Below are 117,820 nucleotides of genomic sequence, written 5' to 3' on the forward strand. Positions count from 1 at the left end.
ACAAAAAACCCTTCAAACAATTAATGAATCCAGGAGCTGGTTTTTTGAAAGGATCAACAAAATTGATAGACCGCTAGCAAGACTAATAAAGAAAAAAAGAGAGAAGAATCAAATAGATTCAATAAAAAATGATAAAGGGGATATCACCACTGATCCCACAGAAATACAAACTACCATCAGAGAATACTACAAACACCTCTACGCAAATAAACTAGAAAATCTAGAAGAAATGGATAAATTCCTCGACACATACACTCTCCCAAGACTAAACCAGGAAGAAGTTGAATCTCTGAATAGACCAATAACAGGAGCTGAAATTGTGGCAATAATCAATAGCTTACCCACCAAAAAGAGTCCAGGACCAGATGTATTCACAGCCGAATTCTACCAGAGGTACAAGGAGGAACTGGTACCATTCCTTCTGAAACTATTCCAATCAATAGAAAAAGAGGGAATCTCCCTAACTCATTTTATGAGGCCAGCATCATCCTGTTACCAAAGCCAGGCAGAGACACAACCAAAAAAGAGAATTTTAGACCAATACCCTTGATGAACATTGATGCAAAAATCCTCAATAAAATACTGGCAAACCGAATCCAGCAGCACATCAAAAAGCTTATCCACCATGATCAAGTGGGCTTCATCCCTGGGATGCAAGGCTGGTTCAACATATGCAAATCAATAAATGTAATCCAGCATATAAACAGAACCAAAGACAAAAACCACACGATTATCTCAATAGATGCAGAAAAGGCCTTTGACAAAATTCAACAACCCTTCATGCTAAAAACTCTCAATAAATTAGGTATTGATGGGACGTATCTCAAAATAATAAGAGCTATCTATGACAAACCCACAGCCAATATCATACTGAATGGGCAAAAACTGGAAGCATTCTCTTTGAAAACTGGCACAAGACAGGGATGCCCTCTCTCACCACTCCTATTCAACACAGTGTTGGAAGTTCTGGCCAGGGCAATTAGGCAGGAGAAGGAAATAAAGGGTATTCAATTAGGAAAAGAGGAAGTCAAATTGTCCCTGTTTGCAGATGACATGATTGTATATCTAGAAAACCCCATTGTCTCAGCCCAAAATCTCCTTAAGCTGATAAGCAACTTCAGCAAAATCGCAGGATACAAAATCAATGTACAAAAATCACAAGCATTCTTATACACCAATAACAGACAAACAGAGAGCCAAATCATGAGTGAACTCCCATTCACAATTGCTTCATAGAGAATAAAATACTTAGGAATCCAACTTACAAGGGACATGAAGGACCTCTTCAAGGAGAACTACAAACCATTGCTCAATGAAATAAAGAGGATACAAACAAATGGAAGAACATTCCATGCTCGTGGGTAGGAAGAATCAATATCGTGAAAATGGCCATACTGCCCAAGGTAATTTATAGATTCAATGCCATCCCCATCAAGCTACCAATGGCTTTCTTCACAGAATTGGAGCATTTCTTTAAACTATTGCCCTCAATTAAGAATTAAAGTTAAAATTTTTAAATGCGTTACTTTTTCATCAGCAAATTTATTGTTTCTTTCTTATTAGTCTTGTAAGAGAAACATCCCTTCCTGATCAAGGTGCAGTCTTGATAAAGTTGTAATCCTGATGTCAGTGTAAATAAAAAAGAAAATATGATGTGGCTTTATTGGAGGATTTCTTATTAACAGCTTTTGGACTTTGGGTGTAATTTGTAACATGCAAACAGTGCCTTATTTGTCTTTTCCAGCCAGTTTTATGAGTTGCTACCAAAAAGTAACAAGCCAAAACATGATAACTCTTAGATATACCTTATAATATTGTTAAACATGATTCATAAAGAAAAACTGGTAACTAATGACATGTAAACTGGTGAATAATCCTCGCATGGGATAATTTTTACTTTATTCTCCCTTTGGAGGTCAGGTTAAAACATGATTGTAATTTGCATGATCCAAAATTCACATCTTTAAGTATTCACAATTTGCAGTGCCCTGATTGCTTCTATTTGCTTTTTCATAAAACAAACAGAAATTGAAAAATAGGTAAATTGCTATACATTGACATAAATGTAATATCATAAAGATATTGAAATTTTTCACAGAGAGTAATTTCAACAAGATGGTGGATTATAAGACTCCCATATGACTCATGGAAACATCAGAAAATACCTAAAATTGACTGAAATAAACTTATTTATTTATGGAGTGGCTCAGTAGAGATTCAGGGTGACTGTACACATACAGATGTTATAGGCAAAAGGCTAGGGGAAGAGACATGCAATAGTCCATCTAAGCCATTGAGGAGAAACTGGGATGCGAAATTTTCTAATAGTAAGTTATTCAAAAGCCATTGGTTATTTGGGGAAAATTAAAAGGGCAAACACAGTCCACATAGGTGCATGTTCAAAAATAAACTAAGAAGGACTTGAGGTTTTATGTAGGGCTGATGCCTTGACTGAGAACCTGCCACACATATAAGTTAATGACTGTCATGACATAGAACAAATCTATATAAAGTAAAAAAGATGTTTATTTTTTCAAATGCCCGGTTAAATAAAATAACAAGACATACAGGCCAGGCACGGTGGTTCACACCTGTAATCTCAAAACTTTGGGAGGCTGAGGTGGGCAGATCACGAGGTTAGGAGATGGAAACCATCCTGGCCAACGTGGTGAAACCCCGTCTCTACTAAAATCCAAAAAAAAAAAAAAAAAAAATAGCCGGACGTGGTGGTGAGCACCTGTAGTCCCAGCTACTCGGTAGCCTAAAGCAGGGGAATCACTTGAACCCAGGAGGCAGAGGTTGCAGTGAGCCGAGATGGCACCACTGCACTCCATTCTGGTGACAGAGCAAGACTCCAGCTCAAAAAAATAAAATAAAATGACAAGGCATACAAAGAAACAAGAAATCACAGTCCATTATGAGGAAGAAGTAAATCAGTAGAAATCATTCCTGAAGAATCACAGGCATTAGAATTAGTAGAGAAGCATTTAAACAGTTGTCTTAAATATGCTAAAATTGCTAATGAAAAATATGGATTAAGATCTACAGAAAATCTGAAAAAATAAGAAAATCACAATATAGTAGTAATACAGAAATTATAAAAAGAAAAGGAAACAAATTGGAGCTAAAAAATATACCTGAATGAAAAACTCACCAGAGGGTGTTTCAATAGCAAATTTGAGTAGGATGAAAATATATTCAATACACGTAGGGATAGCATACTTGAAATTCCTGAATCTAAGGACACGAGAAAAGAATAAAGAAATGTGAACAGGTCCTAAGGGACTTATGGGACACCTTCAAGCCAACCAGTATGACAGTATTGGATTCCCAGAAGGAGAAGTGCAAACCCATGGTGGTAGAGAGATTATTAGGAGAATAAAGTCATCAAAATTTTTCAAATTGGTTAAAGACAAGAATCTACAAATTCAAGTAACTTAAAGAACTGCATATAGCATAAACTCAGAGAGACTCAGACCTATATGCGTTATCGTCCAACTCTAAAAGCCAGACAAAGATATAATATTTAAATAACAAGAGATTTTGGGAAGCCGAGGTGGGTGGCTCACCTGAGGTCAGGAGTTTGAGACCAGCCTGGCTAACATGGTGAAACCCTATTTCTATTAAAAATACAAAAAATTAGCCGGGCATAGGGGCGCACACCTGTAATTCCAGCTACTCGGGAGGCTAAGCCAGGAAAATAGCTTGAACTTGGGAAGCTGAGGTTGCAGTGAGTTGGGATTACACCATCACACTCCAGCTTGGGTAACAAAAGCAAAACTCTCCCTAAAACAACAACAACAAAAATAAAAAGTACGAAGAGAAACATGACTCATGGGGTACAAGGGATCCTGGACAAGGTGATCCACAGATTTCTTATGAGAGTCTTTGGAGGATATAGTAGGTGATATATTTAATGTGATCAATAAAAAAATAATTTCAACAAGTAATTCCATATTTGGCAAAAAAATTATTTCAGCCTTTTTTTTTCAGAGTTTTGTTCTGTCACCAGGCTGGAGTGCAGTGGTACATCTCAGCTCACTAGTGAGCAATCTCTTTCTCCCAGTTCAAGCAATTCTCCTGCCTCAGCCTCCTGAGTAGCTGGGACTATAGGCGTGCACAACCACGCCCAGCTAATTTTGGTATTTTTAGTAGAGACAGGGTTTCACCATGGTAGCCAGGATGGTCTCAATCTCTTGACCTTGTGATCCGCACACATCGGCCTCCCAGTGTGCTGGGATTACAGGCATTCACCTGGCCACATTATTTCTTAAAAATTGGAAAGTTATTAAGACTATGTGATGCAAAAGCTGCAGGAGTTCATTGCCATTAGAACTGCTCTACAAGAAATGCTGAAGAGAGTAATTCACTTTGAAATGAAAGAATTTTAGACAGCAACATGAAGTCATATAGAGGTATAAAGACCTCTCATAAAGGTAGGTGTAGGAAAAATGTGGAAACATGTATTTGTGAAATTTGCTTTTTACTCCCATTTTCTTCAAGATTTACATTACAAATGTGTACAAATAAGAATACATTTATGTTAACATGTACACCATGTATAAATTTGTTATTAGTGACGTCAATAATGTGAAGTGGAAACGTACCTGTGGAAAAGAAGAGCTTTTGTATGGAATCAAAGTTAAATTCACATTGATTTCAAAGTGGATAGTATAACTATAGGATGCAGTATGTCATTTCAATGGTAACTACAAAGAAAATAATTACAGATTATGCACAAGAGAAATTAAAAAGGGAATACAAATTTCAGCAAGAAAATCATAGAAAACCCAAAATATTGTTAGTTGAGGATATAAAGGACAAAAAGCTAAAGACATAAATTTCAGATCTTTCTTACACACAAAATCCAATCAGTTAATCTCAAGAGTCTCTAAAGCCTTATCAGGTTTAGAACCAACTTAATTGTCTAAAATGCAAAGATTTATCTGAAATCCAAGACACATTTCTGCCAGCTATGAGCCTGTAAAATCAAAAACAAGGTATTTCCTTCCAAATTACAATGGTTTTATAGGTAGTGGTTGAACAATCTCATTTCAAAAGGGGAATGTCAGCTTAAAGAGAAGAGGAAGAGGCTTCATGCAAGTCATAAAGCCGACAGGGCAGAAATTAAATCTTAAAGCTGCAAAATCATCTTCCTTGACTCTATATTCTTCATTCTGGGCAAACTGGTGACAGGGGTAGGCTTCTGGGGCTTTGGGCAGCACTGTACCTGTGGCTTTGCAGGGTGCAGCCTACATGGCTGCTCTCACAGCTTGGAGTTTAATGCCCATGGCTTTTCCAGGCTGAAGTTGCAAGCGGCAGGTAGATGTATAATTCTGGAATTTTGAGGGATGAGGCCTTTCTCCCACAGCTTTGCTACACAGTGCACCCATGGGGATCCTCTGCAGAGCTCCAACCACATATTATTGCTCAACATTGCCTAAATAAATGCTCGATGTTGGGGCTCCAGACCCGGAACAGGATTCTCTCTGGGCATCCAGGATTCCTGACACATTGTCTGAAATCTAGGTGGCAAGTGCCAAGCCTCAACCACTCTTGTGCCCCAGAGGACTCAGGTTCAAATCTGCCCTCCTCTGTTTGTCACTCTCTACTCATTTCCTCCAGCGACCAAGTGTGTGTCATGCACCTTGCCAAGGCTCAAGGGGTACCTTGTACACGGGGGCTTCTGCCTGACTAGTGTGGGTCATGGAGTCGACAAGAACTACAACTTTCCACAGCTTGTATACAATCTGGTGGAAAGAAACTGATCTCAGGGGACCACAGGAATTCTCAGTCCTACAGGTGAGGGAGAGGGAGAGGAACATGAGGAAAGGGAGATGGGAAGAGGGAAGAAAGCAGATGGAAGATGGAAGATCAGGGAGGACAGAAGTGGGATGTCCTTGAGTCATCCTTAAGGAACACTCATGTGCTTCAAGCAAATAACTGATCTCAATTTCTTGTCACTATTTTTTCTGAACAAGTGTTACAGTTTGCAAAGAACTCCGAATATTTTTCTCAGCAAATATATATTGATATGATACTTTAAACAAAATGATGTTTGCCAGCACTCTTTGTCCTGAGATTTCCTATTTGATTGACTCAATTATCTGGGGTGAAGAGGTTCTATGTGAACAAAAAGGGGTAGGATTGGGCCTCACAGATGTTTGTGGGTGAAGTCATGTCTGTGAGAGGCTGTGGAAGCTCAGTTAGCCTGCATTGCTGTGGAAAATGGTGGGACGCCAAAAGCCATGCAGGAGGAGAAAGGAAGAGCCAAGAGGCTGTGGAGGAGGCTGAGGTACTGCTGATGCGCTGGAGAAAATTTGGGGGAAAAGACAGAGATGTCTAAAGCAATATGTAGGAAGTTTTAATTATGACATTAGTTGAAATTTCATGACCCATGAAATTTAAAGTAAATTCCACCTTGCTCAGTTTTTTCATAGAGTGAACTCCGTTTGAAGAAACAACTGTGTCACCAATGTTGACTCTGGATAAGTGACAATTCCACCGAGCACTTTTTGAGACACCTGCCTTGTGTGCACTGTTTGTTATTTTACTATTGCTTAATACTATTTTTCACCCCTCAAGCTACAGGGGTTGATGCAGTCAGGGTGACTCGGCAGCTTGCACACCTTCAGACCACTCCTGGATAGGTCAACAAGCAGGGGAGGTTGTAAAGAGAAAATTATTAATTTAGAGTTGTTTTGGTTAGCATAAAACCAGGTGAGAAAAACCTATTTCTGAATGGTTTAAACTCCATGTGATATGGACAGGAGACAGGTAAATACTGGGTAGAAGAGGGTGGTTTCCCAGCAAAGGCCCCACCTTCAAGCCTGGATACCCGTGCCCCTAAATGAGAACAGGCATTTCAGTTTTCACACCCCCAAAATTTGCCTTTTGGCCCACCACACCTCCATTATGCCCTTATATAAACCCCCAAAGCCTAAGATCCAGGGCAGACCAGCAGGTGAGGAGACAAGGAGGCAACCAGATGGACGGCAGAACAGTGACACAGAGTAAGAGAAGAGGAGGGACACTGGACGCTCAAAGGAGTTTGGCCTGGGGGGATTGGAGAAGAGTCCAGCCACTGGGCAGCCTAACTCCATGGGAAGTTCACCTTCCTACTCCATTCCCCCATTCCAGCTCCCCATCTATCTTGCTGAGAGCTGCCTCCACCACTCAATAAAACCTTGCACTCTTCCTTTGAGCCCACATGTGATCTGACTCTTCTGGGATGCCTGGCAAGAGCTTGGGATATAGAAAGCTGTCACACTGGCCCTCTGCCTTTGAGATAAGTCAGAGGGTCCATGGAGCTGCAGACTCAAGCCGTCTGCAGATGGCAAAGCTGAAAGAGCTTTGTAACACTGTGGTTGCAGGCACCCACCACTAGACACTACCATGGAGCCAGGGCCCAAAGCACTCACCCTGGCCTGTGCACATGCTCATGGACTGCTCAGTGGAACCACCACTTGTTGTGAGTCAACATTCAGGACACAGTTGTCTCTTCAGACAGAGTTCACTCTATGAAAACACTATGAGCAAGGTGGGTTTTACTTAAAATTTCATCATAATTTTTACATTGTAAATCTACGTTGTAAATTTTATCCAGTGTTATAATTAAAATTTCCTACATATTCCCTTAGGCATCTCTGGCTTTTTCCCAAAATTTCCTCCCAGGGTATCAACAGTGCCTCCTCTTCCTCCACAGCATACCTGTTCTTCCTATTCCCTCCTGCACAGCTTCTGCTGCTCGACTGTTTCCACAACAATGCAAACTGACTGTTAGCCTCCATAGCTCCTCTGCTCAACAGCCAAGCCCTCACCCACAAACCTCTGTGAAGTTCAAGTATACCCCTTACTGTTCACATATAAACCCCTCAACCCAGAGAATTGAGTCAACAAAACAGGAAACCTCCTCAGGACAAGCACTGCTGCCAATATAAATTTGTATTTATTTATTTTAAAATTTATTTTATTTTCAATGTGAGTGTCAGCTCCCATCTCCCTGTCCTCATGTTCCTTTCTTAAGACTGAGAATTTCTGTGGTCTCCTGAGGTCAGACTTTTTCACCAGATTGTATAACAGCTGTGGAAAGTTTGAATTCTTATCAACTCCACAAACCTATGCTAGTCAGACAGAAGCTCCCATGTTCTAACTGCCTTGTCCTTTGAGCCTTGGGAAGTGACAGGAGACCCACCTGGTCACTGGAGGAAATCGTGAGTAGAGAGAGACAAACAGATGAGGAGAGTTTTGAGCCTGAGCCCTTTGTGATACATGAGTGGTTAAGGCTTGGCACTTTTCACCTAGAATTCAGAGGTTGTATCAGAAATCCTGAATTTCCAGACAGATACCTGCTGAAAGGCTGGAGCCCCCACAGAGAGCTTCTATTTAGGCAATGTTGAGTAGAAATATGTGGTTGGAGCTCTGCAGAGTGTCCCCGTGGGTGCACTGCATAGTGAAGTGGTGAGAGCAAGGCTTCACCCCTCAACATTCCAGAATTATAAATCTACTAGCAGCTTGCAACTTCAGCCAGGAAAAGCCACAGGCCTTAATCTCCAAACTATGAGAGCAGCCACCTCAAGAATTTTAAATGTTCTGTCACTACATATGTTGATTATATGTTCATATTGACAAAAATCTGCTGTTGAAACCTTCTAGTGAGTTTTTCAATTCGGTTATATTTTTCAGCTCCAAAATTTTTAAAAAAAATAATTTCTGTATCAGTGATCATATTGTCATTTTTATATATTTTTTCAATTTCTGACAGTTTTTCTCCACATTTTTCATTAGCAATTTTAGTATACTTATAATAGTTGTGTAAGTCTTCTACTAATTTCAATGTCTGTAGCTCTTCAGGAATGATTTCAGCCAATTGATTTTCTTTCTTATAATATACTATATTTTTCTATTTATTTGTATGCCTTGTTATTTTATTTAATTGGGTATTTGTTGGGAGAAAAGGTGAAGTGTTGGGAGAGAAGCTGAGGCAGGGCTTGCATTTCTGCTAGACTTGCTGGCTCCTTGCTTCTAGCATGCCCTTTATTTCAAGCAGCCATATGTTTCTCATTCACTTGATACACTGTTTCCTTTCAACCCCCACATCCTCACCACCTGTTTGTTTGAGCACAAATAAGTAGTGTGGGATCCCAGAGCTCGGGGCCTTTGCAGCCTCCACACTGGCGGTGGCTCCCTGGTCCTGCTGTCCCTTTCAAACTGGCTTTTTCTCATTCCTTTGACTCCGCCAGACTTCGTTGCCCCCCATGACCTGGTGTTGGGTCTGATCACCCCAACATTCCTGGCTGCCCAATGTGTGACAGTGAAGACCTGGGTGAAGGAATGCTAAAGTGTGTGAAAGCGTAGGACGCATCGTCAAAGGACACCCGAGGACATCTCAAAGAAGCTCGGCGGGAAAGCTGAGCAATTGGAAGAACCAAGGTAACAATGAGACAAAGTGAAAGCAGACATTCTGCTTATTTAAATTTCTTAAGGCATTTATTACAAAGAGGGGGAGTGAAAGTTAGTACTCAGAATTTGTTATCACTCTTTAGTACAGTAATGCAGTTTTGCCCATGGTTTCCTGAACAAGGGACTATGGAGTTAGATGAATGGGAGAGAATTGGAAGCGATTTTAAAAAGGCGTATAAAGAGGGAGCAGAAATTCCAGTTTCCATTTGGTCAATGTGGGTGCTAATAAAGACAGCTCTTGAGCCATTTCAAACAGATAATGAGGCAGATTCCAATGAGGAAGAGGAGGATGAGTGTAAAAAACTGACTTCAGATTCTGAGTGTGAGGAACAACTACCAGAGGAGCTAAAAGAAAGGAAAACTAAAAAAGTACATTTTACTAGCCCGTCGGCTCCACCTGCTGAATTAAGTGAATGGCCACCTCCTCTCTCTCCCCTTAATGGGGGAGAAAATAAATTAGCTTAAAAACTTACTGCTCCTGTAGTTGCAACATTAAAAGCTGGAGCAATTGGTGGTGCTATACAAAATTCTATTCAAAAAGCTAGAGCCGAGGGAGACCTTGAAGCATGGCAATTTCCCGTTACTATAATCCAGCAGGGAGGACAGACTATAGCTAATTGGGCCACTTTTCCTTCTAAGTTACTGAAGGAATTTAAGCAAGCCCTTAGTAAATACGGACCAAACTCTCCTTTTGTGCAAACTTTACTTTAAAAATGTGGCTCTTGATAATAGATTAATACCATATGATTAGGATATTTTGACAAAATCTGTTCTCACTCTGTCTCAGTATTTATAGTTTCAAACCTGGTGGGCTAATGAAGTTCAAACTCAGGCAAGGGAAAACACAAGCACAGCCACCTGTGCCTGTTTCCTTTGAACAGTTAATGGGAGTTGGCGCTAATTGTGATCGATTAGAGAAGCAGTAATGGAGGATGTTGCCATTGTTCAGCTGCACTTTGTGTTCTTGCAGGCATGGGAAAGGATAAATGTTACAGGGGAAAAATATCCTTGTTTCAGTTCTGTCTGACAAGGACCTGAAGAACCATATATTGATTTTATTGCTCAGCTCCAAGAGGCTGTGTATAAGGCCATAACTGATAAAATGGCTCAGGATGTTGTAATACAGCTTCTTGCATATGATAATGCTAATGCAGAGTGTCAACTGCTATTATAGACCCCTGAGAGGGAAGGCTCATTTAGCTGAATATATTAAGGCTTGTGACGGCATTGGAGATAACTTACATAAGGCTAATCTTTTAGCTCAGGCTATGGCTGGATTAAGAGTAGGAAAGAATATGCCCCATTTCTCAGGCTCTTGCTTTAATTGTGGGCAATTCAGACACACAAGAAAGGAATGTAGAAAAGGAAATCAAAAGGCAAAAACTACTACCATCAATCAACAGAAAAGTCCCAGCATACGTCCCCGGTGTAAGGCAATCACTGGGCAAGTCAGTGTCATTCTAAATTTAGCAAAGATGGACAATCTCTTTCAGGAAACAGGAAGAGGGGCCCCTCCTTGAGCCCCTCAACAAACTGAGGCATACCCAGCACAGCCAGTGCCCTTACAAATGTATAGCAATTATCCCCCACCTCAGCAGGCAGTGCTGCTGCAGACCTCTACAGCACAATTCCCATCTCCTTCCTGGGGAGCCACCAAAGAAGGTCCCCATGGGAGTTAGGGGACCCTTACCCTCAGAAACAGTCAGTCTATTACTTGGAAGGTCTAGTCTAAATTTAAAAGGCGTCACTGTGCATGTGGAAATAATTGTCTCTGATTATACCAGGGAAATTCAATTAGTTATTAGTTCCTCCATGGTCTGCCTCCCCAGGAGAAAGAATTGCTCAGTTGTTGCTGTTACCTTACATAGAACTAGGAAGCAGCACAGTGAAAAGAACAGGCGGCTTTGGTAATACTAATCCAGCAGGAAAGGCTGTATATTGGGTTAATCAAGTGTCTGAAAAAAGACCTATTTGCACAGTAACTATTCAGGGAAAATATTTTGAAGGACTAGTAGATATTGGAGCTTATGTCTCTATTAGTGTTATAAATCAATGGCCCAGGCACTGGCCTAAGCAAAATGCATCCATTGGTATTGCTGGAGTAGGAGCTGCCTCAGAAGTTTTTCAAAGTTCCTTGATTTTATCATGTCAAGGGCTGGAAGGTCAGGAGGGGACAATTCAGCCTATCATTACACCTATTCCTGTCAATTTATGGGGTAGAGACTTACTGCAACAATGGAATGCTGAAATATCTATTCCTACAGATCAATATAGTAATAATAGTAGACAAATGAAAAATACAGGATATCGCCTGGGAAAAGGACTAGGAAAAGATTAAAAAGGCCAATCAGAACCTTTATAATTACAAGGGCAAACAGATCGGATTGGATTGGGGTGTCATTTTTAGGAGCAGCCGTTGTTGAACCTCCAACTCCCATTCCTCTTGTTTGGCTAACTGCCAAACCGGTTTGGGTGGAGCAATGGCCACTGAAACAGGAAAACCTGGAGGCTTTAAAAGAACTGGTGCAGGAACAATTGCAAAAGGGACATACAGAGCCTACTTTCTTCCCTTGGAATTCTCCTGTATTTGTCATTAAGAAAAAAATCAGGGAAATGGAGAATGTTAACAGATTTAAGGGCTGTTAATGCTGTTATTCAACCCATGACTATACTTCTCACAATGTCCCTTCAGCACCTGACCCTATACCCGCTGGTTATTCCTTGGTTATATTAGTACTACAACAAAGAGTAACATTAAAAGCTAATGATTAATGTTTACACTAATGATTGATAATATCCATGATCATCTCTATATCTAATTTGTATTATAACTATTGTTACTCTAACTATTTTCTTATATTGAAACAGTTTGTGCCTCAGTCTCTTGCCTCAGCACCTGGGTAATCCTTCACCCACATCTCCCCCCTTTTTATTGATTAGGATTGTCATTGCCATCATTGCTTGTCGCTGGCTTCGAGTTTTTCACTGGACTCCGTGGAGACGCCTGCAGACTAAAAGCAAACAACATAAACACACCAATATTAGTAATGCTGATAACAAAAGTGAACCTCCAATGGGTTTGATCCACTTGAAAGGATTTGGATCAGATAGTCCTTTTGTAATTCTTTCAAATATGTCAGAACAAGGAATGGTAGTTAAGTGAGCCTGGGAAGCCTCAAAAATGTGCTCCTTCAGTGTTGAAATGTCTAGGGTTAAATTATCGTCCCAGGCTTTTAGATGCCTTTGGACTTTTTCCCAACTATGTTGATCTTCCTTGTAAGCAGAAGGTGTTATGCAATAATCAGAAGTATCCCAATCACACTGTAGTTGCATTCAGTGTTCTAAATTCGTCATCCTGTCTCCCAACCAGATGACACTTTGGCGGAGATCATTAATTTGATTGGCCAGTTTTTGATCAGTCTGAGCCTGAGAATTCCAAAGTCTGGTGGAATTTTTTTGGCATGTTTCCACATAATGAGTGGTGTGGACCAAGTTATGAATGGCTACTCCAGCAGTAGCCGCTGTTGTAGTAACAGCAATTAAACCTGCAATCACGGCAATGAGAGTAAAAATGAATCTCCTAGTTCTTTTAAGGATCCCTTTAAGGACTTCATTGACTACATGAACAGAAGGAGAAGATTCCCAGAGGTGGTGTAAAGAAACTGATATCCATACCCCTTCCCTGGCCGTGACCAGGAGAACACTTGTTTTTGGATCAAATGTAGCATCAGTGCACGTAAACAATTTGCAATTATTGCATTCAATAGTTTGACTATCAGGGGTGATAATTATGTTTCCAACCAATAACATATATGGTGGTTTAACATAGCTCCTAATGGGTACCACCCACTCAGACATTAAAGAGATCTTATACATGTTTGTTTTGGTATTTGTAAGAATTTTTTGATAAGCTACATTCCATAATCTGATTCCGGACATGGCTGCAGCTAACCTCCACAATTCAGGATGTTCCGGGGTAACTATAGGATGAATCATTTTTGGTCTAGGAGGAACGATGACCTTGTCCAACCATTTGAATGGGTAAGGAGACATCCATTCCCTCTTTTTGTAGGACTTCCAGCCTTTCTCTTCATAATCTATTAAATAGTTAAACTCAGAACATTGGGTATTTTGGCCAGAGCAATCTCGCCAATAATACCCTTTTGGGGCCCAGTCAATGACAACACTTGTGATTGGACTCTGTAGCACTACTACTTTTGGGGCATTGCAATCACTCCATAGAATTTTTTGAATTATTAAAGGTCCCTTTATAGGGTCTTTTAAACAGTCTGGCAATCCTTGTGTTTTATTATGCTTTACTGTGACAGGAATTCTCTGTTCTTCAAATGAATTTATGTTAACGGTCAGAACCTGAAAAAGAATTACTACAGAAAACATTATGCACCTGATAAGAATCATTACTGGAGGCCAGTACAGTCCACATCCAATTTTGATTAGAGAATGCCAAACAACCAGGTGCAAATCCTACACACAGTGGTGGAAATTTATATCCAATGGACACATTAAAAAGCATTCCTTCTTTGTCTGGTTAAGCCAGAAATCTGTCATCATTAGGGACTGGCATGAATGCACTGTCATTAGTATAAACTTCCGCTGAGGAATCCATCCATGAAACAGATCGAATAAGAAGGGAAACGGGACATATGCCCAGTAGGTGTAATTTTGAGTTGCTGCAGCCCCGGGGATACTTAACACTGCAGTAACTACCATAAAGGCATAAAGGCAGCCAAGATAATATTACCCATAGTTTTTGGAAACCCTTTGTCCTGTAGGTGTCTCTCAACCTCTTCGGACATTACTTTTATCTGACCCCACATCAGCAGGGTGGAATTTCAGCATTGGGAGTTACAGGGTGAGGCTGTGAGGCGAAGTTGAGATATAAATTGTATTAGTCAGGTGACGAGCCTTGCGTTTCGATTTCTGGTGGCTCTTCACCTTTTGTTTCTGATGGTTCTTCAGGGCTGGAGTCATGGTACAATTTCAGCTAATGGGAGAGAACCTAAACAGGTTGTTGGTCCTTTCCTGAGGAGACACAAGCAAAACCCCTACCCCATGTTATTACAGTGCCTAATTCCCATTTATTAGTTTTTGTGTCCTTCCACCATACTCGCTTGCCTTTTTGTGGGTCAAATTTATTACCAGTAAAGTGTTCTGCTGCCGTGAAAGGTTGGTTCTTAGCCAAATTTAAAAATTTTAATGTGAAGAGAGCTAAATTTATCTGAGCATGGGGAGCACTGACATCCCCTTTCTTTTTGTTATCTTGCTTGCGAAGCTGGTCCTTGAGAGATGTATTAGCTCATTCCACCAGAGCCTGTCCTTGAGAATTATAGGGAATTCCAGTAGTGTGAGTAATGCCCCATGCTTGAGTGAACTTTTTAAAGGCAATGCTGGTCTAGCTGGGACCATTATCAGTTTTAAGCTTAGCAGGGCAGCTCATAACTGAGAAACAAGAAAGCATATGTCGTTTAACATGAGCAGTACTTTCTCCTGTTTGGCATGTAGCCCAGATGAAATGAGAAAAGGTGTCAACTGTTACATGTACGAAAGGAAGTCTCCCAAAAGCTGGAAAGTGGGTCACGTCCATTTGCCAGAGTGTGTTGGGGGAAAAGCCTCTAGGATTAACTCCGGAAGGAAGTGGTTGTAGGAGTAACTCTGGAAGGAAGTGGCTGTAGGGTTAGCTCCGGAAGGAAGTGGCTGTAGGGTTAGCTCTGGAAGGAAGTGGCTGTAGGGTTAGCTCCGGAAGGAAGTGGCTGTGGGATTAGCTCCAGAAGGAAGTGGCTGTAGAATTAACACTTGGCCAGAGGGACAGTGCCATACTATGGTTTTTGCCTGTTTCCATGTGGGAGGGAACTTGCTTCTGAGTCCTGCAGCATTGGCATGAGTTAGGGCATGAAAATTTTGCATGTCCATAAAAACGGATGTGACTAAAGCGTCAGCTCTGGCATTTACAGCTGAAAGAGGTCCTGGAAGTGATGTATGGGCTCAAATATGAGTAATGTAAAAGGGGGCAGAGTGTGCTCTGAGAATTGTCTGAGACTTTTGAAAAAGTGGAAGTAAACTTTCATCAGGCAAAAATTTAACTAACACAATTTCTATGTTGCTGGGAACATGCACGAGGTATGCAGAATCAGAAACAATGTTGACAGACTCAGGAAAATCCTCAAGGACAGTCATAACAGTGATAAGTTCAGCTCGCTGTACAGAAATAGGTCCTGTGTATACAGCACGGCCATTAGAGGAAGCATCAGTAAAAACAGTAACAGCTCCAGTTAATGGAGTACTTCTAGTAATATTAGGTAAAATCCAGGAAGTGAGTTTCAGGAACTGGAACAATGTTACATTAGGGTAATGATTGTCAATTATACCAGGGAAACCGGCCAAATTTACTTGCCAAGTAACACAATTTGTAAACGCTTGTCAGACTTGTTGACGGTTTAAGGGAACAATAGTTTTTTGAGATTCCTGTCCCAAAAGTTGTAAAAGATGGGAATGGGCTTGCCTGATAAGGGTAGAAATTTAGTCAAGGTAAACAGTAAGTGTCCTTAGAGAGCTATGGGGAAGAAAACGCCATTCAATTGTATCATGTTCCTGAGTGATGATCCCTGTTGGAGAGTGTTCAGTGGGAAAAATTAAAATAGTAAAAGGAAATTTGGGATTGAATCTAGTGACCTGAGACCATTGAACTGTTTCTTCAATCAACCATAACTCAGACTCAGCCTCTCTGAGTCTGAGGTTTCTGTAAGAAACCTTTTGCTGTGTAAATCTGGATCCCCACATAATGTGGCAAAAAGGTTAGACATAGCATATGTAGGGATGCCCAAAGAAGGGCAAATCCAAATAATATCCCCAAGTAACTTTTGAAAGTCATTTAAAGTTTTTAAGGCATCTCTCCTAAGCTGAACTTTTTGTGGTTTAATCACCTTGTCTTCCAACTGCATGCCCAAATATTGAAAATGAGAGGAAGTTTGAATTTTTTCTGGTGTAATAGTCAAACCTGCCTCTGAAATGGCCTGTTGAATCACAGAAAAGCAGGAAATCAAAATGGTGTGTTGGGGGCTGTGCAGAGGATATCGTCCATGTAGTGAGTGATGTAACATTGGGGAAACTGATCCCTGACAGGTTGAAGCACATGCCCCACAAAATACTGACAAATAGTGGGACTATTAAGCATGCCTTGTGGTAGGACTTTCCAATAGTGGTGTGTAGCCTGAGTGATATTGTTGAGGGAAGGGACCATAAAAGCAAACTTTTCAAAGTCCTGAGAGGCCAGTGGAATGTTAAAAAAGCAATCTTTAAGATCTGTGATGATTAGAGGCCAATACTCAGGGAGCATAGAAGGGGAGGGCAAGCCAGGTTGTAATGTCCCCAGAGGTTGAAGTACAGCATTAACTGCCCTGAGATCAGTGAGAATTCTCTGTTTTCCAGATTTCTTTTGGATAACAAAGACAAGTGAATTCCATGGAGAGAAAGATTCCTCAATGTGTCCCAATTCTAACCGTTCCAGGACTAAATTATGGAGAGGCTCCAGCTTATTTTTTGGGAGCGGCCACTGATCCACCCAAACTGGCTACTGAGTTTTCCAGGTTAAAGGGATGGGATCTGAAGGCTTGACAGTGACTGCTTCTAAAAAGAATAACCAAGCCCTTTGGAGTCAAATTTATAGAAAGGTTGAATAGGCGCAGTAATACCTTGAGCCAATTTTCCCAGACCGGTCTGGAACATATCTCATTTTTGTCATAATGTTTTTACTTTGCTCACTGTTGGCAGCATGCAGAAATGAAATTTGTGCACCCCATTGTTGTAAAAGATCTCTTCCCCAGAGATTAACTGGAATAGGTGTAGAGGGTGAATAGTACCAGTCTGTCCCTCTGGGCCAGTACAATGTAAAATAGTGGAACTTTCATAAACCTCAGTGGCCTGACCAACTCCCACCAACCCGGTGGATGTGAGTTATTTGGGCCAGTGATGAGGCCATTGGTGTAAAGCAATAATGGAAACATCACCCATGTCAATCATGCCCATGAATTTCTTTCTGTGTATATGCACAGAACAAACAGGTCGGGTGTCAGAAATTTTATTAGCCCAGTAAGCCACTTTACCCTGATTATCTGTACTCTTAAAACTTCCAGTTCTTTTATAACTGGATCTGAGTGGAATGTATGGCAGAAGAAGTAGTTCAGCAATTCAATCTCCTGCTGAAGCTTGGCAAGGAACTGCAGAACTAACAATAATGTGTATTTCCCCAGAGTAATCAGAGTCAATTACACCAGTATGTACCTGAACACCTTTTAAATTTAAGCTTGAGTGACTGAGCAATAAACCAACAGAGCTAGGTGGCAAGGGCCCAAAAACACCTGTGGGAACAGCTATTGGTGGCTCTCCAGGCAAAAGGGAAATGTCTCTAATACAGCAGAGATCTACTGCTGCAGATCCTGTGGTGGCGGGGGACAAGCATTGAACTGAGATCCTTGTTGGGGTTGTGACATCTATGCTTGTGGCATGAATGGTTGAAGTGGAAACTGAGTGGTTGGATCAATTGATTGGGCTGGGGATGCCCTCATCTGGCTGCAAGGCCAAGGCTGGGAGTTGGGGAATGCCTCATTGTTTGGAGGGGCCTGGGGCTGGCCCCTCTTACCGTTTCCCTGGTTTTGAAGTGGCTGTAAATGGTTGCCATTAATGTCAAATTTCGAGTGGCAGTGAGCTGTCCAGTGATTGCCCTTATGGCATCTTGGGCATGGTGTGGATGGTGGGGCTCGCAGTTATACAGCCCTTTGGGATTGGTGTTGTACAGGGTGGTGGTCTGAACGCCAAGGACATTTTTTCCTGGTATGTCTGGATTGGCAGCAGTAAAAATAATTACCAGGAAATTGTCCAAGCATTCTAATGCTGGCCATAGCCTGAGCCATGACCATAGCAGTATGTAAAGTTCCTCCAACACTCTGACATGCTTTAATATAGGATGTGATTAAATCACCTCCTGGTGGGATTTTACCTTTTACAGAGCAAATAGCAGCCTGACAGTCTGGATTTGCTTGTTCATAAGCCATGAGTTCCACAACCAAATGTTGGCCATTTAGATCAGGAATAGATTTTTCTGCCACGTCCTGAAGATGGGCAATGAAGTCAGGGTATGGTTCATTTTGCATTTGTCTAATGGCTGTAAACTAGGGACATCTAGTGCCATCATCCTGAATCTTATCCCAAGCATCCAGGCAGCATTTTCAGAGTTGCTCAATGACTTCATCATTCAGTATAGTTTGGTTTCTAATTGCAGCCCACTGCCCCATTCCCAGTAACTGGTCAGCTGTAACATTAACAGGATTAGAGCCCTGATTAAGGTGGACTCGATCTTGGACAGCATCAACCCACCATGTCCTAAATTGTAAATATTGTGATTTAGATAACAGATTTTGCTAGAATTTCCTAGTCATAAGGCACCAAGCGTTTATCTTCTGCTAAGGATTTTCATGTGGAACGGATGAAAGGGGAATTGGTACCATATTGTTTAACCAACTCTTTGAAATCTTTAAGGAATTTGAAAGAAAAACTTTCCCAAGTAGCAGGTTGTAAGTGGACCTGATCAGGGTGTGAAGGATCAGGTTGCACCACAGCCTGAATGGAAGGTATGCCAGGAACTGGCTCTGCTGTGACATCAGGCCCTTGTTGCACTGGCTGAGGAGCCTGATCACTGAGCTGCGGGTCTGGAGAGGCAGTGGGATCAGCTGCCTGCTGAACTTGGTCAGCAGGCAGTGGCTGATCCAATGCAGCCACAGCAGGGGCAGCAGGTATAGGAGATTGTAGAATAACAGGAAACTGCCATGCCTCAGGATCCCCATATTCCCTTGCCTGAGAAATGGCCCTCATAAGAGGGGTGTCATTATTAGGAATGTATGTAACCTATTGCTTATGGGTAGCAACAGCAGTTACGACTGGACCAGAAGCAGAAAAGAAATTGGGGTTTTGAATAGAGGAGAAGTTGAGAGCCTTCAAGCAAGGCTGACGCACAGTTGCCTGCTTTGCAGGTCTTTCAGGGGCCTGAACTCCAGGCTGTTGCATTGACTGCAGGGCCTGAGCTCCAGGCTGGTGCATGGACTGCAAGACCTGAACTCCAGGCTGGTGCATGGACTGCAGGTTAGGCTTCTGTGGCACCTGATACATAAGAGGAAAGGCAGAATTGAGTGAAGAGATAGCGTTGAGGGCCTCATTACTGGGCCAAACAGGGATAGAGTTGACAGCCTCATAACCGGGCTGAACAGATGGATGGTTGAGAGCCCTACAGCAGGGCTGAGACAGTACAGGAGGTTCCTGCCACAACGGCTGCTGATAGTACATTTCAGAGGGATTTTTTGGATCTAGGGGAAGGAGATCCTTCAAAAGGTCCTCATAAAGCGATACTGGGGGTGCGGTAGGCTGTGGTGTATTCAGTGGTGCCAAAGGAATATCAGAATGGAGGTCTGTTTCTAAAATGATGGCTTCAAGTTGTGTGGTGCCCTCTGGAGAGAGAGCACTGAGGATTTCCTCAACCTCTTCGGAGGAGAGTAAAGGTAGAGTACCCTCCATTCCCTCCTCCTATGGCTGCAAGGATTCTAAGATGGAGCGAACCGAGGACCAAACTGTGCAAATGGCTGGTGGGATAACATGTCCCCCTCTATGAGCGATTTTAAACTGTTGGCCCACCTCATCTCAATCTTTAAGTTCTAGAGTTCCCTCATTGGAAACCAAGGGCAAATGAGATCAACGACCTCAAAGAGTTCAATTAGCTTGTCAGAGGAAACTGAAATTCCTCCTTCTTTAAGAAGGGTTTTTATGAAGTTTAAATAGGCCAAGTACTTTGTACTGGCTTGTCCTATGGTGTCCCTGAGATACTCTGAGTGCCCAAGCTTACCACCAAGCTTAATGACGACAATCCTCAGGAATCTGTCTTTGAAAGTCCTCTGCTGAGTCCCGCACTCAAAGCGCAACTTCACACAGCGAGGGAGAAACCCACGTTGGAGCGCCAGATGTAGGGTCCAGCCCTACGGGGCTTTGCAGGTGTTCTCCCCATGTGCGGAGATGAGAGATTGTAAGAAATAAAGACACAAGACAAAAGAGATAAAGAGAAAACAGCTGGGCCCAGGGTACCACTACCACCAAGATGCGGAGACTGGTAGTGGCCCCGAATGGCTGGGCGAGCTGATATTTATTGCATACAAGACAAAATGGCAGGGTAAGGAGGGTGAGTCCTCCAAGTGATTGATAAGGTCAGGCAAGTCATGTGATCATGGGAAAGGGGGCCCTTCTCTTTTAGGTAGCTGAAGCAGAGAGGGAAGGCAGAATACATCAGTGTTTTCTTCTATGCACTTTTAAGAAAGATCAAAGACTTTAAGACTTTCACTATTTCTTCTACCACTATCTTCTACAAACTTCAAAGAGGAACTAGGACTACAGGAGGAACATGAAAGTGGACAAGGAGCGTGACCATTGAAGCACAGCACCACAGCAAGAGGTTTATGCCTCTGGATGACTGCAGGCAGGGCTGGATACACAAGAAGCTGGTGGAGCAGAGTGTTCCCTGACTCCTCCAAGGAAAGGAGACTCTGTTTCATGGCCTGCTAAGTAACAGGTGCCTTCCCAGGCACTGGCATTACAGCTTGACCAACGAGCCCTCAAGCTGCCCTTATGCAGGTGTGACAGAAGGCTCACCTCTTGCCTTCTAGGTCACTTCCCACAATGTCCCTTCAGCACCTGACCCTATGCCCACCAGTTATTCCTTGGTTATATTAGTAATACAACAAAGAGTAATATTAAAAGCTAATGATTAATAATGTTTATAGTAATGATTGATAATGTCCATGATCATCTCTATATCTAATTTTTATTATAACTGTTCTTATTCTCGCTATTTTCTATATTATACTGAAACAATTTGTGCCTTCAATCTCTTGCCTTGGCACCTGGGTAATCCTTTGCCCACATATAGTCACCCTGAATCTCTCTACTGAGACACTGCGTAAATAAATACATATACTTTAGTCAATTTTAGACAGTTTCTTGAGGTTTCCATGTGTCAACTGTTAGCTTTTTAATCCACTATCTTGCTGAAACCATTTTGTGAAAATTTTCATGACTTTATAATATTACATTATGTCAATATATAATAAGTTACCTATTTCTCTTTTTTTTGTTTGTTTCATCAGAAAGCAAATGGAAGCAATCAGGGCATTGCAAAATAACTCAAAGATATTGGTCATGCATGATGCAAACAACAATCATGTTTTAATCTGCCCTCTAAAGGCAGAAACAAGTAATTTCTAGTTTTTCTTTATGAATAATGTTAGCAAGAGCACTTTACAATAGCCTCTATTAAAACTGGCTAGAAGAAAAAAAGGCACTGTTTGCATATTGCAAATGATGTCCAAAGTCCAAAGGCTGTTAATAATCAATACTCCAATAATCAGATTTTCTTTTTCATTTGCACCCTATTTAGGATTATATCTTTATCAGTACTGTACCTTCATCAGCAATGAATATTCTTACAGTGCAAAAAAGAAAGAAACAATAAATTTGCTGAGGAAAAAAGCAAAAACACCATTTTTGGGGGGTTTTAACTTTAATTTTTTATTGAGGGTAATCTTTTTAAAGAACTTGTAGTCATTTTTTAAGATTGTGTGTGTAAGAGAAAGAAAGATGAAAGTTGGTTAGTTATTTCAAATGATTCACAATAAATGACATCATCATGGCACAAACAAAACAAAAAACATTTGTAGCTGGAGGTTGTTATAGCCACACATACAGTCATAATTTGTTCTGAAATATCTTTGAGTAATTGAATAATTTTTGTAATATATAGAGATTCTGAAAAGCAAAACTACTTCAGAGATAAAAGAATGAGTTTATTTGTAAAATGCTTTACTTAAGAATTTTATGGGAGCCAAGATGGCCGAATAGGAACAGCTCCGGTCTACAGCTCCCAGCGCGAGAGACGCAGAAGACGGGTGATTTCTGCATTTCCATCTGAGGTACCGTGTTCATCTCACTAGGGAGTGCCAGACAGTGGGCGCAGGTCAGTGGGTGAGCGCACCGTGCGCCAGCCGAAGCAGGGGCGAGGCATTGCCTCACTCGGGAAGCGCAAGGGGTCAGGGAGTTCCCCTTCCAGGGGTGACAGACGGCACCTGGAAAATCGGGCCACTCCCACCTGAACACTGTGCTTTTCTGACAGGCTTAGGAAACGGTGCCCCAGGAGAGTATAGCCCGCACCTGGCTCAGAGGGTCCTACACCCACGGAGTCTCGCTGATTGCTAGCACAGCAGTCTGAGATCAAACAGCAAGTCGGCAGCGAGGCTGGGGGAGGGGCGCCCGCCATTGCCCAGGCTCGCTTAGGTAAACAAAGCAGCCTGGAAGCTTGAACTGGGTGGAGCCCACCACAGCTCAAGGAGGCCTGCCTGCCTCTGTAGGCTCCACCTCTGGGGGCAGGACACAGACAAACAAAAAGACAGCAGTAACCTCTGCAGACTTAAATGTCCCTGTCTGACAGCTGTGAGGAGAGCAGTGGTTCTCCCAGCAAGCAGCTGGAGATCTGAGAATGGGCTGACTGCCTCCTCAAGTGGGTCCCTGACCCCTGACCCCCGAGCAGCCTAACTTGGAGGCACCCCCCAGCAGGGGAAGACTGACACCTCACACGGCCGGCCAGGTACTCCAACAGACCTGCAGCTGAGGGTTCTGTCTGTTAGAAGGAAAACTAACAGAAAGGACATCCACACCAAAAACCCATCTGTACATCACCATCATCAAAGACCAAAAGTAGATAAAACCACAAAGATGGGGAAAAAACAGAGCAGAAAAACTGGAAACTCTAAAAACCAGAGTACCTCTCCTCCTCCAAAGGAACGCAGTTCCTCACCAGCAACGGAACAAAGCTGGACGGAGAATGACTTTGACGAGCTGAGAGAAGAAGGCTTCAGACGATCAAATTACTCCGAGCTACGGGAGGATATTCAAACCAAAGGCAAAGAAGTTGAAAACTTTGAAAAAAATTTAGAAGAATGTATAACTAGAATAACCAATACAGAGAAGTGCTTAAAGGAGCTGATGGAGCTGAAAACCAAGGCTCGAGAACTACGTGAAGAATGCAGAAGCCTCAGGAGCCGATGAGATCAAATGGAAGAAAGGGTATCAGCCCTGGAAGATGAAATGAATGAAATGAAGCAAGAAGGGAAGTTTAGAGAAAAAAGAATGAAAAGAAACGAGCAAAGCCTCCAAGAAATGTGGGACTATGTGAAAAGACCAAATCTACGTCTGATTGGTGTACCTGAAAGTGATGGGGAGAATGGAAACAAGTTGGAAAACACTCTGCAGGATATTATCCAGGAGAACTTCCCCAATCTAGCAAGGCAGGCCAACATTCAGATTCAGGAAATACAGAGAACGCCACAAAGATACTCCTTGAGAAGAGCAACTCCAAGACACGTAATTGTCAGATTCACCAAAGTTGAAATGAAGGAAAAAATGTTAAGGTCAGCCAGAGAGAAAGGTCGGGTTACCATCAAAGGGAAGCCCATCAGACTAACAGCGGATCTCTTGGCAGAAACCCTACAAGCCAGAAGAGAGTGGGGGCCAATATTCAACATTCTTAAAAGAATTTTCAACCCAGAATTTCATATCCTGCCAAACTAAGCTTCATAAGTGAAGGAGAAATAAAATACTTTACAGACAAGCAAATGCTGAGAGATTTTGTCACACCAGGCCTGCCCTAAAAGAGCTCCTGAAGGAAGTGCTAAACATGGAAAGGCACAACCGGTACCAGCCACTGCAAAATCATACCGAAATGTAAAGAACATCGAGACTAGGAAGAGACTGCATCAACTAACGAGCAAAATATCCAGCTAACATCATAATGACAGGATCAAATTCACACATAACAATATTAACTTTAAATGTAAATGGACTAAATGCTCCAATTAAAAGACACAGACTGGCAAACTGGATAAAGACTCAAGACCCATCAGTGTGCTGTATTCAGGAAACCCATCTCACGTGCAGAGACACACATAGGCTCAAAATAAAAGGATGGAGGAAGATCTACCAAGCAAATGGAAAACAAAAAAAGGCAGGGGTTGCAATCCTAGTCTCGGATAAAACAGACTTTAAACCAACAAAGATCAAGAGACAAAGAAGGCCATTACATAATGGTAAAGGGATTAATTCAACAAGAAGAGCTAACTATCCTAAATATATATGCACCCAATACAGGAGCACCCAGATTCATAAAGCAAGTCCTGAGTGACCTACAAAGAGACTTAGACTCCCACACATTAATAATGGGAGACTTTAACACCCCACTATCAACACTAGACAGATCAACGAGACAGAAAGTCAACAAGGATACCCAGGAATTGAACTCAGCTCTGCACCAAGCAGACCTAATAGACATCTACAGAACTCTCCACCCCAAATCAACAGAATATACATTTTTTTCAGCACCACACCACACCTATTCCAAAATTGACCATATACTTGGAAGTAAAGCTCTCAATAAATGTAAAAGAACACAAATTGTAACAAACTGTCTCTCAGATCACAGTGCAATCAAGCTAGAACTCAGGATTAAGAATCTCACTCAAAACCGCTCAACTACATGGAAACTGAACAACCTGCTCCTGAATGACTACTGGGTACATAACGAAATGAAGGCAGAAATAAAGATGTTCTTTGAAACCAACGAGAACCAAGACACAACATACCAGAATCTCTGGGATGCATTCAAAGCAGTGTGTAGAGGGAAATTTATAGCACTAAATGCCCACAAGAGAAAGCAGGAAAGATCCAAAATTGACACCCTATCATCACAATTAAAAGAACTAGAAAAGCAAGAGCAAACACATTCAAAAGCTAGCAGAAGGCAAGAAATAACTAAAATCAGAGCAGAACTGAAGGAAATAGAGACACAAAAAACCCTTCAAAAAATAAATGAATCCAGGAGCTGGTTTTTTGAAAGGATCAACAAAATTGATAGACTGCTAGCAAGATTAATAAAGAAAAAAAGAAGAATCAAATAGATGCAATAAAAAATGATAAAGGGGATATCACCACCGATCCCACAGAAATACAAACTACCATCAGAGAATATTACAAACACCTCTATGCAAATAAACTAGAAAATCTAGAAGAAATGGATAAATTCCTCAACACATACACCCTCCCAAGACTAAACCAGGAAGAAGTTGAATCTCTGAATAGACCAATAACAGGAGCTGAAATTGTGGCAATAATCAATAGCTTACCAACCAAAAAAAGTCCAGGTCCAGATGGATTCACAGCCGAATTCTACCAGAGGTACAAGGAGGAGCTGGTACCATTCCTTCTGAAACTATTCCAATCAATAGAAACAGAGGGAATCCTCCCTAACTCATTTTATGAGGCCAGCATCATCCTCATACCAAAGCCTGGCAGAGACACAACAAAAAAAGAGAATTTTAGACCAATATCCTTGATGAACATTGATGCAAAAATCCTCAATAAAATGCTGGCAAACAGAATCCAGCAGCACATCAAAAAGCTTATCCACCATGATCAAGTGGGCTTCATCCCTGGGATGCAAGGCTGGTTCAATATATGCAAATCAATAAATGTAATCCAGCATATAAACAGAACGAAAGACAAAAACCACATGATTATCTCAATAGATGCAGAAAAGGCCTTTGACAAAATTCAACAACCCTTCATGCTAAAAACTCTCAATAAATTAGGAATTGATGGGACGTATCTCAAAATAATAAGAGCTATTTATGACAAACCCACAGCTAATATCATACTGAATGGGCAAAAACTGGAAGCATTCCCTTTGAAAACTGGCACAAGACAGGGATGCCCTCTCTCACCACTTCTATTCAACAGAGTGTTGGAAGTTCTGGCCAGGGCAATTAGGCAGGAGAAGGAAATCAAGGGTATTCAATTAGGAAAAGAGGAAGTCAAATTGTCCCTGTTTGCAGATGACATGATAGTATATCTAGAAAACCCCATTGTCTCAGCCCAAAATCTCCTTAAGCTGATAAGCAACTTCAGCAAAGTCTCAGGATACAAAATCAATGTGCAAAAATCACAAGCATTCTTATACATCAATAACAGACAAACAGAGAGCCAAATCATGAGTGAACTCCCATTCACAATTGCTTCAAAGAGAATAAAATACCTAGGAATCCAACTTACAAGGGATGTGAAAGACCTCTTCAAGGAGAACTACAAACCACTGCTCAAGGAAATAAAAGAGGATACAAACAAATGGAAGAACATTCCATGCTCATGGGTAGGAAGAATCAAAATCATGAAAATGGCCATCCTTCCCAAGGTAATTTACAGATTCAATGCCATCCCCATCAAGCTACCAATGACTTTCTTCACAGAATTGGAAAAAACTACTTTAAAGGTCATATGGAACCAAAAAAGAGCCCGCATCGCCAAGTCGATCCTAAGCCAAAAGAACAAAGCTGGAGGCATCACACTACCTGACTTCAAACTATACTACAAGGCTACAGTAACCAAAACAGCATGGTACTGGTACCAAAGCAGAGATATAGATCAATGGAACAGAACAGAGCCATCAGAAATAATGCCACATATCTACAAGTATCTGATCTTTGACAAACCTGACAAAAACAAGAAATGGGGAAAGGATTCCCTATTTAATAAATGGTGCTGGGAAAACTGGCTAGCCATATGTAGAAAGCTGAAACTGGATCCCTTCCTTACACCTTATACAAAAATCAATTCAAGATGGATTAAAGACCTAAATGTTAGACCTAAAACCATAAAAACCCTAGAAGAAAACCTAGGCATTACCATTCAGGACATAGGCATGGGCAAGGACTTCATGTCTAAAACACCAAAAGCAATGGCAACAAAAGCCAAAATTGACAAATGGGATCTAATTAAACTCAAGAGCTTCTACACAGCAAAAGAAACTACCATCAGAGTGAACAGGCCACCTACAAAATGGGAGAAAATTTTCGCAACCCACTCATCTGACAAAGGGCTAATATCCAGAATCTACAATGAACTCCAACAAATTTACAAGAAAAAAACAAACAACCCCATCAAAAAGTGGGCGAAGGACATGAACAGACACTTCTCAAAAGAAGACATTTATGCAGCCAAAAAACACATGAAAAAATGCTCACTATCACTGGCCATCAGAGAAATGCAAATCAAAACCACAATGAGATACCATCTCACACCAGTTAGAATGGCAATCATTAAAAAGTCAGGAAACAACCGGTGCTGGAGAGGATGTGGAGAAATAGGAACACTTTTACACTGTTGGTGGGACTGTAAACTAGTTCAACCCTTGTGGAAGTCAGTGTGGCGATTCCTCAGGGATCTAGAACCAGAAATTCCATTCGACCCAGCCATCCCATTACTGGGTATATACCCAAAGGACTATATATCATGCTGCTATAAAGACACATGCACATGTATGTTTATTGCGGCATTATTCACAATAGCAAAGACTTGGAACCAACCGAAATGTCCAACAATGATAGACTGGATTAAGAAAATGTGGCACATATACACCATGGAATACTATGCAGCCATAAAAAATGATGAGTTCACGTCCTTTGTAGGGACATGGATGAAATTGGAAATCATCATTCTCAGTAAACTATCGCAAGAACAAAAAACCAAACACCGCATATTCTCACTCATAGGTGGGAATTGAACAATGAGAACACATGGACACAGGAAGGAGAACATCACACTCTGGGGACTGTTGTGGGGTGGGGGGAGGGGGGAGGGATAGCATTGGGAGATATACCTAATGCTAGATGACGACTTGGTGGGTGCAGCGCACCAGCATGGCACATGTATACATATGTAACTTACCTGCACATTGCGCACATGTACCATAAAACCTAAAGTATAATAATAACAATAATAATAATAATAATAAAAGAAAAAAAAAAACTTTAAAATTTATGTGAATTTAACTTCTTAGCACTGGACCATTGTGACTGATTAATATATTTTAATTAATATGTTTTAATTTTAATTAATGTATTTTAATTATCCTCACATAATAAAATTTGACCAAAAAAAAAAAAATTTTATTAGAGAAGAAACAATTGAACTGGATTCAGTTTTCTTCACAACCAGCATAAGATGGCATGCATACTTTCTTTTACATGCTATTGGTTAACCATTAGGCAGTGTGCTGAGGGCATTGCCTCCATTGATTTTATAACCTGTGAGGGAAGAAAGAAACATTTGCTAGCCAGCTGAGTGACAGTGATGGATTCAAAACATCAGTGTTTGAAGCTAAATGATAGTCACTTCATGCTTGTCCTGGGATTTGGCACCTATGCACCTCCAGAGGTAATAATAATGTTTTTAGTGCAGAGAGTTGGAAAGAGCAAAGCCAGAATAAGTGGGAGCTGACCTGGGTTGTCAGGTTTGTGTTCGTGTGTTACTCTGCATGACTCCAACCTAAGTTTCCCTAGGTTAAAGCCGTACTCTATGTACAAAGAGAAAAGGTCAACCTTTGTTGTGCATTGAAGTCTGGTTGCATGGTCATCTACTGTTTATTTGGGGCACAGTTTTTTTCTTCTTCTATTTATGTTTATTTCATAGCTTGTCAGAATCCATGAAACTCAGCAGTGAAAAACACTGCCTGCCTATTCCTCTCTTGGAAATTGATGGCAATAGAAGTGGTTTCTCTGTTTCCTTCTATATTGAAGAAATCTTTTCTTCTTCTAAGAAGACATAATACAGAAGAATTTTTATGGCAAAACTTAGTGGAGATGGGGTGCCTGAAATATGTTGGGAGAGTATCACTGTTCTGATATGCGGCCTTGAGCACCACATGGTAATACTGGACCTGGACTAAAGAGAATTTCCCATGTACTACTCTCACCTCTGAGAAAATTACCAGAGGATATAAAATATCCTCATTTTAAGAAAAAAAAAACAACTAGAACCTAACAAGGTAAGTTTAAATTATTGGTCTTTGTTCATATGCATCAGATTTGTAACAAAATGGTAAGAGGGGGTCCTCTGACACAAACATGGGCAAAATGGAGACTTTATTTTCTAGACTAAACTATTTCTACACTGGAAGAAAACTTGTATTCCAAGACTGTCCTGAGACTACTATGTTTGTGATTAGGGACTAGATACATGAAATTTGAGTCTCACTTTTCTCTCTATCAGTGTGTTCTGTGCAACATCACTGGGAGAGGACTCATAGGAGTTTGCACTGTATTCCTTCTATAATTCCTTCCATGTACCTTTGTCCCTGTGTTAATTTCACTTTATTAAAAGTATTTAGGACTATATCTGTAACTACAGGTTGAGGTCAGTGTGGGTTAACCTGTGCCTCTGCTCTCCTGACTCCATGGAACTTTCCAGAGGAGCCAACATCATTGCCAAATCTGCACCTTCCATGTAGGCCTGGTGTTCTTACTACTATCTAGTGGACATGCTGTGGATACTGCCCATGTGGCCGTATTGGATGTTTCCAAATCTGTGCTTATATCACATTCTCCCAAACCTGCTCAGCTCCTTATTAGATCAGAAACATTTCCATCAACCTTGTGGTCCAGGTGCCAATTCCCACCTTCTCCATATGGAATTGCTCACTAAATCCTGTCAATTCGGTGTCTTTACTCATTTCTTTTTTCTCTTTGGATGTTTGCACATGACCCAAACACTGTATTTGCTTCCAGAAAGGCTGCCTTAGCAGAGTGAATAGGAGCACTTGGATTTAATTTTCTGCAATATGGAGATCTCAATTCTGAGAATAATGAAATTTTAAAATTAAAGAAAGAGTGTGGATGCAAAAGCCCCTTTGTTGGAGATAATCTATAGCCAACAAAAGGCATTTACTATTTCTTCATGCTTTGAAGGTTTTAGTAGTCATAGACAGTAACTCATGTAATGAGGGAAAACAGAAGTTATGTAACTGCTGGCAGTGGAGATTTTAACAAGTAATAGAGATGATGAGATAATGTGTGAAAAACATAACCACAATGGCACATTGTAAGAACTCAAAAACTGGTAGATACCATTGTTGATATTTTATTAATATAGAGGAAAATAAAACATAAAAAGGAAATTATTAAATGAAAGGAAGAATAGCAAGCATTTGTAATTCTTACCACCAATGAAATATTTAAGGATAAGCAGGCATTTGTTTTTCCCTTTATTTTTTGTGCTATTTCTACATATACATTTTTAATGCATTGCATATTCCTGGATATTGGACCCTGTATCATATACAACAGTTTACATTTCTGAAACTTACCAAATATGTTTCATATGGTAGGCAGGCAGTAGGTAATAAATAAAGTGATAAAAGAAGCCTAATTGCTACCAGTAGCCATTCACACTCAAAATTATTTGTTAGTGATGAGCGTATAACTTGCCCCTTCTTCTTCAAAGTAGGGCAGAAAGAGTTCCTACTTTCATTGGGAATTTGAAATAGAAAAGGTCAGAATGATTCTTTGCTCTGTAGGCAGATGTACAGGAATATTTTTGAAGATTTGACTGTGTGTGTGTTTTGTTTGTTTGTTTGTTTGTTTTGAGACAGAGTTTCACTCTTGTTGCCCAGGCTGGGGTGCAATGGCATGGTCTCAGCTAACTGCAACCTCCTCCTCCTGCATTCAAATGATTCTCCTGCCTCGGCCTCCCAAATAGCTGCGATTACAGGTGCCCACCACCATACCCGGATAATTTTTGTATTTTTTAGTAGAGACGAGGTTTCACCATGTTGGTCAGGCTGGTCTCAAACTCCTGACTTCAGGTGATACAACCACCTACCTCAGCCTCCCAAAGTGCTGGGATTACAGGCGTGAGCCACTGGGCCCGGTGGAATTTGTGTTTTATGTATTAAGTTTCAGGCAGGGGAGTAGAATTGAGTAATTTATTATTTTGATAATACAGATACTATAAAGTCGTGTTCATCAAAGTAAAAAATGCAGACACTCCAGCAATCAGAAAATGAACTTCTTAACATCCACACTAATGGCAGCTTCCTAGAAATCACTGTGCTACCCCCGCCCAATAATGGAATCATTGCAGTTCTTATCATGCATTATCCTTTCTTCTTCAGTCTTGCTGGCCACCCTGATTATCCATTTTCAGACAAATATTAACATGGAGGACTTTGCGTAGAGTTCTACCAGAGGCCCTGTGTGTAGATGGTGACGCAGAGGACATCTTTATGCTAGTTATTGGACATACCGCCTTTGGCTAAATCTACCCTGCTTAGAGACTTCAGTTAGCCGAATATAAATTCATAGGCCATAAGGGAAAGATAATAAATTTGTTTTCCTTGAAAAAATTGAGTGCTGTCTTCTAAAGATTCTTTACCTACTTTGGTCTCCATTATTGTATGTTTTCTTTCTTTCTGACTCATTAGCTCAAAAAGGGTGATGTGCTTGTAAGTTAGGATCAGGGGGTGGTGTGTCTGGAATTGGTGGGTTCTTGGTGTCACTGACTTCAAGAATGAAGCTGCAGACCCTCGTGGTGAGTGTTACAGTTCTTAAAGGCAGCATGTCCGGAGTTTGTTCCTTCTGATGTTTGGATGTGTTCGGAGTTTCTTCCTTCTGGTGGGTGCATGGTCTCGTTGACTCAGGAGTGAAGCTGCAAACCTTCGCGGTGAGTGTTACAGCTCTTAAGATGGCACGTCTGGAGTTCGTTCCTCCCAGTGGGTTCTTGGTCTTGCTGGCTGCAGGAGTGAAGCTGCAGACCTTCATGGTGTTACAGCTCATAAAGGCAGTGTGGACCCAGAGAGTGAGCAGTAGCAAGAATTATTGCAAAGAGCGAAAGAACAAAGCTTCCACAGGGTGGAAGGGGACCCCAGTGAGTTGCCACTGCTGGCTTGCACAGCCCGCTTTTATTCTCTTATCTGGCCCCACCTACATCCTGCTGATTGGTCCATTTTACAGAGAGCCTAGTGGTCTGTTTTACAGAGAGCTGATTGGTCCGTTTTGATGGAGCTGATTGGTGCATTTACAATCCCTGAGCTAGACACAAAGGTTCTCCAAGTCCCCACTAGAGTGGCTAGATACAGAGTGTTGACTGGTGCATTCACAAACCCTGAGCTAGACACGGGGTGCTGATTGGTATGTTTACAAACCTTCAGCTAGATACAGAGTGCCATTTGGTGTATTTACAGTCCCTTAGCTAGACATAAAGGTTCTCCAAGTCCCCACCAGACTCAGGAGCCCAGCTGGCTTCACCCAGTGGATCCTACACCGGGGCTGCAGGTGGAGCTGCCTGCCAGTCCTGTGCTGCGCGTCAGCACTCCTTAGCCCTTGGATGGTCGATGGGACTGGGTGCCGTGGAGCAGGGGGCGGCGCTTGTCGGGGAGGCTCCGGCCGCACAGGAGCCCACGGACAGTGGGGAGGCTCATGCATGGTGGGCTGCAGGTCCCAAGCCCTGCCCTGTGGGGAGGCAGCTAAGGCCCAGTGAGAAATTGAACACAGCAGCTGCTGGGCCAGGTGCTAAGCCCCTCACTGCCCAGGGCTTGCGGGCTGGCTGGCCGCTCGGAGTGTGGGGCCCGCTGAGCCCATGCCCACCCGTAACTCACGCTGGCCCACAAGCGCAGTGTGCAGCCCGGGTTCCTGCCCGAGCCTCTCCTTCCACACCTCCCTGCAAGCTGAGGGAGCCGGCTCTGGCCTTGGCCAGCCCAGAAAGGGGATCCCACAGTGCAGCGGCAGGCTGGAGGGCTCCTCAAGTGTGGCCAGAGTGGGCACCAAGGCCGAGGAGGTGCCGAGAGTGAGCGAGGACTGCGAGGGCTGCCAGCACGTTATCACCTCTCAGTGGGAGATGATGACAACCATTTTATAGACATTTTTGAGGTGGGCATGGATGATTCCCAGCTTCTGAAGAAGGAACTGGTGACAGGTATATATCAGTGCATCTTTAGCTACTTGAGGAACAAGAACACACACAGCATGGAGTCTGGAGGGTGAAGGCTATTGACAGGATGACCAGGAATCCATGGGCTTCCTCCAGCAGTGCAGGGATCAGAGCTCCCAGAGCCTAGGAATGAGGCATCCCTATGGGAGGGGTGTTCAGTGAGGAGGGAGAGCACACACCCAGGAGAAATGATTAGAGGTCAGATATGGAAGAGGTTTAGAAAGAGGGAGTTGAGTACATGTATGCTTGGAAAAACACATTGGCACCATTTTGGGATAATTATATGCTGTGCATAAAAGGAAGCTCTCCACAATCCTTCAAGAAACCCCAGAGCTGAGAGTCAGGCCTGGACCTCTGTTGCCCAGTTACAGTATTGACCCTATTAAGCTGTGGTAGGACAGGACATTGAAGACACCATTGACTGATCAGATTCCCCTAACTACCAACCCATCTTTAGAAAATATTCTTAGATTCCAGAAATATACTATTTATTATACTTGATCTTTTTAAATGTTTCATACATAAAATAAGGCATGCTTATAAGTATGAAAGACAAAATGTCTTAAAGCCATTATATATTACTCTCAAATTAAGGTCAAAATGGTGAATAATACATCTAATAAAGCAAACTCTCCAAAATCCCAAAAATCTTTTGGAAACAGTGTCCGCAAAATTGCACAATGTTTTCAAACTTTAGTAAATGTTAGGAACAACTCTTACAAAGACATGTAATTCTTTTACATAGTTTTTAGGGGTACGAAGTAAATCAGCTAATCATGGGGACATAAATTTTCATTTCAGAAAACTCTTTTGAGAACTTGGGATACCCTGGTGAAAGTATTTTGAGGACAGTGGTTTTTGACCTGGGCACACTAACATTTTCACTCTCAACTGTTCTTACTCTGGCGGCCACCTTAACCCCATCAAAGAGGCTTTCTCAAGCCAGGTCTCCCAGCACGTTTTGCAGCCCACAGTCTTTCCTTAAACTATGTATTCCTTAAAATTGAGGGAGGCTATAAACTTTGGAGTGCCCTAGGCCAATTTCTTGGACTGTTTTCTGTCTACACTCATTCCCTTGATGATCTCTGGCTTTAAATACTACCTCTAGGTTGAGAAACACTCCAAAAATATTTGTAGCTGAGCTTTTCCTTCCAAACTCCAGGACAGAACATAACAATGTGTGCTCTACATCTCCGTGTTAGTGTCTAATGGACATTCACCCTTAGCATGTCTCAAGCAAACCATGTAAACCACTGCCATCCTGTTCCACCTGAAGTTTATTATTTTAACTAATAATTATTTCACATCTCATAAGGTTGATTGATGTAATTACCAAGAAAAGAGTGACATTTTCTCAAAACTTAAAGGTCAAGTGTGTAACTCCTAAGAAAAATTTTAAATGTCAAATTTCTTTAGTGTGCATAAAATGTCTTTCCAGATGTGAAATAATCATTAGGGCAGTCATTTGTAAATACTAAATCTGCTATAGGCTTATTCCAGCCAGTTCTTTACTTAGCCCTCTATTTCCACAAAACTCTTAGTAAAAAAGAAAAAAAGAAAAAAGAAAAAAAAACTTGTAATTTCTCAAAGCTCAACACTTGGTCTTCCGGAACACTTGGGAATGTTACAAAATTGTATAGGGACCTCCAATCCCTGATTCATTATTTTTTTCTCTACAAGAAATGCTGAAGTGAATAATTCAGGATGAAGGAAAGGAAATAGATAGTAACTAACAGCCATTTAGACCTATAAAGATGTCCTAGTCAATGTGAATACGTGGCAAAATATGAAAACATGTATTTTTGAAATTTTGGAATTGTACTCTATTTTTCTTTAAGATTTAAAATATGAATGTATACAAATAAGTATAATTCTAAGTTAATATGTACACAATGTAGAAAGCTGTAATTAGTGACAAAACAATGTGAAGTGGAGTAAATACCTGGGGAAAGGGAGAGTTTTTATATAAAATTTAAGTTACATTGGCATTGATTCAAAGTAAATTGCTGTAATTTTATTGTATGTCATCCCCACAGCAATCACAGATAATAACTGTGTTAGAATATACTCCACAGGAAATGAGAAAGGAATACCAATGTCATTTTTAAAAAGTCACATAACCTTACAAAACGGTAGTAAAGGTAAATATGAAGGACAAAAAGCTATAGAGAGTGGGAAACATTGAAAATGGCACAAGTAGCCGGGAGCAGTGGTTCATGACTGTTATCCCAGCACTTTGGGAGGCTGAGGCAGGCAGATCACTTGAGGCCAGGAGTTTGAGGCCAACATGGTGGAACCCCATCTCTACTAAAAACACAAAATTAAGCCAGGTGTAGTGGTGCAAGCCTGTAACCCCAGCTACTCATAAGCCCTGGAGGCAGAGGTTGCAGTGAGCCAAGACCATGCCACTGCAATCCACCCTGGAGGACAGAGGTAGTCTCTGTCTCAGGAAAAAGAAAAAATAATAAAGGAAAAGAAAAAGGCACAAGTAACTCTTTACCTGTCAAAAATGACAGTCATGTGTTGTGTAATGCCTGGGCTATCTTCTGAGAAAGGCTCTGTGAGGCAGCTCCATCACTGTGGGGACATGAAAGCATGAAGAGAAAATTCTCTCAATGTCATTGCCTTGTCAACTACGTTTATGTCATATTCTAAATCCTTTGCTGTCATTTCAAGAATGTTTACAGCATCTTCATCAGAAGTGGAATCTATTTCACCAAACCACATTCTTTGTTCATCCATAAAAGTAGCTTCTCATTTGGTAAAATTATATCATGAGATTGCAACCATTCAGTAATATTCAGGCTCCAATTTTAACTATAGTTCTCTTACTATTTCCACTACATCTGCAATTATTTTCTCCACTGAAGTATTGAATTCCTCAAAGTCATCCACGAGGGTACTAGTACAAAAGCAGGCCCATGGACCAAGGGAACAGTAGAGAAGTCCCAGAAATAATGCTGCACACCTGCAATCATTCAATGAGTGATGCTGTGATAACTAGCTAGCCATGTGTAGAAGATTGAAACTGGAAAGCCTTCCTTACACCGTATTACAAAATCAACTCAAAATATACTAAAACCTTAAGTTTTAAACCTAAAACTATGAAAAACCCTTAAAGATAACCTAGGAAATACCGTTCTGAAATAGACCCTGTCAAAGATTTCATGATGAAGGCACCAACAGCAATTGGAAGAAAAACAGAAAAGACAAGTGGGACATAATAAACTAAACAGCTTCTACACAACAAAAGACACTATCAACAGAATAAACAGACAACCTAAAGAATGGAAGAAAATGTCTACATGCTCTGCATCTGATGAAGGTCCAATATCCAGAATCTACCAGAAACTTAAACAAAATTACAAGCAAAAAGAAAAACAACCCCATTAAAAAGTGGGGAAAATACATGAAGAGATGCTTTTTAAAAGAAGACATACTTGTGGCAAACAAGCATATGAAAAAAATGCTCAACATCACTGATCATTAGAGGAATGTAAATCAAAACCACAATGAGATACCACCTCATACCAGTCAGAATGCCTATTATTATACTATGCATCTGATGAAGGTCCAATATCCAGAATCTACAAGAAAGCTAAACAAAATAACAAGCAAAAAAAAAATTAAAAAGTGGGGAAAATACATGAACAGATGCTTTTTAAAAGAAGACGTACTTGTGGCAAACAAGCATATGAAAAAAATGCTCAACATCACTGATCATTAGAGAAATGTAAATCAAAACCACAATAAGAAACCATCTCATACCAGTCAGAATGCCTATTACTAAAAAGTCAAAAAATAACAGGTGCTTCTAAGGTTCTAACAAAAAGAGAACACTTATACACTGCTGGTGTATTAGTTCAACCATTGTAGAAAGCAGTGTGGTGATTTCTCAAAGAACTTAAAACAAAATTACTATTCAACACAGCAATCCCATTATTGGGCATATAGCTAAAAGAATATAAATCAGTCTATCATAAAGACACATGCATACATATGTTCATTATAACACTGTTCACAATAGCATAGTCATGGAATCAAATTAAATGCCTGTCAACACCAGACTGGATAAAGAAAGCTTTACATTCTCACAAAATTTATATACCACCTTTTAACCTCCAAGATGATGATATTAGGAGGTTGGTACTTAGGAGTTGATTGTGTTACTGGACGAGGGTGTCCAGGTTCTTGGCTTCTTGAACAAAGAATTGGACAAAATGCACCAAAAAAAGCAAGGAAAGAATGAAGCAGCAAAAGGAGATATTTATTAAAAATGAAAGTACACTTCACAGTGTGGGAGTGGCCATGAGCATAGGGCCCCATTACAGAATTTGTGGGGCTTTAAATACACTCTGGGGGTTTCCATTGGTTACTTGCTGTATGTCCTATGTAAATGAAGAGGACAAAGTAAAGTTACAAAGTCATTTATTCAGCATATACCCTATGGAAAGGATATTTCCTGTCATAGCTGAAGTGTTAATTGGCCTTATGTTCCCTGCCTCCAGACATTATTTTCTTGACTCATTTCCCCACTGAGAGACGTGATCCTCACAAATCTTTATGGGAGGCAGAGGGACAGCTGGTCTTTCTTTTGTAGCTGCTTCATGCTGGCTTGGGGTGTAGTCCCTACCTACTGAGGATCACAGAACTCACTCTCTGCTCTGTCTAGTGAAGGCAGGGTATCTTCTTGATGGCCAGGGGTGGTGTCTTTACCTGGAATTGGCTGGAGCCTTTGTTGCATGATCATCTGAAGCTAGATGGTCTCTAGGTGAGAGGAAATGAATTTGGTTAAAACATTTAATGGGAACTTCAGGGGTGGATACCTATACTGTCGAGAATGTTTGTTATAGAGATTTGCAGGAGACAGACAAAATTTTGTCTGTGGTGTGTTCTAGGATCTGTGTGTTTCCTTAAAATCTTAGAACTAGTGACTCCATTTTGGTTTGGTTTGGTCTGTTGAGGCTTAGTGCGTGAGCCCAGTCCAAAACAATGGCCTCCTATAATTTTGTTTTAAAAATTTCCCCTTTTTGATCAGTTTCTCACTTAGGTGAGAATGTGACCAAAACTTAAGGCCTTAGTGCCACTCTCAGCTACCATCATTTTGGGTTTTCCATCTCAATATGTCATTGACAGGTTACAGTGCCCCCGTGGTTGCACATTTCTTTCAACTCTTGTCATTCCAGTCTAAGAGAGACCATATGACATCCTAGTGATGGTTGCATATAAGCACTTAAAACCTTTGAGAGAATATAGCGTACCAAGGAGACTATTATTATGATTATTCGGAGGATAATACCTAGAGTTTGGAGTATGGTCCTCATCCAAAGTTCCCATAAGCCAAACCTCCTAAAATAGAATAGATTAAAGAATGAGCTAGATAAAGAGTCTACTCACTTAACTTAGTAGTCTCATCTCCTTCACTGAATTTCCATAATCTTCATTTAATGTATTTTTCCATAGGTCATAAGTGCCAGCTGCAGCATAGATACTTTTCTGTTCATCCAATTCTATTATAACTTTCACAAAAGAATTTAAAGTCTGTTGTTTAACTGTAGCCTTTACAGTAAAATTTGCTATAGAGCATATAATGGGGGATACATTTCTGTGCATTGCTTCTCTACTCTAAACCATGGAAAAAGCACTTAACAAATGATGCCCTTCTAGAAGAGTGAAGGCCTCCTGGCAATGTTCTCTTTAACCCATGGTGTGGATTAAGAGGAGTGAATCAATGTTTGTTTGTTTGTTTTTGAATGATTATTAGGCAACATATGTACCATTAAAGTTTCTTACGTACATTGGGCCTTTCTCCTTTATCTACCAAAGTATAAGTTTATCCATTTATAAGGCTGGCTGCAAATTCCTTAACAAACAAAAGTACACCCCATAAGTGCACATAACAGATCCCTTTGACATTTCTATTGTTCAGAGAGGCATAAGCAAAAAAAATAATAAAAGATAAGAATTTCATGACAGTAGAAGTGTTAATCTGTTAACTTGGGAAAAGATATTCACGTGAAGGATGCCATCTTCATTTTGGGAGAAATTTCCCTGGTTAGTTTTACCTTAAGGGCTCCAATGAGTGTACAATTCCAAGAGTGTGGAGGGAACTTTCTCAGATGTGAGATTATGTACCCAAAGTTCAAGGTCCCAAAGTTTTGTTGTAGTGCGGATGGCAAGATTTTCTGATGTTCTCAGAAGATCCAAACAATTGAAAGCTTTTTTTACCTGGTGAAAATATACTGTAGCATAATAATCTACCATTATAACATCAGCCCTCTTGCATGGGAAAGCTTTTATACAACAAGAAAACATGCATTGAAAATAACAACTGAATGACATCCTTTTATAAAATGTCTAAATGGCCCACTAGGTGACCGAATGTACCTGAAGCTTTGTTTTCCCAGGAATATGGGTCCAAACAATAGTTACAAACTATTTTAGTAATTGGTAAGTTACCACACCAATATATTCAAATTGGATTATTTTATCTTTCCATGGTGAGTTATGGAATGCAGAACTTTTAATAATAAATGCTTTAAGGACTCAGGAAGGACAATGTGGCCATCCTGGTTCTCCATGAGTCTAAACTTGATTAACATTAGACTTATATCCTCTTGAATACCAGTTGATTCTCCAAATTAGGTGCATTGTACTGATAGCTGATGAGTTACCATGGGTGATTTGACTCAGACCATGGAGTTTATTTGAATTGTATATTTAAACAATTTTAGTAGTAGCTTGTTTAACATGAAAATCTGACAAAGTATTTTCTTGGTATTTGATTAATTTTTTTGTTCTACTTGGATTAGTAACTTTATACAAGAAAATTTGGTTATTTCTATGGTTTATAGTAACATAGTTGATGGCATATAATTAGACATTTGAATTTTAGAAATTCCATATAATCTTGGAACATATATTAGCATTATTCACAAAATATAACCTAAAGAAGATTGAACATCATTTTGGTGATCCCATGTACCTAAACATGTTAAATAATACTGTTTACGTCTTTTCTGGATGTTTTCAGGGGCCATCTGATCCATCCAAAATGCCAGGCATTAGAAAAGACAATTTTGAAACTGAAGTTTGATTTTGGAATTCCAGATTGCTCTAAATTACTTATTTTGCCAAAATGATGACTCAGAAATTTTAAAGAAGCAAAAACCTTTTATAACCTTTTACCAAAAAACAAAAAACAAAACACATTTTACTATTCTTACACATCTTGCATATAAAACTGTTTCTAGTAATCTTAATTACATGTTAATTGTGACTCCTAGTGATTTTAATTGTAATGTAAACCTGCTAAGTTTTGTTCTGATAAGATTAGATTGTTTCCAGCATAGTTAGGGGCACAGCCAACTCCCCATGGAGAGCAGGTGGCAGGGACTCAGGGGGACGTTCAGGCAGGCAGATGGGAGAAGAGGCAAGACCACAGGGAATGCTGGGAGCCTCCCAAGAAGGCCTCTTTCATCCCAGAAGCCCCGGGGCCATCCTGAGTGGGCTGTCCTCAGGCCTTACCTAGCTGGAAAGCAGGCAAGTTAAACAAATTTCAAACACCAAAGAAGCAGTTTATATGATCTTAAAGCATTTAGCAAACTTAATATTTGAACATAACTTAGATCACATGTTTACATTTTCAAGACAACTGTATTTTACCAATAATCTTTAAAACTGTTTATTTCCTAAAGATTACTCAAGTCACATGAACTAAATAAAAAGCATTACGTTTTTCACTTTTCTGACAAAATATTTGATTTAAGCTCTTACATTATTATTAAACCAATTAATTTAAAACTTTACAGAAGGGACAAATGGTGACTTTTACCTTTCATTTAACCAGTTTGCACAGAACGAAAGAGACCAGAGACTAACTGGTAAGAAATATTCTTTTGTAAGCATGTCTGGTTTCTGGGTTCTTTCTGCCTGAGTGGCCCTAGGGACCCTGCTCAACTGTATGCAGACAAACATATTGCCATGAATTAAGAATATTCACAAATAGTTTACAAATTTTGAAGAAATTAGGCAGAGAGAGAAATAGAATTCAAATTCTATTTACGAAAGTATACGCAACATGCTTAAAGTGTCTAGAAGCCTAAAATCCAAAAAGTTAGTTAGAATTTGATAACTTCTGAATTATACAAAATTATTTTTCTCACTAATAATGTTTTCTGGCACATTTTGTCTACAGAATTATGTGTTAACTAGAATTCTTATCCTTATAACCTAAAACTTAAGTGAAACCCTAGAAAGCAAGAATTCCTGGCCAGGCATGGTGGGTCATGCCTGTAATTCCAGCACTTTGAGAGGCCAGGACAGGTGGATCACTTGAGGTCAGGTGTTCAAGAGCCTGGCCAACATGGTGAAACCCCCTGTCTACTAAAAATACAAAAATTAGCCCAGCATGGTGGCAGGCACCTGTAGTCCCAACTGCTTGGGAGGCTGAAGCATGAGAATCGCTTAAACCCAGGAGGCAGAGGTTGTGGTGAGCTGAGATCACACCATTGCACTCCAGCCTGGGCAATAAGAGGGAAACTCTGTCTTAAAAAAAAAAAAAGCCCTTCCACCTTCTGAGCAGGGCAAATAGTCCCATTCATTCCTAGGTCTTCAGGCAATACCAGGGAGTGACTCCAGCCAATTGCCCTCAATTTTCAAGGAGCTACTAGAAAGCAGTTGTTGAAAGAAAGGCTGAAAATGAAAGAAAGGAAAAAAGAGGAGACCCAGGTCCCTTAAGCAAACTGGTTGGTGGCGGTTAGGTGCCTTCACATGGATTCACATGGACACCCTTAGTTTCCACTGGCCATAGCCAGAATCCTGCAGTTTTCTCTGTGTTTAGGCACTGCCCACCAAAGATCCCAAGTTGGAAAGGAAAAAAGAGAGAGAGAGAGATTCCCCTGTATGAAACAGAAAGGAAAGGAGAAGAATAAATCCTAAACTTTGTGCCTACCTTCTCCTGGAATTTCTCCTGGCTGGCTCAGCAAAATATGTTACCAGTGGAGGGTGTCCAGGTTCTCAGCATCTTGAACAAAGAATTCGACAAAATGCACAAACAAAGCAAAGAAATAATGAAGCAACAAAAGTAGATATTTATTGAAAATAAAAGTACGCTCCACATTGTGGAAGTGGGGCCTGAGCGTAGTGGCTCGAGGGCCTTGTTACAGAATTTGTGGGGGTTTAAATACTCTCTAGGGATTTTCACTGGTTACCTGGTGTACCCACTATGTAAATGAAGAGGGTGAAGTGAGGTTACAAAGTCATTTACCTGGAATATGCCCTATGGAGAGGATATTTCCTGTCATAGCTGAAGTGTGAATTGGCCTTATGTTCCCTGTCTCCAGACCCTATTTTTCTGCCTCAATTGGATCTTGAGTGTGGAACCATAATAAATGGGATTAGTGTCCTTGTTAAAGAGATTCAAGAGAGAGTTCTTGTCCCTTTTGTGACATGAGGATAGAAAGAGGACAGCTATGTATGAGTTGGGAAGCAGGCCTCACTAGACATTAAATTTGTCTGCACTTGATCTTGAGCTTCTAGCCTCCAGATCTGTGAGAAATCCATGCCTGATATTTATAACTAACCAGTCTGCAGTCTTTTGTTATAGCAGCTGTCATGAACTAAGACAGCGTGTTAGAAGGAGACATAGACTTAACCAGTGTTTTGGGGGTATTTTAGGAGCCCTGATAGGTGATCTTCATGTCAGATTTGCTTCTATGGGATGGTATTGATGGGGTGAAGTGGATTGTCCCAGCTACTCTGGAAACGTTTCTTTTTGTTGCCTCACAAAGGATTTCCACTTATTTACAGAGAATTATATGGCTATACCTTACTGTGATTTATGTTGCTATAACAAAATAACTATAACTGGCTGGTTCTTACACAATAGAGGTATATTTGGCTAATGGCTCCAGAGGCTGGAAATTCCAAGGCCATAGTGATCTCATTGGTTGAGAGCCTTCCTGCTGTGGTGCTCCATGGTGCAAAGCAGGAGAGTAAGAGATCAGGAGCAAGAGAATAAAAAAGCAAGGGAGATCAGTGGCAGAGACTCTCCCTGCTCTCATGGGCTCTGTCTGTTCCCTCTCTACATAATGAGAGTAAAATCCAAACAGCATGAGGACCGAATCAAATATGACAAAGACTCCCTAGAGGCATGTCAGTGCTGGTAACACCTGTTTTTCACAACTCAGTGACTAAGGCACAGACCACCCCACACAGTGGCAAAGATTCTCTTCTTGAACAGAGTTTCCCCAGGCTCCTCTGAGTCTCTTTTTAAATAGGCCTTGCCTTGGTCTGTAAGGATCTGAACACACCCGAACATAATTTCTGACAGTTCAAGGCTACATCGATAGATAACCAAGCCCTGTTAAAGAGCCAGCCTGAGAAAACTCACGGCTTCCAAAAGAATTCAGTATTTGTTCCAGCAATGTCTGAAGAAATGCCTGTCTCCCAGCCTCATAGAGGGCAGGAGTCCAACTTCCCTTAGTTCCAGTTAGCAAACCCAGAGGGACTAATCACATGGCCCAAGCAGCCCCTTCCTACTTTTTGTAATTTTCCACTTGGCTGGTTCCACTCAGTCTCTGCTCAGCCTTTCCCTTCTCCCTCATTTTCTGTTTAAAATGCTGAGTCACCTTGCATAGATCATAGTTCAGTTCAGTTCACCCTGGACCTCTTCTCTACTGCGATATTATGTTACTGGTAAAACCTGTCCTCACCATGTTAATCAGTACCCAACTTTCTTTGTCTTTGACTTTAGCAATAGCAGAATTTGTTTTTTCTGGCTCTTATGATTTAATAGCTACAGACAGGTGGGAATGAAGACCAGCCTATATGACACTTATCTCTGGGTTCTAGTACTATCGAGCAGCAATTTAAGTATTAGGGATTTACAAATGTGTTTAATTTACTGCCAAACCCTGGCATAAGTCAAAATAAATGCTTATATTTGATCAGTAAAATACGAGGTAATGATCCACCTCAGGGAGGAGAGTATGTGACTGCAATTATAATCTTTAAAGCCTTCTGTTTTGAAAGCATGCTTGCTTGAACTTCAAGTTTCTAGGCAAATGTAAGGGTCATTTGTAAAAGCTGAGTTTTTCCTGTTGCCAATAAGGATAGAGACCTTTTCTTCTATGCTCATTTCTTAGACTATTTTCTTAAGAAAAAAAAAATGTATTTGTAAACTCTTCCTTAGTCCCTTTATTATGCATGTCAATTTTTTGAAAAGCTGACTAAGCCTCTTGCCAGAATTGCAACCTGCCAGTGTTGTGTTAAGGGTAAGAGAGACAACTCTTTGGAAACGAAAATATCAAGAAAGATAACTTCCTATCTCCGTGGGCCCCTTGCTCCAAGCTACAACTGCCTGCTTGTCGTGAAGAAATGTTATTTTTCCTTGGGATAAAGGTGACTGTCTAGCACAGAAGGATACCCCAATTACCAGGTGAATTTAGGATGGAGAATGTTATAAAATGTTATAAAAACAATGTTTGAAAGAATCTTATAAAAAATGGTAGTGTTAGGCCTTATTACATGAAGACCAGTTATCATTTATCTCAAGAAGATGCATGTAAGGATTGTATTTCTTGGCTATATAAAGGGGTGAGATTTCTTTCTGTCCTTGTAATCTCTTTAGCATATTACCCATGATGCACATTGCAGCCTGGTTTAATGCTTTTTAAATTTTATTTATTTATTTATTTATTTATTTTCGAGACAGAGTCTTGCTCTTTCGCCCAGGCTAGAGTATAGTGGCACAATCTTGGCTCACCGCAACCTCCGCCTCCCGAGTTCAAGTGATTCACCTGCCTTAGCCTCTGAAGATGCTGGGATTACAGGCACGCACCACCCCACCCAGCTAATTTTTGTATTCTTAGTAGAGGCGGGGTTTCACCATGTTGGCCAGGCTGGTCTCGAACTCTTGACCTCATGATCCGCCTGCCTCAGCCTCCCAAATTGCTGGGATTGCAGGCGTGAGCCACTGCACCCAGCCCTAATGCTTTTTTAATAAGAAAATTATTTTCTTTATTTTCTACTTTATACAGAGTTTTGTAGAATGGCAGGAGATTTCATTTTTAACATTATTCTCCAATATAAAGGAGAACAGACTTGACAGTTGTTGTCCCAAATTAGGTAAAAGATTGAGATTGGAGATCCCCATAGGCCCATAATTTCTACCTTTGGTAACACAATGGAAGACATAGAACAACCCTCCCCTACACAGACTCCTCAGTGGGACAGCCCAATTACATCCACTGTCCTGAGCACATGGACCCCCTTTCTCTCTCAATCTTATCCACGTGACTCAGTGAGCAGCTCCAGCCCAGATCACAGAACCACATGAAGAATTGAAAACCCCACCTTCTCAAGAGGGCCAAGGGCAGAGCATGGACATATTTGATTAATACCAAGGAGACATGAGAAAAATGAAAACATTGCCATGACTGTATTTTGGTATTCCAGAGTTTCTGCCTCGCTGCTATGAAGAACATCACCCTCACCTCGGGTGCTTCTTGTTAGTAATTCTTCTTCCTTGACCTCACCCTGTTCTGTGGTTGTAAATCCCCACTTGTCTTGGTTGAAGGCAGAGTTGAACTTGAAGGAAACCAAAATATTTCACTCTTCGGAAAGGAAGATAAATCTTAGGGCCCCAAAATCACTAAGCTAAAGAAAAAAGTCAAGCTGGGAACTGCTCAGCACAAACTTGCCTCCCATTCTATTCAAAGTCACCCCTCTGCTCACCGAGATAATTACATATTTGATTGCCTCCTTTGCAGAGGCTAACCAGAAACTCAAAAGAATGCAACCATTTGTCTCTTATCTATCTATGACCTGGAAGCCCCCTCCCCACTTCAAGTTGTCCCACCTTTCCGGACTGAACCAATGTTCATCATACATGTGTTGATCGATGTCTCATGTCTCTCTAAAATGTATGATACCAAGCTGTGCCCCAACTACGTTGGACACACGTTCTCAGGACCTCCTGAGGGTGTGTCATGGTCATTTGTCCTCAACCTTGGCAAAATAAACTCTCTATATTAACTGAGACCTCTCTCAGCTTTTGGGGGTCCATACTCTAAAAGAAAGTATTTTGACAAATTTCAAGATGGCCATTCAGAAGGGCAGGAAATACAAGAACAGCTGAAAACTGTCTTTTATGAGAGAGGCTTGCACCTGTAGAGAAACTCTGCTTGGATGCAGCCAGCCTTTCTCTGAGGCTTTCCCTTGGATTTAGGAAAGATTAACTGATGGTCTGACATCTTTAAAGGTCTGAAGAAAACATTTTCCATCTCTTCTCTTAAGTGCTGCTATCTATGAGGTTTCACTGACATAGTGTGCAAGAAAATTAAATTTTGGGACCCCAAACTCTTTTAGCCAAAGAGAAAATTCTAACCTGGAACTGGGTCACAAAAACCTGCCTCCCTCTTCTGGTTCCTAAATAATATGGCTACAAGATGAAAGGCTACCCACCTCCCCCATATTTTGTCCACAAGGAAATTCCTGGTGAGCTGTTGAAACTTTACCATGGTGATACAAATCCATAGCTTATCTTTACAGTTGCGGTCACCCCACAGACACAAATGCATTTCTGATTGTTCCCCTACCCCACTTTGTGTTATCTTATGTAAAATGCATATTTCCCATATTTTTCCTCTGCCCCCTGTTGTTGACGTGAGAACTGTGTGCTTCTCAATATCCCGCCCTTTCCCCTTTAAATTTGGAGCCCTCAAAATCATCTTCAGAGAAAGGCATAGACCTGTCTCCTGGGTACATCCTCAACTTTGGCAAATAAATCTCCTAAAATTACTGAGACCTGTCTCATCATTCTTTGGTTGACAAAAACAAGACATCTGCTAGCCAGGCCTCTTTTCTCCCTCCCATAACCCATGTTGCCACTACAATCTGTTTTGCCAAGATTTAAACCCCTCTCTCATTTTTTTCTATAAACTTAGATGGTTTACACGTTGCTCTGTGGTTCTCCCCTGCACATGGTCATAAGTTTGTGTGCCTTTTCTCTTTCTAATCTGCTTTTTGTTAGGTGAATTTTTAGTGAACTTCAGAAGGTAGAGAAAATTTTTTCCCTTGGCCCCCACCAGCATGATCGCTCTCCCACAGAAAGACCCAAATGAAGTGGCCCCTACATCTAACGCCATGGCCCCCCTTGAGTGAAGTATTTCTCACTGTGTTTTAGGAAATGTCATAAATAAGTTTTTTTTTTTTTTTTAACACCCTGTTGGACCATAAAGGATTGATCTACTGGTAGACACTTATTCTCAATCAGAGCTTTTCCCAAGGGAATTTGTCATGTGGAAAAAAGCTCAAGGAATGGCCAGGCATTGTGGCTCATGCCTGTAATCCCAGCACTTCGGGAGGCCGAGGCAGGCAAATCACCTGAGGTTGGGAGTTCGAGACCAGCCTGACCAACATGGAGAAACCCTGTCTCTACTAAAAATACAAAATTAGCCGGGCGTGGTGGAGCATGCCTGTAATCCCACCTACTCAGGAGACTGAGGCAGGAGAATCGCTTGAACCCAGGAGGCAGACGTTGTGGTGAGCCAAGATCATGCCATTGCACTCTAACCTGGGCAATAAGAGCGAAACTCTATCTCAAAAAAAAAAAATAGGCAAGGAATATGGGAGTCATGGGGGCTTGGATGTATTACTGGGGGGCTCTAGAGAGATGGAGGAGCCACAGGTTGCTGGGGCTAAGATATCCTGAGCTGCACTGGTTTCTGAGCTATTCAAATCCCAGTTGTTTCACCCTTTATTTTTGGAGTCACCCAGGATCCTTTTAGCAACCACCTTTCACTTGCATTTAAGCCTGTTTTTACTGTTGCAAACACACAAAACACACTTAATAAGATGCTGTAACAGTAGTTCTCAAATCACAGCAACGACTCTAGTAGTTGTATCCTAGGAAATTAAAATTCTGTGTTACCTACTTGCTATGGTTTGATGTGTTCTCCAAAGTCCATGTGTTGGAACTTAATCCTCAATGCAATAGTGTTGAGATGTGGGACCTTTAAGTGATAATTAGGTCATGAGGGATTTGCCTCATTCATGAATTGTTGCTATTATCTCAGAGGCGAGTTAATTATCGGGGATTGAAATTCTGATAAAAAGATGAGTTTGCTCTCTCTGTCTCTCTCTCTCGACTCTAGAATTGTAAAAAACTAATCTCTATTCTGCATAAATTACCCAGTCTCAGGTATTCCATTATATTAGCAGGAAATGTACTAAGACACTACTTTATAAAATTTTGCAATTTCCAGTGTTCCGCTTTTCCTTGATCCGGCTTCATCTACATTTTTCTTTGCTTGTTACTGATGTGAAATTTTCCTGTTGTCTCTCATTTATGGCTTACACTATCACATGCTCTCTACTAATTCATGCCTTCTATTTCCTTCTGTTGCTTTTTTGTAAGCATCTCTTTTCATGTATCTCATTTTTAGGCTCTCTAAGACATATCGTAAAACTCACTTGATTCCTCATTATCATGCATGGAGCTCTGTTTGCGGGAAGTTCTCCCTCCTGACCTGCTATGCCATCACCCAGCCAAAGGAGTGCTGCCTTTGCTTTATTTGCACATTCCTGTTTTAAACAGTCATGCCCAGAATTATGTGGCTACTTGGTGCACATAATGAAAAATCTGGTTTTGAAGTCATGTGTAAAATTAAAATATCTTTGTATTTGATTGTCTCACATCCACTGTGGTCTCTGTTTCAGCACCTCATTGGGATCATTAAACTCATTAAATTCTTTACATGAACTTGAATTGTTCATAGAAATCTCTAGCCATTTCCCTGGTTAAACAAGATAATCTTTTTTTTTCACTAAAGAACATTCGTGGTGGTTTAGTGATGAGGTTAATATTCCCCTCTTTTCCACCTCCACATTGGAAAAACCACATTGGACTGAGTTTTGAGGAGCAAAGAACTAATCACTTGACCAAAGGGGCCCTGTATCCCCACAAGCCCTGGGTATTTTTCTCTCATAGAGAGAGGAGGATCTGTATGGATACCTGAAAATGTGATTTTATATATTCTTGGCATCCAGGGGAGAAAAATTAATAAGCAAAGAAGCTACAGTTATCTCCCCAGAAATTAATGGGTCATGTCAAGACTATAGGTTTTCATTTCCTTCTGTTGCTTGTTAGAATGATGTTCTTGTGGGAAACTGGAGTTCCACAATTCCAATTTCTTCATGACTCCCTACCCTAGCTAAGCACTTTATTCTTAAGAGACTGGCACCAAGTCACTTTGTCCTATTATGGAAATGCAAGGTTTGTCTTTTGGATGGATTTCTGAAGACAATGGGTAAAACATTAAAGTTGATTTAATTGCTTGCCTGCCTGGGCAAGGAGTTTGGTTTTTGCTGAACATTCCCCTTAGTAAAATGGCAGGATGGTTTTGTTTGCCATTGAAACTAACCAAACATTTAATCCTTTTCCCTTCAGAGAAAAAAGAAAAAAAAAAAGGTGCAGCTCACTGCCAGCGCTCATTTAGTTTTACATTAACATGTTCTTTGAGGCTGAAGCAAATCTGACTGATTTTCAGTGTAAAAATAACATATAAAAACTGTTCTCAGAGTTATTTCTAAACAGAACTAAGATCAGAATTGTTTGAATCATCAGAATCGTCTCTTTTGAAAAATCGATTCATCAAATGAATCTTCAGCCAACAACTGTTCAAGAAGGATGTAAATATCACAGGTAAGAATTCTACATTTTCTAAGATGTGGCATTGTCAGTGATCTGAAAATATGATTACTGTATTTTGTAAATGGAAATACCATTACAAAAACAGAAAGCTATAAAAGGAATGATGTCTTTTGTTTCCAAAGTCAACATACTAGAGTGATTCAAAAATAATAAGTCAGGTGCGGTGGCTCATGCGTTTAATCCCGACAATTTGGGCGGCTGAGGTGGGTGGATCACTTGAGGTTGGGAGTTCGAGATCAGCCTGGCCAACCTCGTCTGGCCAGTGGATGGTGGTGAAACTTCGTCTCTACTGAAAATACAAAAATTAGGTATGGTGGCACATGCCTGTAGTCCCCGCTACTCGGGAGGCTGAGGCAGGTAGAATCACTTGAACCTGGGAGGTGGGCGTTGCAGTGAACTGATATTGCGCCACTGCACTCCAGCCTGGGCAACAGAGCAAGAATCTGTCTCAAATAATAATAACCATAATTATAATCATAAAAGCGAGATATTTCGTGGCAAAGTTTTCTCAGGGTAAACTGCCACCACAAGTGCCACTGGTGAGTATTCTCAGGTCAAATGGAAAAAGGGTTAAATGCAAGGCACGTCATCAGCAAAGTACAGTACCTGTTTGTGAGTTGATTTTCTCTCCAGTCCGACATATTCCTCAATATGATTTTTAAATGGAATAGGGATCTCACTGGGGGATATGCAAGTAATTTAAATTTGTTCATACATATAGGCAGGGCCCAGAGAGATTAAGAGCACATGTGGTTTAAATGCTGTTATCTCTGCTTTGTGAATAGCGTGGTAAGTTGAAAATATTTGCCACTGAAGCAAGGGACTATTTGCCTCAAGGTTAAATGAGACAAGAAGGGCTTCAGATGCCTGGTTTGCAGTGATGAGTAGAACAGGCCCTTCTGCTGTCGGGTGCAGACATTTCTCCTCCACCTTCTTTAAGGCATTAACACTCACTAGACGTGTTCATCTAAAGGTGTCTCGATAGTGTTAACTCCAGTCTCCTTGTGAGTCTTGCTGACTCACCATGACTAGAGGACTTCGATGGCATGCTAGACCTTCCAGTCACCAGCCTGGATCATTGTACGTGTTCTGAGTTGCACAGGTGTTTTACTTTTGTGCCAGGTGGTTGGAAATAGGCACATAAAATGGAGCCATTTGTTTTAAAATCATTTCATTTATTGATGCTCTTGTCCAGTGTGTCTGAGGGTGGTATCTGCCTTCCCAGGAGGCAGGAGTAGGGCTCCCAGCTGAGGAGCTCATGGTGCACTCTTAGCTTTTAAGACTTGTCATACGGGGTGCAGTAAAATAAAATGTGCTACTCAAAATGTACTTTTTTGGTATATTTTGATCTTGCTCTTAAGAGGGGCTACAATTCAGAGAGGCTGCAGACACAGAAATAGCCCTGAAAAGCTTTCTTCTCTGGCAGAGATTTGACAGAGGATAAAAGCCTTTCTCTGAGGCGCCCCCACCCCCTGCATCTGCCTAATTGGATCAAGGAAAGATTAACTCGCAGGAAAAACAGACTAAGATCCTGATGCTTTAAAGGTCTGACTGAGAAACTTCTCCATAGGCCACTGTCTATCTTCCTGAGGGCAGCTTGGGGAGCCCCTGAGAGACTCACATCTGTGTGGGGAAAGCCTTCGCTCTCCATGCGTACCTCTCCCTCTCCCCCATTACCTGAGACCCCACCTCCCCGAGAGACCCCAAGCCCCTATTCTCTCTGTAGCCTCAGATGTGATGAAATCTTCAATCATCTGGTCCTGCTTGGAGTCTTATATTTGCTGCTCCATGTACATGTATATAAATTTATATGCATTTTATGTTAATTATTCCATTGTCAGTGTGTCTTATGTAATCAAGTCACCAAAACTTCAGAAGGGCGAGGAAAGAAAATTCTCTTTGCGCCTGCAGGGGTATCTGCGTGGTATGCAAACCAGAAAAGTTAAAGGGAAATAATGAATCAGATTCAGGGAATTAGCAAACATGACCTGGACAATGGCAATGAAGGAATTGTGCACGGCCTCTATACTGGTATTTACATAACTGAGGTCCATCAGTGCCAAGGTCTTTGTCTTTTTTCTTCCTTTCCCTCTGACTGCACATGTCCGGTCATAGGCCAAGGTTTAGTAAGAGCATCTGGTTAAGATGCGGAGATGGGAAACACTGTGTGGGAACGTGAATGAGTGTGTGTGAAAATGTTAAAAATCGTGTTGAGAAAAAAATCTTTCCTTGTGCAACTATACTTACTTGCATAATTATCACCTTTAGTTTTGTAATTATAAGATTTCTCAGAGCCTGGCTGGGTGCGGTGGCTGTCTGTAATCCCAGCACGTTGGAAGTCTAAGGCAAGTGGATTGCTTGAGGCCAGGAGTTCATGACCAGCCTGGCCAACGTGGTGAAACCCCATCTTTAATAAAATTACAAAAATTAGCTGGGCATGGTGGCATGCACCTGTAGTCCCAGCTACTCAGGAGGCTGAGGCAGAAGAATCGTTTGAACCCAGGAGGTGCAGGTTGCAGTAAGCTGAGATTGTACCACTGCACCACTCCAGCCTGGGTGATAGAGTGAGACTCCGTCTCAAACAAAAAAAAAAAAAAAAAAGAGATTTCACAGAGCCTGCCATTGAATGTGTAGTGTTTAGGAAGGATGGAAGGATCTTAAAGAAGCCACTATCTGTGTCTCACTTTCTTCATAGTGTTAGATGAACTTTCTCATTGACACCTGACAGGAAGAGCCTCTGTATTGGACCACCATGTTTGTGCTCACTGTGTAGTAACAAACCAACACACCAAAATAGCGGGAGTTGCCACTGACAAAGAGTTGAATAATCAAATGATGGCCAAAGAAGGAGGTAGGATGCAACCTCAAATTCACTGCCCCAGGGAGTTTTAGAATGGGGTTTTCAAGGGACTTTTGGCAGATAGAGGGCTGAGGAGTGGGGGGTTGCTGATTAGTTAGGGTGTGGGGGATGAAAACATAAAGATATAGTAAGTGCATTCTAGGATCAAATCAGTTCCTTAAAGTGGGTATTTACACAGGATGGCATCAGTGGATCTGTTGGAATGCAGGATCTGGAAAATATGGAAAACTTGAAACTTCTTCACATTACAGAAGTTATCTATAGAAGTTAGGGCCTTGTAATACAGGCTATAAGCTGTAAGCAGCTATAAGAAAGTGGCCTGTGGGCCCAGCTGGTTAATGTTTACCCTTCTACTCAAAAGCTTATGATTTTGCTAAAAACCTACACATTCATTCAGTTTTATTGATTTTATAAGGATGATGTCACCTTCATTAAACACATTTGTTCTGAGGGACAGTTGGGCTGCAGTGGCCATTGACTTATGTGGCCAAAATGCTTGCATTAACCAAAAACTTTCTTTCACATGAATAAAAATATTCCTCCAAAATAAGCACTTGATTTTGAGAGTCTCTGAAAAACAATCATTGTATATAATAAATATATTTTGTGGTTAATGACAACATAATTTTACTTAGGGAAGGCTGTTTCTCTCAGTACGTTGTTCAACTTTGGCACCAGCCAACATTCTCAGGACTCACATAAAGCCAACCAACTAAGCAAAATCCTGAATATTGTTCACTAATCCTCATTCTGCCTCCTTTCTAGGTGTGAATTCAGAGGCAGAATTACTCCCCATTTTCTTCCCTCTCCTGTGTCTCTCCCCTGAGGCTTCTCTGCAAAGCATCACTGCCCAGCTTAGTGTCTGTCCTGGGCACTGGTAATAATGTGGTACCATTCATCCTCTCCTAGCATTTGATCACTCATCAGGAGCCCTCAGCTCCATGGGGAAGAGGACAGAAGAAACCAGTGAGCTCCTGATTTCTTGCTTCTTTCTGTCAGTATTTTTTCTAATATCTCCAAGTTGCAAGAGAGAAGTAGAAGCTACATGGCATTCACCCTAAACCTACTTGCATGATGCATTCTGTTTGTCTTAGAAGGATCATTATACTTTATCATAAGAGGAAAAAACATTCTCCATTCTATCAATTCTCTGGATGATTCTGACTTAAATAGAGGGAGTTTTACAGTCTGGGTTGAGCTTCTGCTCCTTGGTCCACTCCTCTTGAAACTTTACTGAGGTTGTTTATTAAATCTAGGAGTCTTTTTGAGGAACCTTTAGGGTTTTCTAGGTATACAATCCTGTCATCAGCAAACAAAAATAATCTGACTTCTTATTTTTACTACTTAAATGCCTTTTATTTATTTTCTTTACCTGATTGCCATGAACAGTACTTCCAATTTTGTGTTGAATAGGAGTGGTGGAGTGGACATCCTTGTGTTGTCCCAGTTCTTAGGGGAAAGGTTTTCAAGTTTTCTCCATGCAATATGACATTGGCTGTTAATTTGTCCTAGATGTCCCTTATTGTTTTGAGTCAAGTTCCCTTGATGTCTAGTTTATTGAGTGTTTTTATCATAAAGTTTTTATGTTGCATTTTATCAAAACTCGGCATCTGTTGGGATGATCATTTTTTTTTTTGCTTTTAATCATGTTTATATGCTGAATGGTGGTGTAATCGTGTTCAGTGATTTGTGTATGTTTAATCATCCTTGCATCCCTGGAATAAAATCCACTTGGTCATGATGAATTATCTTTTTGATGTGCTATTGGATTTAGTTTGCTAGTATTTTGTTAAGAATATTTGTGACCATGTTTTCCAAGGGTATGTTCCTCTAGTTTTATTTTTCTGTTCTGTCCTTGCCTGATTTTGGTATCAGGATGACACTAGTTTCATAGAATAATTAGGAAGGAATGCCTCCTCAGTTTTTTAAAATAGATTCTATAAAATTGGTACCAGCTCTTCTTTGCATGTTTGGCAGAATCGGGTTGTGAATCCCTCTGGTCCCATGCTATTTTTCACTAGAAAATTTTTAATTACTGATTTGATTTAATTACAGAGTATTTTTCATTACTTATTATGGGTCTGCTCTGAATTTCTATTTCTTCCTGATTCAATGTTGGGAGGTTGTATGTTTCCAGGAATTTATCTATTTTCTCTATATTTTCTAGTTTGTGCACATAGAAATGTTTACAGGAGTCACTGATACTCTTGTATTTCTCTGATATCAGTTTTAATGTCACCTTTATCTTTTTTTTTTTTTTTTTTTTGAGACTCGCTCTGTTGCCCAGGCTGGAGTGCAGTGGGGCAATCTCAGCTCACTGAAACTTCCACCTCCCAGATTCAAGCGATTCTTCTGCCTCAGCCTTCCAAGTAGCTGAGATTACAGGCACACACCACCATGCCTGGCTACTGTTTTTTGTATTTTTAGTAGAGATGGGGTTTCACCTTGTTGGCCAGGCTAGTCTCGAACTCTTGACCTCAAGTGACCCTGCCTCAGCCTCCCATAGTGCTGGGATTACAGACGTAAGCCACTGTGCCCAGCCTCACCTTTATCTTTTCTGTATTTTTTTGAATATTCTCTCTTTTTTTTTCTTTGTTAGCTAGCTGACTATCAATTTTGTTTATCCTTTCAAAGAACCAAATTTTTGTCTCATTGATCCTTTATACCTATTTTTTTCTTGTCTCAATTTCATTTAGTTATGGTGTGACCATTCTTATTTCTTTTCTTCTGCTAGCTTTGGTTTGGTTTGCTCTTATTTTTCTAGTTCCTTAGAAGTGACTTTAGGTGGTGAGTTTGAGGTCTTTCTATCTTTTCAGGGAGGCTTTAACACTATAAATTTATCTCTTAACACTGCTTTCCCATATCCCAGAGATTTTGGCATGTTGTATGTCTATTTTCATTCATTTCAAAAAATCTTTTGAATTCTGAATTTGATTCTTTACCCAAAAGTTGTTCAGGGACACATTGTTTAACTTTTCATGCACTTGTATAGCTTTGAGAGTTCCTCTTGATATTGATTTCTAATTTTATTCAACTGTGGTCTGAAAAAATACTTGATATGATTTTGACTTTTTAAGTTTATTAAGACTTGCTTTATAACCAAGCATGCAGTCAATTTTTGAGAATGGTTCATGTGCAGATGAGAAAAATGTGTATTCTGTAGTTGTTAGGTAGAATGTTCTGTAAATGATTATGATGTCCATTTGGTTCATATTCCAGCTTAAGTCCGGAGAGTTTTTTTTTTTTGGCTGATTTTCTGTCTCAATGATCTGCAACATTTATAAGTGGGGTGTTGATGTCATTTACTATTATTGTACTTCTCCCAGTCTGTTTTCTTAGTGTAGTAGTATTTCTTTTATGAATCTGGGTGCTCCAATATTGAATACATTTATATTTAGGATAGTTAAATCTTCTTGCTGTATGGAATCTTTATAATATAATGCTCTTCTCTGTCTTTTTAAAATATCATTGGTATAAAAGTCTGTTTTATCTAATATAAGAATGTCTAGTCCCGCTTGCTGACATTGATATATCATGTAAATGAAAACAAATCTGTAGGTGTCATTAAACCTAATGGTAGATCTCCTGTAGGTAAAAGCTGTTGGGTCTTGTCCTTTATCAAATTTTCTGTTCTATTTCTTTTAAGTGGAGGATTTAGGTAATTTATGCTCAAGGTTAACATAGATATATGAGCTTTTGTTTCTGTCATGGTCTTGTTAGCCAGTTGCTTTAGAGACTCAATTGTGCAATTACTTTATAGTAATTATGACCTGTGTACTTCATATCCTTTTATGATGGTATCATCATATTATTTTTATATTTAAGATTCCTCTGAGCATTTCCTGAAGGGCTAGTCTAGTGGTGTCAAATTCCCTTAAAAGTTGCTTGTCTGTGAAAGATAATTTCTCCTTTTTTTTTCTATAAAAAGGCTAAAAATAGGCCCCCAATATCTTCTGACTTTTAGGTTTTCTGCTGTTAGATCTGTTTAGTATAATAGGATTTTCTTTAGAGGTGATTTGTAGCGTCTCTGTAGCTGCTTTTAAAATTTGTTCATTCTTGGGAAGGATGGCCATTTTCATGATATTGATTCTTCCTACCCATGAGCATGGAATGTTCTTCCATTTGTTTGTATCCTCTTTTATTTCCTTGAGCAGTGGTTTGTAGTTCTCCTTGAAGAGGTCTTTCACATCCCTTGTAAGTTGGATTCCTAGGTATTTTATTCTCTTTGAAGCAATTGTGAATGGGAGTTCACTCATGATTTGGCTCTCTGTTTGTCTGTTATTGATGTATAAGAATGCTTGTGATTTTTGCACATTGATTTTGTATCCTGAGACTTTGCTGAAGTTGCTTATCAGCTTAAGGAGATTTTGGGCTGAGACAATGGGGTTTTCTAGATATACTATCATGTCATCTGCAAACAAGGACAATTTGACTTCCTCTTTTCCTAATTGAATACCCTTGATTTCCTTCTCCTGCCTAATTGCCCTGGCCAGAACTTCCAACACTATGTTGAATAGAAGTGGCAAGAGAGGGCATCCCTGTCTTGTGCCAGTTTTCAAAGGGAATGCTTCCAGTTTTTGCCCATTCAGTACGATATTGGCTGTGGGTTTGTCATAAATAGCTCTTATTATTTTGAGATACGTCCCATCAATTCCTAATTTATTGAGAGTTTTTAGCATGAAGGGTTGTTGAATTTTGTCAAAGGCCTTTTCTGCATCTATTGAGATAATCATGTGGTTTTTGTCTTTGGTTCTGTTTATATGCTGGATTACATTTATTGATTTGCGTATATTGAACCAGCCTTGCATCCCAGGGATGAAGCCCACTTGATCATGGTGGATAAGCTTTTTGATGTGCTGCTGGATTCTGTTTACCAGTATCTTATTGAGGATTTTTGCATCAATGTTCATCAAGGATATTGGTAATTTACAGATTCAATGCCATCCCCATCAAGCTACCAATGACTTTCTTCACAGAATTGGAAAAAACTACTTTAAAGTTCATATGGAACCAAAAAAGAGCCCGCATCGCCAAGTCAATCCTAAGCCAAAAGAACAAAGCTGGAGGCATCACACTACCTGACTTCAAACTATACTACAAGGCTACAGTAACCAAAACAGCATGGTACTGGTACCAAAACAGAGATATAGATCAATGGAACAGAACAGAGCCGTCAGAAATAATGCCACATATCTACAAGTATCTGATCTTTGACAAACCTGACAAAAACAAGAAATGGGGAAAGGATTCCCTATTTAATAAATGGTGCTGGGAAAACTGGCTAGCCATATGTAGAAAGCTGGAACTGGATCCCTTCCTTACACCTTATACAAAAATCAATTCAAGATGGATTAAAGACTTAAATGTTAGACCTAAAACCATAAAAACCCTAGAAGAAAACCTAGGCATTACCATTCAGGACATAGGCATGGGCAAGGACTTCATGTCTAAAACACCAAAAGCAATGGCAACAAAAGCCAAAATTGACAAATGGGATCTAATTAAACTAAAGAGCTTCTGCACAGCAAAGGAAACTACCATCAGAGTGAACAGGCAACCTACAAAATGGGAGAACATTTTCGCAACCTACTCATCTGACAAAGGGCTAATATCCAGAATCTACAATGAACTCCAACAAATTTACAAGAAAAAAACAAACAACCCCATCAAAAAGTGGGCGAAGGACATGAACAGACACTTCTCAAAAGAAGACATTTATGCAGCCAAAAAACACATGAAAAAATGCTCACCATCACTGGCCATCAGAGAAATGCAAATCAAAACCACAATGAGATACCATCTCACACCAGTTAGAATGGCAATCATTAAAAAGTCAGGAAACAACAGGTGCTGGAGAGGATGTGGAGAAATAGGAACACTTTTACACTGTTGGTGGGACTGTAAACTAGTTCAACCCTTGTGGAAGTCAGTGTGGCGATTCCTCAGGGATCTAGAACTAGAAATTCCATTCGACCCAGCCATCCCATTACTGGGTATATACCCAAAGGACTATAAATCATGCTGCTATAAAGACACATGCACACGTATGTTTATTGCCGCATTATTCACAATAGCAAAGACTTGGAACCAACCCAAATGTCCAACAATGATAGACTGGATTAAGAAAATGTGGCACATATACACCATGGAATACTATGCAGCCATAAAAAATGATGAGTTCACGTCCTTTGTAGGGACATGGATGAAACTGGAAATCATCATTCTCAGTAAACTATCGCAAGAACAAAAAACCAAACACCGCATATTCTCACTCATAGGTGGGAATTGAACAATGAGAACACATGGACACAGGAAGGGGAACATCACACTTCGGGGACTGTTGTGGGGTGGGGGGAGGGGGGAGGGATAGCATTGGGAGATATACCTAATGCTAGATGACAAGTTGGTGGGTGCAGCGCACCAGCATGGCACATGTATACATATGTAACTTACCTGCACATTGCGCACATGTACCATAAAACCTAAAGTATAATAATGATGATAATAATAATAATAAAAGAAAAAAAAAAGACAAAAAAAAAAAGAAAATAAATTATAAGGTCTATATTAATGTAGAAATTAATAAACATATAATATTGAAAAAAAAATAAAAAAATAAAAAAAAATAAAAAAAATAAATAAATAAAATTTGTTCATTCTTACTGACCTTGGGTGGTCTGATGACTATATGCCTTGTTGATGTACATTTGGCATAGTATCTTTCAGGTATTCTCTGAATTTTTTGAATCTCATTTCTAAATGTCTATCAGGATAAAGAAAATATTTCTGCATTATTTCTTCTACTATGTTTTTCAAACTTCTTCTCTTCATCTTCCTTAGAAATGCTTATTAGTTGTAGATTTGATGGCTTTATATAATCCCATATTTCTCAAAGGCTTTGTTCATTTATAACAATTATTTTGTTTTTTAAATTTCTGACTGGATTAATTTGAAAGACTAGTCTTCAAGATATGAAATGCTTTCTTCTGCTGGTTTAGTCTACTCTCAAAGTTTTAAACTGTATTTTAAACTTCCTTCAGTGAATTTTTTTGTTTTCAAATTTTTGGTTTTTTCCCAAAATAAGTATCTCTTTTTTCTTACCTTGATTGCTTTTGTAGTTTCTTTGTGTTCGTTTTTGACCTCCTCGTGGATCTTATTGAGCTTTCTTATAATCCATACTTTGAATTCTATACCTGACATTTCTCAATTTTATTTTGATTAGAGTCCATTGCTGGAGACTTAGTGTAATTTTTTGACGGTACCACAACATTCAGATTTTTTATGGTGCAAGAATTCTTGTACTGGATTTTTTTCTCATTTGGAGAAGCTGAGAGTTCTTGGTTTGAATTTACATTCATTCCGATGGAATTCTTTTCTCTATTTTTGCTTTATACCTCCGCCCTTGAGGGTGTGATTGTAGAGTATCATAAGTAGTGTATTTTGGCTTTGCTTCAATAGCCCTATGGCACTTCTGTTGGTAGGTTTTTACATTGAGTTGCGCAGTTCAATTCACAGGCCAGTAGAGGGTACTTATGGGTAAGAGCCAACTGTGCCAAAGCAGATGGGTATATACTTGATCTTTGTTTACTGTGTGAGGCTTTCTGTTGTTTCAAGTGATGGGATGGACTGTGGAATGATCAGTGCCCTGAACTTCCTATTCAGTGTGTGGCAGAGATATAGCTGGGTAGAGCTGGAGTAGCTTAATTACCTGCAAATACCCCAGTGATGAGCACAGGCACCAGCCCAAAGAGAGGTTACCAGAGAAACTTCTGTTGTAAAGTATGAAGTTCTCTGTGGGGGGTAGGAAACTGCACTGATCCACAACCTGGGTAGTCAGTAACACAATCTGTTTCCCTAATACATCCCTGTCTTGGGCCTTGTGACTCTCAGTTCAGATGCACACTGCTGTCTATCTCCAGGCCACAGTGTAGCTGAGAGCCATAAAATAAAAAACTACTGTCCCATAGCTCTCTAAGGAAGTGATAATTGGGGCAGAACCTCTTCACCCAGTTCAATATAGACAACTTTGTGGCTCTCATGTAGTGTGATGTGGTAATGCTGCTTCTTCATGGAGATAGAAGGAGGGGCTCCACCTTTCAGCACTTCTGTGTTGGTATCAGCTATATTGGTGTCATCTGGTTGGGTCAGCCCAGTCTCAGGACCCCAGGGAAGTGATCACATGCCAGCATTGTTATACTGGGTTGGGCAATTTTCCAATTTCAAATTTCACATTTCCCAGGCCCCTACATGGCGATGGAATGGCATGTATGAGGAAAGAAGACTGATGAGTGGCGATGAAATTACAAGAGAAAGTGAGACTGTTCTGTCCTAGAAGTCAGATGAAGAAATTGTTTTAAGAAGAAAAGAGTCAAATGCTATTAATAGGACAGTAAGATGGAGTCTCAACAGTGACCATTGGGATTGACTATTGACCTTTACAAAGTCAAGAATGTTTTGATAGCATGACGGAGGCAAGAGTCAGAGTAGTGTGCATTCAGTAAAGTGTAGGATGAGAGTAATTAGATACAGAGTGTAGAACATGTTCAAGTAATGGGCTGTAAAGGGGACCAGACAATTGAGCAACCACCGAAGAAGAAAATGGAGTAAAATGAGGGTTATTTTTGTGATGACAGTAAAAACAGCATGCATGTGTGCTCTTAGGAAGAACTCAGCAGAGAGAAAAAAAACTGGTGATGCAGGAAAGAGAGAATGAGAATTGCTGAAATTATGTCCAAATTAGTTTTCTGTTCCTGCTGTAACGAATTACCACAAATGTTATGGATTGAAACACCACAAATTAATTTTCTCGAAGTTCTGGAGACTAGAATTCCAAAGTCTGGTTCAATGAGCTAATGTCAATGTGGCCACAGGCCTAAACATGTATTTTTCAGAACATATCTCTAATGTTAGGTAATACATGACTGCAATTACTTTGTCATTTTTTTATTTATGTCTTTAGCTTTTTGTCCTTCATATCCTCATATCTTCAATTAACAATGTTTTTGTGTATGATTTTTAATAATATTTGTATTCCTTTCTCAATTGCTCTTTTATTTATTCTGTAGCTATTTTCTTTGTAGTTACTCTTGGGATGATATACAGCACCCTATAGTTATAACAATCTACTTTGAAAGCAATGACAATTTAACTGCAATCCTATACAAAACTTCTTCCACAGCTTCGTTTCCACTTCAGATTATTGATTTCATGAATTACAAATTTATACATTGTGTACATGTTAACATAGATTTATGCTTACTTGTACACATTTGTATTTTAAATCTTGAAGAAGTGTAGAATAAAACCAAACTTTCAAAAATACGTATTTTCACATTTTGCCATATGTATACCTTTACTAAAGGGCTTCATACTTCTATATGGTTTCAGGTTACTGTCTAAAATGCTTTTATTTTAAGCTAAATTAGTCCCTTTACCATTTCTTGCAAAGGAGATCTAATGGCGGTGGACTCTTGCAGCTTTTATCTCACATTGTATTAATAACTTTCTAATTAAAAAAAATAATTTTTGCCAAATATAGATTTCTTGGTTGGCAGTTTTATTTTTACCACATTAAATGTATTACCTATTATGTCCTTTAAATTGTCTAATCAAAAATCTGTTGATCATCTTTAACAGAATTTATTGTTCTGCACATAATACAGAGTTATGTTTCTCCTGCTGCTTTTAAGATAGTCTATTTGCCGTTGGCTTTTAGAGTTTGATTTTAATGTATGTGGGCCTTGGTCTCTTTATCTGAACTCCAATTAAGTTGCTCACATATTTAGATTCATGTCTGTTGCCAATTTGAGAACTTTTTGATGATTGTTTTCACCACATAATCTCTCTACCCCCATAGGCTCCTGCTTCTCCTTCTCAGAATCCAATGCTGTGTATACTACTTGGCTTGATGGTGTCCTACAAGCCCTTTAGGGTCTGTTCACATCTCTTTACTTTTTTTTTTTTTTTTGCCTTAGACTCAAGGATGTAAAATATCTTATCCCTAAACATGTAGATTATATCTTCATTCTGCTCAAATTGCTGTTGAAATCCTCTAGTAAGATTTTCAATTCAGTTACATCGTTCAGCTCCAAAATTTGTTGGTTTATTTTGTATAATTTCTACATCATTGTTGATATACTCATTTTTCCATATATGCTTTTCCCAATTTCCTGTAGTTCTATTTCCATATTTTAATTGGAAATTTTAGCATATTTAAGATAGTTGTTTTAAAACCTTTCTCTACTAATTTCAGTGCTCATGATTCTTCAAAAATAATTTCTGTCAACTCGTTTTCTTTATTATAAGGGACTGTGTTTTCCTGCTTCTTTGTATACCTTGTTATTTTATTTGAGCATTTCAAAATATAGACATTTTTCTCACTCTATATAGATTTGTCCTGTGTCATGACGATTGTCAACTAATATGCTTGGTATGTTCTTAGTCTTAGCATAAGCCCAACATAAAACCCTAAGGCCTTGTCAGCTCTTTTCTGAACATATACCTGCCTGGACTGTGTGTGCCCATTAGTAGTTCCCCAAATACCTACTGGCTTTTGAATAGCTTACTATTTCAAAAATTCACACCCCAGCTTCCTCTCAATGGGTTAGATGGACTATTGCACATCTCTTCCCCTAATCTCTTGCCCTTGGCATCATACTACATTTCTACTTAGCACCCCCATAAATAAATAAGTTTATTTTAGTCAATTTCAGATCACTTCTTGATGCGTCCATGAGACAAGTAGGGGCCTTTTTATCCACCATGTTGCTGAAATCACTCTGTAAAAGCTTTCAATGATTTTATATTATATTGTATCAATGTATAATAATTAACTTATTTCTCAACTTACTTTTTGGTTATTGTTTGAGGAAAAGTAAATAGAAGCAATCAGGGCATTGCAAGTTCTGACAACTCCAAGATGTTGATAATGTATTGTGCAAACTACATTCATCGTGTTCTAATCTGCCCTCCAAAGGAAGGAACAAGCGAAAACTATCCCACGTGAGAATTATTCATCCATTTATATGTAATTAATTTCCAGTTTTTCCTTACAAGTAATGTTTAACAAGATAACAAATTATATAAAATGGTTTTTTGGCTAGTTACTTCTTGATAGTCTCTAATAAACCTGGTTGAAGAACAAATACTATTAAGGCACTACTTGCATATATTAAATGATGTCCAAACTCCAAAAACTGTTAATAATTAACACTCCAATAAAAACTACACCAGAATTTCTTTTTATTTGCACCCTCATCAGGATTACAACTTTATCAGGACTGCACCTTCATCAGAAATGAATCTTTCTCTTACAATGCAAAGAAAGAAAAATCAAAATAAATTTTCTGATTGAAAATGTAAAAAGGCAAATATTTTTACAGTTTTAACTTTAATTTTTTATTGAGGACCAACTATTTGAAAAATTCTCATTAGTCATTCCTTTAAATTATGTGTATGTGAGAGAAAGATGTAAGATGGTTAATTATTTCAAATGATGCAGTATAAAGAAGGGGCATTATCACGGCAGAAACAAAAAAAGATATTTGTAGCTGGAGATTTTTATAGTCTAACATATGGTTGCTATTCTACAAATCTTTTTGAATAATTTAATATAGAGAGAGATTTCGAATAGAAAATAATACTTTAGATATAAATTAATGAGTTTATTATAACCATATATGATAATAATTTACTTAGGAATTCTCTTTGATAAGAAACAAATGAACTGGATGCAATTTTCTCCACAGACCGTATAAGACTGCCTATATACCTCCTCCTACATGCCATTGGTTAACCACCAGTCAGTTTGCAGGGGTGGGGCGAGGGGGTTCCTGCCCATTGTTTTTGTAATCTCTAAGGGGAAGAGGAAGCAAACATTTGCTAGTCAGACAAGTGACAGGGATGGATTCCAAACACCAGTGTGTGAAGCTAAATGATGGCCACTTCATGCCTGTATTGGGATTTGGCACCTATGCACCTCCAGAGGTAAGAATAATTTCTTTTAGTTTTCAGATTTCAAAAGAATAAACCTAGTAGAAGTGAAACCCATATTGGGTTGTAAGGTTCGTGTTCCTACATTACTCTGGATGATTCACTGGTCTAGGTTTCCTAGGCTAGAAGAAAAAAAGTAGTCAGTCCTTGTTCTGCATTGAGGTCCATTCCTATGGTCACGCACTCCTTATTTTTAGTTTGTGCACTGTTTCTTTCTTCTGTTCATGTCTAGTTCCCAGCTTGGCAGAATATGTAAAACTCAGCATTGAAGAACACTGTTGATCAGCTCCCTCTGGTGGAGATTAATTGCAATAGGAGTGATTTCTCTGTTTCTACAACTGAAGTGAAGAAATCTTTCCATCTTCCAAGAACATACGATCCAGAGAAATATTTATAGCAAAAATTACTGGATATGGTGTGCACAAAACTGTTGGCAGAGTATCACTGTTCTGATGGGCGGCAGTGAGCGCCACCCAGTATTACTGGACCTGGACTAGAGTTTCCACTGTACTTCTTTCACTTTTAAAAAGAACTTCCTGAAAGAAAAAAATACAACCTCATTTTAAGTAAAAACTAGAACCTAACAAAGGAGAGTCTAAATTCTTAGTCCTTTTTTGTATGCATCATATTTGTATCAAAGTGGTAGGAGTGGTCTTCTGACACAAAAATGAACAAAATGGAGACCTCATTTTCTAGATAGAACTTGTATTCCAAGACTGTCCTCAGACTAAGTGTGTGAATAGGAACTAATTATTGAAATTTGAGTCTCTCACTTTATCGATAAGTTGTGATGATCTACAAGGATACATTTTCTAGACCATTGACAAAAGTGGTTTAATTTTTAATACAAATTGGCATGGGCAGGAAATGAAAATAACGACACCACTGAAGCTCCAGCCTTGGTAAACTTTGAGTGTTGGCATACTAAAGACTGCTCTCAAAAAGGATTTTTAAAAAAAAAAGACTGTTCTCAGGAGATGGCGGGGAGACCGGTGTCTAGTTCCTTGTAATTTCAACGAAATAAGAAAGCTTCTTAAATACATGTAAAAATGAAAAACAGTTTATTTATATTTTTGTCATTAAAAAATACCTTTCAAATCTTTATCCAAATTTGGTCAATAAGTCAGTAATTTTAAATTTCACTGGAATTCTGTCTTTCCTGAAAGAGCCTTATTTTTTATGGCAGAACTCTACCTTAGGAAATTCTTAAAGATTTCAGTGAATTTTTAATGTATAAATCGATATCCTCAGAGTATACGTCTTTACTCCTAGTGTTCAGTTCTGTTGTGTAGCCAGAATGGCTGTGCAGAAAAGACTTAACATAATAGACTACTATTCACAGATGCATTATTTCCCAAGTGAACCCTAGTTGGGTCGATGTAACTAGCACCCAGTCAAAATCTCAAGAACTGAGACACCAAAGAACATCTCTTGTAGACAGCATTTCCCAAATATGATGTTGGAGGAAGTCTGAATGAGCATTCTGTGTAATATCACTGGGAGAGAACTCATATGAGCTTGCACCGTTTCCCTTCTATACTCCATGTGATTTTTACCATGTATAATATCACTATATTAAAAATAATTAGGACTATTTCAGTCCTGTTAACTTTTCCAACAAATCACTGAATCTGAGGGTGTTGTTTGGTACCTCCATAACAGTGATCAACCAGAGATTGCCTGGGACTGAAGGTGTTTCTGGGACGCCCAACCTTTATTACTAACCAGGAAAGACCCAGGCAAACTGAGATGGAATTTTCATCCCACATACAGACAGGAGGAAAAGCTGATTCTTGTAAAAGTCAATGCTTGTGCCTGAACTACCTCTCAGCCACAATGATCACCAGATACTACCTTTGGTTGCTCCTCCAGGTTCCGAGAAGTAAAGCTTTGGAGGTTACAAAATTAGCAATAGAAGCCGGGTTCCGCCATATAGATTCTGCTCATTTATACAATAATGAGGAGCAGGTTGGACTGGCCATCCGAAGCAAGATTGCAGATGGCAGTGTGAAGAGAGAAGACATATTCTACACTTCAAAGGTACTGTGCCTACGATGAGCATGTATGCGCATATACTTAATGTGATTGTGTGAAGATGACAATTCTATGACTGGATCAGTAGTTGTGGGTGAATTTTGCTTCTGGGTTCAAATTTATTCACACATATTCACATATTAAAACTGAAATCAAAATCAAGGAATGATGATCACTTTTCATTTTGGCTGTGTTCCAATTTATGACCTGAAAGTCCCTTTACTTTTTTGAGCTTCAGCTGAGATCAGTGTGATTTGACATGTGCTATGGAATCACAGAGAACAATAATCATGTTATGGTTTTTCTTATCTCCTGGGTGATTTTCTAAGATTTCTTATTGTTCTCTCAATTGCAGTCTTTATCAGTGAGATAGAAAGCAATATAAAAATGTGCTGGGAGTATTAAATAATAGATACTTAAATTGTCCTAAATTGTGTCCAGCATAGTGAGCGTGTTCAAAACTTGTTTTACCCCCCTTTTATGTTGCTTTAGTTTCTAAGCAACATAAATAGCTATTCTTAAGCATTGGGTTGAATGGATAGAAGAATTAGACTGTTAAAATGAGTTGTAAACTCTACCGAAGATAATTCAGGTAACATCATAGTTATTACTTAATACTAATTTTTACATTTTAAGAATTTACTCCTATCATTCAGTAGATATACAAACTATACATCCAACATATAATAAAGTTCATAAGGATAGGTCAGAGCCAAAGCAATCACGAGAAGGAAGAGAATATGTTTGCCAGTGGTCATAAATTTTGAAGCAGTAGGAAAATATCTAAATATTAGATGGCACAAACTAATAAGATTTGCTCAAACATTCATTCAAAATTACCTCCATTCTTTAACCTCTGCAGCTTTGGTCCACTTTTCATCGACCAGAGTTGGTCCGACCAGCCTTGGAAAACTCGCTGAAAAAAGCTCAATTGGACTTTGTTGACCTCTATCTTATTCATTCTCCAATGTCTCTAAAGGTATGCAGTTTGTATGAGCATAAAATTGTGCTTCTGCTGTCATTATAAACACTGTTTATATGGATAGTTGAACAGAGCTTTTTCTTAGGAGGATGTAGGGATTATCACACAGAAGAAGAGCCGTAAGCGTAACACCTAATTTCCTTTCTTTTGAGTAAATTTTGAATCCTACTTCTCTAATGCACACCTACAAGAGAAGAGAGTACAGCAACCTCAAAGCCTCTTCCTCAAAAACTTGAAATTACAATAGTCTCTTTCAAGGCACTGTCTTAGTTGTGGCTTTTGAGTCCATCTCTTGGGATGTTCCCAGACACAGAGTTTCGTGCAGTTGTGGTGCCCAATAAAACTGCTGCACATGTGATGCACGATGAGTTTCCACCATCTCTCCCCATTTCAAGCTGAAGCAGATTTGGTGGAAGCCACTATGCATGGTTCTTAAATTAGAAACCCTTAATGTAGACTTGCAAAGCTTTATTATTCTGCTGCCTCTTCTTTCACAATAGAGTTAGAAGCTGTATTTAGCCAGGAATTAACTGTGTAGTGTAAAACTTTTGATTTAAAGTTACAGGAAACTACTCAGGCTAGTTAATGCAAAAGAGTTTACTGAGTTATATAAAATGGGAAGTCAAAGACATGGCTACATTTAAGGATATGAAATAGTTTACAAAAATGTATCATTTGTCTATTCTTATCTCTAAACTCCAATACTTTTTTTTATTATTGCTGACCCAAACTTTTTCATTGGTGGCGATTATGGCTTTGGAGCAGTTCAAGGCTCCTGGTCATCACCATAAGACAGCTCCTCTGGGTCTCCCAACTTCTGCTGACCCTATGTGATTCACAGTCCTGCCCATAGACTACCAACTCTTCAGGTGGTCTGATAATACCACCGGGTACAAGAGTACAATCCATTATTTTTGGATATCAAGGTATTTCCAAATCAAAGAGAGGTACTTCAATAGAGGAAATTATAAGGGCAGAATAAAGTGACATAAGTCAACTATGAAACTCGATTAAGGCCTAGAAAATGGTCCTTTTCCATACATATAATATTTGTAAGAGATTAGAGGAAGCCTGTCTCCTGAATACATTCCTTACACCTTCATATATAAAACACTTAGCACACATCACTTTCTGGAGCATTGTACCACCTGTCTCATGGAGGATTAGTGTCCTTAAAGGTAAGGGATCACAGCTATGGGTGGAGAAATTAATTTGTGACATCATTAAAATGACTGCTTCTATTTCAGCCAGGTGAGGAACTTTCACCAACAGATGAAAATGGAAAAGTGATATTTGACATAGTGGATCTCTGTACCACCTGGGAGGTGAGTGCTTGGCGGAGAGGACACAGAGAAGGATAACAAAAAGAGAAAATCTGTTTCCCAGGTTCAATAGGAAAGAATGGAATATGCACCATTAGATCTAGAAATTCAGAAACTTTACAAGAGTAGTTGGTGAAATGAAGGGAAAAACACGAGAGGAATGTTTAGAGAGTGGGGCACAAGACTTGGGGGCAAGGAGGACAGGAATCTCTTTCCTTGCCTGTGCATTAATCTATCCAGTTTCCTAAGGAAGAGATAGAAATTCTTACTCTTGCTGCCTCTATCTTCTTCCCCTATTTGCTATTTGAATTTTTCTCTTCTTGACAATCACTGCTAGCTGTTTTCATTGTCATATTTTGAAAGCTGTCGCTCTCACAGTTCTGTCTTGCATTTATCATGATTTGCAGCCAACTGCACAAATAATTCCTCACAACCCCTTTCTCCCCAGGCCATGGAGAAGTGTAAGGATGCAGGATTGGCCAAGTCCATTGGGGTGTCAAACTTCAACCGCAGGCAGCTGGAGATGATCCTCAACAAGCCAGGACTCAAGTACAAGCCCGTCTGCAACCAGGTGAGCTCCCTCGGCCTCCTCTCCTTTCGGTTCTTCATGACTGTCTTCCTGTCCTATTGCCAAATATCTGTTTGTTTTGTCCCACTTATCTTTGTGAAGCAGAAGATTCTAGAGAGCAAAGTTTCTGTCAAGAAAGGCATGAAGATTTCTTATTTGTACTCTGCTCAGAAAAGTATTAGGGAAAAATTGGAATGAGTTTAATGTTGAATCGTGTGTAATATTTAGGGGAGGTCCACTTGATCAGGGAGGCCTGGAATCATCAATTAGAACTCAAGGAAAGGTGGACTTACCTCTAAGCTATGAAAGATGACCAGAGAGTGCATGGGTGAAGGTGATTTGGAGGGAGTGGTGTATAGATATGAAGCTATGAAAAGATGAAATGAGCTGTACATAGACAGTTAGAATAAGAGAAGAGAGGTACTAGGGGTTTACCTGGAATTTGGATGTCTGAATGCCTCTTCTTGATATTTCAACAATTCTTGACCAGGGGCATAGATAATACTAAAAATTAGCTGCAGACAATGAAAGTCATCCATGTCAGAAAGAGAAAAATCAGGCCGGGTGCGGTGCCTTATGCCTGTAATCCCAGCACTTTGGGAGGCCAAGGCAGGTGGATCACGTGAGGTTGGGAGTTCAAGATCAGCCTGACCAACATGGAGAAACCCCATCTCTACTAAAAATACAAAAAATTAGCTGGGTGTGGTGGCACACGCCTGTAATCCCAGCTACTTGGGAGGCTGAGGCCGGAGAATCGCTTGAACCCGGGAGGCAGAGATTGCGGTGAGCCGAGGTTGCGCCACTGCACTCCAGCCTGGACAACAGGAGTGAAACTCCTTCTCATAAAAAAAAAAAAGAAAAGAAAAATTACCTGTTTATGGAGATAACTGTTCACAGTGAATGAAATCAACACTGAGGAACTTTAGCAGAACACAGACCTGACCTGTCACTGCCCATGTCTTAGTCTGCTACTTCTCTTTGGGGTCTGTAATCCAATCAGTTGTTTAAACACATCTATTCTATGCATGGTTTTTTCATAGCTTAGGGATAAGTCCTTTTTTTCTCCCCTGAATTATTGTTAACGATTCCAGGCCTCCTTGATCAAATTGACTTCCCCTAAATGTCACAAAAAAATTCAAAATTAAAGTCACTCTACCTTTTTACTAATTTACACTTTTTTATTCTTACTTTTATACAACTTAGAGCCAATGAGTAAAGATCTACAATTGAAATATGAAGTGTATAAAATTTGTGAATTTGGCATAATGATACAGTTCCATCATATTCAAATAGAAACATTAAGAAAATTAATGCGGTTTTAATATTAGTCCTTCAACTTTATTATGATAATTTTCAAACTTTCAGAAAATTTGATAAAAATAATACATGATTCAACATTACCATTTATATTCAAAATTGTTAACACTTTGCCACACTGCCAAATATTTATGGCAAATATTTATGTGGGTATATCTGCATAAATACATATAATATTTTTAAAACCTCTTCAAAATAAATTGGAAAGATGACAATTCACCTCTACAGACATAAATAAAGTATGTCACAGAAATGAAGATATTCTTCCAGTTACAGTATAATTATTGTATCTAAGAAAACTAACTGCAATGCCCTCATGTCATTTAACATCCAGTCTATATTTGAATTTCCCATTGTTTAATGGAAATGTCTTTTATAGCGCTCCCTTTTAAAACAGAATGGAAACAAGTTGTGAGCTGATCTGTTCTTTATAATCATATGTTTTCCATTCAGCAATTACTACTAATAATAATCCATTGGGTGATAATTCTCAACAGAAGAAGTCATACTCCATGACAGATTTTCACATATGATTGTGTATACATCACTAATACTTTTGTATTTTATGGTTATTTATTATTGTATTTATTATTTTTTGGAGTTTTTAGGTAATCATTTTCAATTTTAAAAACTTATTTAACTATTCTTACGTGACATTTTACTATGAAAAAAAATCCTTCACCAAATCAAAATGAAGAACAAATATTCCTCAAAGACAAAGTAAAAGTTTAATAGTTTCCTCTAAATATTAATTTCCTGAGAAAGAGATTACTATAATAACCACCAATGGTGGAGGCAAGCTATTTTGTTCTTTCTTGCTCTCTGATTATCTCACTCATTACTATGGACTTGGACATTTTTCCTTAAGATTTTTAATTAATTTTATTAATTTTTGTTAGTGCTCATTCTTACCCAATGGGTAGATTTTATTCTTGATGCTGAAATCTATTCAAACATCACCAGTGACATTTCTTTGAAAGTAGTGCTTTTGTCTTTCGGACTTGCCCTCACAAGTCCTTGACCAAATTCTTACTTTCTGGCACAATCTGAAGCCAAAGGCTCTAAGAATCTTACTGTATCCCAGATATGGAATTTGTTACATCTCCTTCTAGTTATCAAAGGTCTTTGGAAGCCAGGATCTGATTCACAGATGAGCTCTGCTCAGAAATGGCATTTCCATTTATACTTTGAGAAGATAGAGATATAAAATTTATTTCTATGAAAAAGATTATTACTTTGACAATAATAAATCCTCAGCTCAAATATAATGCTATACTGATTATTATTCAGATTCTTTACTTTCATCTTTTTTATATTAACATAATTATTTCATAAATTGATGCTTCTCTCTTTTGGTCAACTGCAGGTGGAATGTCATCCGTATTTCAACCGGAGTAAATTGCTAGATTTCTGCAAGTCAAAAGATATTGTTCTGGTTGCCTATAGTGCCCTGGGATCTCAACGAGACAAACGATGGTAATAAAAACAATGAGACCTTTACATAAACCTCCATTTTGCAGAAAATTTTTTAGTCAGAGCATCCTCAGTTTCCTGCAGTTAAGTCTCAAGTGGCTCATGGAGAGGAAAGAGAATTGCATTTCTGATGAGATCTCGGATGATGTTGATGGTGATGCTTGGGGGCCTCGCTTGAGAAGCTCTGGTGCAGAGTGGATGCCTTAGTCTGTTTAGGGAGCCGCCTAAAAAACTGTATCCCCAGCCTCAGGGCTTCAGCATTTCTGCCTTTCCTTCCAGGGTGGACCCGAACTCCCCGGTTCTCTTGGAGGACCCAGTCCTTTGTGCCTTGGCAAAAAAGCACAAGCGAACCCCAGCCCTGATTGCCCTGCGCTACCAGCTTCAGCGTGGGGTTGTGGTCCTGGCCAAGAGCTACAATGAGCAGCGGATCAGAGAGAATGTCCAGGTGAGGAGCGGGGCTATGGGCCTCAGGGTGCCTGCACAGTGTCCTTCACATGTGTGCTTCTTGTAAGGCTCTCAGGACACCCTTGGGCCAGCTCCATTTCCCTGTATTTCCCATATGAACGCTTTGCGTGCATCGTGAGGGTTTCTTCTACTCTACCACGGGAGAGGCAGCACAGGTGGAGAGAATTAGGATGGGACCAAAAATGGAGATTTTTTTATTTCAGCATTCAGTTGACAATCTACTCTGCATCCCTGCACCAGGAACATCATTTTTTCATGTTCTTTGTGTTTTTTGTTTGGTTTTGATTTTTTTGAGACAGAGTCTCACTCTGTCTCCCAGGTGGGATGATTCTCCTGCCTCAGCCTTCTGAGTAGCTGGGATTACAGGCGCCTACCACCAAGTCCGGCTAATTTTTGTAATTTTTAGTAGAGAGTGTGTTTCGTCATGTTGGCCAGGCTAGTTCCAAACTCCTGACCTCAGGCGACCCATCTGCCATGGCCTCCCAAAGTGGTATTACAGGTGTGAGCCACCACTCCTGGCCTCCTCTTCATCTTCAGAAATGTGGAGTAGCATTAGGTGTTCTTTAGTCTACCAATCATTGTGGATTTTTTATTTCCATTTCTTTGTACACTCAGTTAAAATTTCACATATTTATTCACTTGGAGTTTTCTGTTTGTGTACTGCCTATTTAAGTCTTTGACTCTTAGTTGCTTGTCTTTTTTTTTTAAGTATAGGAGACCATAATTATACTATTAAATAGAGTTGTTAGACAAATCACCCTCAACATAGGGGTTTAAGATGAAAACCACTGATTTATTCAGGATTCTCTAGTTAGAAAATTAGCATGGCCTCAGCTTGAATTTAGTCAAGTTCTGTTCTTGGCTGGGCTCTCTCATGTGTTTGCAGGACAACGAGATAGATAGCTCTGCTTCAAGATGTCAATGGGACATTTGTCTGGGTGCCATTTTCTCGTCCATATAGTTCATCCTCCAGCCATCCAGCCCAGACTTCACCTCAGCACATGGCATGACCCAAGGCAGTGAGTGGACACATGCAAAGCCTTTTCATGTCTAGGCTCAGGGCTGCCACGCCATTGCTTCTAGCAAATATTACCCACTAATGCTAGTTACAGGACAGGCCAGACTCAAGGGATGGGTAAATAGACACCACCACTTATTGGAAGGAGCTAGAAATTCATATAACCAAGCAAGTGGATACAGGGACATGTGAGTGTTGGAGGGAGTGTTTCTTATTAATCTATCTCATATATATGACTGATTAATATATGATGGATTAATATATGATAGGTTAATATATATGATAGATTGATACATATATTATAGTTTAATAAGATATATATGATAGATTACACATATATACATATATATATTCTGGGTATTAATCGTTTAGAGATTTAGATGTATTATTGAAGTACCACCTCCCAAATTGCATCTGTGCTGTGGTTTTCTCTGTAGTTATGTTTTCATGAACAAAAGTTGCTACTTTTCATGTAAATTATTCATGCCTCTTTCCTGTGGTTGATGAGTGGCATGTTAAAATAAAAATCCAAATATGCACATGGAATTTCTAAATTGATATCAAAAGGTCCCACCAACAATTATTGAAAAGTGTTCACATTTGCTCACATATCTTGATTTTTTACCTCTACCATAAATGAAACATTCACAAGTAATATTCTTGCTTCTCTTTTGTCTTCAATTGACTTATTTACTTTTCTGTACTGTCTGAATAATGAAAGGTCTTGCTACCAGAATGGTACAACTTTTATTCTAACTCTTTATTTTATTTGATAATATTTTGATTATTCTTGACTGACTATTCTGTTATATGAAATTTTGAAACGTCAACATCCATGGAAAGAGTACATATTTTAGTCTTTGGTTGATATTGTAATGAAACTGCAGTTTACTGTGAAGAGAACTTTTTGACAATATTGAGACTTTCAACCCAGGATGAATTTCCAACTATTTAAATGGCCTTTTAATATATATTTCATTAATTTTATAACATTCTCCATTAAACCACATGTATTTTTAAATATTTATCCATAGAATACTGGAAATTATTAGAATCTCTTGATAATGTTTTCCTTTTTGTTTTGTGGATTTTCTAATGTGTAGAAATGTTAAAAGGAAAATGTAATGAACACCTCTTACCTAGACTCATTAATTGTTAACTTGTTAATGTTTTTTATTCTATCACTATTAGAGTGATTTATTCAATTCCATGTGTTAGCAATTAGTGGCATCATCTTGATATTTAAATTCTCTCAAATTTAGAGAGTGAGTTACACTTCAAGCCTGTATCTGTTTCCTTTAAACATGAAATTGTTAGTATTTAGATAATTCCTGCCTTGAATTATGTTGAAAACAGATGTTGTTTGCATTATACCTGTTTATTAAAGAGATATAGAAATTCAACAGTATCTATCGAACTTACTATATAATCTTCTGTTATTTAAAAATTTGCCTCTAGATTCTTGCGGGTCTTCTAGGTACATGACCCTGCCATGTGGGCACAATGTCAGCTCTGTTTCTTCTCCATTTTCTGCTGAAATTTTCTCTTTGTCTGCAGAGTTGTGCAGTTTCAATACATAATATCTAGGAATGGATTTCTGCTTATTTTTCATGTGATATTCATTGACCACCTGAGTGTTTAGAGATGACTTCTATAACTGTTTAAAACTTACCAATATTTTGTCTCTGCACCCTACTGTCTAATATACTTGGGGGTTCACAATTGGCAATTATGCAATCTAAAAATAATAAAAGTTTTTTATTTCTGTGATAGGTTTTTGAATTCCAGTTGACTGCAGAGGACATGAAAGCCATAGATGGCCTAAACAGAAATCTCCACTATTTTAACAGTGATAGGTAAGTTTCCTTTGTAAATGGGTGATCTAATTTATTTTTGGAGAAGGAATGTAGGATGGGTGTTGAGAGTGACCTCCATACCAGAGGGACAGAGGCCAATGTGAGTCAGAGGTGAGACAGGAACTTTCTGGAACTCTCCTGCTGGACTCACTCCAGAGCTCTGTTCTCTGGCAGGGTAAGTGGGCGGGGATCAGCATGGGTCAACCTGTGCCTCTGCTCTCCTGACTCCATGAAACTTTCCAGAGCAGCCAACATCATTGCCAAGTCTGCACCTTCCATATAGGCCTGGTGTTTCTACCACTGGACATGCTGTGGATACTGCCCATGTGACCTCATTAGATGTTTCCAAATCTGTGCTTATATCACATTGTCCCAAATCTGCTTAGCTCCTTATCAAATCAAAAACATTTCCATCAACTTTGTGGTCCAGGTTCCAATTCCCACCTCCTCCATATGGAATTGCTTGCTAGATCCTGTCAATTCAGCATCTTTTATTATTTCAAATGTTTTTCCTCCTTCTCCTTGCATGTTTGTTCATGCCCCAAACTCTGCTTTAAGCCTTCCTTAGTGGAGTGAATAGGAGCGCTTGTCCTTGATTTCCTGCAATATGGAGATCTCAAGGCAGAGAATTTTAAAAAATTTTAAATCAAAGAGTGTGAGTGTGGAGGCAGAAGCTCCATTGTTGTATATAATTTGTAGCTGAGAAAAGATCTTGACTATTCCTTCATGGTGTAAGGTTCTAGGATTCATAGACGGTCATTCATGTAATGAGGGAAAAGCAGGAAGTTATGGCTGGGCGCAGTGGCTCACTCCTATAATCCCAGCACTTTGGGAGGCCGAGGTGGGCAGATCGACTGAGGTCAGGAGTTCGAGACCAGCCTGGCCAACATGGTGAAACCCTGTCTCTACTAAAAATATAAAAATTAGCCAGGCATGGTGACACTTACCTGTAATCCCAGCTACTTGGAAGGCTGAGGCAGGAGAATCGCTTGAACCCAGGAGGCAGAGGATGCAGCAGTGAGCTGAGATCACACCACTACACTCCAGCCTGAGTGACAGAGTGAAGCTCCATCTCAAAAAAAAAAAAAAAAAAAAGCAGGAAGTTATGTAACTACTGGCAGTGGAGATTTTAACAAGTGATAGGGTGAGATAGTGTGTGAAAAAGCATAAGCACAGTGGCCCTTCATAAGTGCTTAAAAATTGGTAGATATCATTGTTAATATTTTTTTAGTTTCAAGGAAAATAAAGAATAAAAAAGGAAATCATGTAAAAGAAAGGAAGAGTAGCGAGCATCAGTAATTCTTATCATCAATTAAAAATGTAATAAGCTGGTGTTTATCATCTGTTCCTTTATATTTCATGTTATTTCTATATAAGAATTTTTAATGCGTTGTAGCTCCTTGGATATTAGACCCTATATCATATACAACAATTTACATTTCTGAATCTTACAAAATATATTCCATACAGTAGACAGTAGCAGGTAATAAGTAAAGTAACAAAAAGTATAATCAGAGTATCTCTGCTCTGCTGACAGATGTACAGGAATATGCTTGAATATTTGACTTTGTGTGTTTTACGTGTTAACTTCCAGATAAGGGAGTATGATTGAATAATTTATTATTTTGAAAATACTATATTATGAAGCCACGTTCGTAAAGGTAAAGGCAGATTCTACAACTAGTCAGACAACTTAACATTCACACTAATGACAGCTTCATTGAAATCACTTTACTTCTCCCCTAGTAATGGAGTCATCGCATTCATATGACACATTATTCTCTTTTCAGTCTTGCTAGCCACCCTAATTATCCATATTCAGATGAATATTAACATGGAGGGCTTTGCCTGATGTCTGCCAGAAGCCGTGTGTGTGGATGGTGACGCAGAGGACGTCTCTATGCCAGTGACTGGACACATCATCACCTCTACTTAAATCCATCCTGCTTAGCGACTTCAGTCAACTAGAGCTAAGTCCATAGGCCAGAAAGACAAGACAATAAATGTTTATCATTTTGAAATAATTGAATGTTTTCTCAAAGATTCTTTACCTACTCTGTTCTGTTAAGTGTGTGTGTGTGTGTTTTCTTCTGGCTCAATAGGGCCAAAAACTGTGATTTGCCTATAAGTTAGGAGTGGGAATAGGGGAATAATAATCATTTATAGACATACTTCAGCCTCTAGAGAAGGAGCAGGTGACAGGTGTGGATCAGTTAGTGCCTCTCTAGCTCTTTTAGGAAGAACACACACAGCATGAACTCTGGAAGGTGAGCGATATTGACAGGATGACCAGCGACCCCCAGGCTCCTTACAGCAGTGCAAGGGTCAGAGCTCCTGGAGCCTGGGGAGGAGGCATCCCTGTGAGAGGGGTGGTCAGGGTACCCACCAAGGAGAAATAATTGAAAGAAGCTATTGGGGGGGGTTAGGAGAAGGGAGTCAAGCACATCTCTGCTTGGAAAATAGTGGCACTTTTTTTGATAATCATAGTTGTAAATAAAACATTCAACAATGCTTTTAAAAACCCCAGAGCTGAGAGTCCAGCCTTGACACCCCCCATGTGTGCCCTGTAACACCAGTGACCTTGGGGGGCTGCGGTGGGGCAGAACATCAAAGAAACAATGAACTATATATGTATATATGTACATATGTATACACGTGTACATAGGTATACATAGGCATACATGTATACATATGCATATATGTATATGTGTATACATATATTTGTATATAATATACAAATATTAGTTATTTTTGTTTTATACATAAAATAAGGTACACTGTCAAATATGAAACGCAAAATATCCCAAAGTCATTACATATTACTGCCAAATTAATATTAAAATGGTAGGTAATACATCTAATCCAATTTTCAAAAATCTCAAACATCTTTTGAAAACATTATGTGGAAAATAGCATGATGCTTTTAAACTTTGGTAACTTTTAGGACCACGTCTTACAAAGACGTAATTATTTTGCAGTTTTTAGGGGTATAAATTTCATCAGCTAATCATGAGGATGCAAATTTTTATTTCAGATGACTTTTGAAAACTTGGGACAATGTCATGGCCTACTGTTTAAGGCATTTTGAGAAGAACAGTGGTTTTTGACCTGGGCACACTTTCTAACACATTCGTTCTCAACTGTTCTTATGCTGTTGGCCACCTTAACCCCATCAAAGAGGCTTTCTCAAGCCATGTCTCTCAGCTGATAAGCATCCCCTCAAGTTTCATAGTAACCACAATCTTTTCTTAAATTATTTGTTCCTGAAAATTGGAAAAGGCCATACACTTTGGAGTTCCCTATGCCAATTTTTGGGTGATTTTCTGTCTATTGTCATTCCATTGATAATCTTACATATTTTCTGGCTTTACATACCACTTATAGGCCAAGAAACCCCCAAACAGTGTCTCTAGCTCTGCTTTTTCCCCCAGACTCCTGAATGGAACATGAAATTATCTACTCTATGTCCCTACATTAGTGTCTAACATTCACCATTGGCATGCCTCAAATAAAATTGATGTAAACCACTGTCATCCTGTTCCAAATCAACTTTTTTACTCTAATTAATGATTATTTCACATCTAATAAAGTTGATTTACATAGTTATTAAAGAAAGATTGATTTTTTTCAACTTAGTAGTCAAGTGTATAAGGCCAAAGGAAAATTTTTAATTTCTTTGGCATGCGTAACATTTCTTTTTTTAAGATGTGAAATAATTATTAAGGTGGTTATTTGTAAATACTAAATTTGCTAGAGGTTTATTCCAATTCTTCAACCTCCATTTCCACTTCTTATTTTTAAAAGAAAGTTTCTCAGAATTTCATAAAATTCAGTGCCTTGCTTCAGGAACCCTTGGAATGTAACAAAATTCTACAGAAACTACCAATCCTGTTTTCTCTACAAGAAATGCTGGAGGGAATACTTCAGTTGAATAAAAGGAGGTAGACAGTAACTCAAAGCCATATAGAGCTATAAACACTTCTAGTCTATGTAAATAAATATATGGCAAAATATGAAAACATGTGTTTTTGAAATTTTGGTTTGTATTCTATTTTTCTTCAGAATTTAAAACAGAAATAAGTATAATTATATGTTAATATGTACACAATATATAATGTCCTAATGAGTGACAAAAATAATATGAAGTGGGAAAAAAACCTGGGAAAATGAGCTTTTATATGAAATGGAAGTTAAACTGATGTTGATTCAATGTAAATTGTTATAACTCTTTGAAGTTGTATGTCATCCAGACAGCAACTACAAAGATAATAACTGTAGAATATACTCAAGAGGAAATGAGAAGGGAATCCAAATGTCATTTAAAAAATTACACAATCTCACAAAATAGTAGTTATGATGGATATGAAGGACAAAAGCTATAGACATGGAGAAAAAAATTAAAAATGGCAAAAGTAACTCTTCCTGTCACTAATGACAGTCATGTGTCATGTAATGCCTGGGCTATCTTCTTGAGAAGGGCTTTGTTAGGTAACTTTGTCATTGTGCAGACAGCATAGTGTATAGATAATTCTCTCAAATCTTGTCATGATCTTATCAGTGATCTTTATGTCATATTCTAAATCCTTTGTTTTCATTTCAACATTCTTCATAGCATCTTCATCAGAAGTGAAATCCATTTCACCAAACCACTTTCTTTGTTCATCCGTAAAAAGCAACTTCTCATTTGTGAAAATTATGAGACTGCAACCACTCAGTAATAGTCAATCTTCAATTCTAATTCTAGTTCTCTTGCTATTTTCACCACATCTGCAATTACTTTCCCCACTGAAGTCCTGAATTCCTCAAAGTCATCCATCTATGAGGGCTGGAATCAACATCTTCCAAACTCCTATTCAAGTGTATATTTTGCCCTCCTTTCGTGAGTCATGAATGTTCTTAGTGGCATCTAGAATAGTGTATTAGGGTTCTCCAGAGGGACAGAACTAGTGGAATATATATATAAAGGGGAGTTTACTAAGTATGAACTCACATGATCACAAGGTCCCACAACAGGCCATCTGCAGGCTGAGGAGCAAAGAGAACCAGCCCGAGTTCCAAAACTGAAGAATTTGGAGTACGATGTTCAAGGGAAGGAAGCATCTAGCACAGGAAAAAGATATAGACTGTGAGGCTAGGCCAGTGTCTCCTTTCATATTTTTCTGCCTGCTTATATTCTAGCTATGCTGACAGCTGATTAGATTCTGCCCACCCAGATTAAGGGTGGGTCTGCCTTTTCTAGCCCACTGACTCAAATGTTAATCTCTTTTGGCCACATCCTCAGAAACACACCCAGGATCAACACTGTATTCTTCAATCCAATGAAGTTGGCACTCAGAATTAACCATCCCAAGTCTACCCTTTGTTAACTTGAACCCATACACATCTCCTGAGATCATACATAGGACTCAAATAAATACAATAATAAGGTCATAGTTACACCTAACATAATACAACTATCCTTCCTACAACCAGAAACGCACCAATCCCCACCCCAAATACTATTACATAAAGTAAACAATACTTAAATGCTGATGTGAAGTCAATAAATCTTATGTCACATGATAAAGAAGAAAGGAAATAAAATGAAGATTTTTTTTAGTAGAAGTATATACATGCACAAATATGGTTTTAACAAAAGGAGGAAATACTCATGACAATTACAGTCCTCTTTTCTGCAGCTGGTCACATGGTCATAGCCAGTATTGATGACTACCTTCTTCTACTACCCATTATGTATACCTTTGTATACCTGATATACAAGCACCTCAGCAGGTCATGTTTTTTTCCTGGTGGAGTGACCTAAACCTTCATTTTTGAAGGGTCTGGGTCACTTGTAGTCCTGCTGGATTGGGCTGTTGTAGTTTCCCATTGACCTTAATCACACAGCATGGTAATACTAAGCGACACCCTAATGCATACTCTTCCCTACCTCTGTTGTGAAGTAGTAGACTGATTTCATCTTGACAGCCTGGGTCAATCACCCCAGCCAACACTGTAACTCCCTTACCCTGTTGACTTAAAGGTAGGAGGAACCCAAAGTGTCCAGATCACTATCTTAACTTTCAGTTTAATGGAATTGTCATTGTGTCTCCTGGTGGCAGTGTTCTTCCCTCTGGAACTAAGATCTCTAGACCAGCAGAAAGTGATGTCATGGGAACAGGAAGCAAAAATTTTGTTAGTGGATAACTAGGGGTTATGCTGAGTGGTGCCACTTCCACTTCCACCCCTTGATTTCTGGACCGTGAATCCTGGCTATGAGAGAAACAGTACTAATATATTGGATGCTGATTCAGGGCATACACAGCCTTCTGGAGAACTTTGCCCCATCCCTGCAAAGCACTGTCACCAACTTTCTAATCATGCTTCTTCCAAGTCCCTGACCATCCAGCCAAAATATTGGCTACAGGCCATGAATCACTATATAATCACACATCTGGTCATTTCTCCTTCCATGCAAAGTGCACAACCAGGTGCACTGCTTGAAGTTCTGCCCACTGGGAGGATTTCCCTTCACTGCTGTCCTTCAGGGATGTCCTACAAAGGGGCTGTAGTGCTTCAGCTGTCCACTTTTGGGTGGCCCCTGTGTATCATGCAGAACCATCTGTGAATGACTTACAAAATATAGTAATTCTTGATCACTGGAAATGTTAAATCCTGGAAAATGTAGCATTCCTATGCATGATGTTAACATCATTTTCCAACACTTGTTGGCCGAAGATTCATTTGATGAATCCAATCTCTCCAAAATAGATGATTCTGATGATTCATACAATTCTGATGTTCTCTTTAGAAATAACTCCAAGAACAGTTTTTATATTTTTACATTGAAAATAAGTCAGATTTGCTTCAGCCTCAAAAAGTGTGTTTATATAAAATTAAATGAGCACTGGCAGTGAGCTTTTTTTTTTTAAACAGAAAAAGGGTTAAAAGGTGCTTCCTAAACATGAGTCTACAAAATAGCCACATTTAATTCACTGCTTAACCACTTTTAAATGTTAGTTTCCTGAGCCAAAATGAGGATTCAGTAGCAAACAATGAGGTAGTGGACTTCAGCTGCCCTCAGATAACAAGACCTATTTGTACATTTGGCTCCAGGGTGGTCTTCAACTATAGGAGATACTGGTTCATGGAGATATGAGAAGAAACATATCTACCCTCAATCGAGGATTCCTGAAGCAAGCCAGGACCTGGGGTAGGATTGATATCCTACAGATTGTCTCCAATTTGGAAAGCTTTGTCACAAATGGTATGTCTGTGATTATCAGGTATTAAGATCACCCACTCAGGACATGCTGGTTCTAGGTGTGTAGAGAAATAGAAACTGTCTTAGTCCATTCTGTTGCTATAAAGGAATACCTGAAGCTGAGTATTTATAAAGAAGAGGTTTATTGGCTCACAGTCTGATGGCTGTACAAGAAGCATAGCATTGGCATCTCTTAGTCCTTTGGTGAGGGCTTCAGGCTGCTTCCACTGATGGCAGAAAGGAAAGGAGAGCCAGCATGTTCTGAATTCACAGAGTGAGAGAGGAAAGCAAGAGAGGAAAGTAAGGTGCCAGGCTCTTTTTAACAAGTAGCTATGAAAAAAGTAATAAAGCCAGAATTCACTTGTTATTGCAGGGAGAGCACCAAGCCATTCATGAGAGATCTGCCCCCATGACCATAATGACTTCACTAGGCCCCACCTCCTACATTGAAAATTCAGCATATGGTTAGGAGGGTCAAATATGCCAACCATAGCATTCTGCCCCTGATCCATAACCTCATGTTCTTCTTACATGCAAAATGTAGCCATTTCATCCCAATAGTTCCCAAAAGTTGTGACTTGGTCTAGCACCAACTTAAAATTCCAAAGTATAAAAATTCATATCAGACTCAAGGCAACTTCCTGCCAGTTATGAGCCTATGAAGTCAAAAACAAGTTATTTACTTTCAAAGTACAACCATGTTATCCATTGCGGGTAAACATTCCTTTTTCAAAAGGGAAGTTAACCAAAAAAAGGCAGGGGAAACAGGACTCATGGAAATCAGAATTCCAGCAAAGCAGACATTAAAGCTTCAGGGTAATTTCTGTTGACTTTATGTCTTGTACAGCCTATGTGTCTAGATTCTTCTTGGCCTAAGTAGCATTCCTTCCTTCTGGCTGTGGGGCAGTGCCTTCTGTGAAATGGGAGTCTTATGACCTAGAGTCAAACAAGATAGGTCAGATAATTATTTTTATGGCCATAATTTACACAGACAGGTGGAGGGAAAGTTAGAGTAGCATCTTTAGTTTTTATGGCTGGCTTTGGGAAAAATGGATTCTGATTCCTATGACCTACACCTTGGGGAAGAAAGATTCTAGTTTCTGTAGCTAGTTTAGAGGAAAAGAGGATTGAGATATAAGAGGGTGAGAGAAGCTCAGAGAAAAACTTTTGCTTCTGAAGCCTTTATTTGGGGCATTGTTTGCTGAGTCCTGGCATTAATAGAATTGTATGTTGGTTCTCTTATTAATCTGCCTTTCATCAATTGATTTTTAGTGAAACATCAGAGAGCAAAGGGGAAGTTTTCCCTTGGCCCCTATAGCTGCCATTTGACTGGAGGGAGATTTTTTTTTCTTTCTATTACTGGACAGTAAACATGCCTTCCATTTCCTTGGAGAGAAAGACTATATGCCAACACTGTTCACTCTATGAATTTCTTTTAAAAAAAAAAAAAGGGTGGAATGCAGGGAAGTCAGTGCCGCCTATTTATCAAATGTGTGGAAATGTGAAAGACCTTGCAGAATGGTCTCCCAATAGGCATTTACCAATTTTGATCAATTACACACTCCTTACAGGGTTTGTTTCATTCATAATCTACATCCTCTACCAGACTATAAACTCAAGGCATTTACATTTTTATTTCATTTTTGCCTACTTTATTGATAAAACAATGTTTGGCACACAATGAATATTCAATAAAGTTTTGCTAGATGAATAAACGAATGAATGGCACAATACGCAAGAACTAACACCATGCCAGAACATGGATAGATGATTAAGAACCTTAATAAATTAATGAGATGCACTGCTTTAATATCAGTAAAATATAATTTTGAAATTTTTGAATAATATTTGATAGCTTGGAAAAATACTTGTTACTACTGTTATATATAAAAGTACATAATCTACATGTAGAAGATGATTTCATGATTGTAAAACTGCACAAAACAAGGATAAATATTTGCATAGGAAAATTATGAAGAAAAATACACCAAATGTAAAGTATTCTGGAATGGAAGAATTACACATTATTTTTGTTCTCTATCTTTTCTATTTTCTAAATATTTATGTTATTTATGCACACTTTTTAATAATTAGAAAAACAAACATCCTCATATTCAAATCTTTGTTATTTCATAAAGTGAAGAAGTGAAAGGCAGGCGAACAGAAACTATAGACTCTGCTTTCTAATCCCCTCACCAAATACAGAGATCCTCTCCAAGAGGCCTAAAAGGAAGAAATTCTGCTAGTATCGCTCAATAGCTCATGGTCAATATTCTTCAGAAAATGGATAACAAGGGTGATTAGCAGCGTTGAAATAGAAAAAAGAATATTAATTTATAATTCTTTTCCCATTCTGTGAATGCAAGTGTTTTTCTGAAGGTGCAGTGAGGGTTTGCTGGCATCCCATAACATGTATCTCTAATATCCAGACATGCAAAAAGTTGTTGGGAACAGGCCCCCAAATCTGGCCGTAGACAGGCCCTGAAACTGGCCATAAACAAAATCCCTGCAGCACTGTGACATGCTCATGATGGCCATGACACCCACACAGAAGGTTGTGGGTTTACCGGAATGAGGACAACGAACAGCTGGCCCACCCAGGGCGGAAAACCACTTAAGACATTCTTAAACCACAAACAATAGCATGAGCGATCTGTGCCTTAAGGACATGTTCCTGCTGCAGATAGCTAGCCAGAGCCCATCCCTTTGTTTCCCATTTTAGTTAATCTATAATCTATAGAAACAATGCTTATCACTGGCTTGCTGTCCATAAATATGTGGGTAAAACTCTGTTTGTGGCTGTCAGCTCTGAAGGCTGTCAGCCCCCTGATTCCCACTCCGCACTCTGTATTTCTGTGTGTGTGTCTTTAATTCCTCTAGTGCCACTAGGTTAGGGTCTCCATGACCAAGCTGGTCTCAGCAAAAAGTGATTACTGTTTGACTAATTGTAAGAATTCTTGTTATTCAGTAATAGTACTAGTATTTGTTTTCCTTTTCCTGTGTTCTTTTTTTTCATTTTTATAACTTGTTCTTTCCAATGGAATGTCAATAATGAGTAACTTTTCAGTAGTTAGTGTGCCAGGAGCTGTGATATTGAATAGGGTCACAGAGATGAGTAAGACAAGGCTAAACACTCTCATGAGGGAGACCACAGATTTCTACTTGAAGCCTTTCAGTATATAAAAGTCACTTCCCACATTTTTGTTCATTTAAAAATGCCTTCTCTCAGAATCCTGGTCTGGTTTCACAAAAAGAAGAGAGACTGTTCACATATTTTTTGAGGGGACTGAATCTTTCTTTATTCTTATAACTAAAATTTTTTCCCTATTTCTGAAATAGTCATATTTTTATTTTATTTTATTTTTTGGTAATTATTCTACCAGTTTGGAGTGAAAAAGTGGAAAATATGATGCTATTACATTGCTAAGCAGCAAAATGAGCATATATTTCCAAGCTGTGCTAATTATGATATTATATATGTAATGTATAAGTAATATAATGAATCAAGGGATTATAAATAGAATTTTAAGTTAATATGCTCTACAACAATCCAGGTTTTTTTTAAGTGAAGGATAAAAAGACATAGAGGCTTTTCTTTTTTTGATTTTTGCATATAAAATCTCTGTCGGGTGCAAACACACATAAAAAATTTCATTTTTTCCCTATTTCTACACTCCTCTCCAAACTTCTTTATGTTTGATTCCTCTTCTTTCTCCTAAATTCTGAGATCCTGCCACAGTTGATCCAATGGAACGTCATGTTTGTGAACAAACCAAAGTCAAGGGATGTTGGGTTCCCCAGAGATGGGCTTCAGATGGACAAAGATGACACTGGAGTAAGAGTCTTGCCCTGAGGATCCAGAGAAACTCCAGAGGATCTTATATTGGTAGAGGCCATAGGGGACACCTCAGTCACTAGCACTGAGGGTCTATTAATGTCATAATTCATTTATCATTCAAGTTTGGTGAGATTTATATAGCTGAGAAAATAAGAGTTGTGACAGGCAAAGCAAGCCAAGGAAGACATAAATTTGGGAGATATAAATGGTGTCCTGAAAAGGTAATGCCACATTAAGGAGAAATGCCACTGGACTCTTAGGGGAGGAGGTGGAAGCAGGGCCCACTGTGACTTCCCTAGGACCTATGCACATTTACCTACCTGGGCCCATCTCCATAAAAGTATTAAAATTATGTCTTATGTTGCCTCGGTGGAGACATGAAAAGGGACCAGGTTTGAGTCATTATTACATATTTGTTATTATCATATTAATTTTTCTTTTTTAGCATAAATTAAGACAGCCCTGTGCCTTCTAGTCTAATGGGTAAGAGGGTCCAAAGTGTAGGACCCAGGCACAGGTAGTGAGGGCATCAAAAAAAGTGATTCACAATGGTGCAGACATAGGCAGTGTTACTTACAGACCAACATTCCTGTTGGGTCAGAAATTGAGCCCTGCAGAAAACCCATGGTCTGAGAGCTACAGTGAATATCCTGTTTCACCCCATGCCTGAATTCAGGCCTGTCTTCCTGATGTAGGAAAGATGTGTCCTTCTGTTTTTGTACGTCCTGCAGAAAATGGTCTGTGAAAAAATCTGCAAGCATCACTTACAATTGTAACTTAGCATGGCGGAGATTTCCATTGAGGCCATCAATGGCTTTTATGTCCTCTGGAGTCAACTCAAAGTCAAAAATCTGAAAGGCAGGTGATACTCACATTAACCTTTCCCAGGACAGCAGCTTCTACCTGGGAATCCAAGGACTTTGCAAGGGGCAAAGGCAAGGATGGCATTAGGGGAGGCATTTCTATCCTCATCGGCTTCCAGGTGCACCTGGCCTGGGACCTCTTCCACCTGAGCTCTGCCTCTTCTCCATCCCACCCCCTTCTATTCTGCACCAGTTCTCAAAAGAAAGATGTGCACTCATCAATATAAAATATTTCTAGAAAATTGCTTGAGACAGAAAAAGGAAATCACTTGTTTTAAAATGGAAAAGAAAGTGTAGACAAAATACCTCCCACCTGGACTTGACCACACTTGGTCAGGCTCTTGTTTCCCCACTTCCCCGGGAACTTGATCCAGCCTTAGACTGAGCAAGCCTTGAAACACAGAACAATTCCATTCAAGAAACCAACCTAGACTTAAGTAAGAGAAATGTATTCAAAGGGTAGAACTCTGAGCATAACATCTATGTGTCTCAAAGATCAGTCAGAAAACATTTTTTATAACAACAAGCAAACACAGCTGCAAATAGACAGTATTCAGGGGTCATGAGGTGAGCAAGTAGAACAGTTCATCAGGAAATGCTTTTTCTGGGGCAAACATATTAGTATAATTATGGTCTTCTACACATAGAAAAACACAAGCAACCTAATAAAAATACCCAAAGACTTCAACAGGCACTACTATAAAGAAAACTCTAAGAGAATATATGAAATTTATACTGAGTAAACAAGGCAATGAAAAAAATCAGCAATGATTTGGAGACTAGAGAACACCTAATCCAACTCCTCATTTCAGAAAATCAAGGAAAGCAGATGTCCCTAGCACAGGGATGCATAATAAATTGCCAACTTAATGTTGAAACCCAAATCTCTGGTTTTGATCCCATCCTAATTCTCTCCACCCATGCTGCCTCTTCTGTGGTAGAGTAGAAAACCTTTAGGATGCACACAAAGCATTTGTGCATAGAAAATGCCCAGGAAATGGACTTAGTCCAACAGTATCCTGCTCTCGCCTTACAGGAAGCACACGTGTGAAGGACACCATGCAGGAGTCCTAATGCCCACCCAACTCCTCACCTGCATGTTCTCTCTGATCTGCTGTTCATTGGAGCTCTTGACCAGGACCACAGCCCCATACTGGAGCTGGTAGCACAGGGCAATCAGGGCTGGGGATCACTTGTGCTTTGTTGCCATGGCACAAAGAACTGGGTCCTCCAAAAGAACTGGTGAGTTCTGGTCCACCCTGGAAGGAAACCCAGAAATGCTGAAGCCCTGAGGCTGGATTCAGTTTGTTAGGCGGCTCCCTAAACAGACTAAGGTGTTCATTCTGCACCAGAGCGTCTCAAGTGAGGCCCCTGAATAACAGCAGCAGCATCACCTGGGATCTCCTCAGAAATGCAAATTCTCACACCTTACCCTGACTCACTGAGAGTGAACTCCAGGAAAGAGAGTACCATATAATTAAATTACTTCATCAAAATGGCATTTTAGGTAAACTTCCTGATGCTCTTATTACCATAGTTCATGTCGTGGGGTTCCCAGAGCACTATGGGCAACCAGAACAATGTCTTTTGACTTGCAGAAATCCAGCACTTTGCTCCGGTTGAGGTAAGGATGACATTCCACCTGCAGATGACAAAGATAGAAAAACATCAGATAATGTGAAACACTTATGTTAATATAAAAAGATTACAGATTAAAGTAAAAGAAGGTGAATAAATATGTGTAGCATCAAATTTGAACTGACAATATCACTGTCAAGTAATTATCTTTTCCATCAAAATAAATTTTATATTGCTGTTTCCTAAAAGTATACATAGAAATTTCATTTCTGAGCACAAGCAACTCCATGGACCAGATCCAGTATCTAACTACCTTTGACCACTAGAAGGGCACACGGCCAATTCCAGCTCTGAGATAGGGTAGGATGCTGAGCTTTGGACATCAAATTGTGCCAGAAAGTAAAAATTTCTTCAAAGACTCACGAGGCCAGGTTTAAAATGCAAAATAAGTAGTTTTATAGGAATATTACTGGTAATGTTTGTATAGATTTGAACATCAAAAACAATAATAAGTAAAATCAATCATAAATTATAGCAAAAACAATTCATGGGTTCATAGTCATGAGTGATTAAAAGAGAGAGCAAAAATATTTGCCTCCACTGATGGTGATTATTGCAGTAATTTCTTTCTAGGATATGAATAATTAAAGGGAAAGAGTTAAGCTTTTAGCATTTATGAGAGGAATAACCATTTCTTTTCTTGACTTGGTGAGGGATTTTTTTTTTCATAATAAAATGTAAAGTCAGAATAATAAAACTAGTAGTTAAAATTGAAAGTAATTACTTTAAAGCCCCAAGGAAAGAACAAATACAATAATAAAATAATAACACAATACAAAAAATTAAAACATCATTGCTATATACTCAATCATTATGTGGAAATATGTTGTGGAATATAACTTCCCCTCTTGATAATTATCATCCAGCAGATTACTAGTAATTGCAAAGGGGAAAACACATCTCTATGAAGATTAGATCTGGCCACCATTAACTTAACCAAGTGATCAAAATTAGCATGACTAATTGTGGGGCAATCTGTCATTTCATGCTGCCTACTGTGGTGTAATTTCAGGGATACAGCAAGGTAGAGACAGTTTATCTCCAAAAATGTTTAACCTTGATGACATAAAGCATTCAAGTATAACTTCTAATTTACAGAAAAGTACGTTTTGAAAACATAAAAAAAAGTTAACTGATCAAAATACAGTAAGATGAAAGTCACAATTGGATTTTTTTTTGTTTTCATGAAACATCTTATTTTTACCACTTATTTAACATCTCTCATTGTTTTATAATTTTCTCTGTAGAAGTTGTACACATCTTTTATTAGGTATACTTTTGGTACTTAATATCTTTTTATATTATATGGTATCTTTAATTTTTTTCATCTGCTGTTTACAGTTAAATTAATAAGAGTTATAAAAGACCATTCAAGGAAACAATGGTAAATCTCAATACAGATGGGGTATTAAATAATCTGAGGTCATTATCGGTACTTCCTTAGATATAACAGTTGTACTGTTACTGGGAGAATATCTTCATTCCTATGCTAGCTTTGAAAGCTACCCACCCTGGTAGCTTAACACAAAGGACATAAACTTTTGGGAACTCTGTTACCCTGCCCGTCACCTGAGAAACCAGAATACCTCCCTAGGGCAACATAAGGCAAGCTCAAATCTCACAGCCGGTGCTCTTTTGCAAGAGCTGGAGGCCAACCAACACAGTTCATTACAGCATCCCTGGGTAGAATAACATTGCACCCAGGAAGAAGAAAACTTGTTTATAATCTCAGCTGTCCCCGTTGCCTGCAACTGCCTGACTAACAGGAAGTCCTGAGCCTGTCCCTGAGCCATGTTCACTACTATTATATCCAGCATTTGAGAAAGCCAACACAAAATGGCTATCTGTAACCAAGGAATCTCACAGAGTCTATGTCACTTCCTTGACACCATCATGAGAGCTGGTGCTGGTACCCAGTGCTGGGAGACATGAAGACAGGTCACATCACAGGATCCCTTGCCAATATTCCCCAGCACTAGCCCAGAGTTGGGCAACCCCACTGGGTGGCTAGACCCAGAAGAGCAATAACAGTCTATCACTGTAGTCTGGCTCTCAGGATCTTCTACTCCTAGTGTAATGGAAAGAGCATCACATCAAGACAACATCCCATAGCGCAAAAATATCCAGATAGCAGGACTTGAGTTCCAGATCTTTACACTGGTGGGAAGTTTCTTTCAGCAGAGACACAATTTCAGTGCTAGATTCAGTAGGGAAAGTCTAAACCTCTACCACCAACAGTCAAGTGGCCTTGGTGCTCATGAAGGGTCTTGGAGAAGGGGTCTTCTTTCCCCCAGTGTCCATCAATGCAGATATAGCTAGGGCTTCTCCTAAAGAAGTTCTGCGTGGGTACACCTATATACAGCTTTCCTGGAACACTTCAGAATGACTGCATCCCCACAGGAGGAGCACTCCCCAGGTTCAGGCTTGCATGAGAGGCAGTCACAATTTCTCTCTACTTGGAACATCAACATTTCTACAGATGAAAAGAGGTACCTGTCTGATCTCAAGATTCAGAACACTGGGACAAGAGTGAGGCTGGGAAGTGCATAGCTTTCCTGTCAACCTGGTACGGGAGCTGAGGTAGCTTCCACCCTTTATGTTGATAAGATAGTCAATCCAATTGAGAGCTCTCCCAACCACATTGGGTACTTCATTTATCTACCTGCTTTAACTACAAATGGTTCCTATCCAGAGATACCACCTCTACTGGCCTGGGGTGGTATCCCTGGGTAGGGGATACTCAATAAATAAAATAAACTCGATAAATACAATACTGGGAAAAAATTGAATAAATAAAAAAGTGTGCACAACAGGAGAATAAGATAAGCTGCAAGAGACTGCTGCCATTCCAATCCCATAGGAGACAGTGAACTTGCCCACACACTGAGTATATAGGTACTACAACCAGCATCTGAGGAAGCTGTGATACAAAGACTCTCTATAACCGAGGAACTCATATAAGTCTTCACACCTAATAGCACTAAGAACCCAATTAGGCTATTATAAACTATAAACATTAAAGTCAGATCCTTAAAAGGGAAAAAAGAAATTAAAGAAAAACAGGGAAATCAAAAATAAATTCAAGAACAATTAGAATAAATAGTCTATCAAAATGAGAGGACATCGGAAAAGTAATTATGGTAATATGACAAAACAAGATTTTGTCACCCCAAAACCCTGGGGTCACCCAAATCACCCCAAGAAGATCACACTAGCTCCCCAGCAATAAATCCAAACTAAGATAAAATATTTAAAATACCAGATAATGAATTCAGAAAGTTCATTATTAAGCTACTCAACAAGATATCACAGAAAGGTGAAACACAACCTAAAAAAATTTTTTTAAAAATTCAGGATATAAATGAAAAATTTTCCAGAGAGATACATATCACAAAGAAAAACCAATCAGAACTTCTGGAAATGAAAGACACATTTAGGGAAACACAAAATGCAGTGGAAAGTTTCAATAATAGACTAGAACAAGTAAAGGAAAGAATTTCAGAGCTCAAAGACAAGGCTTTTGAATTAACCCAATCAGACAATAATAAAGAAAAAAGGATCAGGCTGGATGGGTGGCTCACACTGTAATCCCAGCACTTTGGGAGGCCGAGCTGGGTGAATCACTTGAGGTCAGAAGTTCAAGATCAGCCTGGCCAACATGGTGAAACCCAGTCTCTACTAAAAATACAAAAATTAGCCTGGCATGGTGGCATGTGCCTGTAATCCCAGCTACTCAGGAGCCTGAGGCAGGAGAATCGCTTTAACCTGGGAGGCGGAGGTTGCAGCAGTGAGCCAAGATCATGCACCTGCACTCCAGCAGCCTGGGCAACAAAGCAAGACTCTGTGAAAACAAAAAAAAAAGAAATGAACAAATTATCCAAGAAATATGAGATTATGTAAAACAGGCAAACCTAAGAATAACTGGTGTTCCTGAGGGAGAAGAGAAGTCTAAAAGTTTGGAAAACTCACCTGAGAGAATAATTGAGAAAAACTTCCCTGGCCTGGCTAGAGATTTAGATATCCAAATAGAAGAAGCTCAAAGTACTCCTTGGAAATTCATTGCAAAAATATTACCACCAAGTCACATAGTCATGAGTCTATCTAAAGTCAACATGAAGGAAATAATTCTAAGAGAGGTGAGAAAAAAGCATCAGGTAACATAAAGAAGAATCTATCAGACTAACAGGAGACTTCTCAGCAGAAACCTCACAAACTAGGAGGGATTGAGGTCCTATCTTTAGCCTTCTTAAACAAAATAACTGTCAGCCAGAAATTTTGTATCCAGCAAAACTATATTTCATAAATGAAGGAGAAATACAGTCATTTTTAGAAAAACAAATGATGAAGGAATTTGACATTATCAAACCAGTTCTATAAGGCATGCTATAAGGAGTTCTAAATCTTCAAACAAAAGATTGTTATACACCACAATGGAACCTCCTGAAAGCATAAAACTCACAAATCCTATAAAACAATAACACAACAACAGCAACCAAAAGTATTTAGGTAACAACTGGAATGATGAAAAGAACAGTACCTCACATCTCAATATTAACATTGAACATAAATGGCCTCAATGCTCCACTTAGAAGATACAGAATGGCAGAATGGATAATAAATCACAAACCAAATACCTGCTATCTTCAAGAGACTCACCTAACACATAAAGATTTGGATAAGCTCAAGTTAAAAAGGTGGGAAAAGAGATTCCATGCAAATGGAAACCAAAAGTATGCAAGAGTTGCTACTCTTATATCAGACAAAGCAGACTTTAAAGCAACAGCAGTTAAAAAAAAAGACAAAGAAAATCATTATATAATGATAAAAGAATCAATCCAGCAAGAACATATTACAATCTTAAATTTATATGCACCTAATACTGGAGCTCCCAGATTTATAAAACTATTACTAGCAGACTTACGAAATGAGATAGCAACACAATAATAGTGAGGGACTCAATACTCCACTGTACAGCACTAGTCAGATAATCGAGGCAGAAAGTAAATAGGAAACAATGGATTTAACATACTATAGAAAAAAATTTACTAAATTTTTTTAGTTTAGTTCTGTTTACAGTACATTCTACCCGCCAACTGCGGAATATACATTCTTCTCATCAGCACATGGAACATTCTCCAAGATAGACCATATGAGAGGCCACAAAACAAGTCTCAATAAACTTGAGAAAATCCAAATTACATCAAGTGTCTTCTCAGAACACAGTGGAATAAAACTAGAAATTGACTCTGAAAGGGACCCTCAGAACTATACAAATACATGGAAATTAAATAATCTGCTCTTGAATGATTTTGGGTTAACAATAAAATCAAAATGGCAATTAAGTAATTTTTTTAAATAAATGATAATAGTGATACAAGTTATGAAGACCTCTGGAATATAGCAAAGGCAGTGCTAAGAGGCAAGTTCATATCATTAAATGCCTACATCAGAAAGTCTGAAACAGCACAAATTGACAACCTAATATCACACCTCTATGTACTAGAGAAACAGGAACTAACTAAACCCAAAGATATCTGAAGAAAAAATATCAGAACAGAACTAAATGAAATTGAAACAAAACACCCCCACAAAAGATCAATGAAAGATAAAGCTGGTTCTTTGACAAGATGAACAAACTTGATAGACCATTAGTGAGATTAACCAAGAAAAGAAGAGAGAAGATCCAAGTAAGCTAAGTTAGAAATGAAACTGGACACATTACAAATGATATCACAGAAATACAAAAAATCATTCAAGACAACTAAGAACACCTTTATGTGCACAAACTATAAAATCTAGAGTAAATGGATAAATTCCTGGAAACATACAACCTTCTTAGATTAGATCAGGAAGAAATAGAAACCCAGAACAGACCAATAACAAGCACCAAGAATGAATCAGTAATAAAAAATTGCCAACAAAAAAAGCCAAGGATCAGATGGATTCACAGCAGAATTCTACTTGACATTCAGAAAGAAATTGGTACAAATCCTACTGAAAATATTCAAAAAGATAGAGAGAGAGGAAACTCTGCCTAAATTATTCTATGAAGCCAGTATCACCCTAATACCAAAACCAGGAAAGGACATAACAAAAATAGAAAACTATAGACCAATATCCCTGGTGAACATAGATTTTAAAAAATCCTCAAGAAAATACTAGCCAACCAAATGCATCAGCATATCAAAAAGATAATACATCATGATCAAGTGGGTTCCATCCCAAAGGTGCAGGGATGGTATAACATAGGCAAGTCAATAAATATGATATATAACACAAAGAGAATTAAAAAAGAAAAACCATATGGTTATCTCAATAGACGCAAAAAAAGCAATTGATAAAATCCGCCATCGCTTTATGATTAAAACCCTCAACAAACTAGACATAAAAGGGACTTGCCTGAAAATAATAAAAGCCATATATGACAAACCCACAGCCAACATCATACTGAATGGATAAAAGTTTAAAACATTCCCCTGAGAACTGGATCAAGAAAAGGATACCCAATTTTACCACTTCTATTAATATTAAACTTAATCCTGGAAGTCCTAGCCAGAGAAATCAAGAAAGAAAACGTAAGAAAGGGCATTGAAATTTGAAGAGAGGAAGTTAAAGTATTGCTGTTTGCCAATAATATAATCATATACCTACAAAACCCTAAAGACTCATCCAAAAGTCTCCTAGATTTGATAAACAAATTCAGTAAAGTATCAGGTTACAAAATCAATGTACAGAAATTGATTTCTGCCATAAACCAACAACAACCATGCTGAGAGTCAAATTAAGAAATCAAGCCCTTTAAAACAGCTGTAAATAAAATAAAATAAAATCCCTAGGAATATACTTAATCAAAGAGATGAAACATCTCTACACGGAAAACTATAAAACACTGCCAAAAGAAATGGTACATAAAACAAACAAATGGAAAAACATCCCATGCTTATGGAGAGAAAGAATCAATACTCTGAAAATGGCCATATTCTAAATTCATATGGAACCACAAAAGAGCCACAATAACCAAAGCAATACTAAGCAAAAAGAAGAAGTCTGGAGGCAGTACATTACCAGACTTTGAATTATACTACAAGGCTGTAGTTAGGAAAGGAGCATAGTATTAATATAAAAATAGGCATTTAGATAAATGAAACAAAATAGAGAACCCAGAAATGAAGTCAAATACTGATCTTTGATAAAGCAAACAAAAACATAAATTGGGGAAAAGACTCTATTCAATAAATGGTGCTGGGATAACTGGTAAGCCACATGTAGAAGAATGAAACTGGATACCATCTCTCCTTGTACACAAATCAACTCAAGATGGATCAAAAACTTAAGTCTAAGACCTGAAACCATAAAAATTCTAGAAGATAACATTGGCAAAACACTTCCTTACGTTGGCCTCGACAAAGAATTTATCTCTAAGACCCCCAAAAGCAAATACACAAAAAACAAAAATAAATAAATGGGACCTAATTAAACTAAAATGATTCTGCACAGCAAAAGAAATAATCACGAGAGTAAAGAGACAACCTACATAATGAGAGAAAATTTTTGCAAACTACACTTCCAGCAAAGGACTATTGTCCAGAATCTACAAGGAACTCAAACAGGTCAACAAGATAAAAACAATCCCATCCAAAAGTGGGCAAATGATATGAATAGACATTTCTCAAAAGTAGATATACAAACAGCCAAGAAAAATATGAAAAAAGGCTCGACATTACTAATAATCAGGGAAGTTCAAATTAAAACCACAGTGAGATACCACCTTACTCCTGTAAGAATGGTTATAATTTAAAAGTAAAAAAAAAAAAAAAAAAAAAAAAAAAAAAAAAAAAAAGCAGTAGAAGTTGGCATGCATGTAGTGAAAAGAGGATACTTTTACATTGCTGGTGGGAATGTAAATGAGTAAAACTCCTATGGAAAACAGTATGGAGATTCCTCAAAGAACTCAAAAGTAGATCTGCCATTTGATCCATCAATCCCACTACTAGAATCTATCAAAAAGAAAAGAAGCTTGCATGAAAAAGACACATGCACACACGTGTATAGCAGTGCAATTCACAATTGCAAAAATATAAAACCAACCTAAGTGTCCATTGACCAATGCATGAATAATGAAAGTGTGTTATATATACATCATAGAATGGTGTATACATAAAAAGGATTGAAATAATGTCTTTTGTAGCAACTTGGATGGAGATTAAGGCCATTATTCTAAGTAATTCAGGAATGGAAAACCAAACACTGTACCTTCTCACTTATAAGTGGGAACTAAGCTAGGAGGATGTAAAGACATACAGATGATATAATGGACTTTCAGGACTCAGTGTTGGGGGAGGTTGGGAGTAAGGTGAAGGATAAAAGCCTACATATTGAGTACAGTGTCCACTGATCACCTGATGGGCTCGCTTAAATCTCAGAATCATCACTATAGAATTCATTCATGTAACCAAAATCCACTTGTACCACAAAAGCCATTGAAATTAAAAAATGAGCGCATAAAAAATATTTTACTGATCTGAGCTGTGGCTCAAAAAAGTAAAGTGATTTTCAAGTAACAAATTTGAATACAACAATGATGAGAAAGACATCATCATTCTCTGCCTTTTTAGTTTTAATACATGAATATGTGTGAATAAATTGGAACCAATAAGCACAATTCACCCATCTACAGATCCAGTTACAGAATTGTCATCTCCACACTATCACATTAAATACATGTGTATACATGCTTAACATAGGCACAGTACCTTTGAAGTATAGAATATGTCTTCTTTCTTCACACTGCCATCTGCAATCTTGCTTCGGATGGCCAGTCCAACTTTCTCCTCATTATTGTGTAAATGAGCAGAATCAATATGGCAGAAACCAGCTTCTATTGCTAATTTTGTAACCTCCACAACTCTATTCCTAGGAACCTGGAGAAGCAATGAAAAGTAGTATTTGGTGATCAATGTGCTCAACAGGTAGTTCAGGCACAATGACCTTCACAAAAATCACATTATTCTTGCATCTTGGGTTAGTTCTATGTATGGGGTGATAAATCCATCCCAATTTGCTTTAGTCTTTCCTGCTCAGTAATAAATGTTGGGTATCCCTGGACCTCTTCAATCCCAGGTAATTCCTGGTTGATCACTAGCATGGAGTTTCCCAAGAACAACCTCAGATTCAGTCATTTGTTGGAAAAATTAACAAGACTCAAATTACAGTTATAAATATAGTCTTTATTATTACCATTATTATTTGAGACAGAGTCTCACTCTGTCACCCAGGCTGGAGTACAATGGCACAATCTCAGCTCACTGAAAACTCTGCCCCTCCCCCACTTCATCTCGGGCTGAAACAATCCTCTCACCTCCGTCTCCCCAAATAGCTAGGACCACAGATGGGCGCCATTATGCCGGTTCAATTTTTGTATTTTTGGTAGGTATGGGGTTTCGCTATGTTGCCCAGGCTCAAGCTCCCAAACTCAAGGGATCCACCTGCCTCTGCCGCCCAAAGTGCTGGGATTACAGGCATGAGCCACTGCAGGAAGCCTCCTAATTATTTTTAATATAGTGAAATTAACACATGGAAGAAGGCACATGGAAGGAACTACAGGAAGAATACAGTGCAAGTTCCTATGATTCCTCTCTCAGTGATGTTGCACAAAACACACTGACTTCCTCCAGCATCACATTTTTGAGAATATAGGGGAAATGTTGTCTACAAGGGATGCTATTTGGACACTTCATTCCCAAGATTTTAACTGGGTACTGATTACATTGCCCCAGTCTGTGTACCACACACAAAACTCCCAGTCTTGTAAACAAAACAGATATGTAGAAACCCCACACTTTGTACAAGCAGTTAATTATAGACAGCACCCTTATTAGTTAGGAAATAGTGAGAAATTCTGGCCTCCAACTTTGAAAACAGGTACATCTACGGGTGGCAGTCTATTGTGTTCACTCCTTTCTACACAGCCATTAGCCATTCTGTGTGCATGACAGAACTGAACATGAGGAGTAAAGACATACACTCCAAGGATGTAGATTTATACATAAGAAATTAACTGCAACCTGTAAAAGATTAGTAAAGTATGCTTTAGTCTTAAAAAATAAGGACAACTTTTTTAGAACAGATATAATTTCAGCGAAATTTAAAATTATTGACTTATCTACCAAATTTGGATAAAGATTTGAAAGGTACATTTTTTAAACAACAAAGCCATGAATAGAACAATTTTCTATTTTAATATGAGTATTTCAGAAGCTTTCTATTTCCAGTGATATTAAAAGGAACTAGATGCCAGGTCTCACTACCTTCCCGATACCAGCCCTGATCTTCTCTTTGCTGTGGAGGCACTCAAGGTTCACCAAGGCTAAAGCTTCTGTGTTGTGCTTTTCTTTACTTCCCCTTCATGCCAATTTTCATTACAAAGTAAACCGCTAGTGTTGATGGTCTTCAAGATGTCTCTGTAAATTCTTACAATGTACAGTTGAGAAAAGTGAGACAAATTTTATATGACTAGTCTTTATTCAAGCACTTAGTAGCCTTGGAATACACGTTTTCTTCCAGTATAGAAATGGTTCAGTCTAGAAAATAAAGTCTCCATTTTGCCTACTTTCATGTCAGGGGACCACCCATACCATTTTGATACAAATCTGATGCATATTAACATGGACCAAAAATTTAAAATTTCTCCTTCGAGGTTCTAGTTTTTTCTTAAAATAAAGTTATTTTTCCCTTTAGATAATTTTCCTAGAGGTGAAAGTTGTACATGGGAAATTGTATTAAGTCTGAGACCGGTATTACTACTCTGTCATGCTCAAGGCCACACGGCAGCTCAGCAATAATCTCCCTAAGAGTTTGCATACACCCCATCTCCAAACACTGCTACCACAAAGATTTTGTTCGATCGTGTATACTTGGAAGAATCAACAATTTCTTCAATTATAGAAAGAAACGGAGAAACCATTCCACTGCAGTCAATCTCCTACGAAAGGAAATGCCAGGCAGTGTTCTTTACTGTTGAGTTTTAAATATTCTGCAAAGCTGGGAACACCCATAAACAGAAAAAAAAACAGTGCACAAAATAAAAGTAAGCAGTACATGACCATATGACCAGACCTCAATGCAGAACAAAGATTGACTACCTTTTCTCTTTGAACATGGAATAGCTCGGCCTATTAAAACAGACCAGGTGAGTCACGCAAAGTAACATAGGAACACAAAGCTAAAACCCAAGTCATCTACTTATTCTAGCTTTGCTCTTTTAAATGCTCAACACTGAAAATATGATTATGTTACCTCTGGAGGTGCATAGGTGCCAAATCCTAATACAGACATGAAATGACCATCATTTAGCTCCACACAGATATTTGGGATCCATTGAATGTCATTCTCTTTGCTAAGCAGACATGGTTTCCTTCTTCAACATCCAGCATTTATATTCACAGGTTGTATAAACAATGGGCAGGCAATGCTACACTGCCCACTGTCTGGGGCTGACCAATGGCATGTAGGAAGAAGCAAGTGATGGTGTATTACACAGACTATGAAGAAAATTGAATCCAGTGCACTTGTTTTTTATCAAAGAGAATTCTTAAGTACATTTTAATATAGTCAGAATAAAATTATTATTTTCTTGCCTAAAGTAAAATTTTCCATCCTGAATCTATCTATCTATCTGGCTATCTATCATCTGGATATCTGGATATCTATCTATCATCTATCATCTGTCCATCTATCATCTGTCTATCTATCTCATAAATTCCTCCAATAGATTTATAGAATGATTAATTATCATATGTTAGACTATAAAACACCTCCAGCAACAAGTCTCATTTTTGTTCATGCCGTGATGATGTCTCATCTTTATTTTATGTCATATAAATGATCAATTATTTTACATCTTTCTCTCACACAACGCTATTTAAAGGAATGACTAGTAAGCATTTTTTTAACAGGTGACGATAAAAAAGTTAAACATTAAAACCAAAAAAAAACTTCTTCTTTTACCTTTCCATCAGCAAATATTTTGTTTTTTTTTTCTTTGCATTGTAGAAGAAATATTCATTCCTGATGAAAATGCAGTCCTGATGATGTTGTAATCCTGACAAGGGTTCAAAGGAAAAAGAAAACGCAGAAATTATGACATGATGTTTATTGGAGTATTAATTACTAACAATGTTTGGTCTTTGGACATCATTTGCAATATGAAAACAGTGCCTTATAGTATTTGTATCTTTCATATAGTTTTATAAGAAACTATCAAAGGTAACTTTCCAAAAAACTGGTAACTATTTTACATAATTTGTGATCCTGTTAAATGTTATTCATAAAACTGGAATCTAATTACAATAAATTGGTGAATAATCCTCACATGCCTTAATTTTTACTTGTGTCTCTCTTTGGAGGGCAAATTTGAACATAATGATTGGGCCAGACATGTTGCCTCACACCCGTAATCCCAGCACTTTGGGAGGCTGAGGTGGGTGGATCACTTGAGATCCAGTGTTCAAGACCAGCCTGGCGAATATGACGAAACCTCGTCTCTACCAAAAATACAAAAATTAGCCACGTGTGATGGCAAATGCCTATAATTCCAGCTACCCAAGAGGCTGAGGCAGGAGAATAAGTTGAACCCAGGAGGCAGAGGCTACAGTGAGCCAAGGTCGTACGACTGTATTCCAGTTTGCATGATCCATGATTAACATCCCTGATGAATTCACACCAATATCTGTTGTTTTTTGACATTTTAGGAATAGTCATTCTCACTTGTGTAAAATGATATCTTAATGTGCTTTGCTGTGTGTTTCATGAGTGTACATTAAATGTAAATGGCTTAAATTTCCACATCAAAAGGACGATTTGCAGAATGGGTTTTAAAAAATCCAGGATGCAACTATATGTTCTGAACCAGAAACTCCCTTTAGATGAGGACATAAATAGTGTGAACATGAAGGACAAAAATAAGTATTTTAAGAAAATAGTAACCAAAGAAAAGGTGTGATAGCTATACTAGGATCAGACAAAATAAAATTTAGTCAAAAACTCTGACAAGAAATAAACAAGATATAAAACACAGGAATATTTTATAGCTATTAAAAGTCAGATTCCAGACCACCAACATAAAGCAAATACCACAATAAAATGAATCACATAAATTTTTAAATTTCAACTGTGTGTAAAAATTATGTTTACACTATTCTATATTAGGTAAGCAATAGTTTCTGTCTAAGGAAACAATATACATATCTTTTTTTTTTTTTCTTCTTTAAGAGCAAATTTATTCTTATTTCTTTTTTTAATTTCTTTTTTTTCTTTTACTATTATTATTATTATTATTATTATTATTATACTTTAGGTTTTATGGTACATGTGCGCAATGTGCAGGTAAGTTACATATGTATAAACATTTTTTGTCACAAAATGCTAACAATTATCTGAACCTTCAGCAGGATGTAATCTTTTGGCTGCTAGAAATTATTCCCTCACTGGGAGTCCATTCCAAGATGGCCAAATAGGAACAGCTCCCATCTGCAGCTCCCAGCGTGATTGATGCAGAAGACAGAGGCCAGCATCATCCTGATACCAAAGCCTGGCAGAGACACAACAAAAAAAGAGAATTTTAGACCAATATCCCTGATGAGCATCAAGGCAAAAATCCTCAATAAAATACTGGCAAACCGAATCCAGCAGCACATCAAAAAGCTTATCCACCAAGATCAAGTTAGCTTCATCCCTGGGATGCAAGACTGGTTCAACATACACAAATCAATAAACGTAATCTATCACATAAACAGAACCAACAACAAAAACCACATGATTATCTCAATAGATGGAGAAAAGGCCTTCAACAAAGTTCAACACCCCTTCATGCTAAAAACTCTCAATAAACTAGGTAATAGGAGCTATTTATGACAAACCCACGGCCAATATCATACTGAATGGGCAAAAACTGGAAGCATTCCCTTTGAAAACTGGCACAATATTGGGGGATCTTGCCCCCAATATTTCAATGTAGGTTCTTTCTATTTTCCATAAGTGTCAGCCAGCTGAGAAATAAAGAGAGACAGCATAAAGAGAGGAATTTTACAACTGGGCTGCCGGGGGTGGCATCACATATCGGTAGGACCGTGATGCCCACCTGAGCCTCAAAACCAGCAAATTTTTATTAAGGGTTTCAAAAGGGGAGAGGGTGTAAGAACAGGGAATAGGTACAAAGATCACATGCTTCAAAGGGCAAAAAGCAGAACTATTAATAAGGGTCTAACAAAGATCACATGCTTCTGAGGGAACAGGTCAAAGGGCAAAAGCAGAACTACTGATAAGGGTCCAACAAAGATCACATGCTTCTGAGGCAACAAGACAAAGGGCAAAAGCAGAACTACTGATAAAGGTCCAACAAAGATCACAAGGCAAAGGGCAAAAACAGAACTACTGATAAGGGTCTATGTTCAGCGGTGCACATATTGTCTTGATAAACATCTTACACAACAGAAAACAGGGTTCAAAAGCAGAGAACTGGTCTGACCACAAATTTACCAGAGTGGAGTTCTTCCACACCCTAGTAAGCCCAAGGGTACTGCAGGAGACCAGGGCGTATCTCAGTCCTTATCTCAACCGCATAAGAAAAACATTCCCAGAGCGGCCTTTTATAGACCTCACCCCAGGAATGCATTCCTTTCCCAGGTATTAATATTAATATTCCTTGCTAGGAAAAGAATTTAGTGATATCTTCCCTACTTGCACATCCATTTATAGGCTCTCTGCAAGAAGAAAAATATGGCTCCTTTTGCCTGACCCTGCAGGCAGTCAGACCTTATGGTTGTCTTCCCTTGTTCCCTAAAAATCACTGTTATTCTGTTCTTTTTCAAGGTGCACTGATTTCATATTGTTCAAACACACAAGTTTTACAATCAATGTGTACACTTAACAGAATTATCACAGTGGTCTTGAGGTGATGTTTATCCTCAGCTTATGAAGATAACAGGATTAAGAGATTAAAGTAAAGACAGGCATAAGAAATTATAAAAGTATTATTTGGGAACTGATAAATGTCCATTAAATCTTCACAATTTATTTTCCTCTGCCAAAGCTCCAGCCAGTCCCTCCATTTGGTGTCCCTGACTTCCCACAACAGCACAAGACAGGGATGCCTCTCTCACCACTCCTATTCAGCATAGGAGCAAGAGAAATCAGGCAAGAGAAAGAAATAAAGAGTATTCAATTAGGAAAAGAGGAAGTCAAATTGTCCTGTTTGCAGACGACATGATTGTATATCTAGAAAACCCCAACGTCTCAGCCCAAAATCTCCTTAAGCCGATAAGCAACTTCAGCAAAGTCTCAGGATACAAAATCAATGTGCAAAAATCACAAGCATTCCTATACACCAATAACAGACAGAGAGCCAAATTATGAGTGAACTCCCATTCACAATTGCTTCAAAGAGAATAAAATACCTAGGAATCCAACTTATAAGGGATGTGAAGGACCTCTTCAAGGAGAACTATAAACCACTGCTCAACAAAATAAAAGAGGACACAATGGAAGGACATTCCATGCTCATGGATATGAAGAATCAATATCGTGACAATGGCCATACTGCCCAAGGTAATTTATAGATTCAATGCCATCCCCATCAAACTACCAATGACTTTCTTCACAGAATTGGAAAAAACTACTTTAAAGTTCATATGGAACCAAAAGAGAGCTCGCATTGCCAAGACAATTCTAAGCAAAAAGAACAAAGCTGGAGGCATCATGCTACCTGACTTCAAAGTATACTACAAGGCTACAGTAACCAAAACAACATGGTACTGGTACCAAAACAGAGATATAGACCAATGGAACAGAACTGAGCCCTCAGAAATATCACCACACCTCTACAACCATCTGATCTTTGATAAACCTGACAAAAACAAGAAACGGGGAAAGGATTCCCTATTTAATAAATGGTGCTGGGAAAACTAGCGGGCCATATGTAGAAAGCTGAAACTGGATCCCTTCCTTACACCTTATACAAAAATTAATTCAAGATGTATTAAAGACTTAAATGTTAGACCTAAAACCATAAATACCGTAGAAGAAAACCTAGGCAATACCATTCAAGACATAGGCATGGGCAAGGACCTCATGATTAAAACACCAAAAGCAATGGCAACAAAAGCCAAAATAGACAAATGGGATCTAATTAAACTAAAGAGCTTCTGCACAGCAAAAGAAACTACCATCAGAGTGAACAGGCAACCTACAGAATGGGAGAAAATTTTTGCAATCTACCCATCTGACAAAGGGCTAATATCCAGAATCTACAAAGAACTTAAACAAATTCACAAAAAAAAATCAAACAACCTCATCAAAAAGTGGGCAAAGGATATGAACAGACGCTTCTCAAAAGAAGACATCTATGCAGCCAACAGACACATGAAAAAATGCTCATCATCACTGGTCATCAGAGAAATGCAAATCAAAACCAAAATGAGATACCATCTCACATCAGTTAGAATGATGATCATTAAAAAGTCAGGAAACAACAGATGCTGGAGAGGATGTGGAGAAATAGGAATGTTTTTACACTGTTGGTGGGAGTGTAAACTAGTTCAAGCACTGTGGAAGACAGTGTGGCGATTTCTCAAGGATCTAGAACTAGAAATACCATTTGACCCAGCGATCCCATTACTGGGTATATACCCAAAGGATTATAAATCATGCTACCATAAAGACACATGCACACATATGTTTACTGTGGCACTATTCACAATAGCAAAGACTTGGAACCAACCTAGATGTCCATCAATGATAGACTAGATTAAGAAAATGTGGCACATATACATCATGGAATACTATGCAGCCATAAAAAAGAATGAGTTCATGTCCTTTGTAGGGACATGGATGAAGCTGGAAACCATCATTCTGAGCAAACAATCTCAAGGACAGAAAACCAAACACCACATGTTCTCACTCATACATGGGAAGTGAACAATGAGAACACTTGGACACAGGGCGGGGAACATCACACACCAGGACCTGTTGTGGGGTGGGGGGCTGGGGGAGGGATAGCATTAGGAGAAATACCTAATGTAAATGATGAGTTAATGGGTGCTGCAAACCAACATGGCACACGTACACATATGCAACATACCTGCACATTGTGCACATGTACCCTAGAACTTAAAGTATAATTTAAAAAAAAGAAAGAAAGAAATTATTCCCTCACTGTTGATTGCTGCTGACTGATCAGGGTCATGGTTGCTGAGTTCTGAAATGACTGTGGCAATTTCTTAAATAAAATACAACAATGAAATTTGCCTCATTGATAGACTTCTTTCATCAAAGATTTCTCTGTAGAGAGATTTCTCTGCTGTTTGACAGCTTACACAGTGTAGAACTTCTTTGAAAGTTGAAGTCAGTTCTCTGTAATCCAGCCACTACTTTATCAACTATCTTTTCATAATATTTTAAATCCTTTGTCATTGGAGCAATATTTACAGCATCTTCACCATCTCACAATGGTTAAGAAAAGAGTATATTTCAACTCAAGAACAACTTTTTGCGCACTCATATGAAGGAAATCTTAATCTCTTAAAGTTTTATCATGAGGTTACATCAATTCAGTCACATATTAAGGTTCTACTTCTCATTCTACCTTTCTTGCTATTTCCATTATATCTGCAGTTACCAAAGCCTTAACCCCCTTAAAATCATCCATGAGAGTTGTAATTAACTTTTTCCAAACTTCTGTTCATGTTGATATTTTGACATTTTCTTATGAATTACAAATTTTCATGATGGCATTCAGAATGCTGAATTCTTTCCAGAGGGCTTTCCATTTACTTTTCCTAGATTCATCAGAAGAATCATTATCTATAGCAGCTATAACTGATTGAAATGTATTTTATGAACAATAAGACTTGAAAGTTAAAATTACTCCTTTATCCATGTACTGAAGAATAAATGTTGTGAAAGCAGTCATAAAAACAAAAGTAATCTTTTGGTACCTCTGCATTAGAACTCTTTGTTAACCGGGTGCATTGCCATTGAACAGTAATATTTTGAAAGGAATCGCTTTATTTTTGAGCAGATTTCAACTTCTGCTTTTTAATCAGTAGACTTGAAATATTCACTAACCATGCTATAAAGAGCTATGCTGTAAGACAGCTTTTTCTATTTATAGAGCATGGTTTTGAAATTATAATAAAGCATTGGTTTTACCCTGAAATCACCAGGCATGGGAGCTACTAACACAAGAGTCAGCCTGTCTTTTGAATCCAGGCATTGACTTCCTTCTAAATATGAAAGTCCTAGATGGCACCTTTTTTGATACAAGGCTCTTTCATCTACATTCAAAATCGATTGCTTATTGTAGTCACTTTCATTAATGATCTTACATAAATCTTCTGGTTGACCTGCTGCAGATTCTCCATCAGTACTTGCTGCTTTATTTTGCACTTTTTTGTTATGGAAATGGCTTATTTTATTCAACCTCATGAACCAACCTCTACTAGATTCCAACATTTTATCTGCAGCATCCTCACCTCTATGAGCCGTCATACACTTGAAGAGAGTTAAGGTCTTCTTCTGGATTAGGCTTTGGCCTAAGGGAATGTTGTGGCTGGTTGATCTTCTGTCCACATCATTAAAACTTTCTTCTTATCAGCAGTAAAGCTTGTTTTGCATTCTAACCATTTCATATTCACTGGAGTAGCATTGCAGTTTCCTTAAAGAACTTTTCCTTTGTATTCACAACTTGGCTAATAATTAACACAATAGACCTAGCTTTCAACCTACCTCAGCCTTCAACATGCATTCCTCAATAAGCTTAATCATGTGTAGCTTTTGTGCTTAAATGAAAAATACGTTATTCTTTCTTTCATGTGAACATTTAGAGGCCACTGTAAGGTTACAATTTGACCTAGTTTTAACATCGTTATGTCTTAGGGTATAGGAAGGCCTGAACAGAGGGAAAGAGATAGGGGAACCACCTGTCACTGAAGCAGTCAGAAGACACACAATTATCTATTGCATTCACTGTCTTATATGGGCACAGTTTAGGGTATCCCAAAACAAGTATAACAGTAACATCAAGATTACAGATCAGAGATTACCATAACAGATATAATAATGTAGTGAAAGTTTGAAATATTGCAAAAATTACTGAAATGTGGGAAAAAAACACAGAGTGAACATGTGCTATTGGAAAAATGGTACTAATAGGCTTGTTCAATGCAGGGTTGCTACAAACGTTCAATTCCTTTTTTAAAAAAACATAGTATCTTTGAAGGACATAAAAGTGAATCATAACAAAATGAGGTGTACTGTGTTCATAAATGGGTTAATTTATAAGGAATATATCAAGTGTAACCGTTAATTTTAGGTGCCAACTGGATTGGATTAAGCGGTATGCCAATACATGGTAGGGCATCATTTCTGGGTGTACCTGTGAAGATGACTCTGGATGACATTGACATTTGAATCAAGGGACCAACTGAAAAAAAATGCCCTCATTCAATGTGGGAAACAACCCTTCTATTAGCTGACGTTTCTGATAAACAAGCAGAGGAAAAGTCAGCTTGCTCTCTCTCTTCTGAAGCTGGGTCACTCATCTTCTACCCGTGGACATCAGAACTCCAAGCCTTCTGATCTTTGAACTCTAGGACGTTCACCAGTGCCTTCTACCCCTGGACGTCAGAAACATCAGAACTCCAGGCCTTCTGATCTTTGCACTCTAGGACTTTCACCTGTGGCCCTCAGCTTCTCAGGCTTTCAGCCTTAGACTGGAGGATACTTTGATGACTCCCCTGATTTCAGGCCTTCGCAGTTGGAATTGGCCATGGCACTAGCTTTCATGGTTCTACAGCTTTTGAAAGGTGCTTGGTAGCGCTTTTCAGAAAACGTAATTGAAATGAGGCAATCCCTCAAATGTATTCCTGTTCATACATAAAATCATAAAAATGATTTTATACATTTATATATGAGATGACACATATACACATGTATATATAATACATGTGTAAACATATGGATCTAACATATACTAGATATATTATTAAATATATTCAAATATATATAATATCTATATATTTATATCTATATATATATTTTAGATTTCTGTTTCTTTGGAGAATTTTAACTATATTGATTTTGGCAGTGGAAGTGGTTCTAGAGGAACAGAATTTATACTGAGTTTTCTGAATTCATTTTGGAGTTTATGGAATGACCACTCTAATCTAACCAAACTTGAGAATACTAAAGACTCTATTTCCAATAATACAAAAAGTGTAATAGTTTACAATATGAGCTGTTCTTAGAGATGCATAAACTATCCACATTACCATATTCCACAATTTGCAAAAGGCCAGGAAATTAGTAACTCTATATATGATACTTTTGAATAGTTATGGAAAACTATTCAATATAATAATGTTGCTTGGTTGCAACTAATGTTGATTGGTAAAGTTAAAAAAAAATTAATTAGCTCAGGTATTTGAAATAACAGATCAAGCAATGTATCTATGACCTAAGAGCTTCTAGATGTCCCCTGAGAGAGAAGCTTATGTCTTGTAATACAGAAAGTGCTAATAGTTTACAATATGAACTGTTTTTGCAGATGCATAAACTATCCACATTACCATACTCCACAATTTGTGAAAGGCCAGGAAATTAGTGACTCTATATATGATACTTTTGAATAGTTATGAAAAACTATTCAAAATAATAACCCACTGTGTGGGTTGTCTGTTTACTCTGCTGACTGTTCCTTTTGCCGTGCAAAAACCTCTTTAGTTTAATTAGGTCCCAGCTACTTATCTTTGCTTTTATTGCATTTGCTTTTGGGTTCTTGGTCATGAAATCATTGCCTAAGCCAATGCCTAGAAGGGTTATCTTCTCGAATGGAAAGCTTTGTCACCAATGGTATGTCTGTGATTATCAGGTATTAAGATCACCCACTCAGGATGTACTGGTTCTACGTGTGTAGAGAAATTAGAGACTGTCTTAATACATTCATGTTGCTATAAAGGCATATCTGAAGCTGAGTAATTTATAAAGAAGTCTATTTGGCTCATGGTTCTGCATACTGTACAAGAAGCATGGCACTGGTACCTGGTAGGCCTCTGGTGAGGGCCCCAGGCTGCTTCCACTCATGGCAAAAGGAGACATGGAGTTAGCATGCGCTGAGGTCAGATGGTGAGAGAGGAAAGCAATAGAAGGGGAGTAAGGTCCAAGGCTCTTTTTAACAAGCAGCCATCAAGAAAAGAACTAATGCAATAATTCACTTACTACTGCAGGCAAAGCACCAAGTCACTCATGATGGATCTGTCCCAATGACCATAACAACTCCACTAGGGGCCACTTCCTACATTGAGAACTCAGCATATGGTTTAGAGGGTCAAATATCGCAATTACAGCATTCTTCCACTGGCACACAAACCTCACACCCTTCTTATATGCAAAATGTAACCATTTCATCCCAATAGTCCCCAAAAGTTTTAAGTTGGTCCAGCACCAACTTAAAATTCCAAAGTATAAAAGTTCATCTCAGACTCAAGGCAAGTTCCTGCCAGTTATGAGCCTGTGAAGTCAAAAACAAGTTATTTACTTTTGAAGTACAACATCGTTATCAGTTGTGAGTAAACCTTCCTTTTCCAGAAGGTAAAAAATTAACCAAAAAAAAAAAAAATGGTGTGGGTAAGGTCAGGAGAAACAGGACCTGTGGAAGCCAGAATCCCAGCAAGGCAGACGTTAAACATTATAGCTCCAAGATAATTTCTGGTGACTTTGTGTCCTGCATACTGGGCACATTGGTGCAAGGGGCCAGCTCTCAAGCATTTCGGCAGCCCTGTCTCCATGGCTTTGCTGGGCACAGCCCACATGGCTACTCTTACAGATTGAAGTTCCATGCCTGTGAGATTTTCCAGGCAGAAGTTTCAAGCTGCCAATGGGTCTGTGATTCTGGGGTCTGGAGGGCTGTGGTCCTGCTCCTACATCTCCACTAGGCAGGAACACCATGGTGACTTCTGATCCCACATTTCTGCTTAGCATTGCCCAAGTAGAGACTCTGGGTGGGGCCTCCACCCCTGCATTAGGCTTCTGCCTGGCTCGGCAAAGCTGCCAAATCTCAACTACTCTTGTGCCACAGAGATATCAGGTTTGAAACTCCCCACCTTTTTTGTATTTTTCTACTCAGCATTTCTTCCAGTAGCCAGGTGTGAGGCCTCTGGCTTCACAAGGCTCAAGGGACTAGGTGGCGGCTATGTGGGGGCTTCTGCCTGAAGATTGTATACAATCTGGCTGAATGAGAAACTGATCTCAGGAGGCCAGGAGAATGCTCAGTGGTATAGGAGATAGAGAGGAGGAGGAACATAGAGAAGGGGAGAAGCAGGGAAGGGGGAAAGTAAAAATAAGAAGTGGGGAGGAGAGATGCATGGCATCCTTGAGTCAGCAATAACACTCATGTGCCTCAAATAAATAATTGATCTTATTGTAAACCCAAAAGTAACTGAGGCAGATATCAATCTATTAGAGGTTTATTTTGGCAAGGTTGAGGACACACCCCTGAAAGAAAAATGCAAGTCACAGTAAGATCTTTGACCTGAACTTTTTTCAAAGAGGATTTTGGGAACTGCAATATCTAAAGGGTAAAGAACAAATATTTGAGGATTAAAAAAAAGCAGGGCAGGTACACAATGAGGCAAGTGATTACATTCTTGTGAGCCTCTTATTAGTGCTCACTGAGTCTACGTCTTACATGTGAAAAGAAAGCAGTAGGGAAAAAATTCAGTTGTGCATTTTTCTTGCACTCAGTAAATCTACATTTTACATAGGATATAGTAAGCATGCAAAATTACAGCTATCTGTTTGGAAATAAAAGGAAGGCAGCTTTTGGATGACTCCATTACCAAGCTTAACTTTCCTTCCGGCATAGTGAGTTTGGGGTCCAGAGAATATATTTTTCTTTCTTTCCTTTCTTAGTAAGGCTCATTCCTATGTCATGCCAGGAAGACTAATTTCTAGGAGGTTGTGAAGTCTTGTGTCCTATGGAAGAAAGCAGGGACAGAAAGAAAGAAAAAATAGAAAAAAAGATACCAAGGTCAGATTATAACAAGAAAAGGAAAGGAATCCTGGAAGACAGACTCTGTCTTTACTACTAAAAACTCTACAGTCAGTAAGCACAAATATATATATATATAGCTGTTATATATATTTAAAAGTTTGGTGATTCCAAGTAAGGAAAGTAGTAGAAAAAAATGAAAACATACTTTTGTTGACTTGTAGCCAGAAAATAATTTAGGATTCAGACCAGATAAATTGTAGTAAGTAATAAAAACTGGGAAGCAATGGACAAGTGTAGACTCTAATAACAGGTGTACTATAGTTTCTTTTGAAACATATTTTTTCTCTCCAGTCCCTAGATTTTATCAAAGACAAATAATGATAGAAACAATTTATTTGCAAAATATGTCATAGTCTTATTATTCTTGGCCTGATTATTTGCATACATTGCAACAAGAATAATTATTGTTCAATAGGCTCTTTATAAATTTGCTTTGCTGAAGCTATTTAAAAGAATCTCAGATTAGACTTTTAAAGACCTTTCTATCTCAGCCAAAAATGTATCTGTGCCTTCAGATAAATTGCATAAATTGGTTTATTTTCTCTTTTTTGCGGTCTCAAAATAACTTGAAGTTCCTGGGCCTGTCATAAAGTGGCATTCTTTATTTTTCACAGGTAAGAAACCCTGTAGATGGCATAGGCAAGGTAAAAGGACAGTCTTTCCAAGGGACTTTTATTGGCTTTGTAAAGTTAACCTCCATTTCTCAAAGTAATCTGTTCATTTCCACAAATATGTCATTCCAGTTAAAGCTTTGATAAATAACTGGTGTCTTATTCCAAAAACAAACACATTCTTATTAAACTTATGTGAATAACTATGTTGCCATAAATTAAGAATACTCACAAATACGTTTCAAATTCTGGAAGAATTAGGCGAAGAGAAAAAATATATTTTTTTATTATTATTATACTTTAAGTTTTAGGGTACATGTGCACAATGTGCAGGTTAGTTACATATGTATACATGTGCCATGCTGGTGTGCTGCACCCATTAACTCGCCATTTAGCATTAGATATATCTCCTAATGCTATCCCTCCGCACTCCCCCCACCCCACAACAGTACCCAGAGTGTGATGTTCCCCTTCCTGTGTGCATGTGTTCTCATTGTTCAATTCTCATCTATGAGTGAGAACATGAGGTGTTTGGTTTTTTGTCCTTGCGATAGTTTACTGAGAATGATGATTTCCAATTTCATCCATGTCCCTACAAAGGACCTGAACTCATCATTTTTTATGGCTGCATAGTATTCCATGGTGTATATGTGCCACATTTTCTTAATCCAGACTATCATTGTTGGACATTTGGGTTGGTTCCAAGTCTTTGCTATTGTGAATAGTGCCGCAATAAACATACGTGTGCATGTGTCTTTATAGCAGCATGATTTATAGTCCTTTGGGTATATACCCAGTAATGGGATGGCTGGGTCAAATGGTATTTCTAGTTCTAGATCCCTGAGGAATCGCCACACTGACTTCCACAATGGTTGAACTAGTTTACAGTCTCACCAACAGTGTAAAAGTGTTCCTATTTCTCCACATCCTCTCCAGCACCTGTTGTTTCCTGACTTTTTAATGATTGCCATTCTAACTGGTGTGAGATGGTATCTCATTGTGGTTTTGATTTGCATTTCTCTGATGGCCAGTGATGATGAGCATTTTTTCATGTGTCTTTTGGCTGCATAAATGTCTTCTTTTGAGAAGTGTCTGTTCATATCCTTTGCCCACTTTTTGATGGGGTTGTTTTTTTCTTGTAAATTTGTTTGAGTTCATTGTAGATTCTGGATATTAGCCTTTTGTCAGATGAGTAGGTTGTGAAAATTTTCTCCCATTTTGTAGGTTGCCTGTTCACTCTGATGGTAGTTTCTTTTGCTGTGCAGAAGTTCTTGAGTTTAATTAGATCCCATTTGTCAATTTTGGCTTTTGTTGCCATTGCTTTTTGTGTTTTAGACATGAAGTCCTTGCCCATGCCTATGTCCTGAATGGTAATGCCTAGGTTTTCTTCTAGGGTTTTTATGGTTTTAGGTCTAACGTTTAAGTCTTTAATCCATCTTGAATTAATTTTTGTATAAGATGTAAGGAAGGGATCCAGTTTCAGCTTTCTACATATGGCCAGCTACTTTTCCCAGCACCATTTATTAAATAGGGAATCCTTTCCCCATTTCTTGTTTTTGTCAGGTTTGTCAAGGATCAGATAGTTGTAGATATCCGGCATTATTTCTGAGGGCTCTGTCCTGTTCCATTGATCTATATCTCTGTTTTGGTACCAGTACCATGCTGTTTTGGTTACTGTAGCCTTGTAGTATAGTTGAAAGTTCTGGCCAGGGCAATTAGGCAGGAGAAGGAAATAAAGGGTATTCAATTAGGAAAAGAGGAAATCAAATTGTCCCTGTTTGCAGATGACATGATTGTATATCTAGAAACCCCCACTGTCTCAGCCTAAAATCTCCTTAAGCTGATAAGCAACTTCAGCAAAGTCTCAGGATACAAAATCAATGCACAAAAATCACAAGCATTCTTATACACCAATAACAGACAAACAGAGAGCCAAATCATGAGTGAACTCCCATTCACAATTGCTTCAAAGAGAATAAAATACTTAGGAATCCAACTTACAAGGGATGTGAAGGACCTCTTCAAGGAGAACTACAAACCACTGCTCAAGGAAATAAAAGAGGATACAAAGAAATGGAAGAACATTCCATGCTCATGGTAGGAAGAATCAATACCGTGAAAATGGCCATACTGCCCAAGGTAATTTATAGATTCAATGCCATCCCTATCAAGCTACCAATGACTTTCTTCACAGAATTGGAAAAAACTACTTTAAAGTTCATATGGAACCAAAAAAGAGCCCGCATCACCAAGTCAATCCTAAGCCAAAAGAACAAAGCTGGAGGTATCACACTACCTGACTTCAAACTATACTACAAGAAAAACTATTTTTCAAATTTTGTTTCAAATTTTGCTCAAAGAGAATATTTTACTAGTCACTGAAAGCTATAAATAGCTCAAAAGAATAGTCTTCTGGATTTTGAGAAACAAGACAGAAAGAATCAGCAGTAATTTAAACAAAATGTCATAAAATTGTTTTAGTCTTCTATTAGTTTGGTCCCATACAATAAACTCATGTTGTTTGATATTAGAGCTAATAATTTTATGAACATATTAGCTGTTCACTGAGGGGATTCCAGGATGTTTTCTTTTGTCCAATGGCACAATTTCCATGGTTATTACAAAAATGCATTTAAATGTACCCAATGGACTCCTTTCTGCGAATGTATTTAAAGAAGCAAGTCTTGGACAAGAGGTGATTATAAGTTGCTTTTTGAGAGGGATCAAATTAAGACAACAATTGTCTTTGGATGACAAAAGTCTTAAGACAGCCATGATCAAAGATACAATTGACAAAGGAATATTTTATGCCATACACCAATCTAACATAAAAATTATAATAATTATTAAGAATATATACTAAGATATATCAGAATTATAGAAATCTCATATAATTGAAGAACATATATTAATAACACCCTTATATAAATCACACTCAAAGAAAGTTGAACACTATTTCATATTTGACAATGCTTCCTGTATAATTTTAACATCTCAAATATGTAAGTTTTGGACTTTAGGAGCCCTAATATTTATAAAAGTTAATGAGGTAAAAAAGACTAAATGTGTAACTTGAACTTTTGATTTTTGGAAAGTTTGTCAAATATCAAAGCCTTAAGACATTTTACACCACAAAATAAAATCACAGGTCACTGTAAAATAAGTCATTCATTTAGCCACACAATAATGCAAAGATTTTTTTTAAAAAAACCTCTACTTCGATAGAAAGGAGACTCAGTTTCCCAAGAAATAAGACCTAATCAAGACAACATTGTAACCGCCCGGTGGGTTCTCCTTGACACTGCCTAGAATTAGCTGATCTATCAAGACAGGGAAATTGCAATAGTGAAAGAGATTAATTCACACTGTTCCAGCTATACATAAGAACAGAGTTTTATTACTACTCAAATCAGTCTCCCTGAAGACTCAGGGGTTGGAATTTTTAAGAAAAACTTGGTGGGTAGGCGACCAGTGAGTCAGGAGTGTTGATTGGTGGGGTTGGAGATTAAATCATAGGGAGTTGAAGCTGTCCTCTTGCACTGAGTCAGTTCATGGGTGGGGGCAAGACCAAATGAGCCAGTTTATTAATCTGGGTGGCACCAGCTGATCTATCAAGTGCAGGGTCTGCAAAATATCTCAAGCACTGATCTTAGGCTTTACAATAGTGATGTTATCTCCAGAAGCAATTTATGGAAGTTCAGAATCTTACAGCCTCCAGCTGCATGACTCGTAAACCATAATTTCTAATCTTGTGGCTAATATATTAGTCCTACAAAAGCAGTCTAGTCCCCAGGCAGGAAAGGGTTTGTTTTGGGAAAAGGCTGTTATCATCTTTGTTTCAAACTACAAACTAAGTTCCCCCAAAAGTTAGTTCAGACTATGCCCATGAGCGAACAAGAAGAGCTTGGAGGTTAGAAGCAGGATGGAGTCAGTTCGTTTCCTTCTCTTTCACTGCAATAATTTTCTAATTTATAATTTTGTACCAGTGGTTTCAATTCTTCCCTTTGGTTTTTTTTTTTTTGAGACAGAGTCTTATTCTGTCACCCAGGCTGGCATACAGTGGCACAATCTCAGCTTACTGCAACCTCTGCCTCCTGGGTTCAAGTGATTCTCCCTGCCTCAGCCTCCTGAGTAGCTGGGATTACAGGCACACACCACCATGCTTGACTAATTTTTGTATTTTTAGTAGAGATGGGGTTTCACCATGTTGGCCAGGCTGGTCTTAAACTCCTCACCTCAGGTGATCCGCCTGCCTTGGCCTCCCAAAGTGCTGGGATTAAAGGCATGAGCCACTGCACCCAGCCCCTTTGAGTTTTATAACATCTTACTCTTAAGGTGTGGGCTATAAAGATGGGAAAAGGCCGGTGACCACTCTGGCTTCTTCCTGCTGACAGGGGTCATAGTAGGAATAGAGTTGACCTCAAGGTGAGGTCTGTACTCATGCAGGCTGGGCTGGGATTCTAAGGTTTTCACAACAAAGGCATTATTATTGTCATCCATAATTTTAGTATAGCATTTAAGCAAACAGCATACTATCAGGTAAAT

General features: G+C 38.8%; 1 protein-coding gene, 1 non-coding gene and 1 pseudogene across 3 annotated transcripts; 1 reads left to right on the forward strand and 2 right to left on the reverse strand.

The window, feature by feature from the left end:
• Nucleotides 1-28,712: 28,712 nt before the first annotated feature.
• Nucleotides 28,713-78,002, forward strand: LOC129006873 (aldo-keto reductase family 1 member C3). 2 transcript variants are annotated; one of them, XM_054437096.2, is made up of 9 exons: nucleotides 28,713-28,827; nucleotides 66,816-66,983; nucleotides 67,840-67,956; nucleotides 69,207-69,284; nucleotides 69,730-69,852; nucleotides 72,533-72,642; nucleotides 72,919-73,084; nucleotides 75,896-75,978; nucleotides 77,769-78,002. In XM_054437096.2, the coding sequence occupies exons 1-9, from the start codon at nucleotides 28,744-28,746 to the stop codon at nucleotides 77,809-77,811; spliced, it is 972 nt and encodes a 323-aa protein (XP_054293071.1). In that variant the 5' UTR covers nucleotides 28,713-28,743; the 3' UTR covers nucleotides 77,812-78,002. The 2 variants fall into 2 exon arrangements, with proteins under 2 accessions (XP_054293071.1, XP_054293070.1); XM_054437095.2 differs by lacking the exon at nucleotides 28,713-28,827 and adding an exon at nucleotides 64,792-64,937.
• Nucleotides 63,825-63,960, reverse strand: LOC129006996 (U8 small nucleolar RNA). The gene has a single exon (XR_008492179.1). It is a non-coding gene; the product is annotated as a U8 small nucleolar RNA (small nucleolar RNA).
• A 7,481-nt stretch (nucleotides 78,003-85,483) lies between the features above and the next one.
• LOC129006518 (aldo-keto reductase family 1 member C4-like) lies at nucleotides 85,484-100,937 on the reverse strand (annotated as a pseudogene).
• Between the last annotated feature and the right edge of the window lie 16,883 nt (nucleotides 100,938-117,820).

The sequence above is a fragment of the Pongo pygmaeus genome, chromosome 8 (assembly GCF_028885625.2).
Source record: "Pongo pygmaeus isolate AG05252 chromosome 8, NHGRI_mPonPyg2-v2.0_pri, whole genome shotgun sequence".
Lineage (NCBI taxonomy): Eukaryota > Metazoa > Chordata > Mammalia > Primates > Hominidae > Pongo > Pongo pygmaeus.

What these genes read in the sequence shown, in the direction of transcription:
- LOC129006873 (XM_054437096.2), top strand. Translation starts at nt 28,744, where the DNA reads ATGGATTCAAAACATCAGTGTTTGAAGCTAAATGATAGTCACTTCATG. An exon ending in ACAAGCCCGTCTGCAACCAG is followed by an intron (nt 69,853 to 72,532) that starts GTGAGCTCCCTC and finishes GGTCAACTGCAG; the next exon opens with GTGGAATGTCATCCGTATTT. An exon ending in TCTCAACGAGACAAACGATG is followed by an intron (nt 72,643 to 72,918) that starts GTAATAAAAACA and finishes CTTTCCTTCCAG; the next exon opens with GGTGGACCCGAACTCCCCGG.